This window comes from Bacillus rossius, chromosome 1 (assembly GCF_032445375.1).
Source record: "Bacillus rossius redtenbacheri isolate Brsri chromosome 1, Brsri_v3, whole genome shotgun sequence".
Taxonomy (NCBI): domain Eukaryota; kingdom Metazoa; phylum Arthropoda; class Insecta; order Phasmatodea; family Bacillidae; genus Bacillus; species Bacillus rossius.
In genome coordinates this window covers 91,260,346-91,377,615 of record NC_086330.1, presented here as the reverse complement: position 1 = coordinate 91,377,615, position 117,270 = coordinate 91,260,346, and the positions used below count along the sequence as shown (strand labels likewise).

Sequence of the window (117,270 nt, the reverse complement as noted above, 5' to 3'; positions counted from 1 at the left end):
TGACCTGCACGCTGCAACTAAGCACACAATCAGCTTTGTGGCTGGCAAGTGTACACAGTTCCCACTAACAACACTCGACAGTGATCTGCAACGATTGGTTTGCATGCACATATTGCCATTGCAGTAGACCACAAAAATTATAGTAGTGTCATGGTTAAGATTTAGTGCTAAATTTTTCCAGCTTATCATTTTGAAAACAGAGGGGGAAAAAAATATTTTTAAAAAATTTGAAAACAGTCTGGATGTCAAATTAAATAACTCTACACGGTCATAACTATATGCTTGTTAGATAAATATGGTAGACCTGCAGCAATATAATTTTGTAAACTCCGCATATATCTTTATGCAAGATGGTAATAATTGACAAATATGGAAGTGTGAGGTTTGCTAATAAGAGTGACAGTACATGTTTTGTTAACAGTAACTAAGTACACATCAGGTTCATTGCAATATAAACTGCATATGCCGGCCTTCGCAGAACATGAGCCAACACTTGAATTGTGGGCTGAGTCCATTTATAAACCAACTCCAATAAAAATTTTAAAAAGAAAAAAAAAAAGCATGTGTAACTCATTACACATGATATAAGATATAAGTGAAACTTCTTTGGCAATTCAAACTTCGACTCGTAAGTATATCCTAAGAGGTGAAACGGCAGTGAGAGAGAAAGAGAAAAAGAAGACAATTTTATAAAAATAAAACAGCCTGGGGATTTTTAGCTTTTATTTCTTTGAAAGTATTTAAGAATCCTAACCTTGACTTATTTATTAGAAATTTGATTAAAATAAAAATAAATTAATGAACATGAATTAACAAAATTATTACTCGCTGTTGAAATACACCATAAAGAAAAACTGTGCAGTTTACTGTTTCTTCAAATAATTCTACCATTTGAAACATGCCAAATCTCTGAACGACATATGAAATTCATAAAAGGTATCATTAGCAATGTGGGAAAAGCAGAGATTGTCTCAACAGTGCTCTCTACGCTGCTGGTTGAACAATGAGGAATGCGAGCATGATGGTAGCAAATATAAAATTAAAGGCTCTCACAGCTGACTGTATAGGATACCTTATATCTATTTTCTGAAACAAGCGCATGAGTACACTCTCTGATTTATTCTTTCGTTTATCTCTCTTTCGGTTCTATTTTTTTGGGTGGGGGACGAACCATCGCACAAAGAGGAGAACAAAAATGAGCCCAGCAGTGTATACAGCATAGGTCTCTCTTTATATCTCTTTGGCCAAGTGCCCATGCTCTGTCCATTTTGCATCAGAAACGTCTCACAGCAATTTTTCACGTAAACGTTGCATAAAAATCTGGCCTTGAAATTTTACTCTCATCACGCCCAAAGAAATTTCACTTTAAAAAATAATTTTTTGAAGTGTGTTTGCAGCATATCGAAAGTAGATTTCAAGCCAAGCTAACAACAGTGTTCAGTCAAATGTGAGTGAGTGTCATTCATAAGTTTTAACTGGTTAAATCCACTTCATCAATTTACATTGTTAATATAACAATCTAATGTTGTAGGTCATTCTGCTATTAAACACAAAAAACCCTTTTCAACTTTGTATGATCTTACAGAAACAGCCAGACATGATATGAGTCAGTAATAAATTCAGCGAACAAAACTCCATTGCCACTTTTATGCGAGTTCTGAAGCGGGTGGCTGGGCATGAGCGCCCGTACTTACACTGCTCAAGAAATAAAAGATCACAATTTATGGACGGAACATCGGATTCAGCTCGCGACATTTTATTGGTCTGAAATGGCAGATGAATTGTAAGATTGCTGGATCAGAATGGCTTGTATTAATGATAAATAAAATGTTAAGTGTACAAGTTCTTATAAGAGACATAAGAAGAATTCAGTTCTTAATTGTTTTTAAATATACTGTGTTGCCATAATCATAATCTGTTTTCTATACAATCTTAAATAATAATACAAAGAAATGCAATTGAATTTGGATTCCTTTCCCAACAAGTAAAGTATTACATAATAAAATAAAATAGCCAATAATTATTAGATTCGTCTGATTGATTATTTAGAAAGCCAAGACAGTACAATGTTTGGACAAAACGAAAACCACATTAAATATCCACACTTTTAAGGAAATCAATTATATATTCTATCTACAATAATATGTACCTTTCAATTACTTACGAATGAATGTTTCAAATTATACTCAAGTAGAGTGTTTTGTAATTGAATATTTTAGATTACAATAAAAATGTTTGAATACTATTTCAAAGGTGGCATAATTGACACAGACGAGGAATTTTTGCTGCAGAAAGTGTAGCCTACATTTAATTTTTTTAGTGAAAATTGAGAGTAATGTTTAAATTGCAGAAGTACCTACAACATAGTACATAAAATACAGTCATAGCAAAAATAAATTACACTCTGACAATAAAAACTAAAATCCATCCAAATTATAAGTATACCTACTTACTGATAGTAGGCTTTAAAGTGGCATATTTACCCCAAAACATGAAGGGAAAGATATTGAATATGTTAAATCTCACAAGTTCAAAAAACATATTGAAACAACTCCAATTAGAATGCATATTTAAGTTCAGCGAAATACAGTTATCGCTCCAAAACCAAACCAATGTTTTTTCTCAGTTTGTAAGCAAATATTTTTTACTTTAATTTCCTTCGCTAAGCGACATCAATCAGAGGCAGAGAAAATATTTATGAACTAATCTAGACATGAATAAAATTACTCAACTGTCAATGGTTTTTATTTTTCAATCTTTGTACTTGGCTTTTGATATCTATGGATTAAAATTGTATGAAATACAGCTTTTAACATGTAGCTGTATAACGATTAGTAACAGATATTTCCAAACACTTTAATCATTGTTACATACTAGGTGAAAGTTTGGTCTCATTTTAACATTTTAGCTCATTTGCAGAAGATAAACTGAACTGACAGCAGACTATGTCAGTCTTGCAGTAATCACTAAATATTTTTTTAGGATATTAGTAATTTGCCTTGTTTCAGACTTTGCACTTACAACACATCTGCAATAAACATAGACTTGTTATTTTTCACGTGAATAATAGCCGACACATTGTACCCTGGGGGGGGGATTTTTGGAGTGGATATATCACCCCTTCCCCTAAATCCTAAAAATTCTATCATTCCTACCAACCAAAGGAAAGAATTTGAAAAGTAATCAGCAGGCAAAGATGTTCTATCCCCCCTCTTCTATGTCCATACACTCTGGAAGTAAGCATTCATTACCCTGACCTATTTTACAGAAATAAATTTTTAGCTATTTAACTATATTGTGTATGTTATTCAATACCCAGTGTGTAAGCAGGAACCATAAAATAATTGATGGCAACACTTTAAAAGATTTACAAAAAATTGGTTGTCTGTAAAGTTGGTTTACTGACGATAGTTTAACGTGACGTCATAACAAACATTGATGAAATGATTGCATACTTTTATGAATAAAATTGAATCATTTTTATTTTAATAATAAAATAATAAATACTTGAAATTATATTAGTAATCAGATTTTTAAAATGCAAGAATAATTAACCTTTATTGCCGAAATTGTTGTTGTAATAAGCAATGAAAACCACATTAACTTTTCACTTCATATTATAAACAGTTGACGAAACAGTTCACGTGTAGATGACTTGTAATTAATTTTAAAACCTGGCATTTGTCTATAAAGTTTAAATATAATTATGAACAAGTTTTCATATAAATAAACTGTAGTTAAATATCTATCATCAATTATATGAATCACCATAATTTTTTAGTCAATTGTAACATAACCTATTATTACTGCACTCGCCGACAGCGTAATGGAACAATGTGCGTAACGGGACACTTTTTCGTGTGTGCAGCCGGAGTTCATCGATTTATTAGACGTAACGTCAAAAATGTTTATATTTGCAAATGTAAGATTATCTGAAAATGATAAATTACTTTTTTTTTAACTTTAACTTAAATTATGTTGTGACAATTATATTGAAAATTTTGATAAACTTGGTTAACAGCCTTTGTCCTGGTTCAATTAACTTAACAAAACCTGATATCACAGCAATTGCTGTGGATTCAAATAGCTCAACATATGAATTGAAGAAAAGTTTCCTCAGATATTAGTAAGAGTTATGCAGTTACTGGTAACTAGAGGAAAGATTTTATGGTATTATTGTTAAGGCTATTTAATTTTTAAAACTAGGGATTTCAGTGTTATTATTTTTATTTTTTATGAACTCTGTTTTGTTAAACTGTTTGAGAAATGTTATGTTTTTCTATTGAGTTGGTACTTCTGGTACAGACGACGAGGGAGGCAGTTATCTATGAGTGGATGTAAAGACCAAGATGTGTATTAAATCGTAGTGTAACAATAGTGTAACATTTTGAATTACCATGTGTCTCTGCATGAAATAAATCTTATCAGGTTATGGGCCCAGCCCGTGAAAGTGGGAGAAAAAAAAAAAAAAAATTCGCTATGGCACATGTAGGGAGATATATTTAAAACTACAAATGTCTTGGAAACGGTAAGTCGCCGCAGAAGAAGACAAGATGGCTGCATTGCACAACAATCTTCCTCAGTTATCTGCGACAAATTTCTCAAATTGGAAATTCAGAGTGGAATGTTTATTGGACGAAAAACAGTGTAAGGAAGTGCTGGAAGACGAAATAACGGAAAAGTGTAAAGAACTAACACCACAAGATGAAAAGGCATTACATGTGAAGGATGCAAAAGCTCGGTCAATTATAGTACAGTGTCTAACTGACCGACATATCGAGTATGTTAAAGATGCAAAGTCCGCCTATGAAATGATGAAGTGTTTGAAAAACATTTTTGAAAGGAAGACGATTTTATCAAAACTGTACGTGAGAAGAAAGTTATTGAGTTTAAAGTGCAAAGACGGAACTGAATTAGAGGAACATTTTCAACAGTTTGACCGTTTGATACGTGAACTAGAAGAAACGGGTAGCAAAATGGACGAGAGTGACAAAGTGTGTCATCTTTTATTGACCATGCCGTCTCCTTACGAAACAACTGTAACAGCGCTGGAAACCATCACCGATAACTTGACTGTAGAGTTTGTCAAGAGTAGACTTCTGGATGCAGAACTCAAGATGAAGAATACAAACGTAGTGATAAGTGATAGTGAATGCTCGTTCAGCGCAAGAGAACGTACCAATAGGCGATGTTTTGGTTGCAATGGCTTAGGGCATTTCATTTCAAATTGCCCTAGCAAAAATACAACCCCTGAAAGAGGACGAGGAAGAGGATGGTTCAGCAAAAGGGGTTACGGTCAAGGCAGGCCCAGGTATGGTGATCAAGAACATCAAGGTAAGCCCACTGACAGTAAATTAGTATCACATCAAGCATATGTAAATAATGTTGAATCTGAAATTTCTTTCGTTGCTCTCTCTTCTGAAGTAAACATAAGCGCAACAGGGAAAATAAACTTCATTGTAGATTCTGGTGCCACAGAACACTTGGTTCAAGATTCACTTAAAAAGCACATGATACAAGTTGAATTTCTTAAGTATCCAGTAACCATAAAAGTAGCAAATGGTTCCACCCTAACAAGTAACAGCAAAGGCATTATACGTCTCAAATATGCGGATAGAACTGTAACCATACATGCTCTCATTGTCGAGGGATTGTCTCACAATTTACTGTCTGTCTCAAAACTCAATTCTAAAGGAAACACAGTAATTTTCACACAGAGTCGTGCAACTATAGTAACCAATAGCAATTTCCCAATAGAATGTGAGTTGCAAGGAAACCTATTTGTAGCTAGTTTTGAGTTTGAAAATGAAAGTTGTAACCTCCATGTCAACAATAATCTATGGCACAGAAGGCTTGGTCATTTGGGCAGAAATGGACTTAAAATTATAGCTCTTCCATATAGCGAAGACAAATGCAGTGTTTGTATACAAGGGAAAATGAATAGACTTAAATTTCCTGCTCATGATAAGTCATCAGATAACATTGGAGATCTTATTCATTCAGACATATGTGGTCCGATAAATCCACCAACTAAGGATAGGGAAAAATATTTTCAGACACTAATTGATGATTATTCACACTTTACTATTGTTAAGATCTTGAAATCCAAAGATGAAGCATCACAGAATGTTATTGATTTTGTAAGGTTGATTAAAACTCAGTTTGGGCTCAAAACCAAACGAATACGATGTGATAATGGGGGGGAGTATGTGTGTAATAGTTTCAAGAACTACTGCAAGGGTAAAGGTATCATACTAGAATACACTATGCCATATACTCCTCAACAAAATCCAGTGTCTGAAAGAATGAACCAAACCTTACTGAACAAAACAAGAGTAAAACTTGTAGAAACAGGCCTACCTAAACATATGTGGAAAGATGCACTACTTGCTTCAACTTATGAACTAAACAGATGTCCCACCATGTCTCTGCCGAAGGGCAAAGTACCTGCAGATTACTGGTATGGAGAAAGGAACATGGAAAAACTGAAAGTTTTTGGCTCAAAATCCTGGGTAGTGACCTTACCCAGGATGAATAAGCTGAATCCTAAAAGTAAGTGCATGAGGCTTGTGGGCTATTGTGGAGGGGGTTACAGGCTTTGGGATCCAGAAGAAGACAAAATTGTACAGTCCAGAGATGTTGTGTTTGATGAGGATGATGTGTTTTTCAACAAAGATTCATCTGTGACTGAAGAAAACCCTCTGCCCATAGAAGGGGCAACAGAAGAGCATAGTCTTTCACGCTTTGAAGAAATTCAGCCAGATAACAGTGATGTGAATGTCGGAACAAGTGATAGCGAAGAAGATTTTCATGGATTCAAAAACCAAGGAAACCAAATATCGAGAAAAACAAAAAGGAAAATTGTTCAACCAAGTAGACTCAATGACTATGAACTTCACATTGCCTACTGCCTATGTGCTGGTGAACCAGTGGACTATGCCGAGGCAATCAAGATAGGCGAAGGTTGGGAAGAGGCAATTAAAAATGAAATTCAAGCTCTGGAAGAACATGAAACCTGGACATCAGTCACCCTACCTCCAGGAGAAAAGGCCATAGACACAAAATGGGTGTTTAAAACAAAGCAAGATGGTACGAAGAAGGCGAGACTTGTGGCAAAGGGGTTTCAGGAAAAATCATCTTACAATGTTTATGCCCCTGTGGCTAGACTGCCTACAGTAAGACTATTCCTGTCAGTTGCTCTTTCAAACATGTGGGAAATTCATCAACTTGACATACCTACCGCGTTTCTCAACGGCATCTTAGACTCGGATGTATACATCAAAACACCAGAAGGTGTGATAAATAAGCCAGGGAAAGTATTGAAACTTGTCAGGAGCCTTTATGGTCTCAAGTCAGCTCCACGAAAATGGAATGAAAGATTCCATAACTTTATGGAAACTGTTGGGATGCAACGATCAAACTGTGATTTCTGCTTGTACAAAGGTGAAAATGTGTGGTTAATTGTTTGGGTTGACGACATGTTAATTACAGGAAAATCAGTCGAGTGCATCAAATTAAAACAGTCTTTACAAACAGAGTTCAATGCTAAAGATCTGGGGGAACCAAAGGACTTCCTGGGAACCAATATAATAAGGAATGGGAATCAAATGAAGATTTCACAAACAAGACTTATTGGCAAAATGTTGGAGAGATTTAAGATGCAGGACTGCAAAGGGGCAAATACTCCAATGGAAAATAATCTCCAGATTGACACAAAAGAACCTGTAAATGCTCAACTGCCATTCAGAGAACTTGTAGGTTCGCTCATGTATGTGGCTACTGTAAGCCGACCAGATATAGCCTACGCCACATCATTTTTGAGCAGACATTTACATAAACCAACAAACCAACTGTGGACTGCTGGTAAAAGAGTACTGCGATACCTGAAGAAAACTAGTGAAGTGTGTCTGACTTTTGAAACAAGTTCGGACAAAACCTTGTGTGCCTACTCTGATGCAGATTGGGGAGGAGACACAACAGATCGTAAGAGCACCAGCGGTTCAGTAATTTTTCATGGACAAAATCCTATTCTTTGGTCATCACAGAAACAGTCAGCAGTAGCACTATCAACAGCAGAAGCCGAATACGTGTCATGTGCAACAACAACTGCTGATCTTCTCTATCTTCAAGGTGTGCTCCAAGATTTCGAGAACAATACCGTGATACCCACCTTATACACAGACAATCAGAGTGCGATTAACATGGCTGTAAGTTTCGAGAATAGCAAGAGGTCAAGACATATTGACATCAAGATGCATTTTCTAAAGGATGTTATTACAAAGAAAATGCTCACCCTTAAGTATGTAAACACAGAAGAAAATGTAGGTGACATTTTCACAAAGGCTTTGGGACTGAACAAGTTTATATACTTTAGAGAAGCTTTGAAATTAAAATTTTTCTGTTGAAGGGTTTATATTGTGTCAAGTTAAAATTTTTCTGTCAACTGTCATTAAAATGTTTAACTTGAGGGGGAGTGTTAAACTGTTTGAGAAATGTTATGTTTTTCTATTGAGTTGGTACTTCTGGTACAGACGACGAGGGAGGCAGTTATCTATGAGTGGATGTAAAGACCAAGATGTGTATTAAATCGTAGTGTAACAATAGTGTAACATTTTGAATTACCATGTGTCTCTGCATGAAATAAATCTTATCATGTTTATTCATAAAGATAGCACAGTTTTCATCAAATGGGACACTTACTTGTTAGATGATCCTTACTTCACCAAAACAGTGTAATTTTGACTGATGCAATTTTAAAGTATAATCATTTGTAATAAGCATGTCCAACTAGTGGAACAATAAAAATAAATAATTAAGTACATGTGCAATGGAAAAATATACCATGTTGTAATGCAAAAATTAGTTTTAAAAAAACAGTTGCAAAATTTAAAAAAAATCTAATCTATTTGATACCTACATACATTTTGGTAGTGATTCCATGCTAAATATTTGACATTCAATTTAATATATTAAAAGATTAAGATTTTGTCATCTATGTTGAGTTTTTATTAAATATGCTGATTAATTTCATGATTTTTGTTGCATTTCAGTGTTATATGGTATATTGACATTCTTTTCGGTGTTATATTTCAGCTTTATCGCAATTCACCATATAATATTTTGTCCCTACCACTAACTAATAGTTTTGTAGGACTGTACAAAATGTTTTTTACCATAATTATAACAGATTTTAAGTTAATTTAATGTATTAAATCTGATGCAGAAATGTGAGTGATGCAAAACACACTTTTTTGTGATTCAGAAGAATAAACCAAAAACAATTAAAATACCTAATTCAGTTTTTTTCTATTTTTACATATTTCTGATAAACATTAAGAATTATCTGACCATATCTATCAAATAAATATTTCCTCTGCCTCAGTTAAAATCCACACAGTTACATCACACTAATGAAAAAAGAATAGTATTCTTTCAAGGCAACAATTCATCTTGCAGCCTCGCAGTCCTTTGACCTGCATACTGAAGTGATAAGACAATTTTTTTTCTTAGAAGCAGGAAGCATCAGCAGTGTAGCCAACATTAAATATTTTGGCAATAAAGCATTTTTATAGATTTTTACTTTGACACGACAGTCCCTCACAAATGTTCGCTGTATTCCTTGGTTGACTTGTCAAGTGTTCAGAAAATGCTTGTTCAATTATCACTGCAAAAAAGCCCTCTGTTCAAACACCACAACATAATTCTTTTACTCTGTGAAAAAAATATTTCATCGCATTTACACCTTTGCACTGTGGAATATTGCGCTATAAGTCTTTTTTTATGCACTATCTAATTTTCTAGTGAAGCTACAGTCAGAAAATCACACAAAATAGGTGTTACACAAGTACTATTCCAAATTTGGATAACAGTTTAAGGCGGTCAGACCTCAAATGTGTAGATGAATGAACTACATCTATAACAAAGCCAAGCTTCCATATCACAATAATAACTCCTTGCAATCAACAATTTTATTACAGAATTTAACTTTAGCAACACACTTAATTACAAATCACAGACATTTTGATTTCAAGCAAGAACACTCTCAAAGAGTTACTTAAGCTAGAAATACAGTAAATAAAATAACATTTATTGCATTTATGAAACATTAGTAAGTTATGAGAATGTGTGTTTTGTTAGGTATGAATTTCCAATAAAAGTAAGCTTACATTGCAGCAGAATTTTCATAAACAATAAATGTAGGACAAAAAATTTTCTTCACAAAAGCATTTTTTAAGCAATTTTACTGGTTATAATTATATATCCCATTGCAACAATCATACCACTCTTCCAGGGTAGCAAACTTTAAAAGATTTGTCCATGTGTGTTGATGTCAACAGTCATTAAATACTCTGAGTGAAAAGAAGACTTTACCAATTTACTGCAACATGGCTGTTATTTGTATCAGAACTGAAACTTGTTAAAGGGTCAGTTTTCTCCTCTCGGGGACTCTGGAACTCATCTCGATGAATTTCTAACCAGAATACCATTTTTGCTAACACTGCTGATAATGGTTTTGCAAGTGAGGAACATAACAATATTGGCCAATGGTTTGGTTTCTCATTTTATACAGCTTCAGTCTGTTGTCGCTTCATCTCATTTATGTCACATTCAGGTGAAATGAGTACTTACATGTCATGCCTAAGAAGTGAATTTTATCAAGTAATATAATATATATCTTACACTAATTGCAAAAACATATTGTCACACATAGGTTTTTATTGTTACTTATTACGTTACAGTTATCCTCAAATTTTTGTCAAAGATAATCAATAAAATATAGTACCTATTCCATTAATGTGTGATTGCACATTGCCTGTCAAATAAAACTTAAATAAGTTCCAGTGTTTCACTTAAAAAATTTTTAAACTAGCTGTCCATGTAAATGCAGCAATTCAACAGAGCAGCGCGCCTCTGCGGTATGTCACACTGATAACCAATAGCACGTGACCAGCCTTCCATCTGTCATTTCGACATTGCTACAGAATGTCTTACAATGAATTTCGCTAACCACAGTTCTCAAAATGAATACAGTGATATGAATATTCTAATTGAAGAGGGATGATATAACTAACCATTATGTCTTTGATGCATCATATTTAGACGGAGTTTAATCAAGAAAGTAATGCATTCACATTTCTTTATTTTTTGTATCCTGGCTTTCCCTCACTCAAAACAAAGTTTCAAACACCTAGAGCTCAAGAAAAATTTGTATTGTTTTGAAGTACTACAAGTGAAAAGACTCCGCTGGAACCGACATTCCAAATACTCCTTCACACCACACAGATGTGAGTCAACAACTGCCTGTCCAAACAATCAGATATTTTCCTGAACAGCACGCTGTTTATGGCTTCTAAGCGACAGGCAATGGTGCTGTAATATGCTTTATTGTTTTGTAATTGCTGTTTTTCGTCTTTCATTCCATTATCTTACTACTACACGTTTTGAACTCTAAATTGTAACTCTCATCGAATAAATAATTAATGATATTTTTTTAGGGTTTTAAAAACATTTATTTAACTGCGACAAACATTTTTATTTGCAATAATTAGGAAAGATGAAAAGCATTTTAAATAATGAACTGGTTAAGGGTTTATAATCTGTGTCATTTCACTATAAATCACTGTTCTTTGCTAATGGCTCTCTATCATTCGTGTCCAACTAATTGTTTCAGAAATAATAAAATTCTTGATTAATCTGTGTACCAGCGACCCGCCCGACTTAGCACGGGTGCAATGCTGATACTAAATATACTAAGGAATGTCTTTATATACAATGTTCACAGCTTTTTTTGGTCATTAGACAATACAAACATGTTTTCTTTAGAGGTTACTCTTGAAAGAGTGACATATAATTGGCCATGTGAAAAACACTCAATGCTCAAATCTAAGCCTGCAACGTTAAACGCGTGCGATCGCTGCTAATCATAAAGTGTTGTAGGGCGAAGCGCGGCCTTCGACGCGCTATTTATAGGCACGCGCCGCCGGCCCCCCGGCCGGTACCGCCGCAACCGCTATGTCCCTGCATTTTAAATCTGTAATATCTTCGAAAATATTCATTTAAATTACATGCTGTGAAGGGCCATATTGATCTATTTTAAATGCACAATGTATTTAAGGTACTTAATTGGATAAGGATTAATGCTGTATTGCTTAAAATCGCTTCGTAAATAAGCCATTATTTCTCGTAAAAAGTAAAGGATAAAAATTTTTATTGTGGGTTATCACTAAGAGATAGACATATACCATCCCGGACTTTTTTGTAGACCTTTTAAAGGTGTACAATACTGTAGTACATTATTTTGATCTATCTCGTAGGGTTCAGCCAGCGTTTGCAATGTAAGCGCAAAAAGAATGTGTTTATTTACGACATCACATTAGAAACCTCTAAAATTATCAGTGTTTCTCTACTATATTATCCATGTATTATACATATAAACCTTCCTCTTGAATCACTCTATCTATTAAAATTAATCACAATAAAATCCGTTGCGTAGTTTTAAAGATCTAGGCATACATAGGGACAGACAGACAGCGGGAAGCAACTTTGTTTTATACTATGTAGTGATTCACAATTATCACTAGAAAGTTGCATAATGCCACTCATTTTCAAAAATTTCTGATTTTGTATACATGGTTTACACATACTTTTATGTATATACATCCTATTCACTGTTTTTATCCAAACAAATTTTATTTTGCTTTATATCTGTTCTCAGTATTTTTCATTTTTCTACAAAAAGTGAACTTAAAGATTAATTTTATTGGAGCTCGGATTTTACATGATATTACAGTTCAAGGGTGGGGCAGGGAGGGGCTACTTCTAAGGAAACTCACTAATCAGCTCAAAATAACGAATATATTACTTAATTTATGGCCATTGAATATGAAAAATTATAGAGTAATTAACCTCCACTTACAACACATATTTGAACACACTCATAAGCATAAGTAGTAAGTATGTATTGTAAGGATCTATGGTTCTTAAGTGTCACATTTAATTAAAAAATTGCACGTTTTTTTTTTAAAAAAAAAAAGCACTTGAAGGTAATAAACTAGCAAAAAAAATTGTTTTTAAAAAGGATCATCTTTTGAAAACTTTTCTGGGGGAGAAAAACCGGACCTAACACTTTTCTGTGAATGGTGAGGGTGGGAAGGGGAGGAAGGAGGCTTTCCAGACCACTCTCCTCAAACCCCCAAAAACAGGCCTATCAAAAATTTATTCTTGATAAAGCTTTGTTTGGCTCTCCCACAACTCCTGGCTACTTCCAAGTTACAGTTCCAAACACTGTACAGGTTTTGTGCTAACTTGGGAAAATGCAGGTGAATCCATTGTTAACATCAACACACATTCCATGTCTTTATATGTAGATTGTTACAGCATGAAAGAAATGTTTGCACTCGGAATGTGTGCAAGTTGGTACAAAAAATTTGATTTGTATTAGACAAACATTTACATGAAATATATAAAAAGTAAATGTAACAGTTTAAAGACTACCTATATAAAAACAAATGCTGAATTATTAAGGAAGTGGCATATTTACATCAAATACAAGCTAAGCTGATCACAGGGATGGTAGATGAGTCATAGACAATTATAAATATAAATTAGGTTCCTTTAGTATCCTTTTCCTTGATAGTTGATACTATTGCAGGTATGGCCAAATAAAAACACTTAGGTTTCCTTAGTTGAGGAAAAGGTGAGAACTCGTGACAGAAACTTCTTCTAGGCTTAGTATTATCATCTAAATTAGTTTACAAACTTGCTTGTGTACATTTGAAAAATATTTTTTCGACTTGGTCCTTTTTATCATGTCTGTGAAAAATGGACGAAATAACGGCCAAATACATCAAAATTGTTGCGCATTTATTAACAAATTGCAAAAAAATTTATATATATTACAAATTAAACAATAAAGCGCCTCTCAACATAATGTTTCATCGGGTAACTTATAATTTAATATATTCAAAATACTGATTTGCAATAAAAATTCATCAGTACCTTATATGTTTTGATTGCATGTTTGGAAACAATTTACTAATTGTGAGCAATAACTGCCCCCAATGAAGTCAAAAGGTTTCAGCAAACTTAAGCATAGATATGCTAGTTCGACATCGACAAGGGCTAAACTTGACACTTGTTCGTCCGTCATTCGAGCTCCAGAAGGCATAATGGCCCAAGCGACACAATCACAGAACAGGCAAGTATACAGATGTGAAATGACACAGCACGCCATTTCGATGCAAAGCACTCGTAGGTCCTGATTGGTTGCACGTGGCTCCATTTACGCTCTGTGCACGGGTTGCCGCCCCACCCAGGTTAGTGCCTAAGAGCACACTGGGCATTCCGTTCCCTGAAGCCAGGCGCACCAGTGCTCATCGTGGTCAATTTTGCTTTGACATGATCTGTTGAGGGAATTGTGTCAAATGATAAGGTTATCGAGATTGTTGTAGGTATATCTGTCCCATGAGGCGTTGAAAGAACTTGGCCGAGTGTAGTGCAGCACGCTGAAGAAGAGATAACGGAACAACTCGCGCGCTCCAGGGGACGGAGGACTGGCCTGCCGCAGCCGGGGACTCGCTGCTCTGGTTGGCTGGCCCACCCCGCGGGTCCGCCTCAAACGTTGGCGATTGGCCCGTGGGAGGCGGAGATGCTCGTGGTCATCGACCTGGCCATGTTCCTGGAACAAAACCACATCTTGTTATGAACATTACGGGCTTTCGCGGCCACAGCCTGGAGTTGAGTCGGTAACTGCTACCCTGAAGATGGCGACTGCAAGGTCGACCGAAACGTCGGTGAAATCTTCGCCTTCGACGTGGCTACAACCCAGAAGCCATGCAACTAAAGCATCTCATTATCACTGTTAGTTGTTGATGACTGGCTGTCGTACTCGTTACCTGCCGCGGGAGGTAAAATGTTTGACTAAATTAAATTTGTTCCGTCCCTTCGTCAGAACGATTGAATTACCACCAACACCATGGAGTTAGGAATTACCAGGAGTTGGCATGCTGTGAAGTAGTTCAAGTCATTTCTCACTGCACCACCACCATATTACAACACCCGAAACATTGTGAAATGGTGATCGACCAAATCTGATAATGTTTGATAAGAATGCATTAGAATTTTCGTTGTAAAAACTGTTCCCACAATGCAAAAAAGATATTTGAACTAACGTTACTGTTGTCTTGCGAACATGGCGCAGACCATCAGTTGGTTATAAAGTGTCCTCCCGAAGAGTCCATGCGTGGTCAACCCCTGGCAACAACCAAATACAAAATGTTCTGCAACGTGTTTTGACCCCCATGAGTTTCCTTTGTCCATCTTTGGCGAATCTATAATTAGAGAAAGGTATATTTCTGGGGGGGGGGGGGGGGGATCACAAGTTAAGGCATTAGTCTAAATTTCCTCTCCTGGTCGTTAGAATAAGTTCTAATAATTGCAACTCTCTTAAAGCAAATCACAGGTATAGTTCAGCTACACCATTTTCATTGACTAAAGTATACAAGCAAAACGTGCTGCCCTATGCGATCCTACCCAATAAACGCTGTAAACATAAACATAGTGTGTTGAAATTTATAACAAAGTGAAAAATGTATTGTTTTGCAAAGTAAAAACTCCTTCTCTAGCTATAGTGCATTAAATTCTGAACAATATGTAAAATCCTGAGTATGTATTATTACGAGTGAAAAAACAGGTTTGAATTAATTAAAAACAGTTTCAATTAGTAACTACCATTTTCAATATTAATTAAATTACAACGCTGTAAACGCCTGTCCACAAACTAATCACTCTTTCATTAAGTCCACAGTTTACTTACTCTCCCACTCAAGGTCAGCTTGACAGTGGCTCTCCCTTCTGCTCAACTCTTTTCTCGCACCTCTTTCCCAACGCACTCGTCCGTCGCACACAGCACAGTCGCGATGGGCCAGTCTCCGCATGCGAATCCCGCCTCTCTTCGACCGCTTTAGCTCACCAAGAGGTCACTCGCCCTCCTGACTTCACTGCCTGCGAGGCTGGCATCACCTTTCTGTACTCCTAAGTCCCCTTCTAGAGTCGTCTCACACCCATTTGATGTATCTCATTATCAGGTTCGACTTGACATCCGAAGCCTCAAGAACAATGTCTTCCTAGTTACGCCACTTCACGGAGGTGAGGATCTGGGAACGTGTGGAACCCTCCAGAGGCGCTGAGTCATAAGGAAACGTAGGTGATGGAATCCGATTAGGCGTTGTAACGGCAATGGCGTGCCCCCCTCCCCTCACCCAATGATGAGCGCTTGGGCTGGCTGACTAGCTGGCCTGCCTCAGTGCCCCGCTATCCTCTTAACAGTACTTTATTTCAGTCAATAACATGTTGACAGATTAGTTGGAACGCTCTACAGTGCACACTTTCCTTCTCCTGGAGCCCTACTACCGAACGTGCCTAAGTGTACTGCGGGTGGCCGACCACTCTGACAAACCTTTACCAGGAGTATATCAATAACCTGGATACTGTAACCTACGTGTTAAAAATTTAATGGACCAAAAATTGGAAGGTGATTCTCTGTAAAGTAATAAGATAACTTTTTGAGACTTGTGGTATTACTTTATTCGTATGGGAAAGTTCAAATGAATTGCAACTAACCAAAAAATGGAACTGATCTCAAGAATAGACAAAATTGAGGTGGGTAGAAGTCGGGGCGACAATAGCTATGTTTTTTTTCGTGAATTCGATTCAAGTTCCAAACTGCGATGTGATGTTCTGATTCCTCTGGGTTGTCCACGGCCAGTGGTTCTATACTCGCAGTGTTATCGCTGGTCGGGCCGAGCAGACGGCTGCAGCTGGAGGCGGCGCTCACCTCCGGGCCTGAGCCGAGTGCGAGGCTTCTTCTGCATCCATCTCCCTGCAGCGGGGAGTGTAGGTGGCCGGTTAGAAATGGGTGTCACTCGTTGCTTCCTCAATTTCTTCACATTTGGTTTCGGCATGATTCCTTGCTGCTTGTGTAAAAAAATATTGTACACGAAATATTGAAGAGTAGTACATAATAGTTCCTCCGGGGACAGGGTTTAAGGGTGAGGATGAGAGGATACGGTTATTTCCCAGTGCTGTACCCCTGATGGTACAACACTACACGGTAGTTTTTAATAACGAGCGAGGTAAGTGCTGTGCGTAAATATAGTTTTATTTTCAAACTAAATTTGAGACAGACATAAACATTGAAAATGTTCTGTGGTTCATACACTTTGTCTCGCAGTACAGTTATACTCGTGAACGACTGTCTTTCTGTGAACATAAAATAATACGTAATTATACACCTGAAAATATAAGATTTAACACAAATTATTATTGCTTTAAAAATCCCTCGTACAAATCATTTTCTGAAAACTTAATTAAGGCCTTTGCTTTAATTATTACTTTTACAAGACATTTTTCTGAAAACGTTGTTAAGGCTGTTCAATAATATAGTATTCACCTTAACTTTAATTAAGACTGAAACTTACTAAATGCATCTGCCGTCATAAATTTATACACAGAAAACAAGTTAGTGACAGTGCGAATAATATTTAAAATTCTCACAAAATTACTTCATTATGAACAATTTATAAAATTATTATCGCCAATTTATTTCTCGCAACCTGAGAAAATTATTTATTGTTCAAATACGATCTCAAAAATTATAACATGATTTCTGAGAAAATGATTAACTGTTCCTATGTATATTTTCCTTGGTATAACTGCCCTAGCTTATACCCGCTCGCAATAGTAGTTTAAATTAAAAGTCACTCACCTTTTATCACGGGTCACAGTCGTGGGACTGCGCATACAAGTCCTCACAGCGAGTGAAGCACTCGCTGTCTGTACTCGTTTCGCGATGTCCTCGATGCTTTATCCCGCTCGTCGCTGCAGCCTCCAGACTCGTGCTGCGACTCGGCTGCCGACTTGTTCGACGATCTTGGGGATGGCGAGTAGAACTCGCAGGTGCAGTCTCCAACTGGTCCATGTGAATTACCCCGCACATGATGCTCGTGTTCAGTACAGCAGTGAACACAACTCTTTGGATAGCGACTCTGTTCGCTCGTCACTCGTGCTATGCCAATCGTGTCGTAATGAGTCTACTTAAATATTTTAGCTTCCTGCACATTGTGCCTGCCGACCTTATGTATACACCTGCCTTGAATTTCAATACTGAATATCACTTAGATGAAACGTTACTCGTTTCCAACAGAGCAACAAACTGCAAAATTCTTCATATGCTTACAAATTCCGTCACTGTTACCTTGTCTAACTTGCTACCAAGTTCCCGAAGTCTAGTCGTACTGAACATGTTCATTGTAGACGTAACTCAGACAACTCCGCATTTGCGTTACTCGTTACCTCTTCGCTGTTTGACGTACTCGTTCCAGGTTCTGCACTCTCCTCCTCGAAGATGAGCTCAGTCCTTGTTGCAAAATTAATATTGGTGTCTTACCACACGACAATGGCTAGGTCCAGATGAGTCTTCGACGCCTCTTCGTCGGGCAAGCCTCGTAACAAATATTTATTTCCAGAATGTCCCATACTGTAGTCGCCACTTGGTCATGTGGCGATGACGTCAGGGCTGCCGTAGGGCAGCCAACTTCTGAAAGTGGCGACGGGCCCGCGCGGCGATGAGAGAAGTCGACGGGTGGCCCGAAACCAGGTGGCAATGGCAGGCGGGCTGCCCACCACCAGGGGCAAGCAAGGTGGCTAGCCTGTCTTTAGGCGGCACTACTCAGAGCAGCCACGACAACCTAATTGTCAAAGTCATAACCTCAACGGCTTAGGGCGACTTTCAGATAAGGTATTTAATCCGTCTTTAGGAATTTTCTCTTTTGTAAAAGCAAAAAATTTTTTAAGGCGTTTCGAATTTAAAATTTGTGTTTTTTTTTTTTCAGTTTTCTTCCTGTCGAAAATGACATTTTTGAAATTTTGGCGAATTTTTGGCAAAATTTGAGTCTTTTTTCTACCAATTTTTGGCAAATTTTGAAGTTCAAGGTCATCTAAGATGGCCGCCGTGACGTCATGATGGTTTATTATTGATACCGTCCTCTCATTCCTTACCCTTAAACCCTGACTTCGGACGACCTATTTATATACTACTTTAAGTATTAAAAAGTATTTTACTCTCTAACGTAAAAAATAAAAGTGGTTTGGAGGAAATCTACCAAGTATTTTCGTTGCTAGCTCGCTTGCAAGTGAACGCTAGCCGCGCCCTTTACGAATTTTAGCGTTCGCTGCCGCGCGGTGGCGTCATTGTCATGGTGTAGCCATCCTTATTTGTGCAGCTGATGGGTTTTATTGTCTGCTTAAAGAATGATTGAAAACAGAGTATGACTGCACTCCGGTAGGAAGTCAACAAAAAAGCGCTTTCTTTCAATAAGACTTGCAGGCGCATACGTCGCCATTGGATGGTACTCTTTGATTGTCCAGAATTTGAGTGTATTTGTCAATGACAAGTGAAATCAGGCACCGCTTATAAATTTTAAGGTTTGCCGCAATATTTCACTAATTCCTCGGGTCCGCTTTCACGAGAGTGACCTTGACAAAGAGGCGCGTTCTTTGACGGTGTCCAGTCCCCAGGGCGAGAGGCCTCGGTGGCAAATATAGCCAGAGATGGCAACTGACCGCGCCATAGAGGTCACACTTCGCCGAGCGGAAAACTAGGCGAAGCGACGCGATGCGCTCTTCGGAACAGTGGTTCTTTTTTGTTTTTATTATGCCTGTTTGTCACGCCTCGACGCCGCCAGCAGCAAAGCCGACCTTCCAGTTCCTCCGGTGGGACGCTGGGGCGTCAGAGTATAAATATCGCTCGGACGTCTGTATTTCTGTGGGCTCCGTGCGTCAGCCTGTTCCATCGCCTTCGAGCCTGGACGCGCAGGAAGGCCGTTGAAGAACTGTCTGCAGGATCGGGGTAGTTGGAGTCGGAATTCGACACAACAAAACACAGGAATACGGGAGAGGAAATAGTTTATCCCTAGATCGATATTAATAAAACGTGGGAAACAGAAATCGGGATGACCTTACAAAGATTCCAACTCCTGGCCCTCTAGAATCCGAGGCCAGCGCATTACCTGTGTATTATCTCACTAAGAAGTGTCCCCTTGTGAAATATTGACCTTTATAATCTTCTTTTAAGAAATTGTCTCAGAAGCGTTCATCTTCTTTTATAAAACTATACTAGGGATATTCTTAGAGCAAGGTCCGTTTGGTTATTAAAAATAATTAACTCTTGAATAAAGGTTTTTATTGACATTTTTAGTTTATTTCATATCTACTTTATTTTTTTACATAATCGCCAGTTTGTTCTAAGCACTTTTCGAAACAATGCACCAGTTTCTTTAACCCCTCTGCATAGAAGTTCGCCGCCTGGGAATTAAACCTCTAGGAAGCGCGGCTACTCGCACTGCAGACGAGTAAAGCGGGAAGCCCGCACACAGGGGCATTGCACAGGGGCAGGTGCAGATCCTTCTGCACACAGAAATCGAATCACGACGCGTGTCCTCACACGCCTGACCTCGCTCTCCTTGTCTCCTGGTGCTGCCAGGTGTGTGACTCGCAAGATGCCATCGGCTTGGTCGTCGCGGGGCCTGGGGTGCCCCTGTGTGCGGGCTTCCCGCCTCACTCGTCTGCACTGCGAGTAGCCGCGCCTGCCAGGCGTGTGACTCGCAAGATGCCATCGGCTTGGTCGTCGCGGGGCCTGGGGTGCCCCTGTGTGCGGGCTTCCCGCCTCACTCGTCTGCACTGCGAGTAGCCGTGCCTGCCAGGCGTGTGACTCGCAAGATGCCATCGGCTTGGTCGTCGCGGGGCCTGGGGTGCCCCTGTGTGCGGGCTTCCCGCCTCACTCGTCTGCACTGCGAGTAGCCGTGCCTGCCAGGCGTGTGACTCGCAAGATGCCATCGGCTTGGTCGTCGCGGGGCCTGGGGTGCCCCTGTGTGCGGGCTTCCCGCCTCACTCGTCTGCACTGCGAGTAGCCGTGCCTGCCAGGCGTGTGACTCGCAAGATGCCATCGGCTTGGTCGTCGCGGGGCCTGGGGTGCCCCTGTGTGCGGGCTTCCCGCCTCACTTGTCTGCACTGCGAGTAGCCGCGCTTCCTGGCACGTGACTGGCTGCTGTTTGCTGGACTGTCATTGAAGATGTTGCCGCGGCCGCTTTGTGGGTGACTGCGAACGGTCCGTCGTCAAGCTGACGAGGAAGAACTCAAGACTGCCGTTTCAACTGGTTTCATTCTCAGACGGCGATCTATTATGCGGAGGAGTTAAAGAAACTGGTACAGCGTTACTAAAAGTGTTTACAACTGAATAGCGATTATGTAGGAAAATAAAGTAGTCAATAAAAACCTTTTTTCACAGGTTTATTTTTAAATGACCAAAAATACCTTAATTTATGAAAATTCCCCGTATTAAAAACATTCTGAGTTTTTCCGTTAAGTGAAAACATCTAAATTTACCTCAAAAAGTATATTTACATTTTTTCTTTACCCATCTTTCGCTTGTCTTGGCGAGCTTTTGTGTCTCTTAAAAGCATTGTGTGGTTCCTTCAGCCCTTGTTTACTGCCAAGGGAAAAAAAGTCTCTCTTTTGTTTGCGTTCCTCCGGCTTCCTTGAATGGCTAGCGACTTTTCCATTACGCGCTGTTAGCCAGGTACCACGTACAGCACTGCGCTCTTTAGAAATGTCATCTGCAACTAGATACCGAAAACAGAGTGGCCTTATTTCTTTGTTATCGACATCACACTGTGTATAAAGAATTTTTTCTGTGCTTTATACATGGCCTCTCACCTTTCTCACGAATAATGTATAATCATACATAAACAAAACATAATTTTGGAATCTCTGTAGAGTGTTGTCCCAGAAGACTTCTAGCAGCCCCAGATTAGAACGTGTGTAATTTGGTGGAAGTCATGCCTTCTTTTACACTCTTTAATTACACCTTCATACAAAATTTATACACGAATTTTCATGCATTATTTATCGAACTTCATCTGTGCAGTTATAGGAGAAGTTTTTTTGTTTATCTGCAGAGTAGTCGAACCTCCGATAGTCCTGTCGTCGTTCCCCTGCCGTCAGTGCCGAACGTGCATGAAAGTATAAAAGTTGTGTCATAGTTTTGCTTAATTTTCAGCATTTTATCTGTGTCGATACAGATGATTATTTTGAAAAAATTCAAACATGATAGCTTCAAACATATTTTTTTTTACAAAGCATTTTTTTATTAAAACAATTATTATCAAAGTCTAAATCATATATATTTTTTACTGTGTGAAACATAAAAAAATCACTATTTATGTTAACGCCATTTTTATAATGGGGTAAAAAGTATTTTCCACTTCAATTGAACTCAAAATCGATACCTGAAATCGGTACAAGCTGTTATAATTTATGTTAATTGTTTATCAAGGTGACAGGTGGTCAAACGAAAAAAAAAAATACATATCAGAGTGACGTATTAAATATCATTTTTAAATACGGTACGATACGAACAGAAGTTGCGCCAGTTTGAGACTCTTATCATCCCTGGACATGGCATGGGACTGGCTCGTAAGTTGAAGGCATATGCAGAAAGGGGAAGGGGGCAGTGAAACAAACATAAACTTAAAACCTTTGTATCTGTGTGGTACACCTGGTGTCTTGCCACAGTTTATCGAGGGGTTTGCGAGTCGACTACAAATCCACATTTTAAGAAACACCTAACGAGTGAATCTCAGGCAATAGTCACACAAATCAAGGCATTATCAGCCTCGGTGCCGCGGATTATTATAATACAGTACTCTAACAGCTTGTTTTTAATTTCTTACTATGCGTGACTCGGGAACTAGTGTTTTGTTTTTCCCTTTTCCAGAGAGTCTCCTCTGATTGGTTGGTCGGTGCGAATGCTGGCTTTGATCCCCAGTCATTGCCACGGGGTACTAAACTTTACTTCTGTTGCTGTCGTTGGCCAGTCTTCGACACACTCAAAATACCTTCGGTTGGACCCGCTGGCTTAAAGCGTGTCGCATTAAAGACTGAACAGGCACACCAACATAAGTATTGTTCAACACCCTGGTGGGCTAGCACACTGCCGAAATGTATGGCGATATCGCAGGCTAAAGGAAGGTATACAGGAAACGAAAGAGGCCATATTGGTTTCAGCAGTTTTTCTGCCCCAAATTTTTATTCTCGTTTAATATTGAGTGTTTGCCCTCGTGGAGGCACAGTGCACTCACTAAAATATTTACAAAGCACATACCATAGTGTCTGTCGACAGTTTTATTACAGCCGTAGTAAATTCCCCAAAAGAAAAATTAATTACATACCAAACGCAAATGACTTCACAAGAAAAAAAACTATTTGTAGCAGCAAATCACTATTAAGTTCAAGCATACAATTGAGTCATAAACCATGCTTTAATGAAACCAACTTTTGAAAATCAAACGACATAAAATTGATATGACAAGTAAACTGTTGAAAGCAAGATGGTATTTTTCGGTTGTTATCTGAACTTCCACTCGGCACCACCAGGCCGTATCTCGGGCGCTCATGGCACTCCGCCCCGGGCCGCGCCTCTCGACTGTCGAGACCTCCTCGCCCTAGGGCGCTCCTGCGAGCAAGTGGTGCTCTGGTGCTCACGGCGTGGAGCCGGCGCCATTGTCTAGGCCCGGCGGCGTTATCCCCGCACTCCCTGAGCTCTCCGCGTCCAACCCCTCCCCTCCCCTGGTCTCATACTTGTCGAAACACATTACAACCACACGAAACGTGTCAAATCAAACATAGAATATGTTTCCGCGCAATACTCAGTTTGCAATAAACGTAAAACCAACTCTTATTCCTGGGCCACCCTCTGCCTGCTTAACCCTTGCAATATTTAACCCATATGCCCGGTGTTATCTGGGCCCAATCTAATAAGCTTTAGTCTAGATCTAAGATAGGGGAGATAGTCATGGCACCGAGGACATAACTAAAGGGGGTAGACGAGTCTTGGGACCCGGACGCCGCATTTGTTAGGGGGGCGCTAAACTAGCAGAGTAATTTTTACTGTAGATATCTACTTGAATATCGTAGTGTTAGAACACCAAAAAAAAATGTTGGTGGTCAAATGAATTGAATTATTTTTACTGTTAGATACATACATGTGCATCGTCAAATATTTAAAATCCTGATTTTTCGCATACTATCCAACTTGCGATGTATTAAAAATGAAATTAATGCAAATAAATCTATTTATTTACCATCTAATTTGAGTAAAAAATATTTGTAATGGTGCAGTGGGATAAATACGTGGTGGCAATATGAGGTATTGTCGGGAAAGGTTTTTGTTAGGTTGGTTTGAATGAAAACGAGTGTCAAGACGAGTTGTTGCCCCGGGTGGAAACTAGCCTAGTCTCGTCCCTGCGTGGCACCAGTCGACGCCACGGCGGGCCACTCCGCGAACAAAACACGCGTGGTTAACACCCGGCATGGTTGGGCGTAAAACTTCGGCCTGGAACGCACCTAGACTATTCCCTAGCACGGACCCCTCTCAAAGAAATACACTTAGCTTTAGTTGGATTAGGAAAAAAACCTCAGGGAAATCCTCCGAGACTTCGTGAACACGCTCCCACCTCGTCTCCTGCCCCGCACTCCTGACGGACATGTTGGAACACGTCAGTTATTATCTGGGACTGGTGAACGGTTCCTGTGATGTATCCATGCTAATCTTAGGGGAGGGGAAGCGGTGAACTTGAGTACATCACTGGGAATTAATGAAGGTAGTTAGTTACTCATTGGCTGGAAAACCACCAGTAAAGTTGGTAACAAGTGCACAGAATACGTTTTCTGTAATTTTACAAAAGATTCCTTTGGAAACCAGTTGCCCAGTAATAGTTCATAATGCTATAAAAATATTGTAACTTTATACATCACACGGCTATGGTTAATTTTGCAGGTTTCAAGATAATACTGAGTATTTCTTAGAAACATTTGGGCATAATTTCATATTTTAATTGAAGTTTCATTCAAGCACAATTTTTTAAAGCAATAATAAAGATAATCTAATATTCAATAATTGGACTTTATAATGTTTTTATGCTTATTAATGTGCGCAGTTAATACTAGAAAGCTATTCAGGGAACGTTTTACAAATAACTTTAACTATTGGAGAAACTGGGATAAAACAAAGCATAAATTCCAAGATAAGAATCCGGATCCAGTACGACTGCGAACACAATTTTGTAGATTCATGTAAATGTACAAATTTACAAATATCTGTAATTTTACATGAATATATCTGTTTCGTTTACAAAAAATAAAATTTACAAAGTGATTCCACAATACCAAGTCTTGAGCAGGGCCACCGTGTACACGGCAGAGATCTTGAACTGGGGACCAGAGGGTTTTATAGTCAAAAGGGTAGTATATTCAAGAGGGTAGTATATTCAAGAGGGTAGTATATTCAAGGGGGTTGTATATTCAAGAGGGTAGTATATTAAAGAGGGTTGTAAAAGCGATCATCACGGCTCAGCAGTTCCTGTTCTTCGGGGCTTTGCGAAGTCTCACTTCCTTCTTTAATGCAGTTACAGGCCATTTCCTTCCCCCAACGTGCTCTATTTTAGTCCTTATGGGCTCGTCCCTAATTAACTTGTATCGATAAGTCATAAAAATTTATTTAAATCTCTTCAAAATGCGTTGCTTTATAACTCTGAGGAAACAGTTAAGTTCATAGATGGTTAAATGGAAAATAATTAGGCGTTAATTCTCAATTTGTCACTGGCTGAGATGGGCCTAATAAATCTGAATTTATTTCGTGCATTGGTTTTAAGTAGTATATACACTCTAGCAGACGAAAACAAGATGGGGTCTCCAGTAGACGAAAACAATATGGCGGACGTGACATCGTTCTTGCTAGTGATATATGTACCTTGGCATTAGTGGTAGCAGGTCAGTCTGCTGGCGGCTTCAGTGGAGGCAGGTTCCGTCACTATTTTTCTGATTTTTGCCCTCACCGGGTTCGAACCGAAGACATAGGTGCGTTTTTTTAAATAATAATTTATTGAAATTTATTTATTTAATTTTTTATAAGTTTTAAATTTTTTTCTATTCTAGCATATAAATTAAGGATTTTCAAGATGACGGACGTACAGATAATTTCAGTGGTTAGGTCCACATTCAAGATGGCGGGTGTTATGTAATACATTATTATTATTTTTTTAATTTTTATTAATAATTATTTGTTTTAGTTTTTATTAATAAATTACATGTTTACTCTCGCCGGGAATTGAACCGAGGACATAAATCAATTAGTAACTAAACAATTGAAGTAAGCATTTTTTAAAATATTTTTTTTGGAATTGTTTCGGAATTTTTTGGTCGAAAATCAAAGAATTAGAATTTTATGGTTGAGGTCAAGTTACTGATCTCGCTGGCTTCGGGCGGCTTGCCTTTAATAGTCTTAAGCCATTTTTAGGAATTTTTATTATTTCTAAGGCAAAGGTCTTTGAGGTTTTTCGAATTCCGATTATTTGAATTTTCAAGGAATAAAACGGGAAATTTTCCTCAAAACGGGAATTTTCCCCTAGAAATAGGTACAATTTTAGAAATTTTGAGTAATTTTGATTCCAAAATGGCCACCGTGACGTCACAATCCAAAATGGCGGCCTGGTCCTCTGACTCAAAGCCCTGAAGCCTGGGGCCGGAGGAACTATTGTTTTAAAATTGCTCTTATTGATAAACATGGAGGAAGGGTATCTTCTTTCAAAGCTTATTTCGAAGAAATTATGACTAACTCGAACAAATTTTTCATATAACTCGTTGGGGAAATTTAACTCCCCCCCCCCCCCCCCACACACACACATAAAGTGGAACCCACTAGGCTATCCCATGAAAGGGCTAGCCAGTTTGTTGTCACTCTTGACAGATTATTAAATAAATAAAATAAAGTACTTTTGTTTTCCACACAGCTAGACCAACAAACTATACACCAGCATCCCCCCCCCCCCCGAAATTTAAGAAGATTATTCAGCTGTAGAACTATTCTAAAACCAGTGATAAAGTTACTTGCCTGAATAGTGCACTCGTTCGTGGTTTGTACTAAAGCATTCTCCCTCCTCCCCCACTTCAATGTTAACTCCACCACTGCCCCGCCCCTTAAGTACTGCGGTGCGAAAGGAAAATCCTTGTTCGAGGGGAAGGGGTGGAGGGGGAGGGTGAAAATCAATATGTGGAGCGCCCCTGGACCAGCAACCCCCGAATTCTCTCCCCCCCCCCCCCCTCTACATCACCCTATGCGCCCGGAGGCGCAGCATGACGTCATGAGTCACGTGCCCTTGGATACTCCTGTGGGCCGTGATTGCGGAGACCTGCGTTACCCCCCTTCCCCCTACTCCTTTCCACTGGCACGACTCACGACCCTATCACGTGTCGCAGCTCGGCGCTGTGATTGGCAAGAGCGAGTTTTAATCTTTCGCTGTGCCTTGCTCGAAATGGCTTTTTTTTTTTTTTTTTTTTTGCCCAAACAACATTTACCTAGCTAGAAACTGGTGACGTGTTTTATTATTTCTTTCTTCGTTCACTGTGTCAAATCAATGGTCGCGTTGGTTTTAACTTCCAAACAAAAATATATATTTTGACATTAAAACTGTGTGTTGTTCACATTAAATAAAGTTAAATGCAACCAACTGAAATACATAGTTTAGTTAATGTTTCATTATTTTTTTTATGAAAAGTAAATAGTGGTTTGGTTGGTATAATATTTTACGCACCAACAATTATATTGTTTCGGGGAGATGATTGACTTACTTAATATCAATTAGGATCTAGTTATGCTTTAGTATTCCACTCCCAGCAATGTGAAGCTCCCACCGCAGAGTTCCCGGTTCTTGTCGGGATTTATGCGAGTGTGAATGTGGCGGACGTCGCCCGTGGACGGAGAGCTTCCATAAACTACAATCCCCCTCTGGTTTGCCACTCGGTGGTCCAATTCCCGCCCTTTTATCCCCCCTCCCCTTCCCAATCCATTTTCCTTCTGACCAGAGAGCCCCTCGTATCAAAAATATACCAGCAAAACTTTGGATTTCAACGTTTACAATATTATTTCTCTTCGTAATCATGCTGCAGATTGTTCTGACGGAACGAATATAAAAAGGGGTGGGAAAAGGCTGGAGTGTTGGTAATTATTACAGCATACTGAAGCGAAAGGAAGTCTGCTAATCAGTTTAATTTCATTGCCCATCTGTTTTGGACAGTTCAAATTTTGGCTCAAAACACCTACTAACAAACTACTGCCTTGAAAGTAAGTTAATTCTGCGTCTGACAGTTCAATATTCAGCGTAATTATTTTGGCTTATGAATTTTCCTACACGAAGGAAGTAAGAGGTTTATACGTCTCTGTTCTCACTGCCACAGTAAGGTGCAATATTAATTACCGCTCAACAGATTTTGTTGAAACTTCAGCATTAATGGGTAACTATTTTAGAATTTTTGAATTATCTGTTTATAAAGTTTATTTCAATAGATGAGTTTCATGAAAATCGATTTCTTACGTAAGCATGAAGTGTGTTCAACAAAAAACAAAAGCCTTCAATTTATAACTTTTAAGTCAGAAATCTGTGAAATGTATGACGAGAAGATAATCATGCTCTTATCGGCAGTCACAAAATTAAATTGTGATAAACTTACATTTTCAATTTATTGTGTGGAATCGTAAATAATTGATGGTGCATTAGGTCATAGATCATAAAAGAAAGATGCTATTATACTGAAGCAATATAATCTTCGGTGAAATTGTTGATAGAACATTTCACCCAAGAAAACTCCTACGCAAGTGCGAAATTATAAGTTTTTTTGTGCATTTTTAACTATGTTAAAAGACTTTAGAGGCAGAAGCTGATCTCAACATTTTCTCTGCAATGATGAAAAAGATATCCGCCTGACAAATATGTGGTGGCAACGAAACGATTTAGAAGTGACTCACAAAACTATTTTGTAATCTAGGACAAATTTATTCAGACGCTGCCAAATGTTTTGTTGATACCTAGCACGTTAAAAAAATATATATTTGCTTTCACCACAAACTTATTGGTCAGGGAGAATTTCCACAAAGTATTTTCAGGGACTACAAAACAGTTTCGTAATGATATTTCTACGCTCAAAATTCTACAGATCTTTGGAAAATACTTCAAGTATCACTACTGGGAATACAAACCTACGTGTCAAATGCTACAAGAAGCGTACTGTAAAATGCTCTCTGGTGCATATCTCGACTTGAGGTCTTGATCTCGTTTGGTGTATGCAGTTCAAATAATGCGATAAATATTCAGGCTCCACTCTCCTCTCTTGCCCCAGTCAGCAGTTAAGCGAATTTGAATCCAAATGTGAAGGAATCAATGTTTTAACAGCAAAATATTTCACAGCGATGTAATTTTCGTATACCTAATGATTACTACAACTAAACCAATTTTTTTCTTCTTTTATCTAGAATTTTATTAACTTTGATCAGATTTGAACCAATCTGAATTAGAAATATTTTAAGGTACAGTTAAATAAAGACGCTTCATGACTAGTATAACCCCTAAAAGACGTTTTTTCAATCAGATCTAAGACTAATATATTCTAAATTAGAAAGGTTAAGTCAATTTTTGAATTGAATTTCGTGTTGAATGCATACGCGTGATAATGCTCTTGGTGCTACACCCGGTGACTATGCTGTACAAAGTGCGACTCCTGTAGGTCCAGAAGTGGCGGAGTGGTAAAGAGGAGAGTGGTAAGAAACTATCAGCTTAGGGAGACCGTCATCTACAAGGGTAAAATCACCTCAAGCTATGGGAGGTAGACGTCCTCTACTGCTCCTAGGGGGCAAGAAGCCTGGCTGGAGGTACAGTTCTGCGCCTCTACACAAGCAACACACAGAGAACACACACACGTCACGTGACTACCGTCCTGTGGGCTGTTGCTTTCCAAACACGAGGTGACGTCGTTTATGTACTACCTTTGGTTCACGACGTTCCGGGTTCGAATCCCGAGTGAGTCATGGCTGCCGGTGCTATATTTAGCATTTTTTATATTTTAGTTCTTAGCTAAACATTTATCAAGGGACAGGAGTAGTATGTGAATGTATTTCCGAGATCAGGATGCAGGTAGTGGATTGAAGATTGTCGACCGCCATCTTGGATTTGTGACGTCACGGCGGCCAAAATTCCTCAAAATTCCTCAAAATTGACTCAAAATGACTCAAAATTTCCCGTTTTAAGAAAAAATTTCCCGTTTTCGAGGGAAAAATTCCCGTTTCGAGGGAAAATTTCCAGTTTTATTCCTTAAAAATCCCAACGGCTAGAAATGTCCTGATAGAGGCTTAAGCATCCTTAACTCAAGCCTCAGTTAAGCCTCTATCAGAATGTGACCTTGACCTTTGACCTTGACCCCGACGGCCATCTTGGATCCGCCATCTTGGATGACGTCATTTCGTTTTCTAGAAAATTCCGGCATTGTGTTATCCGACATTTTGAATTATGACGTCACCGTTGCAATTTCCGTTACGGCCGCCATCTTTAAATTTATTATCCGATTTTAATGAAAAAAATTAAAAAATTATAAAAAAAATTTAAATAATATAAATTTAATAAAATATTTATAAAAAACAAACATTAACGACACGGAGCTCGGAGTCCTCGATTCGAACCCGACAGAGGCAAAAAAATTAAAAAATGACGACCGATCCTTCCCCCGCGGTGGACGCAGGCATACTGACTCCCTCCACTTTTTTTTCAAAGCATATATATATCGTCAGGTAGTATGACGTCATGTCCGCCATCTTGTCCTCGTCTGCTGGAAGCCATCATCAGTGTATCGTCGGCGAGAGTGCGCTGACGCCATGTTAGTTTAATTCTTATCCGCTAGAGTGCAGTAATCATTTATTATTGCTGTGACACCCGACATCTTGTCATTTGGCCGCCATCTTGAAAATCCATAATTATTTAGCTAGAAAAGCGGGAAAAATTCCAAAATTCATTAAATAAATTTGTAATCTATATAATGATTGATTGGATCGACTAAGGTCCTTGGTACGATCTAGGACGATGCAAAAAAATTAAATTTAACATCAATTTAACATAATAGTAACAGGTTCGAGGAATTAAACACCACAAGTTCTTTTACAAACATAATATTTATTACATAATTTCTATTCTACTACATGATCATTTGCGAAAGCCAGCAATCTTATAATCATTCAGTTTCGCAGCGGTGTGAAATGACTAATTCTTAGCTCCAATCGGTTTATACTAGACAGAGTCCAGCCAGAACCTTTACAGACATAGTCCACCTCTTCTTGACAGAGTTTCTGGATACCGTTTTTAACAGTTTGCTTCACATCGTTAGAACTGTAAATTACTGCAGCCGATGTCTTGAATGCACACTTCTTCACTTTGTCATCGAACGGATATGGCTTTCCATATATACAGTCCAACCACAAGTTATATTTCAAAGGTCCGTTTGTTGCTACATCATCAGTAAGCTGATTGATTATGTCCTCTCTGATATCATCAAGAAAATTACAAATGTCCTTCGACTCACCTAACGTATTTAAATAATAGTAGTCTTTCAATGTTCCACGAAATGCAGACTGCACCAAGTAGAAGCCATTATCGTTCACTTGTAATGCTCCGAACACAGTCTTAGGTTTAGTTCCATGTTCAGACGTCATACCAATCGGTTGCTGCACATCGGTTTTTTTGGTTGTACGCTTTCATGTCTCCAATCTAAAGCGAGGAGTCGAAATTTCTGCAGGTAGTTCAGCAGTAGGAGCACAGACTCCACCTTTACATTTTTTCGCATGATGTCGCAAACTGTCAATTCGAGTAAACCATTTAAGGCACTCATCACATCGAAACTTCATGCGAGAAGGATTCTTCGTGCATTTGCTCCGCTCATGTCTTCGTGCATCATGGGAAAATGCGAACGACGTATCACAGTAGCTGCAAGGATACCGTGGTGATGAAGACGATCCTTTCAGACCCGATCCAGATACTGACGTTGCCGCAGTTGCACCATCTCCAGGCATACTCTTATGAACATCAATGCATCGTTGTTGCGCCGAAACCTTTACTTTCTGCCGAACAGCAGGACCTTTGCATGCCTTCATGTGCGTTTTCATATTATCTTTTCTGGCAAACTGCTTATGATATTTCTCACAAACAAACATTTTACGATATAGGTTCTTGGCACATTCGCTCCTCTCGTGTCGCCGAGCATTGCTGTTGTTTGAGAAAATCTTGTCGCAGTAACAGCACCGATGTTCGCTAGTTGTCAAATCAGCATCCATTGAAGTCTCCATTGATGGCGAACCAGCGTTCGCCGAGTTTCCCTGTGCAGACAGCACTAGCAGCATTAAAGTCTCTTCTGCTGGCGGTACCACGTCTGTTGAAGTCTCCTTCAGTGTTGACATCGACGTTGTCAACGGTATCTGCTCCACCATCGTCGACGCTGACGTCATGGTTCCCGCAGTCGATTGTACAACCTCCATCGAGTTCGTCGTTAAAGTCGGTAAAGATGCCATCGAGTTCGCAAGAACAGGTAATTACGTGATTAATGCACCAGAAGAAACAAACTAGGTGATCCTTACACCGACGACGTCAGTAACAAACTAAGCATCCTGTTGTCTAGAGCTCGCTTATATATACATGCACCGTATGGAACAATACGCTAGTCAAATCAAGAACCATTTACAATAATACTAGAGTCAAAACAACATTAAAAATAGAAGGACCATCAACGAAAAGGCAGCACATTTGGAACACCGACAACGAAAAGGCAGCACATTTGGAAGCACCGACAACGAAAAGGCAGCACATTTGGAAGCACCGACAACGAAAAGGCAGCACATTTGGAAGCACCGACTACGAAAAGGCAGCACATTTGGAAGCACCGTCATCGAAAAGGCAGCACATTTGGAAGCACCGACAACGTAAAGGCAGCACATTTGGAAGCACCGACAACGTAAAGGCAGCACATTTGGAAGCACCGACTACGAAAAGGCTGCACATTTGGAAGCACCGTCATCGAAAAGGCAGCACATTTGGAAGCATTGTCAACGTAAAGGCAGCAATTTGGAAGCACCCACAACGTAAAGGCAGCACATTTGGAAGCACCGACAACGAAAAGGCAGCACATTTCGAAGCACCGACAACGAAAAGGCAGCACATTTGGAAGCACCGACAACGAAAAGGCAGCACATTTGGAAGCACCGACAACGAAAAGGCAGCACATTTGGAAGCACCGACAACGAAAAGGCAGCACATTTGGAAGCACCGACAACGAAAAGGCAGCACATTTGGAAGCACCGACTACGAAAAGGCAGCACATTTGGAAGCACCGACTACGAAAAGGCAGCACATTTGGAAGCACCGACTACGAAAAGGCAGCACATTTGGAAGCACCGACAACGAAAAGGCAGCACATTTGGAAGCACCGACAACGTAAAGGCAGCACATTTGGAAGCACCGACAACGAAAAGGCAGCACATTTGGAAGCACCGACAACGAAAATGCAGCACATTTGGAAGCACCGACAGCGAAAAGGCAGCACATTTGGAAGCACCGACAACGAAAAGGCAGCACATTTGGAAGCACCGCCAACGAAAAGGCAGCACATTTTGGATGCATCATCGAATAAGGAAGCACATTTGGAAGCTCCATCAACTAAAAAAGGCAAAAAGGAAGCACAAGTTACGAGATCTAAGTCTTAGTAAGAAATCATAATACAAGAAAGAAAAACATTACATTCTTATAATTTAAATTATTTATTTTATTGCTTTACATTATACAAATGCAAGTAAAACAAGTCAATATTGTATGTAGCCAGCATTCCTCAGTTCCTTGAGTATGAAGGATATTTCTTTGATGCACGAATAGTTTCCTGCACAAAGCGAACCATGTAGAAGTCTTAGCCGGTCAACCAATATGTTTGGATCTTTCCATGATGTGTAATCATTCTCTTCTACCACCATCTTCCTTGCACCTTTATAATAAATATTATGATCTCTGGTGTCTTCCGTTTTACCACCAACCTCAGGGTTACTTTCATGTTGGAGACGGTGATCATCACAAGCTTGATCAGATTTATTTAATATATCACGTCGTTTCCATCGTTTCGGTCTCAGGACACCGCCACATTCTTCGATCTTGGCAGCTTTAGGTGCTTCATCATAGTCTATGTCTTTGTCAACAGCCTCAGAGTCACTGTAACAATCACCGTAGAAGGAATCGTTTTCACCCAATTTACCGTAATAATTCGATGTTGATGATGTTGAAGTGTCTTCATCGTCTTCATGCTTCCTTTTTAGGAGTCCATCATTTTTACAAAGTAGGAAAGATCTACTTGAATTCGGCTGGAATATATTCTCACTTTTCACGTTAAGGATTCTTCCACTGTCTTCATTCTTCCGTAAATCATCAACCTTCTTCAATTTAAGTTCTTTGACGAGATCGGAAGAGCCAAGAAAATTATTGTCGTAATGCAGATCACTCTTCCTTAGGCTAGTAGATTCATCGTTGTCCTCTAGCTTGTACGCAGGCTTGGCGCTATAAGTTCTGCCATGTCTTTTTAGGCTCTCTCTCCGCGTAAACGACTTGCTACATCGAACACAACTTATCATATTGCGCAGTGGATTTTTAACACAGTCATTCTTCTCGTGTTGTCTTTTATTTTTTCTCAAGATAAACTCTTTACTGCAAAACTTACACCTATGTTCTTTCGATACAGCGTCAGATCCCAAATCGGAATTCATATTAGTTACTGAGACTAATGCCAGATACCAATTGAGTGTTTTAAATTAGATTCAATACTTAAATAGAAATTTTTTCATATTTCATCAGCGAGAATTAATATATCTCATGCAAAAGTACTTTATGCATGTAGTTCTGCTTTTCAACAACAGATGTCGCCACATGTTGCTTGCAGGTAAATAATATTTAGTTATTTTATGCGGGATGCGGGATGCTCACTATCGATCGCAAAAGAAGGATGGCTTCGTTAGACTCCAAGGAAAAGGAAGTTCGTCTTGCATGTTGGTGCTCCACAGATGTCTCATGGCGTAATATTAATTTGACTGAGTAATGATATTTGTTAATTCCACCTGATAAAAATATTGCAAGTTTTGATTTAGTAGCAGAAATTATCGAATTAAATGTAACTCCAAATAAAATGACATGTCTCATTAGAACAAAAAAAATCCATGCAGAGAGCGGTTTCTCAGAATAGTCAGAAACACTTGAAGAAACCACAGGAATGATTGCAAGAACACGGGAAAAACCATCAAAATATTGTCAAGATAATCAGGAGCACACTGAGGAAACCAACTTAATATTAACAATAATAATCGGAAGCACACGGAGAAAACCATCATAATATTGACCAGATTAATCGGAAGCACACAGAGAAAACCACCACATGTTTTCTTTGATATCATAAAATTACAAGAAAAAATATTTAAAAATAAAAATAAATTAATAAAAAATTATAAAAAAAATTAAAAAATGCATAAACAGTTTCTGCTAGCTTGTAAACTTATCATTGTTGAGCAAAGATAGAGTTCTTGTACAAGCCAGAAATTTATGCATTTTTTAATTTTTTTAATTTTTTATTAATTTATTTTTATTTTTAAATATTTTTTCTTGTAATTTTATGATATCAAAGAAAACATGTGGTGGTTTTCTCTGTGTGCTTCCGATTAATCTGGTCAATATTATGATGGTTTTCTCCGTGTGCTTCCGATTATTATTGTTAATATTAAGTTGGTTTCCTCAGTGTGCTCCTGATTATCTTGACAATATTTTGATGGTTTTTCCCGTGTTCTTGCAATCATTCCTGTGGTTTCTTCAAGTGTTTCTGACTATTCTGAGAAACCGCTCTCTGCATGGATTTTTTTTGTTCTAATGAGACATGTCATTTTATTTGGAGTTACATTTAATTCGATAATTTCTGCTACTAAATCAAAACTTGCAATATTTTTATCAGGTGGAATTAACAAATATCATTACTCAGTCAAATTAATATTACGCCATGAGACATCTGTGGAGCACCAACATGCAAGACGAACTTCCTTTTCCTTGGAGTCTAACGAAGCCATCCTTCTTTTGCGATCGATAGTGAGCATCCCGCATCCCGCATAAAATAACTAAATATTATTTACCTGCAAGCAACATGTGGCGACATCTGTTGTTGAAAAGCAGAACTACATGCATAAAGTACTTTTGCATGAGATATATTAATTCTCGCTGATGAAATATGAAAAAATTTCTATTTAAGTATTGAATCTAATTTAAAACACTCAATTGGTATCTGGCATTAGTCTCAGTAACTAATATGAATTCCGATTTGGGATCTGACGCTGTATCGAAAGAACATAGGTGTAAGTTTTGCAGTAAAGAGTTTATCTTGAGAAAAAATAAAAGACAACACGAGAAGAATGACTGTGTTAAAAATCCACTGCGCAATATGATAAGTTGTGTTCGATGTAGCAAGTCGTTTACGCGGAGAGAGAGCCTAAAAAGACATGGCAGAACTTATAGCGCCAAGCCTGCGTACAAGCTAGAGGACAACGATGAATCTACTAGCCTAAGGAAGAGTGATCTGCATTACGACAATAATTTTCTTGGCTCTTCCGATCTCGTCAAAGAACTTAAATTGAAGAAGGTTGATGATTTACGGAAGAATGAAGACAGTGGAAGAATCCTTAACGTGAAAAGTGAGAATATATTCCAGCCGAATTCAAGTAGATCTTTCCTACTTTGTAAAAATGATGGACTCCTAAAAAGGAAGCATGAAGACGATGAAGACACTTCAACATCATCAACATCGAATTATTACGGTAAATTGGGTGAAAACGATTCCTTCTATGGTGATTGTTACAGTGACTCTGAGGCTGTTGACAAAGACATAGACTATGATGAAGCACCTAAAGCTGCCAAGATCGAAGAATGTGGTGGTGTCCTGAGACCGAAACGATGGAAACGACGTGATATATTAAATAAATCTGATCAAGCTTGTGATGATCACCGTCTCCAACATGAAAGTAACCCTGAGGTTGGTGGTAAAACGGAAGACACCAGAGATCATAATATTTATTATAAAGGTGCAAGGAAGATGGTGGTAGAAGAGAATGATTACACATCATGGAAAGATCCAAACATATTGGTTGACCGGCTAAGACTTCTACATGGTTCGCTTTGTGCAGGAAACTATTCGTGCATCAAAGAAATATCCTTCATACTCAAGGAACTGAGGAATGCTGGCTACATACAATATTGACTTGTTTTACTTGCATTTGTATAATGTAAAGCAATAAAATAAATAATTTAAATTATAAGAATGTAATGTTTTTCTTTCTTGTATTATGATTTCTTACTAAGACTTAGATCTCGTAACTTGTGCTTCCTTTTTGCCTTTTTTAGTTGATGGAGCTTCCAAATGTGCTTCCTTATTCGATGATGCATCCAAAATGTGCTGCCTTTTCGTTGGCGGTGCTTCCAAATGTGCTGCCTTTTCGTTGTCGGTGCTTCCAAATGTGCTGCCTTTTCGCTGTCGGTGCTTCCAAATGTGCTGCCTTTTCGTTGTCGGTGCTTCCAAATGTGCTGCCTTTTCGTTGTCGGTGCTTCCAAATGTGCTGCCTTTACGTTGTCGGTGCTTCCAAATGTGCTGCCTTTTCGTTGTCGGTGCTTCCAAATGTGCTGCCTTTTCGTAGTCGGTGCTTCCAAATGTGCTGCCTTTTCGTAGTCGGTGCTTCCAAATGTGCTGCCTTTTCGTAGTCGGTGCTTCCAAATGTGCTGCCTTTTCGTAGTCGGTGCTTCCAAATGTGCTGCCTTTTCGTTGTCGGTGCTTCCAAATGTGCTGCCTTTTCGTTGTCGGTGCTTCCAAATGTGCTGCCTTTTCGTTGTCGGTGCTTCCAAATGTGCTGCCTTTTCGTTGTCGGTGCTTCCAAATGTGCTGCCTTTTCGTTGTCGGTGCTTCCAAATGTGCTGCCTTTTCGTTGATGGTCCTTCTATTTTTAATGTTGTTTTGACTCTAGTATTATTGTAAATGGTTCTTGATTTGACTAGCGTATTGTTCCATACGGTGCATGTATATATAAGCGAGCTCTAGACAACAGGATGTTTAGTTTGTTACTGACGTCGTCGGTGTAAGGATCACCTAGTTTGTTTCTTCTGGTGCATTAATCACGTAATTACCTGTTCTTGCGAACTCGATGGCATCTTTACCGACTTTAACGACGAACTCGATGGAGGTTGTACCATCGACTGCGGGAACCATGACGTCAGCGTCGACGATGGTGGAGCAGATCCCGTTGACAACGTCGATGTCAACACTGGAGGAGACTTCAACAGACGTGGTACCGCCAGCAGAAGAGACTTTAATGCTGCTAGTGCTGTCTGCACAGGGAAACTCGGCGAACGCTGGTTCGCCATCAATGGAGACTTCAATGGATGCTGATTTGACAACTAGCGAACATCGGTGCTGTTACTGCGACAAGATTTTCTCAAACAACAGCAATGCTCGGCGACACGAGAGGAGCGAATGTGCCAAGAACCTATATCGTAAAATGTTTGTTTGTGAGAAATGTCATAAGCAGTTTGCCAGAAAAGATAATATGAAAACGCACATGAAGGCATGCAAAGGTCCTGCTGTTCGGCAGAAAGTAAAGGTTTCGGCGCAACAACGATGCATTGATGTTCATAAGAGTATGCCTGGAGATGGTGCAACTGCGGCAACGTCAGTATCTGGATCGGGTCTGAAAGGATCGTCTTCATCACCACGGTATCCTTGCAGCTACTGTGATACGTCGTTCGCATTTTCCCATGATGCACGAAGACATGAGCAAAGCAAATGCACGAAGAATCCTTCTCGCATGAAGTTTCGATGTGATGAGTGCCTTAAATGGTTTACTCGAATTGACAGTTTGCGACATCATGCGAAAAAATGTAAAGGTGGAGTCTGTGCTCCTACTGCTGAACTACCTGCAGAAATTTCGACTCCTCGCTTTAGATTGGAGACATGAAAGCGTACAACCAAAAAAACCGATGTGCAGCAACCGATTGGTATGACGTCTGAACATGGAACTAAACCTAAGACTGTGTTCGGAGCATTACAAGTGAACGATAATGGCTTCTACTTGGTGCAGTCTGCATTTCGTGGAACATTGAAAGACTACTATTATTTAAATACGTTAGGTGAGTCGAAGGACATTTGTAATTTTCTTGATGATATCAGAGAGGACATAATCAATCAGCTTACTGATGATGTAGCAACAAACGGACCTTTGAAATATAACTTGTGGTTGGACTGTATATATGGAAAGCCATATCCGTTCGATGACAAAGTGAAGAAGTGTGCATTCAAGACATCGGCTGCAGTAATTTACAGTTCTAACGATGTGAAGCAAACTGTTAAAAACGGTATCCAGAAACTCTGTCAAGAAGAGGTGGACTATGTCTGTAAAGGTTCTGGCTGGACTCTGTCTAGTATAAACCGATTGGAGCTAAGAATTAGTCATTTCACACCGCTGCGGAACTGAATGATTATAAGATTGCTGGCTTTCGCAAATGATCATGTAGTAGAATAGAAATTATGTAATAAATATTATGTTTGTAAAAGAACTTGTGGTGTTTAATTCCTCGAACCTGTTACTATTATGTTAAATTGATGTTAAATTTAATTTTTTTGCATCGTCCTAGATCGTACCAAGGACCTTAGTCGATCCAATCAATCATTATATAGATTACAAATTTATTTAATGAATTTTGGATTTTTCCCGCTTTTCTAGCTAAATAATTATGGATTTTCAAGATGGCGGCCAAATGACAAGATGTCGGGTGTCACAGCAATAATAAATGATTACTGCACTCTAGCGGATAAGAATTAAACTAACATGGCGTCAGCGCACTCTCGCCGACGATACACTGATGATGGCTTCCAGCAGACGAGGACAAGATGGCGGACATGACGTCATACTACCTGACGATATATATATGCTTTGAAAAAAAAGTGGAGGGAGTCAGTATGCCTGCGTCCACCGCGGGGGAAGGATCGGTCGTCATTTTTTAATTTTTTTGCCTCTGTCGGGTTCGAACCGAGGACTCCGAGCTCCGTGTCGTTAATGTTTGTTTTTTATAAATATTTTATTAAATTTATATTATTTAAATTTTTTTATAATTTTTTAATTTTTTTCATTAAAATCGGATAATAAATTTAAAGATGGCGGCCGTAACGGAAATTGCAACGGTGACGTCATAATTCAAAATGTCGGATAACACAATGCCGGAATTTTCTAGAAAACGAAATGACGTCATCCAAGATGGCGGATCCAAGATGGCCGTCGGGGTCAAGGTCAAAGGTCAAGGTCACATCCTGATAGAGGCTTAACTGAGGCTTGAGTTAAGGATGCTTAAGCCTCTATCAGGACATTTCTAGCCGTTGGGATTTTTAAGGAATAAAACGGGAAATTTTCCCTCGAAACGGGAATTTTTCCCTCGAAAACGGGAAATTTTTTCTTAAAACGGGAAATTTTGAGTCATTTTGAGTCAATTTTGAGGAATTTTGAGGAATTTTTGCCGCCGTGACGTCACAAATCCAAGATGGCGGTCGACAATCTTCAATCCACTACCTGCATCCTGATCTCGGAAATACATTCACATACTACTGACAGGAAAAATGCGTGGTTTACTTTCACTATAAACTAAGACTCATGTGCTTATAACTTAGACTTCTCCGTTTGGCCCACAGATTATGCATCTAACTGTGAGGCAATGAGAGACCCTCAAACAAACTAATTATCGAATCATGGTAACCCCAGTTAAGACCACTTTCACGTGAGCAGCCAATGCAGAAGGGACACTCACCCGATGAGTGTGGAATCTAACGAGAAGGTCAATAAACTCACGAGTGTTTCCTGCTCACGACTCTTATAGCATAAAAGTGGGAGTGTGAGTGGCTCCGGCATGCAAGCACCGACTGGAGCGACTCACCCGGTGACGGAGTTGGAGTTGCCGATGGCGGACACGGCGTCGCCCAAGCTCTCGCGGCTCATCTCGTCCGCCATGGCCACCTTCAGCTGGTGGCCGAAGCTCATGAGGTCCTCGCGGAAGACCTCGCTGCCGGGCGTGATGGCACCGCTGGTCAGCTGCGCCGTGGGGCTGCCCGCCTTCTCCGGGTCGCCGTCGCCGTCGCCGTCGTCCTTCACCAGCGCCTCCTCCTCGTCCTCGTTGTAGATCTTGAAGTAGGCGAACGTGAGGTAGATGACGGACGCGATGAAGGAAGGTATGGGGATCCCCATGGCGTACACGAGGTTCATGTACACCTGGTGCATGTCCAGGTCGCTGATCACCAGTCCCGGGTCGATGTGGCTCCAGTAGCACGAGAAATTGGTGCCCACCTCCTTGTACTTCTTCAGGAAGATGGTGCAGTTGAGCATGGGCGGGTACCCGCAGCCCTTCACGTTCGGGAACAGCTTGGCGCCGACGTAGTACCACTCCGAGTCGTTTCCCATCAGCCCGGTGCGCTCTTCCTCCAGGTCCTCCGGCTCCTCGGGCTGCAGATCGAACACCTCCTCCTCCTCGACGATGGGGTAGTCGTAGTCGCGGATGGCGCGCCGGTAGCGCCGCGGCTCGGGCCCCCCCACCAGCCGCCGCAGGGCGCGCATGTAGTAGAGGTAGCTGCTGCCTCCGCGCGGGGTCGTCGACCTCTTGTTGCGCAGGTACTCGTGCAGCTCCACCTCTACGGCCTCCTCCCGCAGCTGGCGCAGCTCACTCGCCACCTCGTCGTCGTCGGGCGGCGAGGACACCTTGTAGTTGACGCGGATCTGCGTGCACTCGTACACCTCCTTGGTGCAGCCCTCGCGACAGCTGCTCCAGCTGCAGTTGGACACGCCGTGGCGGGTCTCCACGTCCAGCGTGCGGCAGCTGGCCGCCTCGGGCTCGAACTCCATGAAGATGGTGGTGAAGGCGGGCTCGATCACGAACGGCACCAGGAACAGGAAGGCGAACAGGCTGAAGGTGCCCAGCAGCACGAAGAAGGCGGTGGTGTAGAAGAGCAGCTTCTCGAGGAACGTCTGCGGGATGATCTCCGGCTCGTCGGCCATCGTCCGTCGGGCGGACTGGCCCGCCGCTGGCCGGGCTCTCTCTGGCTGGCCCCGGCTTCACCGCTCCTCCATCGCCACCTGCACACGGTAACTACTCGCCAAACTGCTTTCCCGGACAATCAACATTAGAGTGTGTACATTTTACGAAACATTTTACTGTTTAATTTGCGGAACTAGCGCTGAAGCAGCGTTCCTGACTCTAGTCTCGTGTGCCTAGAGTTCGTTAGGGCACCCAGGGGCGTGAGGAGCTGTAGAGTTCAGTTCATTATTGAGAAACTGCCAAATGTTATATGGATGAGTTTTTTTTTAATCGGTTAAAAAAAACCTACAACTGCTTAAATGCTTCCTGAAATGCAACTAAAAGACTGTCAAAATGGCTCAGTGTTATTTAGACATAGATATTCTGATTTTAGAGCATTAAATAACGGTATAAAAACCAAACAATTTTTTTTTACTCGTACAATAAGATAATATATACCTGTTAACACTTAGTGTAAAGGCGATAAAGCACTACACGCGCGTGCCATTGTCGCCTTTATCGCTGCCTTGCTCTTTGTCATCAAGCGCGCAAAAAAGCAAAATGTAGGAGCGTTCCTTAAAGGGATATATCACGTTCCAGGTTTACGTTTAACATGGTTACACTTGTAGACTTTGTTAATGGACGAACCTCGTCAAAATGAAACAAAAAAGTATGTAGTGCATACTGTCAATATAATTAGCTGGCAAAGTTGAATTTTTAAAATTTTTGTTAAGAATGGATAAGGAGAACCAAAAGGAATAAAAAAAATTGATAAATTTTTGGTTTAAACTTTAAAGGCTATGCTGAGGGCTACTGCGTAGTATGTTCCAAAATTATTTAAAAAAAAAAGTATTTAATTTTATTTGCCCTTTAAAAACTGAGGTTTTTTAAAGGCTAGCTAAAATAATTTTTTCGCTGAAACACATTAAACCAGATCATCTATTAGCAATGGCTAGTAAATTATAGGTATTTTAAGTTACGATTATATCTTGTTATGACTATTCATGTTTCCAAAATGTGTTCCAGGATAATTCCAATATCATAAAGTTTCCTTTGGCAAAACATTGTGCCTAGTACATCCCCCGATGTTCGCGAAAGTTGATATGTACGAGTGAATATTGCCACATGTGGATCTGCTTTCGTGAAAACTTCGGCTCGTGGCTACAGCAGGTTCTGCATGCACGCGTATTTGACTTTCAACCTGTTAAATTTCCGTTGTGTAATCCGTGATTATTTCATTGAATTTCTGGTGCATAGTAAATTTCACCGTCAACGCACCTTAAGTATAACCTCAAAAATGCAGTTAATGATGTTTTTTCCGGTCTAGGGGGAAATGTCACAGATTCAGCGTTGAGGCATTTATATGCTACGTGTTCGGTACACATGTTGTTTGGCTAAACCTAAGAAATCAACAGTACCATCTTCTTAAACAGAATTATACTTAAGTTTTAAAAACGGAAAATATTTCTACCGTTTTTCCCTAAAATTAATACTTTCCTTATATTTATCACGATCAGCATTTTTTTAAAAAGAATTTTAAGTTAAATTTTGAGTTCCAGTTTCGCATTATAAGTTTGTTTGCAACATTAGAACACATTAATTTGCTCGTTACCGAGGTTGGTTACGATTAAATACTATCATAATTTATATAGTGGGATTACAAATATAATTAGAATACGTATGTACTTTTAACGTGTTATGTAACTCATCAACACAATATTAAAATTTAAATGTTGAAATACTATGCAAGAGTAAGCTGGCTCCTTTCGCCACCCCCGCAAAGTCAAGGGTAGAGGTCTACCACCTTAAAGTGGCCTGCCGAGCATCGGGGTCGTTAGCTCCATGTGGTGACATTGCATGTCACAGGGGTTTCCTCCCCTTTTCTTTATTAACCCGGCGCTCTTAGCCTAACGGCCCCACCGCCCCGGGGCCCCCACGGGCGTGGATGCGGATCACGCCGCATACACAACCAGGAAGGGCTTTAGAGCTTTAGCTATACACAGGGGCTGAGGAACCCATAACAGCATATGTACCACCTCGGTTCCCTACCCCACTCGGCTAACCAGAAAGTTGGATGCTCCCTTAGCCCTCCGGAGTTGTCATCACTTCTGGCGCCTGCCCCGATCTCCCGCCTCACACTGCGACTCCTCAAATCACCCAGCGAACCCGCGGTCCGGTGGAGGCCTACCCAACCTCTCCCGGCTATCCAGGCCGGTAACCGGAGCTGTCTCCGTCGCTCACTACGTCAGCATGTCTCAGGGCTAGGGAACCCTCGTGCTTGCCCCTAAAGCACACGGGGCACCACCGCCTAGTGCGAGGCCGACACCAATTGTGGTCCTGGGCCGACAAAGGAAACCTCAGCGGGGACCTATTTCACAAACAGGACCACCCCACGCCTCTACCAATTTCGGTGACGTCTGGTCCGCCATCTCGAACCAATTGGGAAAGTGGAGGACCTAGAAGTTATCATGGTCTCTCCTCCGACCTGGGGCAATAGCCCAGGTTTACAGGCCTTAGCCCCGGGTACCCCCTTGCAGTCCGATAGGCATTCCTAGAAGCAGGATAGCCTTGATGCTATCGCGGCTTCTCCACCGACCTTTGAGCAAGCTCATCAGTTTACAGCCATTTCGGGCCCGGTCGCCACCTAGGAATGTCGTCACCTTACAGCACTCCGTTCCATGGGCATGAATTTCTTCAAGGTGAAATCCGCCTTTGGGATGCATCACCATGGCTCGGTAGTCGAACTACCCAGAAAGGTTTCTATCACTGTCTGATGTTGCCCGCAGATGCAGCCCTTTCACTATTTCTGGTACCCAGACAGACAATTGAGGATGCCTGAGGCAGGGGTAGTCCCAGCAGAGCCACCTTCAGTTAACAGGGTTTCCGCTATGACTGGAGGTAGGGGCTACCCATCCCTACACAGTCACCACTTTCACCCCCATCAGCGGTGCCACGAGGAGGCAGGTGGTTGCCATAAGTGCAGGAGAGGCTATATATTCGAATCCACGCACCCTCTCCGTGGGCCTGTTGGGTCATGTCTCGTATACTAGAACTGGCAACAGTTCCGACACCTCAAAAGAGCAATCACCTTCCCCCGAAGGGGTCAGACCCACTCCCGCCTCCATGTGGAGACAGTAGAGACGCGTGAATAACACATGTAGGGCCGTCGAGATCGTTTATGCAACTGGGTAGTAGCAGGCACGCTAGGCAACGCCAGACGCACCTTATTGACTATTCTGAAAATACCAGCTCTGCTAAACATCATTAATTTGACAGATAACTCCATTTTTGTTCGTAATTCTTCATGTATATTTGGTTATACACTCTCCAAACTTGTGTTTGTAATATTTTGAAAGTCTAAACTTGCACAGCGCTCATTCTTTCAGTTTATAAAATTCTGGAACAAATTTAAAAATTTTCATGCACGTAGAAAAGTTTCCAAAATGTAAACAGCTCTTATAAAACCAAAAATTTTCAGATAACCGGATTTCTAAGAAACAACTGCTACAGAACCTAATACATTATATATATATATATATATATTTATAATTACTATTTATACATAACATTCATAATTATTTAGTTTAAGAATTATATGAAGGTTTATTTTCCTTCAGAAATCTTTAATGCAGAGATGAAAGAAAAAATTCCCTTGAAAATATTCTCAAATGTAGTCAGATTGTGGCAAATTTCTGCAAATTAAATAACTTCCATTGAAAGTATTTAGTTTACTAATAGAAATGCTGTATTTGATACAGAAACATGAATAAAAACAAAACTGCATTTTCCCATGTTGTTTTCTTTTTAAGAAACACGGATTTTCTTTTTTTCCCAACTGTGTCATAATACAAATAGCTAGTGTTACTCGTATTGGATCTTATCCGTGCCAAACAAAAGTATTGTTCCTAGAAATTATGTTAAAACAACTCGTGATGTCTGGCCCAGAACACTTCTGACAGATAAAAACCTGTTGAATTCGCGCCATTTCTATGCAAAAGATCACGCTGCAAACTTTTATAGAGACCCTGTGCATTGGCTCATGTGTTACTTGACTTCCCCTGAAACAGTGGCGGCTCCAGCGGGTAGGCCCGGGCCTACCCCACATTTTTAACATTTAAAAATTGGAAATTAGACGTTTAATAAAAATGCACAATACATATAAAACATTAGGTTTATTTTGAAAATGGCAGTTGGCAATGAAATGAAACCATAAATTCTTCTGCAGATTTGTAACATCTTACATTAACGTATGAGTTGTGTTGTAGTATTCACCTTATATTAACACAAATTTAATCCTTAAAATTAATTTTGTGACCTTTATAGGTATAAAAGTGTATTTTGTTGACATACAATTATGCGTATATGGTTTATATATATATAGTGGACTTTATGTAAGCTTTTGGACATACGCCATTGCTAAGCACATGTATGTCTGTAGAAGAAAACTACAAAAAACCAAAAGACGAAAAACACAAATTAAGCAAAAAATTGCTGTTGTCAGCAGGATATATACACCACATAATATTCCATAACAGGAGTATGGTCAACAAACAAAGAAAAACAAAGAAAAATGGACTAAGAGAACGAAAAAAAACCCACAAATGATGAATTGAACCCCAAAAAAATTCAGCGCAACAGTTGAAACGAGAAAGAAACACAACAAAACGAAAAGACGAAACAAACACAATAGTTTTCCAAAACAGAAACAAGCCAGCACAACAATTGAAACGAGACAAAAACACAACAAAACGAAAAGACGAAACAAACACAAAAGCGAAGTTTCGGGAACTGCTATCTGCTCCCGTCCTCAGGCAGAGACGCACATGGTCTTTTGGTTTTTTGTAGTTTTCTTCTATAGACATACATGTGCTTAGCAATGGCGTATGTCCAAAAGCTTACATCAAGTCATGCACTCCCATTGCACAAATCTTTCAAAGATAATATACATAGTGGACTTCAGAGAGGAATAAATTACCCCCTCAAAGCCACAAAACGTACTATTTTGCATCTGAATGTTAATAATTCCCCGACCACCCTCTGATGTGGGCCAGACACCCCGGTGGAACTCGGGCTCCCAGAACTGCGCGGACGCCCCTGCGGTACAGCCCGGGCCTGCCCAAAAATTAATCCTGGAGCCGCCCCTGTCTGAAAACCTAGCGGTCAATCACTAGAGACTGGAAAAACCTCCGGGGTTAATAACCTTCAGGGTAGACTTCACAATCATCTATACATTCGGACAAATAACGCTAGTCCGTTTTTTTGCTGACTTATAAGTAGGGGCAGGCATTTTTCGCGAATAAATCTGAACGCCTAATAGACTGCAACAAGGTGTACACGCACCAGTGGTTTCTTCTTTGTGATTGGCGGCCGTCTGCGAAAGAAGCCGTTGCCTTTTTTGACTAAGCCACTCAGGACGCGTTTGCTTTCGCACAGAATTACTCTGAATGGTGTTGTATCAATCAACATGTACCTGAAAGAAATTCACCCAACACAGACGGTGCTACAGTGTTTTAACTTATAACTAGTCTGTGCATCTCTTCGCGAAATATGCATGGCCCTACTTATGAGCCGTATGAACTGGGTTATCTTTAAGTCGATACTATCCTTTGGTTGAGGGCTTCTCATTGGCCCAGAGCCAATAAACAGCAAGCCAATAGCGAAAGCAACCCAACGGCATATACATTTTAATTGTAGCCTATCGCGAAATGAATATGCCAAATTTTCTGGTCTGTACCAATCACAAACATGCAAAACAACAGGTGATCCAATCGTGACGAACTAGGGCAGAGGGTATAACTGCCCTGAATATGTTCAGTAACGTGAATTTTATCCTGGTGCCAAAATAAATTCGAAAGACATACAAACATACAAATAATCATAATACAAATATTTTCTTACTAATATAGTATTTGCCACTCGATAGAAGTTTTATATTTGTGTATTCGTAATAGCGTAATTCATAAATCTTAACTATTGTAGTCTTAAAGGGGTAGTGTCCAAAATTATTATTGTGTAATTTTTTTTTTGTTTAGCACATGGTTTTAAATACATTTATAACATGACAATAATTCATTGTTTGTAAAAGGTAATTCTACTAAACAAGATTCTTATTTAATGGTTTATATTAATTTAAAAACAAAATTGTTATGCCAGTCCTAGCATGTACTGAAAGCATGAAGTCATGTGGTATACAATCTCGGATTAACTGTTCGTATGTGCCGAACCCTCGAGAGCCGCAGAGAATTCGGGCTCAATGGGAAAGCGCTGGGGAAGGCGCGCCGCTGCTAATATGATTAGGCGTGTAGCGCTAATAGAGGGATGAGCACTACCTGCATCGTCCCCTACTCACAGGCATACGCGTGAACTATCTGAATCCTCGTAACAATATACTGAAAATAGTTTGGAGGTGAAGGCTAGATACGAAAGATTAATACAAAACCTATACCACATGATTTCATGCTTTCAGTACATGTTATAACCGACATAAAAAATGCATTTTAATTGCATAAAAACCGTTAAATAAGGATTTGTTTGGTATAAATAAACATTAATAAACAATTTTTGGTTATAAATGTTTTTTAAATCATGTGACAAAACAGAAAATATTAGAATCAAGAATTATTTAGAATTCTACCCCCTTAAATTAGTTTCAAAAGACTTGCAATCAGCAATAAGATTGCGGAGGGTCGCAACTGGCTAGGGGGGGGAAGGAATAGGGGAGGGGGACGGTCGCGTGTCCTTCCCGGCGCAATGCGGCCTCCCCCTCCCCCTCCCACTCCTAGGTCACGTGAGAGGGGCTCGGTCAGACAGCGCGGTCTTTCCTCCGACTAGAAACCTTCCACTATTCATTGACGCCCCAATAGTACGCACTCTTGCTTCTTCGGATTGTTATTGTTAGGGAGTAGTTGCCACAAAATCCAGCACGTTAAACAATTTGAACAATTTGTTCAGTCGTGGCTTTGAATATATATACTGTATAGAAGTCGCGAGTGGATAGGATTTACTCTACGTTTTTCAGAAGCGTATGATGAGCAGCTTGGGAACTTCACCGCTGCAGTGCGCTGCCGTAACGGCCTGTATCGTCTTAGTTGTTATTTACACGTTAGAGCGCAGCAATGTCGCCCGCTGTCATTCCCCGCACCCCTCATCTATCATTCACTGCAGCTCAAGGTCGTTCAACGGGAGGGGGAAGGGGTGTTTGAAGAGTTCGACACTTGTCCGCTAGGGACCACCACAAGTCGAAACCCTAGAGATGGTGGCGATTGCGGCGGTGAATTAACCAACTACCTCAAAACCGTATTAGAAATTTTAACCTGGGCTAGCGACTTCTATACAGTATATATATTCAAAGGTCGTGGCTAATTTTTTTTTTTTTACGGTAAAGGTAGGTGAGGTTAGATTTGTTACATAAATAAAATTCTCGCAAAAAATCATTCATTATTGAAGCGAACTTCTTCGCAGCTGGTGGGTAAGTCGAGGCGAAGATGTCATCAGAAGGTAACGAAAGTTTAACGCTCAGAGAGTTACGAAAAGAGCAACGTCCAGGAGTGGGGCGCTCGATGGCATGTTTGAGTTATAGCACACTCGCATTCATGCGATCCAACATGGCGGGTGAAACCAAACCTCAAATGCCCCGCCTACTGGGGCACACATACGGCGTGCAGAGCTTCAGAAAAAATTCACGCGATTTGAAAACTGCTCAACATATCAATGTAAGGATGTGTTTACGAGAGTGTTTAAGAATACGCTGAGAGTGAATGAGTATTTTCGTTTCCGTATTTTTTTTCTCTCTCTCTCATCTCTCTTTCGCTCTCTGAATTTTTCGAAGAGTGAAAATGGCTAAAATGTGTGTTATTAGAATACATAATTTTTAGGTATTAAAAACTTGGTATAGATTTATGAAAACACTCAAAGGACTTGCATTACGCCTTTATCTTCATTTCTCCGCCATCTAATGATATCGTTACCACTCAAATAAAAAAGTGTCACTATGCACGAAGAGAAGACTACGCGCCAGTTCAGAGCCTTGCGCTTAGAGGCGACACCACACTAGAAGAACCAACGATCATAGCGCTTATCATCCCGCCTCAAAAAACACAGATATACCTTTGACTAGGCGGACCTATTATGCGAGTAGTTTCCTAATTCGTTTTTCTTCTGTAATTTCGTGTTATGTCCATGAATTAAATTTATTTTATAATATAACTATGATAGGTAGTTTTTAAATAGTTTATTAGATTTAATACGTGTTTTTAATGGTTTTAATAATTTTTAATATATACGTGTTTATAGTATTTTGGATGATACCTAAACTAAAGTGTTGTATGAAAAAGGCTACTAACAAACGGGTAACTCAAAACTGTAGCCTGTACCCCACGACAAGGTAAATGCTGTACTTTTATACTAGGTTTGAAAAATAAATTGACTTTTAAAGTATTTTAGATATTTAAAAAAACACTTGATCAATTGATGAAACAATTTATAAACAATCATTCTTTAGATATGAATTCAGTGTAAATTGAAAGCAAAAACATACAATTATTGAAGCAAAGTAATCAAGGAAACCAGTAGCGTCCTATGGGAGGATCGATGGGGGCAATTTCCCGCCCCCCCCCCCCTTCTTTTTCAATACCCCATTATCCGTCTTAGAACTAAAAAAAGAACACTAGAGATGACTTAACATAATCTACTCCAGTCTGCATTTGACCTTTCAATCGGTTAGTTTATTTTGAGTAGAAGTATTGTAAAGAACTGATAGTTTTTTTAATGTCGGACTCGCCATCTAACTGGGAGGTGCTGACTTGATGTAAGTTTTTGGACATACGGCACTGTTAAGAACTTTTTATTTTGAAGAAAAACTAAAAAATAAAAAATAATAAATAAATAAATAAATAAAAACCAAAAAAGGGAGGTGCTCCGTGACAGCCGACACTCGGAGCCGGCAGCTGGGTCGCCGCTAGCGACCACGCGGCGCGAGGCTATCGAGCGGTCGAAGGCAGCGGCGGTTAATAAACAATGGCGGGCGGCTGCGAGTCGAGACGCACGGGTGACGCCTGCTATCGATCCATCGAACGACACGCAACATGCGATCAGTCGGGGAGGGGAGGGCGCGCGCTCGACCCGCCGGCCGACAGCTTCAGTGACGCGCACGTCAGTTACTCATGGTCATGGCATAGGTGAAGGAATGGTGTGTGAAGTAAAAACGTTTCAATTTTTTCCCCCGGAAAATACACGACGGCTCGCTAGACTGCAATAAGGTATTATGCCCGCATGAGCGGTTTCTTCGCTGCGGTTGGTAGCCACCAACAAGAGAACTCATCTGCGATTGGTGTGCCGACAGTAGACAAGTGCGCGAAACACAGACAATGCTACACAATTTTTTTTTCTCGAAATATATATATGGTCCTTGTTACAGATAGAGATCCGAAATTTTTCGTGTATTCTTCCAATCTCAAAGTGGATTTTAAAGATTACTGATAGAGACCAGAAATATTTGCGGTTTCATTTCGCAATAGGCTAGAATCCAAATGCGTTTAGCCTCTTCAGTGATAGTACCACAGGTGGTCTGAAGGACTCTGAGCCAGTGAATAACCCTCAAAGATAGAAGTATCGAATAACAAGCATTCCAGTTAACAGGTGTCACAAGTCATTAGCCAATGAGTTTGGTGTAATTTTTCCGAATGCATAGAGGATGATGGAGTCTATCCTAGAGGTAATTGAAACCGTGAATATTTTTGTAGTCCCTATAATAATTGGAACACAAATGTTCCAGTCCCCTCTCTGACTGAGTGCCAGTAATCACCAGCCGGCAGTGGAGTGGCGGAATTACCCCCCCCCCCCCTTCTCAAACACTAAGTAAGGGGAGGTCCACTAATCGATATTTCAATAAAAAATCTGCCCATGTTCAGCAGATACAATATAAATGAAGCCCGTTTTCAGCTATCATCAATGCAAATTATGCAATTGTTAAGCAATTAACAATGCGAATGCTGGCTGTGATCAGCTATACCTGTACAAAAGCTGCCAATGTTCAGCAATCATCAACACAAATATTGCCTGTGTTCATCAATTATATAAGCAAATGCTGCCCATGGTCAGAAATTAGCAATGCAAATTCTGCTTTTGTTTAGCAATTAGCGTAGCATTTGCTGCCCGTGTATAGTACTGATCTATTCTAATAATGCCCTTGTTCAGCAATAACAACGTAAATGATGCACGTTTCAGTTTAATCTACATAATTACTGCCCGTGTTCAGCAACTATCAGCGCAAATGCTGCTTATGTTCAGCAATAACAACACAAATGCTGAACGCGTTTTACAAATAACTTTACAACAGTTGTTTTCGTGTAGGCCTAAACGTTCAAATTTACAAATATCTGTAACCTTACATGAATATTTCTGTTCCATTTACAAAACAAAAATCACAGTGTACGAAAATTTAAGTGGTGACCATATACTACTGTGTATCCAATATAACCATATACTACTACCGTTTATCCAATTTTTCATGCCTAAAAATGTCCGTGGAAACACCTGTTTTAGCATTTCTGCTGTCAAAAACATGCATGTTTAAAACGAATCCATAAAACCAAATTTGTACAGGTAAGTGCAATGGTACTTAAATGTTACTTTTCTTAATAAGATATTTTTAATAAATCTGTAACGGTTTGTAAACGGCGTGTAAACACTCCGTTTGGCGGCGCTGCATTTCCTGTGTCGCCTAAGCACGCTCAGAGCTTTCGAAATTCTTGCTTTAATGTAAAATCACCTAACTTTCTACTGTATGCTATGGAGTCATATACCCTTTTAGAGGCGTTCCACGAGCATGTATTAATGTCAGATTAGTAAATGACTGCTAAGGTGTACTTAACTGTATGTTAAAATGAATACAAATTACTTAAGTTGCCAAGAATAAGGGGCACAATCACGGGGCGCTAGATGTCGTGCTCTACACAAAACCCTAAATTTTATCTGAGCATAGACAAGCATTAAATATTTTACAATTTTTACAAATATAATTTTACCCTTAACATGTCAACCTTTTAAATATTTGAGCTTTCACTAACTGAATGTCTCATTTTCCTTCCAGTTATTTGTGAATATGACTTTGCGTGCCCAAAGTTAACGGATAACCCAAAATTCATAGTTCGAAATTTGGGTGCATTTTAGGCTGAGCAAAAAATTTCATTTCGTAATACAACGTACCTAACCCTTGCGTAAGTTTTGTAAGATTATATTTTTTTTTTTACAAATAATAACCATCTATCTTATTAAAGTTATTTTCTTACTAAACGAAATTCTACCCAAATTATTATTATCATTTGTTTAATGTTTAAATAAGATAGAAAATTGAGCCAGTTGTAACAATAGATGAATCTAAGGCGAATATATTACTGAAGAAACAAATTTCAGTTAGCAAATACGAATTTTGACTCATAAAGTAAAATTCATTTTTTTCTGAAAGCAATAATAATTGCATAATGAAATAGGAAAGGGGTGAACATTAACATTTCATTTATGAATATATTTACGAACTGATCACAGAAATAGCACTGATGAAGGGGGGAATCCTTGATTGCCGGCGTAGTGACGTCACTTCTTCAGCCGGCAGCAGAGCGGAAATATACACCTACCATTCACTAACCCCGAGTCGAATACCTGAATAAACCGCGTTCGTGCATGTTCGTATTTTATTTAAATATTTATTTTGCTAATTTAAACGTTAAAATCATGTTCGGTTGGTTGTCTTACGTATAAAAAGGTTTTCGCAAAATCTCGCTATTTTATAATTTGTCCTCCTGAAGGTTTGGTTTTTACATGTGTATATAGATATCCTTAACTAAAATAAAAGGTTGTCTTGTTTAGTTACGTGACACTTAACAAACATCCTGAACTCATGAAATAAATTATTGAAGTGAAACTTCTTTGTTGAGGAACCTACAATTTTCGAGCGTTACAAAAATTCCGATCGCATGAGGGGAATAGTTAGGTACGTAGTGGTGGAACCGGTTGAGGAAGAGACGGCAAGGGAGAGGTAGAAATGACGCTGCATGTTTGCACACTTGCAATTTTTTTATTTGTTGGTATCCGACCTCAGCCAAAGATAATTGGGTTTCCTATATCTAATAATATAATAAGTAAGCAGTTTCACTTCTGTCGCATGTGAACTCCACGCAAACTTTTTTTTCTAGAATATGTATATTTATATATTTATTTCGACGGCGAAGTTGCCCGGGCGAGCAGCGAACTTCGGATATGTTCGAGACAGATCGGGGGTCAATGAATCTCATGCCTTCCCGCGCGGGAAGCGAGGCTCGGTTTCCGGCGCCGGAGTGCAGATGGTGGTGGGAGTAGGGATGTCGCGAGGAGGGGTGGGAGTAGGGATGGCGAGAGGAAGGGTGGGGCGGAAGTTATGTGAGGGGGTGTCCGGCGACCCGGCAGGGAGGGAGGGTCGATATCGCAGATGCCGGCGATACGTCAATCTGGCGCCCTCGAGCCCGCGAGCTAGCTATCTGCATACAACCCACCCCCCCTCCTCTCCGCAGACAACCAGGATTGGATCGACCCACAACTGGCAGACCATTACCTCGAGAACGGCACTCGGCGGGGTTTAAAATATATCGCGCTGTCCCCAGCTCTCGATGAGAACGGAGATCCACAGTTCTATGGAGAATGTGTTAGGCAACTTGAGGATTTTTTTTCTCTCTTAATTTTAACCATAGAGGTATTAGTCTATGGAGAGGATATCTGTTCCAAAGTTGAAGTCACTGGTTGGCAATTGGTTTGCAAAACAAACCGTAAATGTATAAAGGCTAAAGCTTGAAATTTGTTTAATACCTTTGAAAGTAGTTCGCCAAGAAGAATCTAAAAATGTAATCTTAAATGGGAATTGTTAAACAAAACTGTAAAAAACACATAATCAAGGAATTAACGTTTAACTTCGTTGTAGCCAATAAACGTTTTGCTCTCCAGTCACTTCGTTTATGTATTTAAATGACAACGATTGCATACACCCACTTCCTAACTCTCATTAATTTCGTATATACATACAGGAAAAAAAATTTAGTTTAACTCGTCGAGAAAAAAATATTTATGTAAATTTTTATCTACATGGGATAAATTTTTAGGTATAAGTAGTCTATTTAAAATTTACCTGGCCAAATAAAGAATAATCGAAATTTTCAAGTTTTTGATTGAACTTTTTTTTATTTTATATTATACATCACTTTAATTTAACAGTTCTCAACTGATTTCTTCTACGTAACCTCTTAATCCTTAATCCAAAGAGGGGAGGCCAATAACATATTTTTATCACGTTTACTATATAAAATAGTTAATTCTTGTTACATCAAGCAGAAAGTAAACTTTCGTGAAACAGTCATGGCGCATGGTATAGCTTGAACTGAGATATTCTCTACATAATAAGGCATAACGCAACCATTTAGCTTCGAAAATAGTTAGCTGCAATTTTTTTTTATATAAACCGAAGTCGAACAAAAAATTTGGTACATCAAAACCAGTTTAGGACATGAAAAGTTTCAACAAAGACTAAGTAAATATTTGAAAAACCAACCTCAGCTTTAGTTATATCATGAAAATATAAGTTTAAAACACATCAAGTACAAATTATGTTCTGAAGTCCTTCACAAGGCTGATATGTGCCTTTGAAGTTAGAGTTTAACAACTGGTTTATTGCAAATAACAAGTACGTTAAATGGAAAATAGAATGTTTAATTGAACCAAAATAAAAATATATATTTCCTTGTGCTATTATCTTAAACCACCGGTTACTTAAAATAATGCTAGTATCAAAGTTAGGACAGTAAAAGTCTGCAACCCCAGGCAGGTGTGCAACCCGCACGACAGCCAGCTACGCCTGCTACAAATCAGGAGTACTAATTGTTAAGTGAGGAACACGCCGATAAATATATTTTGAAGGAAACATTTAATTAAAAATAAGTTCGTTTTGACCCGTGGATTGATAATCCGCCTTTAAACTCTTCATTTGTAACAAACCAGTCGCTCAGCTCAGGCTGCAAAGTCGTACAGGCTATTATCCTGGGGAAGCACTCCATACCACACTATAAGTCATATGTTCCATTATATTGTTTGTGATGGATTTGCAGGTGAATTTTGTCAATGGGATACAGACACAGCCTGTATAGCTGGCGAGGACTTTTTCTTCGGGTTGTACTGCGTTGCCTGTGTACTAACTAAACATTTACATAGGTATATATGGCTTATTTTCTTCGTCTCCACAAACCGGTGAGAGTAGGCCCGGCAGTGGTGGATACAAAAAAATAGAAAGATCTTTAAATTTTCAATACAAAAATAAACAAAATACACGTTACGTATACAATAATACATGTATACAAAAATTAATTTACATTACTATTGACATAAACGAAATGACATACGGGCCTATGGTAAAAGTCGTAGGTGGCGTGACTACTCACACTGTAACGTATTGTCTTCACTGGTATTTTGCAAATGTTTTCATTGCTTCGTGGAGGGATGGGAGATATCCCTAACCCCCCCCCCCCAATCCACCCTTGCAACCGCCGCCGTTGCGGTGGTACAACACCGGAGCGCCTAATCAAGCCAATAATTAACGCCCCCTCTCTCCCCCTCCCGTCACTACGAAGGCTTGAGCGGCACAGGGATAGGGGGAGGGGTAACGACGGAGATTGTCTCAGCCTCGTGAGGATAATCTGCGTGTAACCCCGGCGGCGATCGACGGCACACTTGATGCTACACGCTGCACGGACTGTGTTCGCGTCTGAGAGGAGCTGGTCAGAGACCCGCTGGAAGAGGATTGACCACCGCCATCTTGGATGTTCAAATATTTAGCTGGAACTTCCATTCTGTGCTACTTACTCAAATTTACAGCACGACAAGGCGTAAATGAAATCGTTTAACGCTTGCATGTATTGTTACAATCTGATATTCGCTATCTGATAATCACACGAGGGTGAAGACAACTGGTATAATACTTACCCAAGAACGTATCCAGATCAAAACCGAAATATGGGCATTTCTTGGGTTGTAACCTATTTCATTGCAGAGTATGGTCTAAGGTGTCATACATTTATAAATAAAGAAAAAACCATTTCTGTACTTTTATAAAATATTTCTTGGGATACGAGGTGCCAATAAATAGTTTGTAATTCTACCAGAAAGTTATTGTAACTTTGCACAACACGTGGTTATAGCTATTTTTGTATATATGCAAAACTTTTTGAGATAATACATACGTAAATTGGCGCTAATTTTATATTTTAATTGATGTTTCATTCAAGCATAATTATTTTTAACCATGGAAAATATTACCAAATAATAAACTATTTTACTTTATTTTGTTGTATCATGATTATTATGTTAGCAGTTAATACTGTAAAGCTACTCAGGGAACGGGTTACAAATATATTTAACTATTGGAGGTACTGGGACAACACAAAGCATAAATCCCGGGTAAGAATCCAGACCCAGTATTACTGCGAACACTATTTTGTAATGATGCAGTTGTTTGCATGTAAATGTACAAATTTACAAATATCTGCAATTATACATGTATAATTCTGTTCCATTTACAAAAAAGTTACAATGAACAATAACAAAATAAAGAACATCATTATTTTACGAATAAAATAAATTTTAGACAATATTTTGAGTATTGGTCACCGGTTTTCTAACAGCTTCTTACTCCATTGCGGAAAACCCATTGTCGGTGAATGCTCATCATGACTTACTCCTTAGACACGTTTTAATGCACAATAAAAAAGGAAAGAACCACGATTTTTTTTCGGTTCGGAAGGGTAGCTGCTCTCCCCCGCCTCCCTCTCGCGGTAACCCCTTGACACGCCCAAGCGACTCACCCCAATTCAACTGTCAATATTGTTTGACTTCAACAGTCTGATACCTTGTCGAACCAAATAATTATTTATATAGTAGTGTATTTCAGGGCTGTGGCAAAGTATTTGAAAATCCAACTACATTGTTGAAACAACAATGCCTGGCGCGATATCGTTATTACTGTCGATATTGTTATTGTTTGGGCGGAAAGCAAGAGGCGCTAGGGACGGCATGTCGACACTCGCCCCAGGCTTCTGGTGCCGGCTGGTCACGTTATTGCGTGCGAACACAGCACTACGAGTATTAACAGCAACTTTATCCATTACAAGTTTCAAAAATATTCTATTCATTCTCCCGGGGGGTAGTTTTGGATACATTCGGTTGGAAGGTTTTAAAATGCAAGAGCGTGGAAATGGACGTTTGGCTACGTCGAAGAGCTTGAAATCAGTATTCAAAAGACGCTGAATGTCTTCAAAGTAGACATGAAACATAGACAATTTTTAATTTTTAATTTGGGTTACGTTTGGTAGTGCTCCGTAAAAATGTGGCTTTCAAACATTGCTTTTGGCGCAATTTCAAGCCACGAAGGCGGATAATTATTTAAATTTAAAATGTAAGCAATGGATACGCCAATTCTGACTGTAATCATAGTCTAAAAAAAAATCACGTGTATGCGTGGCACTACGTGCGATAAGAGTGGAACCTCACAGATAGAGGTATTAGATGTATAAGAATTTGTGTAAGTGTGTGAGTGATCGTAGTATGCGAGAACTCAAGTGTGTGAGTGTGCAAGCATTCAAGTGCGCTATAGTGCAAACATTTATGAACCTTCTCCCCCTCTTCACCATTGATAACCTTTTTGCACAAAGAACAAACTTTTTTGGTTTTTAAAATAAAAGCCTAAAATAAAATTTTGCCTTGATTTTTTTTTTTTCATTTTAATTGACAAGATTGTGTAATTCAGTTTAATTTAATTTCGTGTTTTGCCTTGCATATAGGTGTTAAGCGGTTTATTGACTTCCATGTCTGTGTTATTTAAGTTTTATCACTAACCACCACACACCTACATAATGTTTTGGAAACCGGTAGGCCATTAGTAATGGAGTTCCTGTCACCTAAAAGGTCCTACAACATTACTAAACGTTACCGTCGTCATAAACCATTCCACTCGTACACAAATGGTCGTATTTTAATCGTTCACCCCACTCATAATCATCGCACTCGGTGTCCTCCAGGCGTTACGTTTTGATGACGTCGTAGTCTTGACTCACCCTGCCGGCTGCAACGAGGCATCCCTTCAGAAAGAGAGGATCTGATTCGCCACGAAGACAACCTCCCTCCGTCGACAAGGCACCATGACATCGCGTGTTTACCTCCAGTGCTCGTCTTCTGGTGATTGTTTGCCCGCGGCTCTGGCGACGCCGGGGAATGTCTTACGGACGAAGCGCACGGCATCTGTCGAGACAGGGGCCGCCCCTGACTTCATGGAGCCCTGTGCCGTGTACTCTTGCGGGGGGTTGTACAGTATCACCATAAAACAATGTCCCGGTTATCAATTTTAGTAAGCGTATTAGAATGTTGGTTGAAGGTCACAACTAAAGAATAACTCAAACAGGTTTAGATAAGCACATGCGCTTGCAGAGCGAAAGAATGGCTATATTCCCAATTAGTAGAGGGTGAACCTGTAAAATTTTTTTGGCGACAGGCTGGAGCCCCTCCCCATTGGAATCTATTTGTACGAGAGAGGTTGAACCTCGAAGTATCTGACCGTTGGATTGGTCGTAATGGTCGAGACGACAGAGCTATTTTTCGCTGGCCTCCACATTCACATGACATAACGCCACGCGATTTATTTTCCTTTTGGGGCTTTATAAAATATCGAGTCTATGTTCTGCCGCTACCTATTGCTTTGCCATTAAAAAAAACATTGAGTTTAAAAGACTTTTTTGGAAAATACATTAAGAGCAAATTTTAGTATTATAAAGTATGTCTTGTAAATAAGATGAATTTTGTATTTTTTTGAGATAGTTGTATAGTAAATAAGGTCTTGCGCGCGAAGATTAATACTTGTGATAAAAATGTATTTTTATAAGAGTAGTAGGCTATATTATATTTTTGGCATATAGTTTTGTCAAATATATATATATATATATATATATATATATATATATAATTAAACCAGATCAGTCCCTTTGTAAAACGAGTTGTAAGTTTGATGAAACCTAAGCAATTCATTAAATTTTTCGTGAAACTATTTATGCTGATAGTTAATTTTTTTTGTTTGGATGTTCGCAGGTTTCCTTCGACGTTCTGCCTTAAGTTATGTAACATATGTAAATTCTGCTGCTCATACGCTGAAGGATAACGTAAAAATAAAGTGGCATAATGGTATTTTATTTTGTTTGAAAAACAGTAATGTTTCACCATTATGATGAAGAGAGACTGTCCTAGTGAGGGGGAACTTGTGCCGCCGCCCTTTTAGAAAAGGGGGGGGGGAAGCACCAATAATAATAATAAGAACAATAGTAATAAATTTTGCAACACTTTTTTCCGTTTTCACTGTTTTAGAGTATTTTCAATTTCACTGCAATTATTCCGTACCACGTATGCCAGCAGGCATGATTATGTATAGATTGATCCTGTGGTACCTACATTATGCTTGCTGTTTTAATTTAGTATGTCGAAAGTTCCTGGCAAAAAAAAATTAGAATATCACAATACAAGTCAATCATGTCAGGTATTGTAAAAATCCACTTTTTTAACTTACTCTCATAATTTATTGTTGTACCACCACTAAGCAGCAAGAATCGTATACCACAGGATCAACGTATACAGGATCATGCCTTCAGGATCAATGCATCTACTTGGATACGTGATACGGAAATTTTACTAATTTCACTAAATAAAACTAAACGAACTTTCCGAAAACCTTCCTTCCCGGGAAATGTAAAACGAAGGGGAGGGGGGAACAAAGAACCTATTTTTGCAAGGATTTTATAAATGTATCATACAAAACCAAACCAACTGTTACTCTTAACAAAAACAACAGCCAAGACGGCTGTATTGAGGTGTTCGACAGAACAGCAGGAGGGGGAGGGGGGCAGTAGCCGAGGACGCGGCTTGTCGCAGTCGGCGGGTCGATGTTCTCGAACCACAGCGCTGCAGGCTCGCCCCCAGCCCCGCTGTGGCGGGGGGTCGTCTCACCAGTCCGACCCGGCCTTTGTTTGTTGACGTGAGTTCGATGAACGTCTTACGTATCGTACGGAGGGTCATAACGGAATTTCGGTGACCCGGAAATAGGATACTTCTAAACTCCCGCTTAGGCCAAACTATACACTAGAGGCTTATAATAATAACACCACCGTAAAGCCCGCTCTGACGGCAACGGGAAACGCTGGCGCCAACTTTCCCCCCGCGTCCCCCGCAATGACGTAAGCGCGCGGCAGCGAACGCTAAACTGCGTAGTGGGTGGCTAGCGTCCAGTCGCAAGAGAGCTGGCAACGAAAGAGCTTGGTTGATTTGATCCAAACAACTTTAATTCTTTTCTTTACGTTAAAGTGTAAACTACGTTTTGTAAAAAAAATAATTTTTAAATATTTCGCGCACGCAAACGGCAAGGAATAATGCGCAAACCAAAAGAGTGACACCCATTTCTAACCGGCCACCTATACTTCCCGATGTAGAGAGATGGATGCAGGAAGAAGAAGCCCAGGAAGATGCCACGCACTCCAGCGATAACACATCGAGTACCTATAGAATCACTGGACGTTGACAACCCAGAGGAATCAGAATATCACATCGCCGTTTGGAACTTGAATTCACGAAAAAAACATAGCGGTAGACTTCTACCCACCCCAGATTTTTAAGGTCAGTTGTAGGCAACCTGTGGTTCGGGGACCTTTCATGGCCTGCTAAGTCCCGGACCACATAAAAAAGAAGCGCTTCTCAACAGTTAATAAATTTTAATCTTCCAATACATCACATTATTGCCGAAAATTCAATTTCTAAACTATATTAGGTAAGAGATGTTATTTTACTTATATATTTCTTAGTTACTTAGACTATACTTACGTTCTATTACAAGCCCAAGTGGCTTAAAATCAGGGTGTAAGAAATTGGAGACTGTTTTTGTACCTAAGGAATCGTATCCAAACAAACTGGCCCACTATATTTTTGAAGGTGTACTTCCTTAGGCGCGTTGAGGGTGAAATATTAGTGCGCAACGAAAATGCAATGATACGTGCGCGCACGAAGCCACGGAAGTTTAACAGTTTGAAGCCCAATGCGCATGCGCGTGTCTGCTATAGCCACAAGCCGCCCGCGTAATCCAGCATTCACTTGTTTATATTAGCTTTCGTGAACATCGAAGGACGCACTAAGCATATCGGTGTGCCAAATAAATCATTGAGATAGCAAAACTTTCTTGGAAAACATTTCATAAGTTTTAACAGTCACGGAACGACAAAATTGCAAATTACCCTTTTATATACCAAATTTAAAATCACCTTGAAATCATGGGATTGTAAACTTATTACTGCCACCATTCCTTCTGACTTCATGCGGTGATAGCTTAGCTCAGTGGTGAAGTGCGTGCTACAATAGTATATACTTATCAGGTTCGAAACTCATGATAGATCAGTGCGTCTTAATTTTTTACAGAATTTTTTAAGAATATATTATTACTTGTTTTATGCCCAGTCAATTGTGATAATAAATTTTAATACATAGCACAGTCCATTAATGTATATATATATGATTGTAATTCACTCTATATCCATTGAGCTGTAATGTAATTTTTTTTCTGTTACAAAAGTTTTGTTGTCAAATTTTAATATATTTTTGTAACTATTAATTTTAAAATAAGTTAATGTATGAAATTAAAAAGAAGTTCAACTAATAACACGCATACATAAGTACACACACACATTTTATAAATTAGTGTAATTGGTTTAAACTGCTTAAATGTTGGCCACCCCGGGTTAAGGTTTTATACGTCACTCTTAATGCGACGGCACAAGTGCAATAGTACGTAACGAAATAACGAGAACAAATAATACGGCAGTGAAAGTATAAATAGGTATGTAAAATGAATTGTACTCTCAAGTAAATACTCGTTGTGAGCTTAGCGAGTGCTCGTCCGAGCACGCCCACCCCGGGTAGCCACGGCGCGCCTGGGGTGATCATGCCGAGGGTCACCACTGCCTTCCGCAGTGTGAGGGAGGGCTCAGCGGCCGGGAGCTCTAACTACTGAGCCAGCAGTGCGGGAACAACTTATCTATCGATATTAATGAAAGAGAGAGCTTGTCTGACTGTAATTAGAGTAAAGCTGAGGCGGCGAGGCATGCAACTGTAAAGTTTGTTACGTAGATTCTCCCGGAAGGAGGATGGGGGAGGAGTCTTTGGGGCCCCGAAGAGATTTTCTCAAAATTCGTTTAATTTTTTTTTTAATTGAAGACTTTTTCCAGCGATTATCAACCGCGTTTTCCCAATAACCATCATGGCAACGGCTACTGCAATTTTTTTTATGCTTTATTCTTCCCCTGGCGACTATTATTACATTGATGATTGCTTTATTCACTTTCGGATCATAATAGAGTCTTTCTATAATCATCATCGTCATCATAATGACGCAGTATTGGTTGAATAAAAGAGAATAGAAGGCTCTTAAAAACTCTTGAATCCAAGATGGTTTAAATTATTTTCTTGTTCATCTTAGTTCTAACACTTTTTTTTCTTTTATAAGTTGATTTTAAAAATATTATTAGTTAATTTTTTTTCGTTCGATATGTGCGGCAGTGGCGTACCCACGAGGAGGGGCAGTATAATGAGCAGTGTTCTCTGTAGACTGTCGTAGCGAGGCAACTGCTTAAGGATGTATAAAATTTTATAAAATGATACTACTTGTAATAAGACATCGTTCAGAAAATATCAATATTTTACTATAATTGTATTATGTAAAGCAATATTTTTGGGTCGCCAGCCAGTTGCAAACATGGTAAGCTCATAAAGGGAATAATTTTATGTACATTTACAAAAGAGTCCTTTGGTAACCAGTTACCATTAAATAGTTCGTAATGCTACAAGAAACATATTGTAACCTTGTACAACACATAGCTATGGTTATTTTTGCTTATATTAAATACTTTTTTATAGGTAATACTAAGTATGTCTCACTGAAATTGGCGAATAAGTTAATATTTTAATTGATGTTTCATTCAAGCATAATTTTTTCAAACCATGGTAAGATAATAGACATGATGTAAGTTTTTGGACATACGCCATTGCTAAGAACTTTTTCTGTTGAAGAAAAACTAAAAAATAAAATAAATAAATAAATAAAAATACCCAAAAAAAGACAAAAACACACTAAATTAAGCAAACAATTGCTGTTGTCAACAAGAATATGAACACCACAAAATATTCCATAACAGGAATATGGTCAACAAACAAAGAAAACAAAGAAAAATGTTCTAAGAGAACGAAAAAAAAACCACAAATGATGACAACACAAAAATATTGAACCCAAAATAATTCAGCGCTGAATTATTTTGGGTTCAATATTTTTGTGTTGTCATCATTTGTGGTTTTTTTTTTTTTTTTTTTTTCGTTCTCTAAGAACAGTTGTTTGTTTGTTGACCATATTCCTGTTACGGAATATTTTGTGGTGTTCATATTCTTGTTGACAACAGCAATTGTTTGCTTAATTTTGTGTGTTTTTGTCTTTTTTTTTTTTTTTTTTGGGTATTTAGATTTATTTCTTTATTTTATTTTTTAGTTTTTCTTCAACAGAAAAAGTTCTTAGCAATGGCGTATGTCCGAAAACTTACATCAAGTCATGCACTCCCATTGCACAAATCTTTTAAAGATAACAAGATAATAGAATATTCAATAATTGGACTTTATCGTAACTTCGACTACTGGAGGTAGTGGGAAAACACAAAGCATAAATTAACGGGTATGAATCCGAACCCAGTATTACGGCGAAAACTATTTTAGTGATACAGTTGTTTTCTTTAAATGTACAAATTTTCAAATATCTTTAAATTAACATTAAGATTTCTGTTCCATTTACAAAAAAATAATAATAATTACAGTGCATGAACCGGTTTCAGGGGCGGCTCCAGGATTAATTTTTGGGCAGGCCCGGGCTGTACCGCAGGGGCATCCGCGCAGTCTGGGAGCCCGAGTTCCACCGGGGTGTCTGGCCCCACGTCAGAGGGTGGTCGGGGAATTATTAACATTCAGATGCAAAATAGTACGTTTTGTGGCTTTGAGGGGGTAATTTATTCCTCTCTGAAGTCCAATATGTATAATATATTGTTACGAGCGCAGCCAGGACCACGAAACGCCCCAGGTTCGGAGCTGGCTGGCGGCACTGCACAGCCACTGGAGTCACGCGCCGTGTCACGTGCGGTCCACTGACGGAAGGCATGCAACGCGCGCCTGGCCGGGTCACAAGTGTCGTCGCACCCCCTCTCCCTCTGCTCCCCGCGCATCGTCCTGCCTCGGCGCTGTTATCTACCGCTGAGCGGCCTTGGGAATTCCGCAGGCCGCCGCGTGGAGTGGCGTGAGCAAGCGACTCTATTCTTCATGTTTCGGGCGTCGGGTTGGCCCGGGATGACGAAGAACGTCACAGCTGCTCTCGTCGGTTCTGAAAAGACAACCCACTAGTATAACAGGGCGACGCCGGCCTTCGAGGGAGTTCCGAGCAAGTTCCGAGAGTACGGAGAGTTCCACGAGCGAAGGGAAATGCGAATTCGGCGAAGAGGGTGAGAACCTCCCCCCCCCCCCCCCTCACCCCTGAGAGTGGCGTGACGTGGAGCTACGAGATCGAGAGAGTACGACTGAGTGGCGCGAGACTGTGTGTGGACAGGCGCGAGGTAAGGGGCGAACCACTGCAACTCGTACTTTAATATAAAATGTTACAAATCTGCAGCGAATGTATAGTTTCATTTCATTGAAAACTGCCCTTCTCAGCATGACAGACGATTACAGTTTGTTTTTGTTGATTTACTTTTCTTATAGTTTCCAAAATATACCTAACGTTTAATATTAATTTTTGTTTTTTTTTTATAAAAATTCATATTTACGATTATTAATTTAAAAAAAGTGTTGGGTAGGCCCGGCCTACCCGCTGGAGCCGCCACTGGCTGTTTTTTTATTATTATTCGCGAGGAAAGTGGAGGAAGGAACTTTTAATTGGTTGGTTGAGCTGACGTGGATTCGTGTGTTACTCTGCCCTGAAAGATGGCGGGTCGTCGGGACACAGGCGCGATAATGCGCGCGGCATACCTCCGGTAATTAAGCCGGCGACGTCCCCGCCGCCGGGGGTATCAGGTCATTACGACCGCGCGCGGTAATGGACAGATTTTTTTTTACAAGGCGCTCGCGTTACATCCTTCCTATTCTCTTTTTTTATTTACGCCGCCGCGCCGCAGGGCGGTAGGACGGGAGGGGTATTGACCCCGACGACCCCGGGGTCGCCGATGATCGACCCTCGCGCTCGGCCGACGGGCGCCTCTGCGTCGCGCCGTCGACAAGAGCCGGGTTGCAGGGCGAGGGGGGTGAACCCGGCATCCGCGGGTTCAACGACCTCCAGGATGGACGCCGCAGTCCTCCGCACATTCGGGCGGATGTCGCCTGTTCATTGCTTGCGCCGAATCACGCCACGTCGCAACCGGGTAGTCCGTGATAAGAGACAGGAAAAATTCGCGGTTTCATAATTATCGCGATAGGCTAGAAACAAAATTCTTTTAACTTATTTTCCTGCTTCAGTGATTGGACCAAGTTGGTCTGAAAGACTTGGAGCCAATGAATAAACCTCAACCGAAAGAAGTATCACAAGCATTCCAGTTAACGGGTTTCACGAGTCATTAACAAATTTTACCGCAAAATTAGCGATTTTTCTCGGCACCATATCATGTTTTTAATTATTAGTACTTTTGATCAGTGTTCAGGGGCTCACATCTAGTTTTATTTATACCCTTAAATCCAATGGGGCCCTTGCTAGTGCTACAGTGCTACACGGCCGGTAGCGCCACGTTAGCAGTGTGTGTTCCCCGCATGCCATCACGTCCGGCTTCCAGCGCTCGGCGCAGGCGCTGCGTCTTTCCTTACATCCGGGCTCCCGTTCCCGTCGGCGCCGTGCATCCGGCCTGCGTTAGCTCCTTCTCATCCCGTCCGCCTGTCTTTTCTCACCGCGTCGTCGGCATGATTTCCCTCTCCTCGCCCCGTGCCCTAGTCTAGCCCGCCATTTTGTCACCGTCCCCCCCCCTACTTTTTTTTTCTTACTGGCAGAACTTAGCGACCACTACCCCTGCCGTGGACCCCGTGCGACACCTGTCGGACTGTCCTCGAACTAAATCAAGGCCTATGTTTGTCCTGGTTTCTGCCACCAGAGAGCGCCATCTTTAGCTCTAAATCTACTCTAAACCCCTCCTCCTTGTTGTACCTACTGTAAGCCGCGTTGCACCGCTCCCAGCGCAACGCCCTCTCTGTCGGCCAAAGTTGAAACTATTAAGCCCCACCCCCTTCCTGGGCCTGAGACCGGCTTCAACTATGCGACCCACCGCCTCCCTCCAGGGAGTCTCTCGGTTACCTCGCGGAAGGTCTGATGCGCGTTTCTTGTTTGCTGTTTTTTTGTTTTGCGTCCTAAGTCTCTCTGAAAGGATGTAGTCCCGAGAGGTAAAAAAAAGGAGCTAATTACCCTTTTTTATTTCATACCAAGATGTAGTGTTTTGGTGTAATTTTCTGTGGTTGTGTCTTTCACCTCGTAGCCTACCATACAGTGATTTTTTCGGCCTACCAGGGCTGTAGCTACTGGATTTTCCCCACAGCCTTTTGGCACAGCCTACAGGTGTAGGTAGATTACCAAGTACCTATTCATTCTGAAAATGTTTTGGAAACTTCTTATAAACTCCTCGGACATTTTAAGAACTTAAATGTACTCAAAATCCTATTTGTTCGCCAATATTCAAAAATTATCCATGAAATATTTTCTCATATTCTATGCAGTGAAAATATATTGTATGTTTTTAATTCAGTGCATCCAACATTGAAAAGCTTAGAACAAATTTCTTTTTATGCCTACTAAGGTAGTTATGAATTTATTTTTGACCTTTAAACAGTACTTTTCATCCCTTGCACTAATATTTGATAGCATATATTTATATATATTTCCTTAGTAAAGGTTTAAAGTAATATTAAAATGGTTAAAAATACATTCCGACGAATTTGATACTAAGGAAGAATAAATATTTTTAATATTTCAACCCCTGTTTTCATTATAATTATAGTTCGTTTAATCAAAAATTGTTGCACCTAAAGATTTTAGATACAGTTTAGGATTTTTACAATATATTATAACGGATTTAATAGCATATATATAAATAAATATAAATTTCTAAGTTGACTTAGGTTTTGGGGTCTATGGACCATGAAACTAAAAACTAAATACAACTATTTTAGAAATCGATCGTGGTAACGCCTACAAAATGTAGTATTTATTTGAAATCTACCTAAAAGTTACACTTTTTTTTGTCTTTCTTTACTTATTATTTCCACCCCTTGCACTAACGTTTTGTTACATAAAATTTACTTCATACAAAAATTTTATACAATATTTAAAATTTTAAGCAAAAATAAATATTAATTCTATAGAGTACATGGCAGGGAAGTTTTATTTATATTCTTATTTCAACCCCGGGTTTTTTTCAAACCGTTGCAAAATGGTTTGTATTATCACAAATTGTTTCACATTGTTATATATATATCAACTTTTGAGTTGACGAAGGTTTTAGGGTCTATGGACTATGAAACGAAAAACTATATAAAAAATTTCCAGATGTCGCACCATGGTAACGGCTACAATAGGTGTGTTTCTTTGATATCTTTCTAATTAGTATTTTCCAGAATAGAAAATTTTCAGGGTTTTAGAATAACCTTATTTTTTATTGATTCATGATTGCTATTCTAAAAAAAAAATATTTGAATACAAAGTGTACATACGAACGGTTAACCAAAAGCTAATTACCACATGTTTTAAAGCTTTCAGAACATGCTAGGAACTGACATAAAAAATGCCCTTAAGCTCAGAAAAACATTAATAAGGACTTTCTTAGTAGAAAAAATAACTTTTATAAATTAATGTTATGAATTTATTTAAAATGAAGGTGCGAAATATTAGATGAATAATATTTTAGGAAACTACTCCCTTAAGGCTTGGTTTCACCTCCCCCCCCCCCCTTTCTCAAATCTGGTGTGTTACCTTCTTTTCAAGCCATAATATTTTATCTGGGACAATTTTTTAGATATCCCATTATATAAAAATTGCATTTTGTTTTCTGTACCGAAAGTTATCACCAGATATATTCTCCTTGTTATCTGTTATTTGTAAAAAGTCAAGAAAACATTCATAATTACAATTTTTTTTAGCTAGTTGTGTCGCGGTCACTCGCTGGAAGTTCCTTTTTTGAGATTCCATTGTTGGTTACCTCATAGATAATTGCTTCTATAAACTAATTTTCGATGAATTAATTTATGTAAAACTGCAATGAGCGAAAAACCAGAAATGTGATATGGAGAGCCGCTGTACACACTCTTCCGAGCGCCGCGTCGCTCACTAGGTCGTTAATGCCGCTCGGCGGGGCTTAGCGCGCGCCGTTATGCACGAGCAGTACATCGAGGCTTAACGGCCCGTTTGGAAGAGCAGGCTGCAGTCGTATTGTTTATTCAGCGAGCGCCGGGCGGAGGCAATCTTGGGGCCTAACAGGTGGTTTCAGGCCCCGGCGATGTGAGCGAGTACCGGTGCGCAGAGCTACCAGACTCGGGTCTGTTCACGACAACCATTTGAGAATACGCTGAGTAGTTATGTATCAGGATTTATTTTTTAAATTGCATTTTTTGAAAAAATAAAATAAAAAAGGGCTAAAACGCGTATTTCCAAAATATTTTTTAGTAAATTCTAACAATTTTGGTATCTTCTCTGAAAACATTCCAAGCAAAAACAAAACAAAAAAATTGCGATAAGAGAGATCCCATCTCCCTGTTTGTGTTTCAAAAATTCCACTTCTCAGGTTAAGGTTGCGTACAGGGTGATTTATTAATGACATCAGCTCGAATTAAATTGATTCCTTAGGCTTACACGTTTTTTCTTTTGAATTAACAAAATTTTTAATTAACTAGGCACTGGAACAATTTACGAGGTCATTGACCTCCAAAGTTAACTGCATGGTCCTCTGCACAATCGTGCTAGTGGCTCGTGTTCATTGGCTCCTGGCTAATGAGATATGTCTCCCCTGGGTTGCCGTGGATTCGCTTCTTCTTCGACTGACTGTTTCTCATTCATCGTCGTCAGTCCTTCAGATAACATGGGGACAAGTGTAAACTATTTTGGGATCAACCTATCGCGACATGAATACGCGACTTTTTACTGTCTCTAAAAACAACATCCAACTCCAGTGCGATTGAGGAGGTAAACAACGACAAACCCCCCCCCCCCCCTCGCGAAAGATGTTTACGGAACGCAACCACGTTTGGCGTCAGAGGGCCCGTGAGCAGCCTGGTCACGCGACAGTCTGTCGGAGCACTTGTTTCCTCGCTGGAGCCTCGCGCTGCGCTGATGGATGGGACACTGCGGGCGCCAGTCGACTGTCGCGGCCCCATTGGCCGTCTTGGTCGCTTGGCACTGGACTGCCTTGGACCAACTGCCAACTCCCCTCCTCCTTTTGCTATCCTCCTCCACACTCTCACTCTCTCTCTCACTCCTCCGCTGACTCCCTCCCTGACTGCGCCTTCGCTCGGACCGTTTGTCCCGTTCAGGTCATCGTTTTATAACATCAACGAAATTTAAAAAAATGTATAGTTATATTGCATACTTTTTTGCAAAATTGACTGCCAAAATTATGTTTTTAATGTTTTTGTGCATAGTCAAATTCGACAGTAAAATTGAATTAATAACCAAAACTCTTCATAATTAAAGCCTAGTAGAAATTTATATCTGAAAAATTATATAATTTATATATATTATATAATTTATATAAATTATATAATTTAAAATTCTCAAAATTTTTACGACTTTGACAGCTCAGTAAAATTAAATGAAGTTTTTTTTTTATTTTAAATAAATTGAAACTATGCTCTGAAATGACCAGCAGCATTGGTTTTAACTCTGAAAAATTTAAGTTATATGAACCATTTACTTACGTCATTTACCACATCACACCCAAGGAGTAATATCCCAAAATATTAATTTCTCGCGTTTGTGGACATAATTACTTAAGGAAATAACACAAGAGAGAAAGCCGTACCAATGCCAAGCCACGCAAAAATAAAAAAAGTTCAGCGTTAATAAACATTCCCGTAAACTTGCAAAGCCCCTGTCACACCGTAAAACTTTCGCTTCCAACATCTTCCAATGAAGTAGGTACATAGGTCAAAAATGATCGAGGGTTATGACGTCACCTAAAAATGTCACCAGCGCAGCCATATTAGTTTGACAATTTTGATCAAATGAGTTTCATCCAAATATTTTTGATGTGTAACATCTTAGCATTTGTTAAACTGCGTTTGGTATGAATAATTTAGTGCATGCGACGAAAGTCAAAAAAACAGAAACGTGTAACCACGCTGCTGCCATTTTAGGCAGATGGCGTGAACCAAAGTTCGCAAAGACAAAGGGTAACTTAATACTATAACTATTTAATGAATTTTAACGAGATCGGGAGTATTATAATAAAATCCTTGTCGAAAATCAGGTCCAAACCCGTGGTTTGGTATTTTTATTTTTCAAGTATTTTCGCTTTTATCGGAGCCGTTTCATTATATCATTTTAAATTTCTCTCTGAAACTCTAATGATTCTATATTCGACGTGGCTGCTCCGGCAGTGAATTCTTGCGGTGGGTGCAAAAACTGCGTATGATTCACCTCCAGAAATGTAGTATAAAACACAACCTGCGCATACTTATTATGCTCGGAATTATTTTTAAGAATTCTACGTTAAATATTCGTGTCCAAGTTTTGTTTTATAAGGATGTTTGCAACATCAGAACACATGCATTTTCTCGTTACCAAGATTAGATGTTTATTCATCACTGGCGAGTACTGAGAGGCTCGCTCACTTTTCTTTATATTGCAAAAGTTGTGTATAATATTTTTGGATGTTCTGTGAAATCAGTTAATTATATTCGTGCCCAGTTAAAACAGAGATGGTGGGCGTTTCCATCTGAACGAATCTTTAAAATCGCGAAGGACACGTGGGAGAAAAAAAGATTATGAATGTAAAACAATGTTCATAGGAATGTCGTCTGTAAAATAATTTTTCAGCAAATAGTTTATGATCGCAGAACATTAATTTCATTATGCAAAAGTGATTTAATTGAATCAAAATTACAATATTTTAGGGTTAAGAGACGCATAAAAATGTAAGAAGTTTTCTTTTTTTTTAATTTTTCATCCAGAATGTGATCATTCATTATTTTTATTTTAACATTAAGTAAAAATAATTTAAAAAGTGGAAACAGCTCAGTATCATATTAAACTTTGATAAAGTGAATGATTAGAAACATGTTTGAAGTAATCTCTTCAAAATTATTTAATGGAGAAAATTGGAAGCTGCATTTAACCAATATTACCCTTCAAAATTTGTTGTCAAATATATAGTTGGAGATGAAAATTTAATAGTGTGTCAGAGATTTTAGCAGCAATTGTATTTTTTTTTTCGCTATGTCTTCAATTGTTTTTACTGTTGTAATAATCAAATCTAAAGGAAAAAATTAATTTAGAACAAAAAATATTTTTTCATTTGTATTGTTTACAGATCTAAAATGTGAAAACTGGTTTAATTGTTTACTTAAAAATACTCGGAAACCTTCAATTCAATACATTCAGTGCCATCTGGATGATAGTTCCAAACAGAGATTCAAAATTCCATTTTTTTTTTTTCAATATTATGTTTGGTTTTCGGGTGTGCAAAATTTTAATCAGGTTTTATAATTTCATAAGTGATGAAACTGGAGGTCTATTTCCCCCCCAAAAAAGATGGTTTCCCGAGTATTCCGAGTGAGGTAGGGAACTAATAAAATACCCTAGTATTCCTGCGCTACAGTGCCAATATAAGGCTGTAAGTTGCACTCACAGGCCCTCACAATGTGGACTTAAACCGCATCGAACACGGTCCGGGGTAAAAGAGTTGTAAAGAGCGTTTGATGATGAAGGGTCATGGGAGGAGAGCAGAGGAATTGAAAACCACAGCCTCCGCTTTTACTACAGACTTTTACGATTTCATTAGCTCGACCCGTTTCATCGCCAATGTTTGAAAAGTGTAGAACTTTAGGTCAAGGAGTGTGTAATTGAAGGTCGGTAGTATGACGTCGTAAATAGAATATACAGGCGAGACCCACAACACGTTATCTGCCCAAAATAGATGAACTTTCTTCATTTATTCTTGCATCAAATTATGCCAAATTATTATTGTTAGGATAGGAATGTAACAATTAGTTTAATGAGATTATTGTTTATAAACTTCATGTAAACCGGCTAACTGGAATATAGACTTAGAGCCTGTATACGGTTAAACTCGATAAAATCAGTCTTGGTTGTGATACGTACGTCATAGGCAGTACATAAAATATTTTTCCTTACAAAAATAATTTCTGAAGAATGTGTTCATACAATCAATGCAATAATTAATCAATACAGTCGGTACAAATAACTAGAATATATTGTTTATTAAAAAATTTCTGTATATTTATTTCTCCTGTTATAAAATTATTCACCCAAACGTTATCAAAAATGTTATTTGTACGTAATGATGTAATTCAAGCGTTTCAGGTGTAACTTGTAATTCGAACAAGTTTCAGATAGTAACCCCAAGATTATTTAGTACTTTTTGTATTGTGATATCTCAAACGGTTTCCGAGAATATAACTGTATCCAAAAATCCAATAGCAATTGACATTTCTTATATTTCAATGGTTTTAAAGTTAAAAAGCAAATCACTACATAGTATAAAGCAAAGTCGCTTCCCGCTGTCTGTCTGTCCCTATGTATGCCTAGATCTTTAAAACTACGCAACGTAATTATGATTCGGTGTTCTTTAATAGATTGAGTGATTCAAGAGGAAGGTTTATATGTATAATACATGCATCATATAGTAGAGAAACACTGATAATTTTAGTGGTTTCTAATGTGATGTCGTAAATGAACACTTTTTTTTTGCGCTTACATTGCAAACGCTGGCTGAACCCTACGAGATAGATCAAAATAATGTGCTACAGTATTGTACACCTTAAAAAGATCTACAAAAAAGTCCGGGATGGTATATGTTTATAACTTAGTTATAACCCACAATAACCATTTTTTTATCCTTTACGTTTTACGAAAAATAATGGCTTATTTACGAAGCGATTTTAAGCATTACAGCATTAATCCTTATCTAATTAAGTACCTTAAATAACTTGTGCATTTAATATAGATAAATATGGCTCTGTACAGCATGAAATTTAAATGAATATTTTCGAAGATATTACAGATTTAAAATGCAGGGACATAGCGGTTGCGGCGGTACCGGCCGGGGGGCCTGTATATAAAGACACTAGCTGCAGTACCCAGCGTTGCCCGGGCTGAACACAAGGTGAAGGGGAACTGATTAGAGATCAGATGTAGTTAGTAATTGTCTTCTTAATTTGAATGTGAAGTGTGCAAAATAATTTATATCACTTTCCGATCCCGACAGACATTATTCTGCCAGTTTATAGTTATTTACCTGGTCTGTATGTCATCTAGACTCTATAAAGCAATATAGAAAAAAAACTGAAAAATAAGGGATTACTAATATTGAAAAGATTCCATTATCTAGCTAATTCTCGGCATGCATTGCAATGTCTCATTCAGTTTTGTTTTGTAATATGTTTGAAGTAGTTACACATATACAAATAATCTATCCATGTCTCTAAATATATATTTATATCTATTTACATCTATAGTCCTATATATCTATGTATCTCTCTATCTGTATTTATCTCTTTATATCTACATATATACCTCACACTAACTCTATGTATTCTATATGAGGGTACTGATTGCTTCGTTGTTAATATCACACGGGTGTTTTTTACTTGTATGGGAAAATTAAGAATGATAAGGCATCTAGTGCGTGGCAACAATGTTAATAGGCAATAGGAAATAAACTTCTAGCGCCTGCGGCATTGTCAACACACACTTCGTACGTGTACTGCATGTTGTATCTAACCCCCTCCAACGCATTTGATTCTAAATTGGACTTTTAGTAAGGATCCCTAATGTTATTGAAATATAATATAGCCTATAGCCTTCCTCGATAAATGTACTATCCAACACTGAAACAATTTTTCAAATCGGACCAGTGGTTCCTGAGATTAGCGCGTTCAAACAAACAACCAAACAAACAAACTCTTCAGCTTTATAATATTAGTATAGATTCTGTAGTATATTTAGTATCAGCATTGCACCCGTGCGAAGCCGGGGCGGGTCGCTAGTGTATTTATAAATGTATTAAACATCCCACTGAATTAACAAAAAATACATTGATTTGTAAATTTGATAAATAAATTCTAGACGATAACTTGAATAATTGAATTTAAAAGATTTTCATGAATATGCCGTTTGCTGGTTTTAACTGTATGTTACAGAGAAACCAGAAGAATGAACAAGAAAGATGAATGCACAAACACACAGAAAATAAACCAAAAATTATCTTATATCAAATTTTGAACACAATAGACAGCACAGAGAGAATTCTGTGGAAGGAATTAGTCGGAAAAATACCACAGCACAGACTAACAGTGGGTTGACAACAACGAGAACAGTTTTAATAAGAACATAAAATACAGACAAACAATTTGATGACGGGAACAGATGCCAGTTCTCGAAACGTCGCAACTGTTTTGTCAAAGGAAACCTAGTGTGTTCGTCGATGTTGTTGTCGTTATGTTGTCTATAATATCTGGGTTATCGCTGGGTTTATCTGTTTAACATAAGCTGACTTAGGCTTGTTTTCTGTGGGTTTAAGTTTTCATTTTATTTACTATTTTACATTTGTGAATTTTTCCCATGACAAACAATGAAAAACATCAATGGCGTATGTCCAAGAAATGGTAGCAAATTAATACTCGAAAGCTATTGAGGGAACGGTTTACAAATAACTGACAATTTGAGGTACTGGGATAACAGCATAAATGCCCGGGTAAGAATCCGAACTCAGTATTAATGCTAACACTATTTTGTAGTAATATTTTGTAGTAATCATGTAAATGCACTAATTTAGTAATTTCTGCAATTTTACACTAATATTACAATTCAAATTAAAAAAATAATATTATTTTGATGAAGTGCTGACCTTGGCCCCGTACAAGTCATCACCGCCCCCGTGGCTAGGTCTCGCTAGTTGTTTTGCCCGGGGCTTCTTTCCAGATAATATAATTCTGTACTTTAATGATTTTTCTTTTTCTAAACGAACCATTATGCTACCTTGGCTGATTTAACATTCGCCCCATTGTAGTCTGCGGCTTGGTGTGCCAAATTAAACTTAACGATAGTGAAACTACCCTGGAATATATTTGGTAAACTAAAAGAGTCATAGTAAATGATAATTAATTACAAGTTTTTAAAATACGTAAGTAAATTGATACTACACTGATTGTAATATACATTATAATTTAGAAATCCCAGAATGCGCGGCGGTTGTCGGCCTCTGTTACGTAGTCGGAAACGCACCGGGTTTAGGTGCGGGGGCTCTGGGTTAGAATCCCGGGTAAGACATGGATGTAATTTGTGTTGTCTTAATCGTCTCCGTGGCGCTTATCCAACAACTACAATTACAACTACACATCGACTCGGGGTTACCTAAATAAATACAACAGTAAGGAGAGATATGTTTAGCCCATTGGAAACATTAAAAAAACTTGCCAGTGTGCGAGTCATATTTAAAAAGAAGTACCACAGCGGTTGAGCGCCCGCTTGTAAAGCTCAATAGCTAATTTTTGACGTGGTTCAAACTCCGTCACCGGAAAAAAAATTACTTTTTATTCGTAATAATATAATATACAATAATAATTTTCAAACAGATCAATAAGTTTAAGGTTTCTTTGTTTTAAGTATTTACAGACTGATAGTCATTTGAGCGAAAAGAAATATACAAGCATATACTTGGTGTGATAATATATGTTTTAAAATGTTTCAGGTTAGTATTTTAGTAATGACATAGAAGTATAACTTCTAATGTGTGCGGAAACCCTATAGTATTAGCGTTTTAATGAATGTTAACAAGCTGGGCAATATTTTAATAAGAATTCCTTGTCAATAATCAGGTCCAAGCTGGGGTTTAGTATTTTTCAATTTTTTTCGCTTTTATCGGTTCTGTTGCTAATAGTTTAAAATTTCCGCCTGTTTCGTGCTGCCATCAGCGCGTGATGGTGGCAAGCAACGAAGCGATTTCTAGCGGCGGGTGCAAAAATGTATGTTTGTGTTCGCATCCAGAAATTTTGGTATTTGAAAATCGAATAGTATAAATTCATCAAACTCAGCATTATTTTAAATAATGCTACGTTATATTTCGTGTTCGAGTTTTATACTGTACCGAACGCGAGAGACCAGACCGCGATGCCAGGTTTGGAGTTGGCTGGCAGCCCTGCACGGCCACGTGGCCTCCACTGACGTAAGGCATGCCACGCGCGCCTGGCCGGATTACAAGGGTCATTGCTAACCCCTCTCCCCCTCCACTCCCCGCGCATCGTCCTGCCTCGGCGCTGTTATCTCTCGCTGAGCGGCCTTGGGAATTCCGCGGGCCGCCGTGTGGAGTGGCGATAATGGAAGCCGCTCTTCTCTTTTGTTCGGGCGTCGGATTTCCCGGGATGACGCGACTCGTCACAGCTACTCTCGTCGGTTCGGGAAGGGGGCCACAGACTACTTAAGCAGCGACGTCGGCCTCTGCGACAGTTCGGCGACAGTTCCGGAGTTCCGAACGTTCTGCGAGCGAGGTGAAGTGCGATATCGGAAGACGGTGAGAGACCCCTCGAGAGTGGCGTGACGCGGAGCGACGGGATCGAGAGTGGACTGAGTGGCACGAGACTGTGTAAGGGCGAGGTAAGGGGCGAACCATTGTTGAGCCTAGCTCCAGTGAGGTGTGCGGACTGCGGAACTTGACAAACATTTATTAGTGCCAGTGATTTTAGATCGGAAATTTTTAAGCACAATCATTTATTACTAATGTAATTTTTTTGTAATCAATAAAACTGTAATAAAACTTAATTGGACTGTCCCTTGCTAACCCAGTTCTCCCCACATTATAAATAATAATAACACGAACAACGTGAGAACACGTGAATTTTCTCGTTACCGAGGTTAGATGTAGACACATCACTGGCGAGTGCTGAAAGACTCACTTTCTCTTATGACTTGAGCTCCAGTGTCTACTTACTGCACGCGCTCTCTCCCTCACTGACTGCGCTCTCGTGACGACGTGACTCCTCGAGTGTCTGATGTGTCAGAGGGGAGACACATCCTGTTTTCAACCGGACTGTCGCAAGTGGCCTTGTAACTCCACACCACACGCACAACGAGTTTAACTAGGCCACTTTGACACAGAACCAACAACAATCTTCCAAATGCAGACATCACGACACTCACATGCATAAAACACACTGTAGGTTTTTTTTTTGTAAATGGAATACAAATATTAATGTAAAATTATAGATCTTTGTACATTTGAACATTTGCATGAATTAAATTGTATTACTACAAAATGGGTTCACGGTAATACTACGTTTGGATTCTTATCCTGTGCATTTACGCTTGGTGTTGTCCCAGTACCTCAAATAGTTTAAGTTATTTGTAAACCGTTTCCTGAATAGCTTTCCAATATTAGTAAGCACAGTAAAACAAAATAAAGTCAACTTGTTGAAAATTCGATTATCTATTCCATGGTTTGAAAACATTTTGCTTGAATGAAACATCAATTAAAAAATAAAAGTATGCGCCAATTTTCGTAAGAAATACTCATTATTATCTCGGAAAACGTATTTCATGCGTGCAAAAATAACCATAGCCATGTGTTAGACAAAGTTACAAAATATTGTAGTAGTATTACAAACTGCTTCTTGACAACGGGTTACCAAAGGAATCTTTTGTAAAAGTACAAATAATTATTTTTTTCAGTGCGACTAACTGAGGGGAGAGAGTGACCTCCCCCCCCCCCCCCCCCAGCCCACATCCACACTAATAAAAACAGAGCCAATCAACAAGCGACAGGCCTTTTTTACTTTTCTGGACCATGAGCTACTCTTCGTCTTGGAGTCGCACATTTCGCGCTCCGCCGTCGTTTCCAGTGAGTAGAACAAAGTAACGACATATATCGACACCCCACACAGCGAATCGCAGGAACGCACAGTCCCTGGGTCGCAGACACGCGCTCCCGGCCAGGCTTGTGAGGTCACGGTGGCGTGTTCTCTGTCAGTTTGTGCCCGATGTTCCCGAAACGTCGCAACTGTTTGTCTTACGCTCACAAAAATGTTGTAGAATTTACAAGGAATTTGTCTGTGCTTTCGCCATCCCTTGTAAAACTACAACAGTGTGTCTTGCGGTATCATCTGCTTGTAAAATTACAAGCGCCACGCATGTAAGGTCACAAATTAACTCTTGCGTAAACGCGTAGTTACCGGCAGTCGCAAAAGGTCGCAGCAGTGGCGTCTCGTGCTGAAGCACAAACGTGACAAACGTGATTTCCCACGAAACTAGAACTGTAAGCTTGCCAGAGGCTCAAGGCATGCTTTGAAAATAATTTTTTCTTGTTGTTATCCTAACTTCTGATAGTTTAGTCTAGTGGTTAATGTCTATAATTCCCAAAGTTAACATGTGCAACAGCTTCCCTCTGTTCGAAACAACCTCACTGCGATGATTGTTTTAAATTAATATTTTTTAAATGGTAATATTAAATACATTTACAACGTGATGGTGGCCGATAGCAAACGACCTAAAACCTAGTTTGCCGCTGACACCTGCCATAATAACATCAAAATACAAGAGTGTCATCTGTAATTTGGTACAAAGTCCTGCCTTGTAGTTTTACATGTGGTGTCACTGGCAACTGAGTTTCCAAAGTTTTCCTTGTTAAAGCACAGGAACAGTTTTCAGTGTAGGAAGTGTTCGTCTGTGCCGTCGCCATTGTGGGGTCCGGAATACGTGTTTAGTTTCATCGCCGGGTTCGCCTGTGCGTCGCTGTTTTGTCGCTGTGTTATCGTTGTGTTGTCCAGATTATCTGTTTTGTATCACAGTTAGTTTCGTTTATATGTCGCTGTGTTGTCTAAGGTTATTGCTTGTCTGAATTTTCTGTTTTTTTTTTACAACTGTCTCGTTGTGCTCAGCCCACACTGTTAATGATTTTGTGATATTTTTTACCGAATAATTCCTTCCACGGAATTCTCTCAGTGATGTTTGTGTGTTCAACACCCGACATCAGCTGATTTTGGGCTTGTTTTCTGTATATTTGTGTGTTCATCTTTCTTGTTCACTTTTGTGGTTTCTCTATGACAGAGAGTTAAAACCAACAATGGCTTATGTTCACGAAAATCTTTTAAATCAAGCTTCCCCATTGCAATAATCATTCAAAGAACGTGTTTAACATTGTGGATTTTTAAGTTGTTTCTTAAAATTAGTTTTAAGTTATATTTAAAATTATTTCATTATTGTTATAAATATAAATTTTTAAAAAATATATAGTTTCCAGATAAACCTAATGTAACTTTAACTTAAGTGTACATATTAATAAGCAAATTGGATTTTTATCTTTAAATAACCTTAAAGTTTAATTTTTCCTATGGAAACAAAGTTTTTTAAAAAAAGAATAAATAAATGAATATTAATTGATTTATTAAAAAATAAAATATAGTTTATTTAGATTTATGGATGTGTCTCTTCTTTACGTTATACTGAAACAAATCTTAGTGTGTGTTTTGCAGCATTCATAAGGTTACAGAAGTCTCAATCTACCAGTTAAGTGAAGAATGCAGAAATACCGTTGGTCGCAGGCAGCAGATGTGGCATAACTCAGACCAGTTAAGAGCAAGTGGCAAGCCAGGAAGCCTTGCAAGGCTGTCCTGAAGAGGATTCCTCATCTACACTTGAAGGCTTGTTCATGGACATTGCCTCGGGACAATCTGGCAAGGATGGCTTCGAGGCACCATGTCTTTCATCACGGAAACCTGATTGAAAAAAAAAAGGCTTTTATAATTGTTTCGAAAAGAATCATTTTTTGACTAACAGTTAACTATGTTTTATCAATGACATCGTAAGAAAAAAAACCTAGACACGTAAATGTGGCGAACGTGATTGGTTAGAAATAGTTTTATTACCGTCTCGTTCCAACGCGCTTGTAATTATATATATATATATATATATATATATATATATATATATATGTGTGTGTGTGTGTGTGTGTGTGTGTGTGTGTGTAAATCGAGTGACTGGGAAATAAACATTTTTAAGTGTAATTGATTACTAGGCATTTTTAGAATATTATTTGTTGTGAGGTAAATATTGGCAATCAATAAAACTGTGTAGTAAAATCTTTAATTGGGCTATCCATTTACGTACCCAGATTCGATACGTACAAGATTCTATATCAATTAATTATGCCTTTCCTGTAGGCCAGTGTTTGTTATTTTAGGGCATTTTTCTCCCTTGGCTAATTATTAGCTTCAGCTAAAACCAAGAATTGGACTACAATTTCATTGTTTGCCTTTGTACGAATACAGTTTTCACGGATTTAATTATATATATAATTAAATCCGTGAAATTATTATATTTATATTATTTTATTTATATTAAAACCAAGAATTGGACTACTAATTTCATTGTTTGCCTTTGTACGAATACAGTTTTCACGGATTTAATTATATATAATAATATAAATAAAATAATATAAATATAATAATTTCACGGATTTAATTATATATATAATTAAATCCGTGAAAACTGTATTCGTACAAAGGCAAACAATGAAATTGTAGTCCAATTCTTGGTTTTAGCTGAAACTAATAATTAGCCAAGGGAGAAAAATGCCCTAAAATAACAAACACTGGCATACAGGAAAGGCTTAATTGATATAGAATCTTGTCGATTTATGGGAATGGGCAATAAAAGGTATAAACTAATTTAGTTTTGTCAAAATATAAAATGTTGCCTCTATAATTGTTGAATTTTAATCGGGAAATGTGAATAAATGAATAATGGCTACTTATTATCTCAAATACGAAATAATACTATTAACTTAAGTTATATGAAATTAAAATGTTTTATTTTTAATTTGCGTTTATACATATATTCCCATGTATATATATATATATATATATATATATATATATATATATATATATATATATATATCTTAATTATCCTCGACTTTCTGGTCACAAAATGCATTTAAAACTGGAGAACTATCGGATACATGTAGATAGATTAAAAAATTTTTAGCTTAAATATTTGTGTACGTTAATACTATAACCCAATTTTTAATTTTTTCGTAATGCAAGTAAAAATTTGAAGCATTATAAAGTAATGAACGAGCGTGTATTCAAAGATATCTCTCAAAACAAATCCGTCGTCACAGATATTATTTTCATTTTCTTTGAGTTCATTAATCCTGTTCTGAAACTCTTTCAACATATGAATGTGACTCTTTGGTGACATGATCTCACAGGCTGAGAGTCAATGTAGATCAGCTGACAATGACACCTAGTCACTATGACGGGGTTCCTTTTTGGGCGGGACGGTCTAAAGACAGCATCACTTCGCAAATTCGTTCGGCGACGATAGATTTAAAAATTCTTGAAAATTTGTCGTCACGTTCGTCATTGTACCGTATGTACTTACTTGGATAATCTAGGACTCGAAGTGTGGCTAGAATTTGTTCGACTCGTGTATAGTGACCGACTTTTCGCCAATGCAGAGATAATTTACTAAATAATGTAGCTATAGCATATATTACAAGGCTATTCTGTCGCCAAAAGAATTTGTAGGTAAAGAACACCAATCAATTTTTTTATTGAAATATATTCCATGATATGCAATTTTAACTTTATGTATTAGTACAGATCACTCATACCATAATGTTTGAATTATAATTTGTTTACATACAAAGTCCTAAAACACTATCACCTCCCAAAAAATTAACAAATGCAAAATTAAACTATTATTTTGAAAATATAAATTTGTCTAATAAAAAGGTCTAAACACAATTTGTTTAAGTTTCATGAAGCAATTTCTATATCTAGCGAAGAACCCTGAAACTAATTAAATTGAAATAAATCGAAAACTTTCTCTCCTTTAAAGTTAGGTACCATTTTGTGGTGTGGTGTTCTATTACTCCGGAGTAAAGAAATATGAATAAATCGGTGGTGAATTGTTCGTGGTTTGTTTAAAAACAATAAAGCAATAATGTGTATGGGTATTTGTGGATTGACACGTGACGTTTAATATAACACATCTTATTACAATGCATGGTGTTTGTATACACTTTGACTCAGTAATGTTAAGCGTTCCAAAATTTTTGGTTTCCCTCGCTGGTGTTTTTATTGGCGCAGGCCTACAGGTCGCGCCTAGGCCTAGAGGAATAAAGGGGGCCCGACGCAACCCGGCATACCTGCAGTCACCCCTGGCCGCGTACGCTCGCCCGCCGAACAACCTTCCCTCGTCGGCCGGCCGTCGGCGTCGCCACACCCCCTCCCGGCAGCCCGGTGCGGACTGGCCGCCGCGGCGCCCGGCGCCCTCCCCTCCCCGCCCCTCCCCGGCCGCAGACCGCGGCGCCCCTGGCGGCCGCGCGCCGAACCTGCAGCTGCGGGGACGGCACCCGCCGCCCTAGCGCGTCGCGCGTCTATTGATCGCCGGCGCTCGCGCGGGCCGGACTGAGACGCGGCGCGCTAACGGGCGAGAACAACGAAAATAGCATTTTCAAAATAAAAATAATAGTCTTTCAGTACTCGCCAGAGATGTGTAACATCTATCCTCGGCAACGAGCAAGTTCGTGTGTTCTCATGTTGCAAATATACTTACAATACGAAACTTGGACATGGAATTTTACGTATTATTCTTTTAAATAATGTCTAGCGTGGTAAATATACCCAAATTGTGTTTTCAAATTATTTTTTTTCTGGACGCGAATCACACGTTGTTTCCACACCCGCCGCTAGAATTCGCTGCCTCAGCAGCTACGTCGCCTATTTAATCATTTGATTAGCAACTTAAATTTTTAAATATAGAATTAAACGGCTCCTATAAAAGCGGAAAAGACTTGAACAAACACTATCTTGGTTTTGGACCTGATTTTCGACAAGAAATTTTTATCGAAACACTGCCCATCTTCTTAAAATTCACTTAACAGTTAATACTTTAAGGTACCCCTTTCTCTCCATGAACTTTGGTTCACGCCATCCGCCACAGATGGCAGCATCGTAGTTACATATTTCCGTTCCGTGCGAATTCCGTTCTGTTCACGAAATTACTCCTACTAAATTCCATAAACCAAGAGCTAAGATGTTACATATCAAAAACAATGACTGGTGAGAAAAATGTGGGATACTTATTTCCAACGTTTTTTAAATGTTTCTTGCAACGGGAAATACTGATTAAAAACATTATTTTGGGCATACGCCATTGATATTTTGCACTGTATGTCATAGAGAAAACCCCGAGAACGGACAAGAAAAGATGAACACACAAGCACACAGGAAACAAGCCAAAGTCAGCCGATGTCCAATGTTAAATGTAAAGAGAGCACAGCGAACTCCGTGGAAGGGATTAGAATAATCTCACAACAAAAACGAACACAGTGGGCTGTCAACGATGAGACAGTAAATACAGACAGACAACAACTTTGGACAACACAGTGACGGACAGAGTAACCCAGCAATGTTTACTATCATCTTTGGGTTCCTCTGTATGTGTGTGTTGACCAGAGTGGTTTTTGGTCTATATGTAAAGTTTTGTTTCAACTATCTAGTTTTTGTCAGCCCACTGTTTCGTTTATGTTGTGATACTGTTATGACCAATTTCTCCCGCGGAATTCTCTGTGCTGTCTTTACTTTTAACAGTTGACATGGACTGATTTTGGCTTCTATTATGTGTGTTTGTGTATTCATTTTTCTTTGTCCGTTCTTCGGGTTTTATCTATAATATACGGTGCGAAAAAGCAATGGCCATGTCCAAATTTTTTTTAATTAAACTAATTTACAAGAAAAGTTGGGAAGAATGAAATAATATTTTTGTGTTGACTTGTTATGGTGAAAAGTTAACACAGCCAACAAAGCCAAAGTTTTCTTGGAAATCATTATTTCACATTTTTCTCACAACTTTCTAAATGGCACTCAGGTACCTTTTTACAATAACCCATTCAAATGAATATATCGTAACGGTTTCCCTAGCGGCTTTTTGTGAAACGCTTGGCCTTGATCGCTAAGGTGGGATGCTCATGTTGGAAGGTCAAAAGCAATGGTAATGAACACAAACACCCCTCCCCACCACCAATCCACGGCCATTAATGAGCACTGAGACGGTATATATGAGCCCAATACCGTTATGGAGATCATTAGTTTAAGGGTATGAAAATCGTGCTTTTGTGTTTTCCTAGACGACGACACTACAAATTCCTTATACTTGCTTAAATATTTATTATTAAGTAAAAACTAATGTTCCTAACTATATTTATTCTAAATAAAAAGTATTTAAAGGCTATATAATAAATACAACAATAAAAACTAACAAAGGGTAGGTAATAAATAGAAAACCTAGGTCCGAAATAAAAGTAATTAACTTCACAAATATTTCGAGACAAATTTTGTTTTAGAAACACAATAGCGTATTTTACACTCAAAGCCGGCTGTTATATTTTTGAAACCGGTTTATCTATTTGCAAACAAATCACATTTCTGTGTTTTATAATGTGAACTTTTCGTGACCCCGCTAAGAGAGGAAATAAATCCAAACAGCTCCCAGATTAAATTTCGACACATTAAGACTCACCTAGAAAAGGTGAGATATGAGAACTAAAAAGTACATAAAGTAATATTATAATAAATTATTACTGTCATTGTTCAAAGTGTTATGTGCCGGAAACATGATAAGATATTCATTTGCAGTAATGCCCACAAGGTTATGAATTTTTTTTAACTTAAGTGGAACACTGTTCATTTTATATGCGTTAAGTTGAATTATGTTCACCAGATAACACTTTCTTCGGATGCGTAAATTTAGCATAACTAGCTGTCAAAATCATAATATTAATTTTTTCATATAGTAAAATAACCAAACCAACTACAAACTGAAATATTATAGCTTAAATTGTATTCCTGTTAGTTTTTTCAAAACTAAATTTTATTTTACGTTGTAGAAATTTGAAACATTTTATCTGCCAATTCTGCGAGATTACCAATAAAAAAAAAGTAAAAACCACATGATATGGAGTAGGCCTACGTATTTGACGCTTTGTTATGTTTATGAATTAGTCTGCCCCTAGTTTATCAAAGCTGCAATGCGGATACAAAAACTACACATTCAATTTTGAGAAGGGGGGACGTTATCTACAAAAGTGTATATGTTGAACACAAGTACACGCGATTGTTTACATTTTGTGGTTTCTGCGGTTTTGTTGGCAGCACGTGAACCGACAGATCATTGCTGACAGTCAATTTAATCTTAAAGATGATTCTACAATCAAGAGAATTTTATTTTTTCGTCAAATCATTTCCCTTATTTCAATGTGATGTATAGTCACTCCATTGATTTTTCCTCTTCCCATTGGCTTTTGACCACCATTTGAAACTGCTGCCTTATTCCAGCAAATATTTCATATCCGGTAACTTGAATAACGAATACCAAACTTCGCAACGCATTTCGTTCTAGTGTCACCCCGAAAATTTACGGACTTTTCAAAGAAGAATTCACCTCAAATAAACGAAGATTTCTCCGTAATTTCAGAGAACTGGATCATCCTAGAAATTTGCTCGTATTCTGACTTCGAGTTACGTGTTTTGTTTAGATCAAGTTAAACATGCACGTGATAGAAATAAGAGTGGTTTTGTTGTAGACTCAAAGAGTTTTTGGATGTTTTGTTAATGTGCCGAGGTTATTCCTGTGGATTAATGATCAAAGTAAGTGAACTCAGTACTCGTAAATATACGAAAATAGCCGTAATTTTATGAAGAGCCCTGGATAATTTGTAACCAGCGTTCTTCGAAAATGCAAGGTGAAAAATTTAAGTGTTACTTCGGTGTAAGAGTTTCCAGCTTAGAATTCTGGTTAATACAAGAATATTGTGGCGTTACTGATAGCGACACATTTTTTGCTCTATATATCTGTCAAGAGCACTCAAACCATTATGTTCGAATTCCAGTATTTTTTTTTTTAAGATACACAGGTCTTAAAACATTTATATTTTCCCCTCCCCCCCTCCCCCAAAAAAATTAACAAATTGATTTATTATCTTGAAAACTTTGTTTTCATCTAATAAACATGTCGAAAAGAAATGTAAATTTTATGAAGCAATTGCTATTACTAGCGAAGAAACCCGAAAATAAAGTTGAAATTTCGTCTCCTTTAATGCGACAATTTTGTGACATGGTGTCGTATTACTCCGGGGTACAAAGACATAATTAAATCGGTGGTTGTATTATTATTCGTGGTTTGCTTCAGAATCACTGCTTATTTCTATGAGCCAACCCTTATCAGACTGAAAACCACACATTTTAATTTCAAAATATAAATATATCACTAATTAGAACTCAAGCGCTAATTACTGATAATTTCTGTTTTTTGACTCGTACGTGTGTGTGTGTTTGCCAACTTTGACAGCGACACGCGTTGCGCGTCACTGCCGCCGCGATGACGTCACGTGTCCGCGCGCGCCGTGAGTTTCCCGCGCGGTCCGAGCGCTGGCGTCGGCGGGCGCAGGGAGGCCAACATCCCGGTCGGAAACCCCGCGTTATTGATCCCGCGAGAGAGAGAGAGAGAGAGAGAGAGAGAGAGGCTTCGCGGCGCGATCGAACCGCGGCGCTCCGCAGGGCACAATTGATCGCCGGAGCCGTTGTTGTGAAGCGTGAGTTACAAGCCGCGAGCCGATCGGAGCGCCGGGGCCGTTGTTTCTGTTGATGCGGGAGATATGCGCGTGCTGGGGTCAACCGAACAGCGTTCCTTCCACATGCCCTCCCTAAGGCCCGTTATACAATGGCACGTAAACATAGACGCATCTCCCGGAATATTATCGTACTATCGCGCCTGCTGCTTCCACAATGCACGGAAACTTAACAAGTGGCAACCAGCGAGATTACATTTAAAGGTTACGTAAAGTTAATTCAATTAAAAATATATATATTATGCTTCAATATCATAGCACAGGCAGAATTTACATATCGAATATAAATAAACGACAAAGTAAATATAGATATTCTTGTACTTAAAACAATTTTAACATATTTGGAACATAAAAGAAAACATGGCTACCTCCGCAGTCAAGTACTCGGCTTCTATTGGTCGCACGGAGCTACGTAATCGGAAGAGCTCAGCATTGCAGAGCTATTCCGTACGGGTCCGTCTCCGTCTGCGTGCCATTGTGGACACTCTGTTCCGTGAGATCCGTCTCTGTTTACGTGTCACTGTAGAAAGGGCCTAACACCATTGTTCCTCCTCCCCACTGCTCAATGAGACTTTCCAGCTGACGCCTTGGGTTCCACTTCACAGCAGGGCAGGGTTGTTAGACTACTAACATTGTCAAGGTGTACTTGCCGGAGCGTACGTAGAATGTCATTCCAGCCCGAAGGGGGGGAGGGAGTTATAGAACCACCTTGCCTGCTGTTTACTTCCAAAATCTTACCTTATGTTTATAAGGATGAAATAATGTTTTAGGTTTTTAGGGGGATATATCCCCACATCTTCCCTCCTACCTGAAAAAGTTTCGCAAATGTTTTATTATTATGTATGATTTCGAAGGGGAAAAAATACACCCATCCCCCTGTCTAAATGGTGTTTTGAAAAAAAAAACACTCTATTCCCATCTTCTACCGCCCAAAGCAAAATTTTAGTCATTTAAATTTTGAATATTTTACGTTTAAAATAGGAGAAACATTCTGCCACATTCTTATATATATATATATATATATATATATAAATATATCCCTATTCGCCTAAATGAAGTATCTTCACACTGTGTAAAGCCCGAGCAACGCCGGGTACTTTAGCTCGTCATTTCACACAGACCTTGGACAATTCCTTCCCCGTTACCCTTGATCCTTGACTGCCGCTGCAAGAAGCATGGCCGTGCTGGGTCCTCGGGGAGGGCCACGAGGGCCAGGCAACGTCCGCCACGTCGTGGCTCCGAGCGAGGGGCAGACGTCAGGAGTGGGGGGGGGGGGGGGTCCACGGGAGCGCTGACCGGGCATCGGCAACGCCCGCCACGAATCCCTGACAAACAAACATTATAATGCAACTATCATAATTATATGTTATGGAAAATCATTTATTATATAATTTCAACTCTCAGTATATATTATATTTTTTAAATTCATATGATTATTATATTATTATCATTTATGAACTAACTATAATTATTATTTTATTGTAATTACTATAGTTACAGCGCGCAAGCCTGAACACGTTAAATTTTGAAGATATAAAAATATTATTGCGAATCGTTAAAATTTTTCTGAAAAAAAAAACTTTTAAAATTACTCCACCACGGATTCAGTTAGAAAAAGTTATAACAATGATACAGTAAAATGACACCTATTTGAAGGCGTTTCCACACTCAAGAGTGAGCTGTAATCGAATGGACGCCGATGCCTCTATACGTATGTTTTTGTTTTGTAAATGAGCAGTGCCAAGTTTATTGTATTCCTGTTAGTGCTGGATCCAAGTAATTGTGTTGGGAGGCCGAGATAGACTTCTCCCTCCTCCTTCTCAATAGTTTATGAAGAGGTAACGCATGTAATGCTAGTTTGTCTACATTTGGGTACTTTTAAGTTATTAGATTGTTTAACCATGACCAGGAACGTACGCAGAATTTAATATAATAGGGGGGGAAGGGGGGATTAAACCCTATTTGCCCACTGTTTGCTTTCTAATAATTTTCTTTTGTTGGTGGGAATAATAGATTTTCATATATTTTTTAAAATATTTTGGGGCGAATATATTTCCCTATGCCTCCCCCCTCCCTTACCAGTGACCATGACAATATTTCAACACATGTGTATAGACTGCATAAACACATAAGCTCATGTTATACAGGCATAGCTGCAGCCTTCCTTTCCCTCTCCAATTAAGTGCCCTTTTAATGGAAAAAAAAAATGTATAAAAATAGCCTCACTTAAATGAATGAATTTCTGCATGCTAGTTTAGTGGTCGACTTTCACTGACCAATCAGTGGTTTGCATCGCTCTCGCACCGGGCAGAGTTTAGAGTCGCAGTTCGCACAAAGCCCTCCCCCCTAGAGGGACAGTAGCTCCCCGCGCATTCCGCCGCGACACGCGGACATGCGGGGTCCCGGGACCCTGGACGAGTCCGCGGCTCGTCGGACAGTTGCTAATGCGCTGCTTTGTTCCTGTCACTCCACAACACCGCTACCCGTCCCCCCCCCCCTCCCGGTCTAGCTCCCGCTGGGCGGTACGCTGTTGGATATCGCAGCGAACTGACGGACTTCCCAACGAAGAATGATCCCCAAACAACACGAAGAATTCTTCGTATTCCCAGGCAACTGTATCTTGGTGGGAACTACGCCATATTCCGACTTGCGAACTGCACGGGGAAGTAGGACGACCGCGTCTAGTCAGGGATGTACAGGTATCTGTGTGAGCGACGGATGATCAGCGCGACTCTCGCTGGTGCTTCTAGCGCGGTGTCGTCTCTGGACTGGCGCGCAGTCTTCTCCCAGTGCATTTAGCGGTAACCATAACATTATATGGCGAATAAATGAAGGTAAAGGTGTACTGCAAGTCCCTTGAGTGCTCTCAAGATTCTGCATCGGGTGCTTCATGCCTAAAGATTATTCTGAAAACACGCGTTTTAGTACTTTTCGGTCTTCTGAAAATACAGTTTAAAAACGAAACACGGAAACAGAACTACTCACCTGCAGTCAGCGTATTCTTAACCGCTTTTCGCGAACAGACGCCACTCGGATATCTCAAGCTGTTTTCCAAATAGCGTGGTTTCTTCTACAGCTCTGCACACTGTGTGTGCCCGGGTGGGCGGGTAGGGCATAGCAAGGTTTTGAAGGTTTTGTTAATACTCTCAAATGATGCTTGTGAGTTATTGGTCAACACAAGTAACCTCGGAATTTAATATCCGTAATTTTTCGAATATCCCTGTATAGTCTGTAAACAGCGTTATTCGTAAATTTAATGTGAAAAATTTTAACAGGGTTGTGACACCCCATCTGATTGACTAGATGACCAGCCACAGTATGAAGTTTTCGAACACTGCTTTCCCACTGGTAACCTTATAAGGTTAATGAATGACTGCATTAGAATCTAACAGTCGCGTAGAGATCGGGGTCACTTAGAGACAGGAGCGTACGAAGAATTTCGTTTCGAAGAGGAGGGGGTATATGGAATAGAACCTCTTTGCCCGCTGTTTGCTTTCAAATTCTTCTCTTTTGTTGGAGGGAGATATATAATATATATGTATGTGTGTGTATATATACATTTGGGGATATCGAATGCAGGGGTGAAGGCGTGTGCCCTAGATTAGACACGATGATAGATGTATGGAGCTTTGGCGGGATTGGTGTGTGAGAAAAACGCTTAGAGAACCCCCTCCCCCCCCCCCTTCATCACAAGGCGACGACTGTCAAATTCCACAATTAATTGTGAAATATTCCGTGTTCGACCCCACCGGAAATCTAAGCTGGATTGCCTTGGTGTGTCGCGAGTTATCTGACCTACGAGCTAACCATCGTGCCTTTAGTGACTGGTTACGGACGGATAGACAGTTTATTATTAGTGACCGAAACAATTTTTGAGATAGACTACAATTCACATACATATACCGTTGGGCTGTTTTCGCTCTGGGCCATTGAGAAGCCCTCGACCAAAGAAGTATTCAATCAGAGACAACCCAGTTGAGATGGCTCAGGCATTTTTCGCAAAAACATCTGAACGCATATTATACGGCAACCGTACAAGCAGTTTCTTCCTTGTGATTGGCGGCCGTCTGCCTTATTTGACCGAGCCACTTAGGACGCATTTGCTTCCGCAATGAATTACTGAGACTGGTGTTGTAACAGTAGAAATTTACCTGAGAGAAACTCACCTAATCACGAAAAACAGACATACTACAGTGTTTGAACTTTTGGGTAGTCTCGGAATCTTTTCGCGAAATGTGCAACAATTAAAAGGATAATTCAATAAAAAAAATGTTATTACATAGTTAAATTTAATATTTCTAGTAAGTCAGGGATCTTTCGGAGTTTTGAGAAGGATAAGCCAATTTTAAAAGCCAACAAAAGATAAATATGCTTTCAAGTCCATGACATCTACGTTGATTATCTCTGCGTTGCCCTCTTCATGTAAGAAGGTGGTTCTCTAACATGGCTTTCGTCCTGTTCTGTTGCGAAGAAGCAGCAAAGTAACGCCGCGGGTCTGACCTGCACGCAGGGTCGCCAACTCCCGTGCCAGCTGCGAGGGTCTCGCGTTTCGCGGGCCGTGAAGTGACGTCAGCGCGCGGCGAGAGTCAGACAAGTTCGTGCCTGGGACGAGCTGAGGTCTCGGCTGCTCCGCGAGAACGGCGCGCTATTGACAATGTTCACCTTCCATTTACGCTGGTTACTAATTATCTAAGCACCTCCGTAAATTTACGGCTTTCTTCGTATATTTACTGAAACTGAGTTCGTCTAGTTTTAACGTGAATCAAAAATAATATTATTGATTTATTAGCGAATCATTAAAACATCGGTAAGTATACTAGAAGACACTTTATTTTGTCAATGTGTGTGTGTATTTTGTTCAGAGAAAAACATACAACTTGGAAGTCGAAATCACTGGCGGATCCAGAAGGCGGAGAGAGGCACAGGGGCATCTCCCCCCCCCCCCCCCCCAGGACACTAAATAATTGTTAAACTGTTACCAAATTAACCACGTTAACCAAACTTACTTGAGTATTATTTTACTGCAGTGCTATAGATAACACGATATTATTGAACCACAAATAAAATGTACTAAATATTTCAGTTCTAAATGCAATAAAGTTGTATTATAACATTTAATTTGGCCCTTCCTCTTCATTCAGAATCCGCCCTTGGTCAAAATACGGCGTAGTTTCCACGAAGATTAAGTTATTTGAAATTACTATAAGAACTCTTCGTTTATTGGAGGTAAAATCTTCGTTGAAAAGTCTGTAAATTTACTGAAATTTCAAACAGTGTGACTCACGATTCGACATATACTTCTGGTTCGATTAATTGTTAAGGTGCACTGTTAGAAATTACAGTAAATTTACAGGCTTTTCGATGAAGATTTAACCTTGAACAAACGAAGAAATCTTCGTAATCACAAATAACTGAATCTTAGTGCAAACTATGCCGAGTCCGTATATCAGAGTTATGTGTTCCGTTGTATACAAGTAAAACACACACCCGGAAGAAAAAAAAAAGTTTTTCTTTTATGTTGACCCAAAAAGTTTGAATTTTTTTTAAATACAATAAGAAAATTATTGATTCATGTTTAAAGAAAGTGAACCCAACACCCGTAAACTTATGAAGAAAACCGTAGGTATATTTACGAAGATCCCAAACGGTGTGCCGAGCTCCATGTGTTATCGCGCCATTTACAAATCGCTCGAGATGTTAAATGTTTCTGATTAAGAATTGCATTTAAGAGCCATTTCACTTGTTTGTACATGTTTCGTTCTATGATTTCATCTATGATGTGTATTTTTTTGGACAGTGAAATATGCTGAAACGGGTGTTTTCACGGATGGTTTTAAATATGAAAAAATCTATAGGTACAGAGAATTCTAAATGGTACGGGTGAATAATTTGTGCCTCATTTTTCGATCGGTTATTTCTTGAGAACGATTAAGATTTAGGTTCTTCTCCTTTACTTGGTAGATTGTTGTTGTGAAGTTCTTTACTCTCGCAGGGGGAAGTCAAATTTACGACCTGAAGTTCGCGCTCTCTCCAAGTTAGTTATAGTTAGGTTTAAAAAACTCGCGATCAGATTAACACAGTTCCGATTCTGGGGAGGAGGGGTGAAGCTAAAAGGGGAGGGGTGTTCCAGTTTACTACATGTACCAATACAGCGGCCTTTGTTTACAAATGAATTGGAGGTGAAAGTGTAAAAAAATGTCAACTCATATCATTACATTTGTATTTTTAAATTCGTATTATTACATAAATTCGTATTATCACATTAACCAGTAATATTTTGATCTGATTTTCTTCCGAATAGATTAACTACAGTCGTTAGTAAAAGCAGGCTAAACCAGCTGATATAAATATAAACAAACGTCCGCCATATTGATATGAGAAAATAAAACAAATATATGGGGGAAGAAACGGCTTCACGTCTGGTGGCTAATTCTCCATCTGTATCATTTCCTAATCTCTGTTTCAGGAACTGAGATCTGGTCCCGTTGTCTCGTGTTCTAGCGTACTCACAGTGTCTAATGGCAGCAGGTTCATATGGAGAGCAGTGCTCTACTTGCGCCGACGCGCGGACTGTACACGGAGCTCATGTAATAGCAGTTGCTAATGTCGGCCGCTGCAACTAGGCTCACCTCCATTAAGGCCCTTCTCCTCCCCCCCCCCCCCCTCGCAGCGCTAGTTCGGCGGTGTAGGGCGATAAACAAGGGAGATCCCAGCGCTCTTAGCGGCATCGCCGACAACGAGGCTTGCGCGTGGTTACAGGGCTCGGATTGCAGCAGTAGCCGCCTCGGCAGTGCCCAGAGATTGCGCAAGTCGTTTATGCGGGCTCAATTTATTTCTGAAATTGCATCGAGGAACATGTGTGTTCAGGGTTCGTGCGTGCCTTCTTTACGTGATTCGGCATTTATACCTAGTCTTCCTGCATCGTTATCGTTTTAATATAAAATTTAAAAAAAGGCAAGCAAACTCCAATTAAATTAGGAACATTTTCATTTGTTGTTTGGCCTTTTAACGAAAGTTCAAATTAAAAAGATTGTTTTGCAATTATGAGCCTATTCAAACGTCTGTATTAGTCGAAAAGGAGCACGGAAAATATTTTAAAAATTACCTTTCGAGTCCAATCCTCAGGTGTCGTGTGTCCAACATCTACGAAAACAATTTCAAACGTCCGTTTATAGCCGATAGCAGGAGCGTACGTAGAATGTCACTTCGCTTGTGTGGGGGTAGGGGGGAATATAATAACTTTCTCTGCTGTTTGATTCCAAATTCTTTCATTTTGATGGTTTTTCTTTGTTTAGGATTTCGGAGGAAGGATTATCGCCTCCCCCCCTCCTTCCTCCCTCACGGAAACGTAAGCCCCTGGCCCAATAGTGCGACTTTCGTGACCGTCGTTAGGTCACAAAACCAGAGCTTACAGATCGCGTTAAAGTTTCGTGCTCGATCTCCGGTAAAGCCTTGCGCTGGTGCACCACTCTTAGAAGAAGGATTAGATAAGCTTAGTTCAGAGTACGCGTCCCGCTTCATTCCCTGGTGTACCTGCTTGCTGGCGGTCAAATACCGATTTGCGTTGATGAATAACAATTTCGGAACTTTACGTACTAGTACATTATACCGAGAGACACTAGCTTTTGTTAAAATTATTAAATATTATGTTTTGTTTTGAAGTTAGTACATACTTAAACGTACTAGGCACGAAATATCATGACACCTACTGTATTTGAACCCGGACATACATAGTGTTTCGGGACCTCATTATTAGTGATGAAGGAGGGAAAATATTCTCTGGAAAACTATAACCAAATATATTTCCGAGATTTTTTTCTCTTATCAACAGAGGTATACATATTTTAAAATAAGTTTATGTACATTACATGAGTGATAACAGTGGCTTTTATTAAGGTGTGTACTATCGCTGTATTTCTATGTAATAGTAGAAGCTTTCTATGCTGTTACCTGTACACATGTATGCAGTTTAATATATCCTATATTATGAAATTTTATACCACTTTTGAAATTTTACGTTACCATTATATTACAGTGCAGTACAGAGAAAAACTTTAAAGTTAAAAAATCCCTTTCGGCACAGCCTACAGTTGTAGGTAGATTTCGAAGTACCTATTTATTCTGAGAATATTTTGGAAACTTCTATAAACTCCTGGAACATTTTATGAACTAAATGTAACTACATAACATTCTATATGTTTGCCAATTATAAAAATAATTTATCTAACATATTCTTATATTCCATGCAGTGAAAATATTTTGAATGTTATTAACTTAATATCTTAACGAATTTCATCTTATTATGCCTACTAAGGCAGTTATGCAATTATTTTTGATCTTCAAACACTAGTTTTCATCCCTTGCACTAATAAGTGGTCGTATAAATTTATTTTGGACAAATGTTTAAATTCAGATTAAGATGGTTATTAATTAATTCTAACGAATATGATACTTAAAAAGTTTTAATTTTTTTTATATTTTCAAACCCTGTTTATGCAGGAATAGTTCGTTTCATCAAAAATTGTATCAGCCAAAGGTTTTAGATAAAATTTAGGCATTTTACAGTATATTTTCATGGATTCGGTAGTATATCTTTAAAGAAGAAAATGTAATGACAGTTGGTCTTTCTACCTTTATGGTAATGGTTTGCATGATCAAAATATGTTTCAGACATAAGTTTAGGGTAAAAATCATAATATTTACAAAATATCCGAATGAATTCGATGTTGTATCAACGAAGAGAAATAATTTTTTTCGTGGTCCGATCCTTGTTTATTCTACCCCTTGCAGTAACGGTTGGTTGTATGAAAAATTATTTCAGGCAAAAAATGTAGATGATAATTTAAGGCTTTATAATAAAACAGAACAAATTTAACTGTATACATGGTACGTAAATTATGAATTTTTTAAAGTTCTCCCTCTTTTTTTTTTTTTTAACCCCCTCAACAATGGTTCGTTTAATCAAAAATTGTTTCAGACAAAAGTTTTAGATACAAATTATACCTAATATTAATACATAAATTTTACGAATTCTATTTAGTGCCTACGAAGGAAATTATGATTATTTTTGCCCAACCTTTGTTTTTTCAACCCCTTGCAGTTATGTTTGTTCATATCAAAAACTTATCCAGACAGTGTTTGGTATTACTCCTACGAGTTATAATACGTCCAAACGGATGTGATATTTCTCATATTATGGGAGTTATAACGATTTTTCTGTTTTTTAAAAAACCTTCCCCATTTCTACCCATTTTGTCGGATATTGCCCATTAACGAGTTTGGAAGTGATTAGTGAAAAATTACGGCATATATCGTGTCCACTAAACATACATATATACATAAATTTTTGAGTTAACGATGGTTTTGGGTTCTATGGACCATGAAACGAAAAACTAAATAAGAATTCTTCCGAAGTTGCACCATGGTAACGGTTACAATATGTATTATTTCTTTGAAATCTACCTAAAAGTACTTATAGAACTAACATACATACTCATAACCTCAACCATGTACCAACGGCATCTATTGTGACACATTTTTCTAAATTTTTGTTGAGGAATGAGGGGTTCACCGTCGGAGACACAAATTTTTTCTACTGAGAAGCTTTTGCGTGCGGTCTATCTTATGTCTATGCAGGGCCGTCAATGGAGAGGGGAAAAAAGAGGGGGAGGGGGAACAGAATTCCCGGGGCCCGGTTGAGTTTTGACAGGTTTTTTTTATGCTTGCGTTTTCTCTAATGGCACGAAAATTATGAGTTTAATGTCAATAGAATTAATCGGAAACCTAAGTTATGCCATGTGCGTAGATTACTTCATAGCTATGGTCATGAAAATACTTATAGGCTTTAGATTTTTTCGTTTGGTAGGTTTCAAAATTATTGCATTGAATAATGGGGAGGTGGCCCGACGAAATTATTTTCTCCCGGACCGTTCTCTCGTCGGCCCTGTGCCTATGTCTCAAACTCTGTATTTGACTGAAACCCTACAATTTTATTTGTAATGCTACATTTTGGCAAGGGCGCAGTCAGGGAGGGCCATGCCCCCCTCCTCTTTAGAAACTCATTAACCAGTTTAAAATAACGAATATATGACTCAATTTACGTCTATAAATCAATCATAAGCAGTAAGTAATACATCGTGTAAGGATCTTCCGTTCATAAGTGTCACGTTTTATTTCAAAATTGCACGTTTTGAAGAAAAATAGCATTGGAGGTCATAAAATAGCCAAATAAAATGCGTTGAAAACTTTTCTGTGGGAGGAACACCGTATCAGACGCTTTTCTTTGTACCACTCCCCTCAGATCCCCAAAAACAGGCCTATCAAAAATTGATTCTTGTCATAGCTTCATTTGGCCCCCCTCTCCCAAAATTTCTTGCTACTCCCATGAATTCAGTGTTGGTTTTGTGTTCTCACGCCAAGGACTGCCCGGGTCGATATTCGCGCGGGGAAGAACCTTTCAGATGCCCGCGTTTATTTTCGGTCCTGCGGCACTGGCGCAGCGGGGCGACCTATCGATCGCTCGCGGGCGCGGTCCCGCGGGACGCCGCCAGGAGCGCTGCAGTCGCACTGCGCGTCGTCCAAGATGGCGGAGCAGACAGCGGGACGAGCTGCGTCCGCGGGCGACGGGCGCGCAGCGTGGCTGCCTTCAGGTGAGTGTGTTCCCCGCGTGCGAACCAACCCTTCGTCGACCCGCGCCGCGACCTGCGACCTCCCTGCGCCCGCCCGGCGACCCCCGGCGACCCCGGAGAGGACTCCTGGAGGTCAGCCGCCGCGGGCTGCTCGCGCGCGATGACGCGGCGATGTAAACATTTGACATCTCGAGCCGAAAGATGCTCTCAAATCCACAGCATTCCGCGCGGTGCAACGGTCAGCTTTCAAGCATTCAAAATAACTGCTCTATTTAGTCGCAATTTTAGCAGTTCCGTTTAAATTACAGGTATGATAGGTTCCTCAGCGCACATTATAGGCCTAGGATTTTTCTCTTTTGTTGAAGGAGTTTAGATTTCCTAAAGCTGTAACAGTTACCTGAAACAGCGTTGACGTTTTGTTTTTTCAAACTAAGAAATGTCTTCGATTTTTTTATGTGTTTTACGAAGTTATGACATTTAGGTCCAACACTGAGGGCAGTAGTTTATCCCAAGTTAGTATGTCCGCATATTTTCACACTGTTTTGACAACATTTTCTTCTTACCCTCGAAATTAAATTTTAGGAGCTAATGTACAATATTAAGTGAAAATTTTATTTTCCTAGATTGGCAACATTATTTGGCGTTGCTATAAAATGTGTTTCTGTAATTAAGATAGCTTTTATCTTCAAGTATTTTTGTAAGCATTAGAAATATTTACTCATTATGCCTAAATTTTGTGTGTGTTTATGTGGCAAGATATAGAACTATTACATTCGCATCTAACGATAGATTTAATTTCATTATGGATTTGCAGATTTGAGCCTATACGCGTTAATTTAAACACTCTCCGTTTTTGCGGATAAATAAAGGAGTAAATGTCCTGGCACAAGGCCAAAAAATAATCAGGAAATTTTAATTTCATGAAACATAAAGAAATTTTTGTGTAAATTATATTCTTGTTTTATGAGTAAAATGTTTCTTATTGTTTTCCATTTCGCAAGCCCTGTATTTGAGCAGGGAGTCTGTGTACCTTGAATTGCCATTCAAGAAACATTACTTTTAAGTACTGTACAATATTTTATTACCGTAAAGCATTTTTGTCACCGAAGAATAAATAAGGCAAATCTATGTAAGCTATTGAGTTTTTTTGAATTTTTTATGAACTACCTAATGCGAAATAATGTTAATGATATTAATCATTTGTTGTTACCAGTGAATCAGCTTATTATTCAAATTATAAACAAGACGCCGCCCTCCATGGCTCTAAGTCTACTGTATTCCTGGAATTTATTGACCTAAGCCTCTGTGCGTAAGGATCACTAACCGAATAAAGGCAACAAGTCCACTATTTAAAAACCATTACTGTGCTTTTCACCGACTTGACAGAAGCGTGTTGCTAGTGGCGGTCCTAGAATCGGCGGGGCGCTGGGCCGTTTACATTTTTTGGAAGCCCTCCCCTAGAAAATTCGAAAAATTTACTCTTTCAAACATTTTGAACCCAACTTGGAACCTGGACAATGGTTTTGGTAATTTATCATGGGAATTTTTTTATATTCTTTCCTGATAAATTATCCTCTGATCAGTTTTATAAACGCTTAATATCAAATATCCGGTATAATCACATCATTATACTTGGCAATAAAAATCTTTGTAAGTTTTTCTAATACGAAATCATGAATTGAAATAAGTATTGACCAGCACATTAAGGTACAAGATAATAAAAATTTAATTTTCCTTCTCCCATTAAAGTCGATATTTTGAACAGAGCACTAGACAACAAACATTAATAAAAATTAAAAGCCCTGGGCGACTGTGTGGAGCCACCTTGCGTGTCCACGTGCACACGTGCACAACCATACAAAGATAAGGAAAATTTTAATCATGAATTAATTTGCATTTTAATGGACTTTACTTTTGTCATTGACCCCGTTGCGCACCTATACCCGGTCGGTCACCTTTGACCTCCTCTCCAACCACCGTGTCTGCTAGGTGACCGATAGGTTTCAAACACGTGTGGGGCATTTGGTCTCTAAAAAAAAAAAAAAAAAAAAAAAAAAAAATTCACACACGAAGCACGATATTTAATTGTATTTTCGTAGTCACGTGTGTGTAAGTCTGGATGTCAACGACGTTGACGCTTCAGTATGGAAGTTTTATTCAGAAATCGCTAGGTATTCCTGATGTTTAATTTATAATATTTTGAGAAATTATTCGCTTATAAAATGTTTGATTATGTACCTGCTCGTTTAGTCTTTATTTTTAAATCAAAAAACGTATTTGAACAGGCATTTTCACAAACATTTTTGCACGAGTATTTAACTTTTCTTAAGGGTGTGCAGCATGCCTGCACCATTGCAATCACTTTCGCGTAAAAGCAACGAGTCATGTGACGCGTGTTATTGAGGCGCAATGATAAGGACGACGCTCGCTGCTGCTTCTAGTGCGGTATCACCTCTAAGCGCAAGGCTGTGGACTGGCGCGCAATCTTCTCGTCGTGCATGGGACAACGTTATACATTACATGTCGTAGGAATGAAGATAAAGGTGAAATGCAAGTTTCTTGTGTGATTACAAAAATCAGCGTCAGATGTGTCATGCCTAAAACTTATTCTAAAACCACGCAATTAAAGCATTTTCACTGTTCTAAAAATAATGTGAAAACGAAATATGGAAACAGAACTACCCATCCGCCCTCAGCGTATTCCTTAATGATTCCTAAACAGACACCAGGAGGCATCTCGAGCATTTTTCAAATCTTGTGTTTTCTTCTGTAGCTCTGCACATCGTGTGCATGCCCAGCTATAAGGGGCTTAACGTTCTCACGTCCTCGTACCACGGGCACGTACAGCCTACACGCCTAGAAGTTAGTCAGTTCGTGGTCTTTTCAACGAAGACTGCTTCCTACTTCAGAAAACGAAAGGGTCTTCATACACAGTTACAGATGGCTGGATTTTTGTGGAAACTTCACCTGAATCAGACCTGTGAGTTTTGTATTTAAATGTAGATACGCGTGAAAGGAAGAAGATTATTGATGTGTAACATCTTAGCTTTCTGTACACGGCATTTAGTAGGAATAATTTCGTGAATGGAACGGAAATCGAATGAATGGAAATGAGTACCATGGTGCTGCCACATGTGTAAAGGTCAGAAATCTGGAAAAGATGGCGGACTCGCGTGATTCATTCGTATACATTGCTTTCATGAACATCGCATAATTTATACCACGCAAATATATAAAAAATATAAAATGTATAATAGTAAAACTATCAATTAATACTTTGTTATGATTTATAGTTATAAAAATAAATAATAACAGCTTATAAACTACTTTAGAATACTGGCTTTTTTGACAACCCTGAGTTAAAATTGAAATGTAGAGATAGCGCAACGTTCATCATACTGTAGAGTCACAACAAATTGATAGCCTACACATATTCGACGCCATAAAAAATAAAATAAATTCGTAATGAAATTGTTACTGTTAAACTTTAAAATTTTATTCAGCTCATTAATATTATTTTTTGGTTGTAGGACGTATTTACATACTGATTTCGGTCGTTTGAAAAAAATATATATATATATATAAACATATTATAAGTGTATTCGAAACACGAAAACACAGGAATTTCCAAGTCTTTTTTCGCTTTTATCGAAGCCGTTGCAATACGTAGTTAAAATTTCGCTCTGCAAAAGGAATGATTCGATAGTCTACGTAGCTGCTACGGCAGCTACATCGTGATTCGCGTCAAGAAATGTAGTTGGAAACTAGGGGTGTGCGAATATTCGTAAACACGAATAGTTGCGAATAGTAACTGACGAACTATTCGCATTCGTATGTCGAATAGCAAAATTTAAAATTGTGAATACCGTATGCCCGAATATAAGGCGACCTGCAGTTTCAGGAGGCCAAACAAATGTAAAAATAATTTTGGTAGAAATCAATCAATTCATTAGACATACATTTTGTGTTGATAAATCCTTTTTACATTTATGTATACCGCATTTAACTTTCCGTTTCACAGCTACGTATTACTATTTAGTAGTGTGTTAAACGTAACAAAGCAAACAAAGAATGCAGCTTGCCGGAACAAAACAAGTGGCTAGCTGCCATGGTGAAGCATACAGCCATGAGTAGGTATATATAGTTCATATGGGGACAGGGGAGGGGGGAGGGGGATTCGGGGATTCGAAGCGGCCATCTTGAATTACGTCACTTCCGGCGGCCATCTTGGATTACGTCACTTCCGGCGGCCATCTTGGATTACATCAAGTCCGGCGGCCATTTTGTTTTCTAGAACTTTCCACCATTTTGAGTTTCGTCCGCCATCTTGAAAATCTTTATTTATCATCTGATTTTAATGAAAAAAAAATTAAAATTAAAAAAACTTAAATAATCAAAATTATAAAATAAAATTAAAAAAATATTATTTAATAAAATTTCAATTAAAAAACCTACGCATCGAACACCCCACTCCTTTACATTACGAATACACCATCTAACACCCCGCTCCTCTGTTACAATGACATCATCATCGAACACCCCACTCATCCCTGTTACAATTTTTCGTTACATCCACCATCTTGGAAAATCATAATTATTAACTTAGAAAATCAGGAAAAAAAATATATGTATATATACCATCGTTGACTGCTGGAGGCAGCCATCTAATTTAATGGAGACCGCCATCTTAATTTCATCTGAAGGATGTCATCATCGGGTGTAGGTTTCTAAAGTACGTAGTGTACGTAAGGTAGAGTTTCTATCCCGTACCAGCATTATTATGACCCTTATAGACAAAAATCCACAAAAATCCACAAAATCCACAGTAATTTCGTTGTTGTAACCACCATTTTTTCTTAAAGTCTTATCATTTATAGGTTTTAACTAAAATATATGTTATTTGTACTAACATTGTGGATGTGATAGTTAAAGTAATGATAATATTAAAAAAAACATTTATTACCCCATCTTAGCGAGGCCAGAAATTTTTCAGAGTCCTAACTCACAAGTAATATTCTCTTCTCATGTTTGCGTACTCGTATTTAAAAGGCTGCATGGAAGCAATTATTTTTAATGTCTGTGTATAATTACATTTCTAAACAATTTCATGTTTGCGTATCCATGTTTTAAAAGCTGCATGGAAGCAGATATTTTTAATGTCTGCGTTCTATTTCACTTTTATAAACAAGTTCGTGTTTGCGTACATGTGTTTAAAAGCTGCATGGAAGCAGATATTTTTAATGTTTGTGTATAATTACATTTCACCATTCTGTAAGACATTTATAAGTATCAGTACCTCGTGGGATATTGGTTCTATATTAAAAATAATAAACAATATGTAGGTAAAATTGTATTTATTAAATTAAGAACATATTTTACACAACAAAAGTGGAGCAAAAACAGAAACTACACATCAAAAAACTGAAACTTTACAACAAAAATGGAAACTATACATCAAAAGCATAAACTGTACAACAAAAATGGAAAACTGTACAGCAAAAACATAAACTGTACAACAAAATGAAAACTATAAAACAAAAAACAGAAAAACTATACAACAAATGGAAACAACTACCAAACTGCCAAACTATTTAAATCAAAAACTATTTACAGAAAAAAAAAATTATTCGTCGCCTCCAACATATCCGTGGGGGACTGTGTGGATACCATCTTCGCAAATCAGCCGTTTGTCGTCCTCCCACGTTATGGCCAGCTTATTGCTGTACTCAGTATAGAGTATGTGCTGACGGGAGCGAATTGCTCTAACGCCTGCCCTCATTGTGCCGTGGTCTTGCAGGGCATCCAGGTAGTCATCGAATGTTATGTGGTTTTTGACCACACATCGCTGGATGCCCTTGGCCTTTTTCTCGCTCTTACCGCCACACCTGTAGGCGTAGAGTTTGGCCCGTAGGCTTACAAACTCCTCCATTACTTCTCCCCCACATTCATCTTTGAATTTACCGACAACTTTCTCGTTGATGGGGGAGAAGCATGGGTGGTCGGAAGGGTAGCAGCTGGTGTCGAATTTAGCCATCAGTGTAGGGTCGGCTTTGAGGTCTGAGTAAAAGTCTGTTGTCTGGATCTCATACACAAAACTGTCTGTATCCATATACATCAGGTGAATATTGTCATGGTAACGGGGTTTCATGGTATTGTAGTGGAATTCGTACATGAGAGTCTTTGAAAGATCTAGTACAGCCAGTCCGGCATAAATCGGCTTGTCGAAAATGATGGTCTCGTGATTAAGGTGGACTAGAGACAAATTCGGTTCGTACATTGTACGGTCCTTGAAGGACGGACGACACACCAACTTCTTGAACCTCTTCTCAGAGCACACCAACTCCATTTTGAGCCTCCGCCTTTTATTTTCCATCAGTTTACCAAATGTCGAGTTCACAGCGAGCTTAAAGAACTCCTTCTCGAACTCGTTAGCTGCTGTTTTCCGCTTGTTGGTATTCAGTCGAATATAGGGCTCCAACCATGCCGACTGCTCAAACTGCAGGACTCGGTGTATCTTAGTCACTCTCAGCCCATGAGATACCGCTTGCTGGAGGTTTTTGTAGTGGACAATGTAGTGCTCTTTATTTTCAAGTGTTGTCATCAGCTTTGATTGATTTGAGCCGGGCGGACACTGATTTACGGGAAGAAATGGCAGGTCTTTGTGACTTTCGTGGAGCTCGGGAGGGTACTCCACATCACACTCAATAATGTAGCCTGTAGGAGAATCATCTGGGACAGACACGACATCAATTGATGTGTCTGCCCATTGGAAATGCCGAATTGGAAGCGGCAGAGACATCGCCCACCCGTACAAATTATTCGCATCAATGTACTCCAGGAATGTGGATGGCTTGGAAGCATCATATGTCTCAGGTATGTAGGAGTTATTGGCTACGCAATGTCGTTTAATGCTTTGCGCTACTCCCCCCCTAATACCAGCCTCCACAAACATGTACATATCGTAATCGGTAAGAAGCTCTAGCTGTACACCTGTGGTTCGAAGCATCGCATCGAAAGCGAACCCTGGACAAGAAATATAGTGAGACGGATCTAGGCTGTATGTCTCCAAACATATGGAACGAAAATTCTCGAATACATCCGCCAAAATCAGAACATCCGTCTTTAGGTACAAGTCAGCGTACTCCCCCAAAGTAGCACACTGAAACTTGTCCCAGACTTTCACTGCATGAGCGTACTCCATCTCTGAAATCATGGAATCAGTCAGACTATTGTAGAAATCATCGATGGATGGAAGACGAGTATCATCTAGTCGAGCAAAAGAATCCACATAATCATACGGGAATACACCCTTGCGGGTAACCAACTCCAACTCATCAGGCGCGAAAAACTCGGTAGTACTTATAAACTTGTCTGCAGGCAAGAACTCAGCGAGCGAAGCAAGACCCCGACTCATAAAACGGAACGTATCGACAAACTGAATGCTGAACTTATCATGTAACTTCTTGGAAAAAGTTATCAGCTTCTCCTCTGAATTCGGAATGATGAAGATGTCTTTACTATCATACCCCAACTTCCTGATAATGAAGTTCTGATCGTATGCCAGGTTGTGGAAGAACACAATCAACTTTTTTGGTCTGCGCCTGAGAAGGTTGCAGTCATTACATGCAGGCCCAATAAATTCGCCGGTGAAGTGATTGTGGTCACGAACTTTCTTTACAGTTCCTCCGAACTTTCCTCCACAGTAGCAACAACACCTTGCTTGCAGAAAAGCAGTGTTTTGTGCATGTGTGAGCGGAGTCATAGGAACAGACGTAGAAAATATTTTCTGTACATCATGTCCAATCTCCACAATGCGGGATATGAACTTATCCTCTGCATCACAACCGCGATACAATTCAGGCTCTGATGGAAGTGCTGAAGTGAGGTGTGCAGGAATGATGGTATTATCAGCTTTCACGTAAATACAGTAGCTGTATGCTTTATGCTTTTGGTACTGCAGCGTGTATGACTCATCAGGATTCGGGTGACATGTATGGATTTTCTCTAGAATAGCTTCAAAGTCGCAATATACCACGATGGGCATCTTATCACTGTGATGGAAGTTTTTGAACTGCAGAACAGGAGGCAAGCCATTTTTATCGGGCGATGGCATCTCCATCCTAACAGCAGCATGCTCTTTGCAGAGCTCACGGTGTTTTTCCAAACACCGAAGACCAGTGAGCCCGCTAACCCTTTCCTGATCATCATAATGCTTGAAGCATCTTTTACAAACATGAATAGCATCATGATGTGTAGTGATTTGGGCCCGAACCAGGGCAGAAAAATTAGTGATGTAGGCGAAATGGGATGAATCGTCATTGACCAAGAGCAGAAGATCGAAATGATGTTCTTTTTCTTCAGGAGCGACTCGAGCAGGAACAACATTCAGATTCTCGTCGATACTGTAGATGTTGATGGAGACTCCGGGGTTCTGTTTTTCAAACAGTGGTATTTGCTTGATTGGAGTAGGGAAGTCAATGTTGTTGAAGTTGAACTCCCCCTCCAAGTCATGGTAGCGCTGGTTGACACGTTCAGGATGCTCACCTTCCACGTACTTCACAAGAATCGACCACTTAAAGCACATGTGGTCTTCGAGGTTTTGCGGATTTATCACTGCGTATTTGTCTTTGATGCATGTAGGTAATTCGATGTAGGAGCTGGCACGGAGTGGATCGAGATTATTTATCCGTAGTTGAAGCCGCTTAACGGCCGACAAAGTCCATCCGGACCCCTTCCCCATGTAGTCTTCCTCCTCCTTGCAGATCTTAGAGATGGACTCGGTAACTGCCTCCACAACCTCATGAACTGCGTAGAGGGGGACATTCATGGTTTTGAAGGCCCTCTTGTCTTCACAGGCATCTACGGGTTTTTCGTAGACGCACTCGAGCACGATATTGAATTTGAGAGGTCCGTTCTCTTCAATCTCCTCCACAAGTTGGTTGATTATTTTGTTCTTGATGGAGTCCAGGTACTTACAAATATCCTTGGCAGAACTTGACGTATTTTCTGCCACGTACATCTTAAAGTTACCCTTGAAACCCACTTCGGCGGTGATGAAGCCGTGGGTATTGGCCAAACCAGTCCCGGTCACCACCTTTGTTCGGCTGGTCGAAGGCTTGGGCGTAACTGCAGGCTTAACTGCTACCATCCTCTGCTTCTTTGTTGGAGGCGGAGCAGGCCCCTTGCATACCTTGATGTGGGCTTTTAACTTATCAGCCCTGGCGAACTCCTTAGCACAGTTGTCGCAGGTATGTGCTATGCGGTTTGGGTTAAGACCGCAAGCCGACTTCTCATGGCGTCTAGCCAAATCAGCACGGGCAAAGGCCTTGTAGAAGAAGCTACACCGCATGCCTGAAGTCGTAGCGACAGCTCCAGCACATGATGCAAGGTGCTGCTGCATCTTATCGCTGCGTGCAACCATCTTTCCACATAGGTGGCACTGCTGGTAGTCACGATGCTGGTTCTCGGCACACTGTCGCTCGTGCCGGTAGCGGTTGTGGCCTGCCGTGAATGTAGCAGAGCAGAAATGGCATTTCTGAACGGTAGACGCCATCATCACGGCAATCGGTAGACTGGTCTCAACGTACGGAACACGTAACGGTAGCTCGACGCACGGAGAACTATAACAAAATAATTAAGAATACAATGTAGCTAGATGTTAACACGAAAAAGTTGCAAACATAACCTCAAAACTCTATCCCTTAAGCCTACTAACCTAAACTGATAGCAATGTAACTAAATAAAAAAGTTACAAACATAACCTCAAAACTCTAGCACTCAAGCTTACAAACCTAAACTACTAGCATTGTTACTAAATAAAAAAAGTTGCAAACATAACCTCAAAGCTATTCCTTCATGTACAATCCTAAAAATGGTAGAATATTTAAAGTACTGATAAAAGTTAAAGCTGAAAAATATTCAATGCTAACTCAAAATGATTGATTACATAACCTCAAAACTACACTAATTCACAACTCAAAAATGCTAGAATATTAAAGTACTGTTAAAAGTTTAAGCTAAACAATTCCTGGTTACCCACACATAAGTGTACAGAGAAAAAAAATAGCTAGCATATAACCTACGAAAAAGCTGAGAAACATAAAAATATTAACGAAACATGTAGCATACCTCAGAAAACGATGAAGTGGAGCTGTAGAACACGAAGTAGCGTTGGCGGTAGAAATCGTGGTAGCAGCGAAACTCACACACGAACTAGCTCACTCAAACTCCAAGAACACACTGAAGCTCCGACAGCTAATCCTGGCCTTTTATAGCCTCGGACCTGCCTGTTCTTGGAAAAACCATTAGGAACAGAGTATTTCTGTTGTATCCACCAATAGGAATGTAGTACATGGAAGTACCATTGTCTTCGGAAAAACCCAGCATGACTCATTTGCATGTCGTAGCAGGTCTGTGAGGGGTGGGGTTAGAAATGTAACCTGACAGCCAAACATGGGAAACCACTCTCGGGTAAAACCACTAATGACCTAGGTGATTAGAGATTAGGGCGCGAGGCACTGCCTGCATCGTGACTCATCACTCAGGAATGTCGTCTCGCAGTGTCGAGGGGACCCAAACAATAGACTTAACCGTGCATGTCACAACTGGTACATTAGTCCGCGACTTTGTAGCGCCATGAGGCGCTCATGAATGTCTGAGCCTGCCACAAACAGCTCGTCAAAGTGTAATCACGAAGCACTCGAGCTTCAGTCATGACGCGCATGCTGCAACAGGCCCGTTAGTCACCGACTTCGTGGCGCCAAGCTGACACTCGGGTAGACAGGTAGCTAAATGATAATACTAGTAATGCAAGGAAATAAAACAATCGGGTATGTTTAATACATTTATTAAAAGTAAGAACACATTACAAAACTAAAACATTAAAAATTTATTCTACATTTATTATGACCAACATTCGTTTAAAAATTTTTAGCATTTCATTGCGAATGATCAGTTGAACATCCACAGTATGACACAATTTGCTGATGTTCCAGGAACAACCCTTTTCACAAACATTTAAGGAGACTTTCCTTAAGCTTTCTTTTCATTGGTCAAATAAAACATCTCCCTCTCTTCCCCTTTTACAATGATGCTGCTTTACCATCATGCTAAAATTCTGTAAGACAATAAAAAAATTTACTTCCCTTAAACCTTACGGTAGAAATTTCATCCTAGGTTGCTGTTACTGCATCTAGAAATTAAAAAAATATTATCTCATACAGGTTTTATTTACATGTTATACTTAACCATCCTACCACACACACGCACACACATTCACACACTTACGCACATGCGTGCGCATGCGTGCACTGAGATGAAATACATACTTGCCCACATAATGTACTTTTATTTACAAAGGCAACATATTAAAACACATAATATTTAAATTTTGTGTAGATTGGATGGTACTAGAAAACCATACTACAAAACGAGCGGACAACACTTGAGTCTTTATTATGATTGGGCTGACGGATTGCCTCTGGAACGCCCTTGTTACCTTCAACGACTCAGAATTAATACTTTTTATCCATCAAAAAACAACAACAGTTTAACTAAGCAAACATACACCCCACACCCCTCAAAAATTGTTATTACACAATGCATTATTTACATGGTAGGAGACCGCACAAACGAAGTGCGCAACTTCAGATTAGAAATATTGATTAAAATAACTACTAAAGATGCTAATTTGTTTATGAAAAAATTGCACATGAAATACAGACACTTGGTTATTTACACACACACACACACACATACATACATACATACACACATACACCCTGCATGGCTTCAGAAGTAAGTACGATATTTTGAAAACCACTCAAGACTTACATCTGTTTATGAAAAGGAGCTAAATATTAAAAAAATTTCAAAGTTAATTTTAGAGATGAAATATCATGTGCAAGTCCTTGCATGCGAGAACATTTTATTACGCAATTATCTTCATTTTTCCCAAACCATAGGTCTGATGTTTGGATACCACACAAATCTCATACTTAACATATGCACTACGAGATGACTGCACGCCAGTCCAAGCCCCTGCGCTTAGAGACGAAACTGCACTAGAAGCGTTAGCAAGCATTGCAATTATCTCGCTTCACAAATGCAGATTCACCTCTGACTAGGTAGACCTCCTGAAACTGTAAACATAGGACAGTGAAACACATTAAAAAAAAAGCATTTCAAAATAATTGAATAATATAAAACACTGCACATTTCACGAAAATCACCACGAAACTGACAGCCCTTTCAGTCACAATTCTGCGAATGCTATCACAGAATGCTAGATTTAGAAAGAAAGGATCATTCATGCCTTCATTATGGAACAAAGTAATAAATCACATGAAGAGAAACAAAAAAGGTACACACTTCGTTCTTAGACTCGTGCCGCCTCCTTGACAGAGAGAAAAGATTTTACACATAAAATAGTATATATTTCATTTCCAGCGATGAAGATGTACTAATATCACCTTGACAAGCTTAGATGATCTAGGGAGAGACAAAGTAAATATATTAACAAAAAAAAGTCGACTAAAAATCATTTACAAACAAAATACTTATCATTCCTTAGATTACATATTTTTCTCAATTTAATAAATGAGAGAACACAAACATTTACTTAAATCACTATTTATCAATTTTAAACTCTCGTGTACATCAGGAAAAAATAAATTGTATCATTCATTATTAGTTGTAATGTAAAAAATGCAAAACAGTTTCTTTGTGGGTTGTGGAATGCTCACTCACGATCGAAAAAAAGAGGGGCTTCGCTGTAAATCAAGGGAGGGGGAAACCATCTTGAAAGTTGAAGTTTCTCATATATTTGGATGTATAGTAATCAAGCAAGTAATAACATTTGGTGGTATAATATCCGTCTGATTAAAGTTTATTTGCTAACATGAATTCACAAATTAAACGAATCTCTGAGTACATTTGCTTATCTTTTATAGGAAAAAAATGCACAGATTGATTGTTTTATCATGAATAACCAGGAGCACACTAAAAAAACAAACGAAATTCTCGCCAATAATAACCAACAGCACACAAACAATAAAAAAACGATGTGTCAGTAATAACATGCAGCATGCGGAGAAAATCACCAAAATATTGTCAAGAATAACCATCAGTACATGTAGAATACCAATAAAGTCTTGACATGAAAAAGGCTGAAGTGCACGGAGAAAATCAAATTCTCGTCAGGTAAAAAAAGCAGAAGCACATGAAAAAAAAAAACCAACAAAATTATAACACAGTAAAGTTGAAGCACACGTAGAAATCTATCGAAAATTCATTTGAAAAAATAGGAGCACTCAGAGAAAACTATCCGGGAGAAGATTAAAAACATCATAAATTATCAATTTTTTTTTAAAAAAGTTCAATTTAAATCCTGCCAGTCAACTTGTGAACTCTTTGCTTAAGAAACATGAGAGTTCTGGCACAAGTCAACTTGTGAACTCCTTGCTTAAGCAACATGAGAGTTCTGGCACAAGTCAACTTGTGAACTCCTTGCTTAAGCAACATGAGAGTTGTGGCACAAGTCAACTTGTGAACTCCTTGCTTAAGCAACATGAGAGTTCTGGCACAAGTCGGCTTGTGAACTCTTTGCTTAAGCAACATGAGAGTTCTGGCACAAGTCAGCTCGTGAACTCTTTGCTTAAGCAACATGAGAGTTCTGGCACAAGTCAGCTTGTGAACTCTTTGCTTAAGCAACATGAGAGTTCCAGCACAAGTCAGCTTGTGAACTCTTTGCTTAAGCAACATGAGAGTTCTGGCACAAGTCAGCTTGTGAACTCTTTGCTTAAGCAACATGAGAGTTCTGGCACAAGTCAACTTGTAAACTCCTTGCTTAAGCAACATGAGATATCTGGCAGGATTTAAATTGAACTTTTTTAAAAAAAAATTGATAATTTATGATGTTTTTAATCTTCTCCCGGATAGTTTTCTCTGAGTGCTCCTATTTTTTCAAATGAATTTTCGATAGATTTCTACGTGTGCTTCAACTTTACTGTGTTATAATTTTGTTGTTTTTTTTTTTTCATGTGCTTCTGCTTTTTTTACCTGACGAGAATTTGATTTTCTCCGTGCACTTCAGCCTTTTTCATGTCAAGACTTTATTGGTATTCTACATGTACTGATGGTTATTCTTGACAATATTTTGGTGATTTTCTCCGCATGCTGCATGTTATTACTGACACATCGTTTTTTTATTGTTTGTGTGCTGTTGGTTATTATTGGCGAGAATTTCGTTTGTTTTTTTAGTGTGCTCCTGGTTATTCATGATAAAACAATCAATCTGTGCATTTTTTTCCTATAAAAGATAAGCAAATGTACTCAGAGATTCGTTTAATTTGTGAATTCATGTTAGCAAATAAACTTTAATCAGACGGATATTATACCACCAAATGTTATTACTTGCTTGATTACTATACATCCAAATATATGAGAAACTTCAACTTTCAAGATGGTTTCACCCTCCCTTGATTTACAGCGAAGCCCCTCTTTTTTTCGATCGTGAGTGAGCATTCCACAACCCACAAAGAAACTGTTTTGCATTTTTTACATTACAACTAATAATGAATGATACAATTTATTTTTTCCTGATGTACACGAGAGTTTAAAATTGATAAATAGTGATTTAAGTAAATGTTTGTGTTCTCTCATTTATTAAATTGAGAAAAATATGTAATCTAAGGAATGATAAGTATTTTGTTTGTAAATGATTTTTAGTCGACTTTTTTTTGTTAAATTATTTACTTTGTCTCTCCCTAGATCATCTAAGCTTGTCAAGGTGATATTAGTACATCTTCATCGCTGGAAATGAAATATATACTATTTTATGTGTAAAATCTTTTCTCTCTGTCAAGGAGGCGGCACGAGTCTAAGAACGAAGTGTGTACCTTTTTTGTTTCTCTTCATGTGATTTATTACTTTGTTCCATAATGAAGGCATGAATGATCCTTTCTTTCTAAATCTAGCATTCTGTGATAGCATTCGCAGAATTGTGACTGAAAGGGCTGTCAGTTTCGTGGTGATTTTCGTGAAATGTGCAGTGTTTTATATTATTCAATTATTTTGAAATGCTTTTTTTTTAATGTGTTTCACCGTCCTATGTTTACTGTTTCAGGAGGTCTACCTAGTCAGAGGTGAATCTGCATTAGTGAAGCGAGATAATTGCAATGCTTGCTAACGCTTCTAGTGCAGTTTCGTCTCTAAGCGCAGGGGCTTGGACTGGCGTGCAGTCATCTCGTAGTGCATATGTTAAGTATGAGATTTGTGTGGTATCCAAACATCAGACCTATGGTTTGGGAAAAATGAAGATAATTGCGTAATAAAATGTTCTCGCATGCAAGGACTTGCACATGATATTTCATCTCTAAAATTAACTTTGAAATTTTTTTAATATTTAGCTCCTTTTCATAAACAGATGTAAGTCTTGAGTGGTTTTCAAAATATCGTACTTACTTCTGAAGCCATGCAGGGTGTATGTGTGTATGTATGTATGTATGTATGTATGTATGTATGTGTGTGTGTGTGTGTAAATAACCAAGTGTCTGTATTTCATGTGCAATTTTTTCATAAACAAATTAGCATCTTTAGTAGTTATTTTAATCAATATTTCTAATCTGAAGTTGCGCACTTCGTTTGTGCGGTCTCCTACCATGTAAATAATGCATTGTGTAATAACAATTTTTGAGGGGTGTGGGGTGTATGTTTGCTTAGTTAAACTGTTGTTTTTTGATGGATAAAAAGTATTAATTCTGAGTCGTTGAAGGTAACAAGGGCGTTCCAGAGGCAATCCGTCAGCCCAATCATAATAAAGACTCAAGTGTTGTCCGCTCGTTTTGTAGTATGGTTTTCTAGTACCATCCAATCTACACAAAATTTAAATATTATGTGTTTTAATATGTTGCCTTTGTAAATAAAAGTACATTATGTGGGCAAGTATGTATTTCATCTCAGTGCACGCATGCGCACGCATGTGCGTAAGTGTGTGAATGTGTGTGCGTGTGTGTGGTAGGATGGTTAAGTATAACATGTAAATAAAACCTGTATGAGATAATATTTTTTTTAATTTCTAGATGCAGTAACAGCAACCTAGGATGAAATTTCTACCGTAAGGTTTAAGGGAAGTAAATTTTTTTATTGTCTTACAGAATTTTAGCATGATGGTAAAGCAGCATCATTGTAAAAGGGGAAGAGAGGGAGATGTTTTATTTGACCAATGAAAAGAAAGCTTAAGGAAAGTCTCCTTAAATGTTTGTGAAAAGGGTTGTTCCTGGAACATCAGCAAATTGTGTTATACTGTGGATGTTCAACTGATCATTCGCAATGAAATGCTAAAAATTTTTAAACGAATGTTGGTCATAATAAATGTAGAATAAATTTTTAATGTTTTAGTTTTGTAATGTGTTCTTACTTTTAATAAATGTATTAAACATACCCGATTGTTTTATTTCCTTGCATTACTAGTATTATCATTTAGCTACCTGTCTACCCGAGTGTCAGCTTGGCGCCACGAAGTCGGTGACTAACGGGCCTGTTGCAGCATGCGCGTCATGACTGAAGCTCGAGTGCTTCGTGATTACACTTTGACGAGCTGTTTGTGGCAGGCTCAGACATTCATGAGCGCCTCATGGCGCTACAAAGTCGCGGACTAATGTACCAGTTGTGACATGCACGGTTAAGTCTATTGTTTGGGTCCCCTCGACACTGCGAGACGACATTCCTGAGTGATGAGTCACGATGCAGGCAGTGCCTCGCGCCCTAATCTCTAATCACCTAGGTCATTAGTGGTTTTACCCGAGAGTGGTTTCCCATGTTTGGCTGTCAGGTTACATTTCTAACCCCACCCCTCACAGACCTGCTACGACATGCAAATGAGTCATGCTGGGTTTTTCCGAAGACAATGGTACTTCCATGTACTACATTCCTATTGGTGGATACAACAGAAATACTCTGTTCCTAATGGTTTTTCCAAGAACAGGCAGGTCCGAGGCTATAAAAGGCCAGGATTAGCTGTCGGAGCTTCAGTGTGTTCTTGGAGTTTGAGTGAGCTAGTTCGTGTGTGAGTTTCGCTGCTACCACGATTTCTACCGTCAACGCTACTTCGTGTTCTACAGCTCCACTTCATCGTTTTCTGAGGTATGCTACATGTTTCGTTAATATTTTTATGTTTCTCAGCTTTTTCGTAGGTTATATGCTAGCTATTTTTTTTCTCTGTACACTTATGTGAGGGTAACCAGGAATTGTTTAGCTTAAACTTTTAACAGTACTTTAATATTCTAGCATTTTTGAGTTGTGAATTAGTGTAGTTTTGAGGTTATGTAATCAATCATTTTGAGTTAGCATTGAATATTTTTCAGCTTTAACTTTTATCAGTACTTTAAATATTCTACCATTTTTAGGATTGTACATGAAGGAATAGCTTTGAGGTTATGTTTGCAACTTTTTTTATTTAGTAACAATGCTAGTAGTTTAGGTTTGTAAGCTTGAGTGCTAGAGTTTTGAGGTTATGTTTGTAACTTTTTTATTTAGTTACATTGCTATCAGTTTAGGTTAGTAGGCTTAAGGGATAGAGTTTTGAGGTTATGTTTGCAACTTTTTCGTGTTAACATCTAGCTACATTGTATTCTTAATTATTTTGTTATAGTTCTCCGTGCGTCGAGCTACCGTTACGTGTTCCGTACGTTGAGACCAGTCTACCGATTGCCGTGATGATGGCGTCTACCGTTCAGAAATGCCATTTCTGCTCTGCTACATTCACGGCAGGCCACAACCGCTACCGGCACGAGCGACAGTGTGCCGAGAACCAGCATCGTGACTACCAGCAGTGCCACCTATGTGGAAAGATGGTTGCACGCAGCGATAAGATGCAGCAGCACCTTGCATCATGTGCTGGAGCTGTCGCTACGACTTCAGGCATGCGGTGTAGCTTCTGCTACAAGGCCTTCGCCCGTGCTGATTTGGCTAGACGCCATGAGAAGTCGGCTTGCGGTCTTAACCCAAACCGCATAGCACATACCTGCGACAACTGTGCTAAGGAGTTCGCCAGGGCTGATAAGTTAAAAGCCCACATCAAGGTATGCAAGGGGCCTGCTCCGCCTCCAACAAAGAAGCAGAGGATGGTAGCAGTTAAGCCTGCAGTTACGCCCAAGCCTTCGACCAGCCGAACAAAGGTGGTGACCGGGACTGGTTTGGCCAATACCCACGGCTTCATCACCGCCGAAGTGGGTTTCAAGGGTAACTTTAAGATGTACGTGGCAGAAAATACGTCAAGTTCTGCCAAGGATATTTGTAAGTACCTGGACTCCATCAAGAACAAAATAATCAACCAACTTGTGGAGGAGATTGAAGAGAACGGACCTCTCAAATTCAATATCGTGCTCGAGTGCGTCTACGAAAAACCCGTAGATGCCTGTGAAGACAAGAGGGCCTTCAAAACCATGAATGTCCCCCTCTACGCAGTTCATGAGGTTGTGGAGGCAGTTACCGAGTCCATCTCTAAGATCTGCAAGGAGGAGGAAGACTACATGGGGAAGGGGTCCGGATGGA

General features: G+C 39.2%; 1 protein-coding gene across 1 annotated transcript; it reads right to left on the bottom strand.

The window, feature by feature from the left end:
- Positions 1–9,953: 9,953 nt before the first annotated feature.
- Positions 9,954–83,711, bottom strand: LOC134539902 (protein tipE). The gene is made up of 3 exons (XM_063382254.1): positions 83,609–83,711; positions 40,956–42,145; positions 9,954–14,677 (listed from the first exon to the last, which is right to left on the bottom strand). Exons 2-3 carry the CDS (start codon positions 42,065–42,067, stop codon positions 14,614–14,616), a joined length of 1,176 nt encoding a protein of 391 aa, XP_063238324.1. The 5' UTR covers positions 42,068–42,145; positions 83,609–83,711; the 3' UTR covers positions 9,954–14,613.
- Between the last annotated feature and the right edge of the window lie 33,559 nt (positions 83,712–117,270).

What these genes read in the sequence shown, in the direction of transcription:
- LOC134539902 (XM_063382254.1), bottom strand. Translation starts at nt 42,067, where the DNA reads ATGGCCGACGAGCCGGAGATCATCCCGCAGACGTTCCTCGAGAAGCTG. An exon ending in AACTCCAACTCCGTCACCGG is followed by an intron (nt 14,678 to 40,955) that starts GTGAGTCGCTCC and finishes GTTTTGTTCCAG; the next exon opens with GAACATGGCCAGGTCGATGA.